Genomic DNA, 140,948 nt, shown 5'->3' with positions numbered 1-140,948 from the left:
GAGACATAAGGAATGTTTAGTCTTGTTCGTGGATGTCATAGATAGAAAAATGTGGCCTGTCCTTTCTGTCTGAGCCTGGCTGGGTCTGGATCTCATGAAGCACAGATCTGTCAGTGAAACACTGTAGGCAAAGAGCTGGGAAAGTCTGAAGTTACTAGAATCTGTCAAGTCAGAAAGACCTACATGAGCATCTCCCTGAGCAGTACCAAGGATTGTTCTGTACCCCATTTTGGAAATGGGTACTTGTGTGGTTGGGATAACGTCTATGAACGTGAGTGAATAAAGTATTAGACTTTAGGTGTTTATAGTCAAAAGCCAAAATGAATCTAGCTTTAAAAAGTCTTACAGTAAATATATTGTAATAATATTAATGTTATTCTGAATATAACACATAAATACAAGATGAACACACTAGAATGATACATATAGGTACATATAAGCAAACAATATCAACAATAGGTGTAGTATAAAAATGATCTAGATAAATATGAGAGATAATAAGATGTTGTAAAGACATAAATGACATATAGATTATTCAGATACATGATAGCAGACTGGAGAGTGGGTCAAGTGCTCATATAGTGCACACAACTGGGTTCAATTCCCAGCACCACATGAACTCACATTGTGGCACACACCTGTAATCTCAGCATTTGGAAAATGGAGACAAGAGGACCAGGACAGGAGTTCAAGGTCATCCTTGGGGTGGGGGACACACACGCGCACATGCATGTATTCGTGCGCAATGCAGGCATGTGATATGGATATGAGATTGTTGTAAGAAGGAGCTGCTTGTTCTTCCCAACCACCCAGAACCAAAATAATCCACACAGAAACTGTATTAATTAAATCACTGCTTGGCCCATTAGCTCTAACTTCTTATTGGCTAACTCTTACATCTTAATTTAATCCATCTCCATTAATCTGTGCATCACCACTAGGTCATGGCCTCCCAGCAAAGTTTCAACACGTCTACCTCTGGCCACAGGTCCATGGCGTCTCCCCGACTCCGCCCTTCCTTCTGCCAGCATTCAGACCAGTCCTCCTGCCTACCTAAGTTCTGCCCTATCAACAGGCCAAAGCACTTTCTTTATTCATTAATGGTAACCACAGCACAGAGGAGACTCCCACACCACGAGATAGATATGATTGGCATAGTGAGGCATGCATATAATTCAAACATTGTGATTTTTGTAGCTTCAAGAGGAGCTACAAGCAAGATTTCCTCTCAAGAAAAAGAAAATTTAGGCCAAGCATGTTGCCATGGCTTTTAATCTCAGCACTCAATAAGCAGAGACAGGGAGTTGCCACAAGTTGGAGGCCAGTTTGATTCACAAAGTAAGTGAAAAACCAGCCGGGATACACAAGTAAACCAAGTGGGCAGGGAGGGACAGAGGGACCGATGGAGGAAAGATACAGGTCACACAGAGAAGGCAAATGTCACTAAATACTAAGCTAATACCTTTGAGAACCAAAATCTTCCTGAGTGTGGTGGTTCTGTTACACCAGCACTTGAGAACCTAAAACAGGAGGATGATGAGTTCCTGGGCTACTTAAAGCAAGAACAGCAAAGGGGGGGGGGGGCTTAACCTTCAGATTAGGAGAAAGGGAATCCTGCTGTACAGCTTATGTAGAAAAGACTAAAGAGGACTGGCTGGCAGAGATGGCTTGGAGGGTAAAGTCACTTAACACCAATGATGACAACCGAAGTTCAGTTGCTGGGATGCACATGGTAGAAGAGAAACCATTTCTGTAAGTTGTCCTCTGACTTTCGTGTGTGTGTGTGTGTGTGTGTGTGTGTGTGTGTATGTGTGTGTGTCTGTGTGTGTCTGTGTCTGTGTGTGTGTGCGTGCACGTGCACATGCATATATGTGGTACACACATGCACACACATAAATGTATGCATACGTAGGTAAATGTAATTTAACTTGTGTTTGTTTTGATAGTAATGAACACAAGACCTTGAGCTTGCTAGACACAAGCTCTAAGTGAGTGCTAGTCCCAGCATTTTACTTTTATTTTGAAACAAAATCTCTTAGAATAGCCCAGGTTAGCCTTGAACCTGAGATCCTCCTGCCTCAGCCTCCCAACTGGCTAGGATTACAGGCCTCTGCCATCAGCCTTGGCTGTAGGCAGTTTTTCTGTCCCACCACTCAGCTTTGTCCCACCAGCTGGCTCCCAAATAACCACAAGAGACTTACTATTCATTAATAATTGAATTATATTATAAATGCTCAGCCAATAGCTTAGGCTTGTTATTAACTAGTTCTTACATCTTAAATTAACCCATATGTCTTATCTACGCTCTGCCACATGGTGGTACCTTTTTTCAGCACCGCATATTCATCTCCTGCTTCTGCATCTGGCTGATGATCTCACATGACTTCTTCCCAGTGTTCTCTCAGTTTGGCTCTCCTGCCTAACCTCTTCCTGCCTAGCTATTGGCCACTTAGCCCTTTATTAAACAAATCTGAGTGACAAATTTTTACTGTGTACAAAAGGGTTCTTCCACAGTCCTTGACTTCTTTTCTTTTATGAATCTTCAAAATAATATTTTATGCCCTGCCCTAGCTAGGTTTCTGTTACTGTGTTAAACATCTGTTGGGGTTCAATGCTAGCCCAGACCATAAATTATTTCCCTAGACCAGACCCCAACATAAACTATCTCTCTCTTGACTGGCGTGGCAGCAAGGGAATAAAAACACAACTCACATGGCTTCATTGGGAGGGAGATTCTTTCTCAGAGATCCCTCATGATATCCTGAGTTCACATCCTGAAGAATTTCCCTTGCTTTATTCTCCAAACAGCCTTATATATCCAAACATAAACTGAGGGGTAAATACATTAGCAGTCTGTCTCCTAGGTAACCAGGTGAATGGCTTTTAGTCACATCCACATCTACCTATCTGCTCTGTATGCTAGATGGCACATAGGCTTGAATCAGCATCTCTCTCAGGCATCCTCCAAATTACAAAGAAAGGAGCAAAACAACATTCTGACCTTTTGTTAGGTTAGAGACAGCCTGTCTGAAAGGTTACATGACTGCTCTGGATACTAGCCATGGCCCGAGAACTTGGCTGTCACACCATGTAGAAATATGGGCCTTACAAACATCATAACTCAAAACAACTTGGGGGAAAGGGTTTATTTCAGCTTATACTTTACAGGCCATCAATGAGGGAAGCCAGAGCAGGAAGTCAAGGCAGGAACCTGGAGACAGGTACTGAAGCAGAACCATGGAACACTGCTTACTGGCCTACTTTCCAAGGCTTCTCACCTTGATTTTTATACAACCCAGACCACTTGTCCAGGAGTGGTCACATCCACAGTGGGCTGATCCCTTCCAGTTCAACATTAATCAAGAAAATGACCCCACAGACTTGCCCACAGGCCAATCAAGGTTCCCTCTTCCCAAATAACTCTAGTTGTGTCACTCCAACAAAAGCTAACCAGCACGGGTCTCTCCTGCTGGTACAGGCCTATAATGCCAGCTCATGGGAGGTGGAGGCTAGAGGGTCAGCAGTTCAAGGTCACCTCCAGCTCTACTGCAAACTGGAAGCTGGCTTGCTACATAAGATGGTGACATATGCCTTTAATCCCTGCACTCAGGAGGCAGAGACAGGTGGGTCTCTGTGAGTTAGAAGCCATCATGGATCATTTCTAGTTCCAGGACAGTCAGGACAACATAGTAAGACTTCCATCTCAAAAAGAAAAAAAAGAAATAAAAGGTTGGGCTCCTTTAACATCTAATAAAAGAGTCTCGTGGAGTTCTTTGAAGTGTCATTGACAGCGCTGGCCACAGAGTTTTACAGCTGTCAGAATCTAGGAATGAAATATTAACAAGTGCTTCAAAAGCTCAACAAATAAAAAAAACATGGCAGTTATTAATTTAAAGAAAAATATGCTTTGGGAGAAATGTAAGCACAGGTCACTTCATGGCCCAGGCGAGGACTCACTTAAATAAACATAATAATGTAAACATTCAATATTGATTTAGTTAGAAACAGATAACCCCAACTGAGACGCTGTAGGGAGGGATAGAGAAGGTGTGCTGAAGGCGTCTCCCCCAGGCCTGCCAGCATTTGGTTTCTGGAGGAATTCTATAGAGACTGAGACACTCAACCTCCTCCATCCTGCTACGTCAGACTGTAAATGTGGCCCCTGGATCTGTTACCTTTCTCATCGCTGAGACAACAGCAAAAGCAATTGAAGGAAGTAAGGGTTTCTGGCTTGCGAGAAAGCAAGTTTTGGGATGCAGTCTGTTGTGATGGAGAAATCATGGTGACAGATGTGTAAGGTGGCTGGCCATATCATGTCCCTAGTCAGGAAGCACAGAGGGGATGCTACTGTTCAGTTAATGTCCTTGTTTTTGTTAAGTCCAGGACCTCTTAGGTTCTGGTGTGTCTTCCCACCTCAGGTGAGCCTCTCTGGAAACACCTTCACACACACTCAGGGCTTTGTCTCCTGGGTGATTAGAAGTTCAGTGAAGTTGATTAACTGTCTTAGCACTAAAGAATCGCCTGTAGTCTGGAATCTGTGACTGGACTCCAGGGTGTGGCAAAGGAGACTTTGCCGAGGTGATTGTGTCTTGAGATGGGGAGGTTCATCTAGAGCAGTTCTTCTCAACCTTCCTAACGCTGCAACCCTTTAATACAGTTCCTTGTGTTGTGCTGACTCCCAACCATAAAATTATTTTCATTACTACCTCATAATTGTAGTTTTGCTACTGTTATAAATCACAATATAAATATCTGTGTTTCCCAATGATCTTAGCCAACCCCTGTAAAAGGGTCATTCAACCCCACAACCCACAGGTTGAGAACCAGTCTTAGACCTTTTTTCCAATGGCCAAATATGATCACTAGGAAACCAGAAATTGATGTGATTGTATCCAGGAACCAACAGCAGGAAATGAACCAGCATCCCCCAGATGTCTGCAGAGGGAGAAAAGGAGAAGAGCCAGCCTACAGGTTTTTGTGATTCAGATCACGTGCACCTCCTCAGAGCCGTAAGAAAACAAACTTGTGCCGGCATATGTCTCCGAGCTCAGAGCAGTCTGTTCCAGTGGCCACAGAAAACAAATACTGGCATACTGAGTCCTTGGAATATTTTCCTAACCAAGCCTCTCCACTGACGCAAAATAATCCCAATCAAGCCAAATCAGACCAGATTAAAAGATACCCAGGTTTAATTAGACACCAGTACTCCCAGGGAAAATGGGAAGTCACCAACATGACCACCAAGAGGAAGAGGGAAAACCATGTGTTTATTTTCTGGGGAGCAATTTAAATAGCCTATGGGAGTGGTCTTGACCTTTCCTGGTGAGGGATCAAGGTTTGGCAGGCTACCTTGACCCTTCTTGGGGAGGGGTCAAGGATCAATGGGCACAGGGAAGGAGCCTCCAAAGATAGAGGCCAAGGCTAGGATTACATTCCAGACTGTATGTATAAGGGGTGACAGAAAGCTGGGGTGATACTTATGACCAACATTTTAGGCTCTCTTTGGGAAAGGGGGCATCCACTCAAGTCTGGCTACTTCCTGCAGATATGGGGTGGCATGGGGGAGGGGAGAGCTGGATGTTGGTGGGTTCATGCTCAGCGAGAGGTGTGGCTAGAGAGACATCCTGTTTACTGTCATTCTGGAGGCATCAGGCATCTGTTTCTTGGGGGAGGTAAGAAGAAAAATGTCTAGGAGAAAAATATATTGTTATTACCCATCTTGTTTGTATCACCAGAGTTGAGTGTGCCAGGCTGAGGAGCAGGTAGGCCCTTCATTGTGGCATCTTGGAACACCGGACTAAGTGTCCTGAGTAGGTGCCTGCTTGAGCCTGGAGAGATGGTACCAGCATGGATGTCCCAGGAGCTTGGCAGCCAAGGGGGTAGTGAGGGTTACCATGTCTATCAAGGTTCAAGAGACCTAGGAGTTAGCTGTTTGAGGAGTACCCTGTCCCTTGGGGAGAGTGGGGCAGGTTTAGGGGCATTAGGGTCCACTGGTGTGGTGGCAGGGAGACAACTGTCAGCATGTGAATGAAGAAGGGACCTCAGAAGGGAGAGGTAGGGTAGGTACCCCACCAGTGGAGGAGTTTGGACTGGGAGGTGATGGCTAAACAGAAAGGGCCTGCCATAAAGCAGCTCAAAAGGGCTCAGACCCTGAGGCGAGTAAGGGCAATGGGGAGAAGGGAGGGCCTGAGTTCAATGGAGAGCTTGATTAGCTGTTGTTTAATGAGTTCATTGGCCCTTTCCACCTTTCCTGAGGATTGTGGATGGTAGGGGATGTGAAATTTCCAGATGTTGAGAACTTCTGACATAAGATCCATGATTCTGGAAGTGAAGGCTGGTCCACTGTCCACATCAAGCCAAGGAATGATGTGGTCCAGGAGTACCTGGGCCACGACATCTGCCATTTCCCTGGAGGCCAGAAACACTTCTATCCATTCTGTAAAAGTGTCCACAAGTGTTGAGAGATAACAAAGTTTTCTATGAGTAGGCATATGGAAGAAATCAACCTGCCGACTTTGCCTGGTTGGTGTCCTCAAAGCTGGTGTAGAGACTGACGTATATGGAGAGCCCCCTATGGATTGGCCTGAGCACACTTCTGGCAGGAGGAGTGAACCTGAAAATACAATCTTGGAGATGGGTGGGGTCAAAGACAATCCCCAAGAAGCAGACAAAGCTTTGGGGCCTATGTGTAAGGTCTGGTGGATGTCTGAAATGATTAACAATGTGGTCCCCCTTTTTATAAGCTCGTCCCTCTCTTTTGATTGGTAACAGAGCTGATAGGAGGGAGTTAAGAACAACATATGTTCTGTGGAATCAGAGGAGCTGGAGGCCAGCACCAGAGCCACTGAGTCAGCCTTGGCATTGCCTAACGCCACTGGGTCCTTGGAGGATTGGTGTCCCCAATAGCGAATAATGGCTACTTCTGCAGGGAGCTGGAGGATCTCCAAAAGGTTGGCTATAAGGGGTCCGTTAACTATGGGAGTGCCCTTGAGAGTAAGGAAGCTCCTTTTCTTCCAGAGTGCAGAATAAGTATGGGCTATTAAGAAGGCATATTTAGAGACAGTGTAGATATTAGCCCATTGTCCCTTGGCTATTTGGAGTGCCCTAGTCAAGGCAATTAATTCGGCCTTTTGTGAGGAGGTTCCCATTGGCAGGTGGCAGGCTTCTACTGTGTTAGTGGAAGTAACCACTGCATACACTGGCAGTTTCCTGATTTATCTATAAGGGAACTTCCGTCAACAATAGGGGGAGTTGGGAATCTATAAGTGGCTGGTCTAGAAGACCTGGCCAGGGTGAGCTTCTACAGAGGAGGTACCAGAGGAGGAGGGAACAGGAAAGAGAGTTTAGGGGTTTAGGGCAGGACTGGAAGTCAAAGTAATCTGGGGATTTTCTAGAAACAGTAAGTGAAAAACCTGGACTTGTGAAGGCCCAAGGAGAGAGAGAAAGGAGTGTCTCAGAAGGTCTGGGAGGCAGTAGGTGGAATATACCATGATTGGCCTGGACAAGGTGATCTTGAGAGCTTCCTGAGTGAGTTCAGCTGCTGCTGCCAGGGCTCTCAGGCATGGCTGCCATCCACAGGCGGTGAGGTCCAGCTATTTGAATAAAAAGGCAACAGCCCAATTTGAAGGCACAGTCTGCTGGGTTAGAACTCCGGTGGCCTCTCATCTGTATAGAGATGGTAAGGCTTCGTGGGGTCTGAGAGAACAAGAGCAGAAGCTGTTAGAAGGGCATCTCGCAGTAGAGAGAAGTGGTGGCAGATGATGGCCAGGTGGATGAGAGGCCCTGTGGGTCTCTCTGGCTGCCTGGTACAGAGGCTTGGCTGTAATGGCAAAGTTAGGGATCCAATGGCAAAAACCCTAGCAGACACAAAAGTGAGAGGATTTGAGCCCTTGTGGTTGGAGGTTGTAAATCCCGCAGGGCCTGGACCCTGTCAGAGGAGAGTCTAAAACCCCGGGCTAAGGTGAACACCCAGATATACCATTACAGGAGAGCACAGCTGAACCTTATTTGGTGAAACTCGACATCCCAGGGATCCAAGGAAGTTCAGGAGCACAGAGGTGGCCTGTTGGGACAAAGACAATGTAGGACATTAGAGAAGGAGATCATTCACATTCTGAAGAAGTGTGCTAGAACTTGAGTCAAAATTTGAGAGATCTCAAGCCAGAGCTTGGCCAAAGAAAGGGAGCTGTGCCAAAAACCCTGAGGGAGAACAGTCCATGCGAGCTGTCTGGAGGACCGAGAGTCAGGGTCCTCCCAGGTGAAGGCAAAGAGGAAGTATGAGTCGGGGTGTAAAGGGACAGTAAAGAAGGCATTTTAGGTCCAGAACAGTAAAGTAGAAGGTGGTAGGAGGGACGTTAGACAGGAGATTATATGGGTTGTTAACCAGTGGGTGAACTGGAATAACTGCATCGTTTGTGAGGCTGACGTCTTGAACCAAGTGGTAAGTGTAGGAATCAGAAGTCCTTGAGGTAGGAGACTGTGATAGTAGGCTTAAGGCCTCAGTGGTGGGTTTCAGAAATAGAAACTGAGGTCTGGAAGGGAAGGACAAAGGGTTTTTAGGGAGAACTAGGACTGGCTGGTGGTGAGCAGCAATCACAGGAATAGAAATGTCCCATACTTGGGATCTACCGGATCAGGGAGGGTAGGGACAGAACAGTCTGGGGTAGGAACCTGTGAAACCATTAAAGTGAGAAGAAACTGTGACTCAGGAGAGTGTGGGGGGGCCAAAGTGAGCATAGCCCTGAAGTGGCTGAGAATATCTCAACCCAGTAAAAGGTGCCGGGCAAGCTGCCCTGCAAGAATGCAGGGCAGTGGCAAAATTTTAAGTGGGGAGGAACAGGACCCGTCTACCCCCATAATTGAAATTGGTGAGGGGAACGTAAGGCCCAAGAGAAATGTTAAAACAGAGTAGGTAGCTCCTGTGTCCAAAAGAAGGCAATGGACTTTCCCTCTCCTGTAGTGTTACCCTGGGCCCTGATTGGGTTATGGGACTCACCAAGTCTGGACTGCATCAATCCTCTGCAAGGCTGAGAAGTTCAAAAGCTGGCACAGTCTCACTTGCTGATGTCGGTGAGGCTGGACCTCTGTGGCATGGCATAAAGAACGAGCCCGCATGGGGGCATTGTGATTTCCAGTGTCCAGGTTGCTGGTAGAGAGGGCATGGCCTCATAGGAGGCCCAGGGCAATATTGTGCCAAATGGCCATTTAGACCACATTTGAAGCAGCCTGCTGGAGAGGTTTACTGAGGCTGAGGTTCATCGTGGTTGACTTCCCTTGTCCCCCTTCTGGGGGTCCTGGTGGCCTTAGGGCAGCTGCTAGGGCTTGGGCCTAGATCATTGCTGCCTGTTGCAGCCTCGTCTGTCAGGAGGACTCAGCTATTTCTTATCAGGCTTTAAAAACTTTAAAGGCCATTTTCACCAATCCCTGTATGGGGGTTTGAGGACCTTTCTCAGCCTTTTTTAACTTTTTTCTAATATCTGGTGCTGACTGAGAAATAAAATGGGCAGCGAGGACTATGGCTCCAGCTCGGGAGGCTGGATCCAGCCAGGTATATTGGACCATGGTCTCTTGTAACTGATTTTAAAAAATAGCTGGGTTTTCATCAGCTAGCTGTGTGATCTCTTGAAGTTTGTCAAAATTAACTGCTTTTTTGAGACCATCTCCATACCCTGAAGGAGGCAACGAACCATGATGTCTCACTTCTGTTGGCTGCTTTGGCCAGGTTGGTAGTCCCAGTGTGGTTCTGTGGCTGGCACAGCCACTTCCTCCACAGGGACCGTACTGTCTACCAGATGAGTCTGGTCTGCATACTGTCTAGCTGCTGCCTGGATTCTAATTCACTCTTCAGGAGTGAGAGTAGAAGCCTGGATGACATAGTAGTCATGCCAGGTTAGATCGTAGGCCTGGGACAGATAGTGAAACTCCTTAATATTAACAGAAGGATTAGCAGAGAAGGAACCCAGCTGCTTTTCTATCTGAGAGAGATCTGGAAGAGAAAAAGGAACATAAACTTTAATAATGCCATCGGCTCCCACCACCTCCCAGAGAGGACAGAGAAGGGCCAGGTTATGGTGGGATCTGGTATGAGAGGAGATAGGGGAGGATTGGGAGGGGTTAACCGACTGTGCAGAGGGGGTCCAAGGGTAGGAAGGTGCTGTGGTGGGGGAGGAAGGTGGGTAAGGGGAAAATTGACCTTGAACTTCCGATTTGGCTAGGGAGGAGTAGGTGAGAGGGGGTGAGGAGAGGGTTGTGGAGAATGCTGCTCCACAGGAGGGGGTTGGGCAGTGAGGGTCCCAGGGAGTTGGGGAGGGGCCAGTGCCTCGTTGCCTGATCAAGGCTGAACTATCTGGATCCCAATTCCCAGATGGCCAGGAATCTGGAGGCTCCATGATCCTAGTGACCAAAACCAGTGCTGCAAGACACTGGCTACTGAGGGAGGGGTGAGAGCACATTGTCCAAAAAACATGGACATAGGAGAGCTCTGTCCATTTGTCCCCATGGCAACAAAAATTTTCTAGGTCTCGGAGGACAGTAAACTCAAGGCTTCCCTCTGTCCCATTGTCAAGATCATAATTTCTCTATGCACTAAGATTGAGACCAAATCTTAGTGCATAGAGAAATTAGCCATTTGGGACAGACTGCATTGAACAGTCCCAATTTATAAAGATTTTCTAAGAGGCATCCCAGGGGCAACAGTGGATCTGGCTCCGAATTGCAAGCACCCATTTTAAAAGTCTATGCCCAATCATGTGACTCAAGTCTATTACAGTGTGTCAGCTGAAATAACTCTTGGGCCAAAACGGGGCTGTGAAAATTGAATGTCAGGCGTCCCTGTACAAACATAGTTCACCTCAGCGAAAGTCTCAGCTACAGAGAAGGTTCAAGGCCTGCTGGACCACATGCAATCCTATCCCTGCAAAGCAGAAATCCCCCTGCCTCTGCCACTCGAGTGCTAGGACCTGGCTCTGACTTCCTATGTAAGTGCAGTGAACAAGGGAGAGTTGGTGAGAAACCAGAAAGGAATGGTGATCCACAAATTCTCCTGTCTGGGGAAGGACAGTGTACAGTTAACCATGCCTCTGCTCCAGGAGGAAATGTTAGCCACTTCAGGACTCATTATCTCCTGCTGTAGTTGTTATCCCAACAGTGTGGTATTGTCCCCTTTATGTTCTTGCCTGGGCTATGGACATGAGGTCTCCATCAGTCTGCCCTAAAATTGTGATGGTCGTGTCACACCCAAAGGACCAATTTCCCCATGAGGCCCAAGCCTGAATGCCCCCCTCCTCCCATCTCTCTGCCCTTTGATGCTTTATTTTCCTGCTGACAAAGATTTGGGGAATCCCTTCAGCTGAAACTCTCAGCCCTCTCGTCCTAACACATATCATCTTCCCCTTGGTCTCTGCATGAACTTGCCCCGCCCCTCTTCTGTGGCTGAATTTGGGCTTTGGTAAGGTCAAGCATTAGGGTGAGGCTATCAAGCCGAATTAACAGATAAGGGTGCCTGTTACCAAGCGTGACAAGTTAAGTTTTGTAACATGAGGGCCTGCTTGTTGGGGTTTCTGTCCTGCCCAGTTCCCACAGCTGGTAAGCCCCAAAGAAAATCACACAGAGGTCTATATAAGTTATAAACTGACTGGCTCAGGCTTCCTATTAACTCTTATAACTTATATTAACTCATTATTCTTATCTATGTTAGCCACATGGCTCAGTACCTTTTTCAGCGGGGTAGGTCACATCCTGCTTCTTTGGTGTCTGGACAAGGACTGCAGAGGAATGGGCTTCCTCCTTCCCAGAATATTCCTGTTCTCATTGACCTGCCTCTACTTCCTGTCTGGTTGTCCCACCTATACTTCCTGCCTGACTACCGACCAATCAGTGTTTATTTAAAACATAATTGACAGAATACAGAATTGTCCCACACCAAAGTTCGATCCCCAGGACTCCTGTGGTTGGAAAGAACTGACTGACAAGTTGTCCTCTGACCTCCACACTTGCCTGCCATCACAGCTGAGTGCACACACGCATTCACACACACATACACAGAGAGAGAGAGAGAGAGAGAGAGAGAGAGAGAGAGAGAGAGAGAGAGGCACATGCATACATGTACACACAAAATACCACAATTTTTTTAAAAGTTAAGATGGATTCCAAGGCCTGGGTGAGCAGACAGTCTGTACCTCTGTACCCAGGGGCAGAACTGTGTTTGTTTTTCCCCCACCTCCACCCTTGTTTGTTCTGAGACAGAATCTGGCTTTCTAGCCCAGGTTTGCCTCCCATTAATTATGTCTAACTTCATGTGCCCAGTTTCTAGGGTTACAAACAGGAGCCACCACACTTGGCCAGAATGCTAATGTTTTATTTTCTTGGATTATCTGCATGTAATGAGATTGCCCAGCCTGGCTCAATAAAGCCATAGCAGAGAATCCAGGTTTAAAAGGGCATCTAGTTTGGGTTACCCCAAGGAAGTAATCAGCTCAGCTGATTATCTGTGTCTCTGTTGTCTAAAAAAATCTTCAGGGGAAGGGGGAGGTGTTGGTGGAAAGTGACTGTCATACTGGCCACTTGGGAGGCTGAGGACAGGAAGAGATAAAGTTCAGGGCCAGCCTAGCTACGGAGTTCAAGGTCACCCTGGGCAATTTAGCAAGGTACCATCTCAAGATGAGAACAGTACCCACAAGATGACTCGAGTTTGATCTCCAGAACCCACTTGTGGTGTAGGGAGAGGGCTGACCCCCCCAACCTCCAGGTAGCCTCCTGACTCACACACATGCAATATCATATGTGGTCACCCACCCATCCACACACATACAACGGAGGCTAGAACTGGAGCTCAATAGTAGAGTCCGTTGCCAAGCACCTGTGAAGCCAAAGAAAGGGTGCAGTGGAGGAGCTCAGAAACTTTCGACTTGTTACCCTGGGTATTTATTAACTTCAAACAAACTTGTGCCCAACTCCCAAGTATCAGAGTTCTCACCCACAATTCCAACTTCTCCTGTACACCTTACACCTTCTACAACTGAAATAGATAGATCTTGCACAAGCCACTTCCTGACTCTGGCCAAGAATGAGTCTTTGCAAAAACTGAGCACTGGATGGGAAGGGTCTCTGGATTAAGATTCTGCCATTTTGCTGGGTGGTGGTGGCACATGCCTTTAATCCCAGCACCTAGGAGGCAGAGGCAGGCAGATCTCTGAGTTTGAGGCCAGCCTGGTCTACAGAGCAAGCTCCAGGACAGCCTGGGCTACACAGAGAAACCCTGTCTCAAAACAAACAAACGAACACTAACCGATTCTGCAGTTCTGAGTTCCAGGCAGTGTGACACGTGTTTGTATTCAAATGGGCCTGGATTCAAGCCCCAGTTTGAGAGTTATTCATTGAAAAGCCTTAAGGAGAGGTTTCCAAGCCTCCATTTCCTTGCCTGTAAAATGGGAATTAAATAAGGCAATGCTTCTTGTGTGCTCAGCACGGTTCCTGGTGACACCAGCCGTCACTGTTGTATTGCAATGGTTATGAACCCTTAAGCAGGTCCATGCTGACAATGTGCATCAGAATTAAGATTCTGCCCGTATACAAACCTCCACACACACAAGGATGTGCAATCATTACTATGAAGATGTAAATGAATTATAGGCCATAACAGCCCAGACAGTGGAAAAACAGAAACAATGACCCTTCAAGGTCATGACTAGACATTAGACTGGCATACGATTACCAGAGATCTGTGAAGATTTCCCTGGGACAGACAGATGCAGGAACAAACTAAAGGAATGAACACCCAGATCCTCATTTCTAAGTAGATTATCCCAAGTGAGGTGTTCTGGTTCACACTTATACTATTCAGGAGGCTGAGGGAGGGGACCACATGTTCAGAGCTGGGATACATAGCTAGATCTCCCTCTCAATAATTATAATGATAACGATAACAATAATAATATACAGCACCATGAACTGAGAATTCTCTAAGAAGAACTAATTGAGAATGGCTTGCTCATTTACTCTGTGTGTGTGTGTGTGTGTGTGTGTGTGTGTGTTGCTGATTAAACCCAGGGCTTTGAACGTGCTAAAAATGTATCATTCTACCATTGAGCTATACCCCATCTTTTCATGATTTACTTTTTAAAAAAAAATAGCTGGGAATATATCACAGTGATAGAATCCAACGCTAACAAGTATGAGACTTTGGTTCAACCCCTAGTACCACAAAAAGAAAAGAAAATCAACATTACCTCTCTGCTCGCTTCAATTCATGCTGTCATTGCAGAAAAATGAGAAACAGATAAAGAGATGGTTAACATTAATAGCACACAGAGCTGGGCTGGAAAGATGGCTCAAGGGGGTGCGATGTTTGCTGCCAAACCTGACACCCTGAATTTGATCCCCGAAACCCACATGGTAGAAACAGAGACTAGATTCCCAAAAGTTGTCCTGCAGCCTTCATGCACACCCACACATGGGTATACAAAGTAAATATTGGAATTTCTGAAGTGGCAAGTATCTTTGGTGTGCTAAATTGATGGCTTGTGGCTGATGCCCAGAGGTAGCTTTGAGATAAGGGTTGGCCACTGCAAAGACCAAGGGATGGATTAGAAGGCTGAGACTTAAAGACAATTGCCTGGCCTATAGTGCACACAGAGGCTGAACGTTAAGCTCTTCATCGTGATCCATGCTGTATTCAAGCACGTCTCCATCAAAATGAAAAAAGAGGGGGCTGCAGAGATGGCTCAGAGGTTAAGAGCATTGCCTGCTCTTCCAAAGGTCCTGAGTTCAATTCCCGGCAACTGCATCTGTAATGGGGTCTGGTGCCCTCTTCTGCCCTGCAGGCATACAGACAGAATATCGTATACATAATAAATAAATATTTTAATAAAAAAAAACAAAATGAAAAAAGACAAGGGCTGAGGGTACAGTTGTGTTGGTAGAAGGCTTGCCTAGCAGCCGCCACATAAACTGAGCATAGTGGCACTCGACCATGATCCAGGAAGATCAGATTATGTTTGGCTGTGTAGCAGTTTCCAGGCCAGCCTGGGCTACTTTACTTCCAAAGACAAAGGAAAAAGAAAATAAAAGAACGGGATTGAAGCACTTTCAGATAGTTGAATATGTGCTACCACACCTGCTAAGACATGATGGACTGTGCCTGTGTGTTCCCAGCACGTGGGACACCAAAGCTGGGAACAGAATCCCTCCTCCCACACTTGACCTCATCTCTTCCATCTGGCCTTTATAATAAACCAGGAAACATAAATTCTGCTCCCCTGAGTTCCCCTCAGGCAAATTAATTGAGCCCTGGGGGCAGGGGTGGGGGGTCATGAGAACCAGACTTATAGTCATAGATCAGAAGCATAGAGCAGACAATCAGACAGACACTTTGCAGCGCTCTTCTGTATGGGTGGAGGCAGGGGGATGCCTTGCCAGAGAAAGTCTCAACTTGGAAAATTTGGTACTGTCTCCAAGTAGATGTCAGGAACTTCATAGAATTGGAGGATACCAAGCTGCTGCCTGATACAGAATTGCTCATTGTGTGGGGAAAAAAAATCCTCAGAGACCTGTATTGGGAGAACACAAAATAGAGGGGCCACAAGATGGCTCAGCTAGTAAAGGACTTGCTGCCCAGCACAACAACCTGAGTTCAATGCTCAGGACCCGCATGGTGGCATGAGAGAGCTGGGTCCTGAAAGTTGCCCTCTGACCAGCACACACTCCCACTCCCACAGTACATAAAAAGAAGACTTTTTAAGAAAGAATACAAGATATGCAGCTGGATGAGTCCTTATCTCAAAAATAGTTAATTAGTTAATTTTTTAATAGGAAAAACGTATTTTGGGCTTTCCTGTGTCTCACATGATTTTCTTTTTTTCTTTTTTTTTTTTTTTTTTTTTTTGGTTTTTCGAGACAGGGTTTCTCTGGGGTTTTGGAACCTGTCCTGGAACTAGCTCTTGTAGACCAGGCTGGTCTCGAACTCACAGAGATCTGCCTGCCTCTGCCTCCCAAGTGCTGCGATTAAAGGCGTGCGCCACCACCGCCCGGCTCACATGATTTTCTCAAAAGTCTTTGTTTTTTAGTTTTAAAAGAAATAAAAATGTTTTTTAATTGCAAGCCTTTAACAAGAAGAGAAAGGCAGAAGCAAGCAGATCTCTGTGAGTTTAAGGCCAGCCTGGCTTAACATAGCAAGTTCCAGGCTAGCCAGGGCTATGTAGTATAAGACCTTGTCTAGAAATAAATAGATAAAACAATTTTTGGAGGGGGTAGTAGTTATAGAAAATAGTTGGTTTAAGGCAAGCCTGAGCTATATAGAGAAACCTTCCTTATCTCAAAAACAACTCCAGCCCCCCCCCCCCAAAAAAGGATGAAAAAGGTGCTATTATATTAATAGGCTTTGGATTCTTGGTAAGTTATGTGAATGCTATTTGTCCATGCTTGCAGCAGTAAGATTAAAAGGAGGGAATTTTTTGAGGTTTTTGGCTTGGTTTTGTATTTTGTTTATATGTATGTATGTGTGCCTACATGAATTTATGTGCAACGTGTGTGCAGGTGTCCTCGAAGACCAGAAGAGGGTATCGGATTCCCTGAAACTGGAGTTCCAGACAGTTGTGAGCTACCCAACATGGATGCTGAGACCTGAACCTGGGCCCCTTAAAAGAATACTTGCTCTTAACCAACAAGCCATCTCTTCAGCCCCAGGGATGAAAATTCTTAAGATGGGGTTAGAGAGACAGCTCTGTGGTTACGAGAACATACTGCTCTTTCACAGGACCCAAGTTCAGTTTCCAGCACCAAGTCCGGTGGCCCACAGCTGCTGGAACTTCATCACCAGGGGATCCAATGCTGTTGTCCTCCCTCGGCATCTGCAGTTATGTGTGCATACCCACATGCAGATACACACAAACATATAATTAAAAATAATAAAAATAGGGCCGGGTGGTGATTGTGCATGCCTTTAATCCCAGCACTTGGGAGACAGAGGCAGGCAGACCTTTGTGAGTTCGAGACCAGCCTGGTCTACAAGAGGTAGTTCCAGAACAGGCTCCAAAAGCTACAGAGAAACCCTGTCTCTAAAAACTAAATAAATAAATAAATTATTCTTTTAAAAAAATTTAGGGGCTAGAGAGATGGCTCGGTGGTTAAGGGCACTTGTTCTTGCAAAGTAGCTAGGTTTGATTCCTAGCACCTACAAGGTGACTCACATCCATCCACAACTCCAGTTCCAGATCTAAGGACCTCTTCTGACCTTGGAGGGTACCAATCACACACGTGGTCCACAGACATACATGTAAATAAAACACTCATACTCATAAAATAAGTAAAATCTTAGGCTGGAAAGACGCTCAGTCGTTAAGAGCACTGACTGCTCTGGGTTCAGTCTCCATCACCCACACAGCAGCTCACAACTGTCTGTACCTCCAAAACCTGACAGCCTCACACAGACACGCATGCAGGCAAAACACCAGTGCACATGGAATAAAAATAAAATAAGAAGTATACCTTTTTTAAAAATGTAACTGAAGAGGTGATGATGTAGCTCAGTCGGGAGAGTGCTTGCCTAGCAGGCATGAAGCTCTAGGTTTAACCCACAGCACTAAACAATGAATGCAGCTCAGGTTGGGGCCAGAGATTCAGAAGTTCAAGGTCCTCCTCAGTTACTGTGTGAGTTTGAAACCAATCTGGGCTACATGAGACCCTGTCAGAACAAGAGAAACAGAAAAACATGAAGACAAGAGAGCTGAGAAGAGAGAGCCAGGGCTCTCTGGGCCTTCCTGGCCAGATACCCTAGTATAATTGATGAGCCCTGGGCCAATGAAAGGCTGTATCTAAAAGTAGACAGACAGACAGACAGACAGACAGACAGACAGACAGACAGACAGATATAGATAGACATGTGTGTATGTATGTATGTGTCATGATCTGTCCTGTCCCTTTAAGAGGCAAACCATGCCCACTCCCCTCCTTCTGCTGAAGCAGGCAGATCTTCCTTCCTGCTTGCAGCCTGAGTCTCTTCCTTTTCCAGCTCCCTCTCAAAAAGGCAGCTTCTGCCTCTCCCCACTTCTCCTACCCTTCCCCCCCCTCTGCCTCTCTGCTCTTCTCCCCTTCTCCCTTTCCCCTCTATAACCCACTAAATAAATATCCAACCTCACTCTGCATGGCATGCCTATCCATGTCTCTGTCTCTCGCCCATCATGTGGCTCCCTGCCTGGGATCAGCCACGTTCGGAGACCTGTGGCATGGCCACACGAACACATGCTACCACTCCAGGACATGCAGCATTTCTGCCACTGCAGCTGCCGAGGATCCTGCAGTATTTTTATTAATTCATTTCAGTATGTATATATGTATATATATTAAAGCGGAACAACACCTAAAATTTGTCCTTTAACCTCTACCTGCTCTCTCTCTCTCTCTCTCTCTCACACACACACACACACACACACACACACACACCCCACACTCACACAACTGAAGTCTGTAATTACTAAATGCCTTCTCTAATGTTTCTGATGACTCTTTAAGGGAGAAATATACAGCAGCCATTACACATACTCCCATGGGATGTGGAGGTTGAACACTCCGAGTTTATTTCTTTTATACATGTCAAGTTGGGAACCTAATTAGACTGTAGGTTGATCTGTCTCCCTGGCCTCTGCTGGTCTGTGAGAGTCACGAGTCACGACTGTCCATTTCCAAGTCCTCAGAGTGTGACCTGGGCATGAAGCTGATTCCTGAAACAGGTGGGGTTCTTTAGACCTTTGATACCAGGAATGGCTGGAGGCATCTTCTGCACCACCTTCTCCAGCCCCTCCTTATTCTAGAAGCTGAGGTATGGTGACATTTTTTTAAAAAGAGATGGGATTTATGTTCTTTTCAGAGGTGTGGGTGTGTCAGAAGGATCATGAGTCCCAGCAAGGAAAGTTCAGGAGCCTATAACCTTCTCCCTACTCTGTGAGGGTGAGGTTTTTCCTCCTGGAAGGGCAGAACAGGCGAGCCCAGGCCGGTTCAGACAAAGAAAGTTAAACATTAGTAACAGGCAAGAGGTGCCTGGATTGGAAATGGGGTGTGGCTGAGATAGCCAGTAGCCTGGGAGAGAGTACACAGAGAAAAAAAAATTCTTTTCCCAGGCTTTTGAAATTTGTAACAAACCTGTTATCACAAGTTACTACAGTTGGAGGAACGGAATTTCTGTGAGAGGCTATCCTGGAAAAAATAATGATATCCACTCTTGGGTGGCTGTTAGACCTGGGGTCCACCCCAGGACCCCAAGGAACTTGGGCAGAGGGCAGTAGGTTTTTTTCCCAGTGTCTGGGTTTCTAGATCACCCCTCCCCCATCTCCCTGCTTTTGTTCTGCTTCCCCTGGGCAGTGATGAATAAATGCGTGAGTGGGTTTCTTTCTGACATTCCATTTTTTATATCCTCTGGGACCCTCTGCCCGTCTTGTGAGCTGACTGGCTCCTTGCTGGCTCACTCCAAAGCAAACGCCTAGAACTTTAGTTGCCATGCACTGGCTGACTGCACCCGGATTTGCTAGAAATGTGACGCAAGTATTAATCCTAGGATTCCCCAAATCCTCTGGAAGATGGATAGATGCGGTGCCTGGACTTGCTGGGTGAGATCACTGGGGAAGGACTCCTGCCCAGGACCACACACAAGGCCAGCACAGGGTCTGATTGCAGCAGGGAAACATGAAGGGAAGAAGGGAAAGGATTATGGGTCTCTCTCTCTGATTCCAGAGTGTTTTGGTCCCTCTAGGGACCACCTTCCTCCTGGTCTGATCTAGCCCTCCAACCCCAGGGGCTTCTTAAAGTAGTGACTCTAGGCCTGGAACATGCCCTGGTGGACACTATGTGCGTGCAATGGCGTGAGCCAGCCAGGAACTAGTCCGCTCACGAGAGAGGTACAGTACATCTGGGCAGATGGTCCCAGAGGATACAAAAAGGTGGGAAGTCAGAATGGAACCCACTCATCCATGTCTTCACCACCGCCCAGGGGCCGTTCTGTACTAGACCAGGGGAAGCAGAGCAAAAGAAGGGAGGTACGGGGTGGAGTATCCTAGAAAACCAGACACTGAGAAAACAACCTTCAGCCCCAAGGTCCTCAATAAAAGATGGAAAGGAGAGAATGGTACCTAAGTAAAAGAATGAATGGGGATGGCCTGGAGAGATGACACAGCGATAAGAGCACTGACTGCTCTTCCAGAGGACCTGGGTTCAAGTCCCAGCACCCACATGGCCACTCACAACCATCTGTAACTCCAGTTCTAGGAGATCCAACACCCTCTTCTGTCCTCTGTAGGACACTATGTAACACTTCACATGTGGTACATAGACACACATGCAGGCAAAACACTCATACATATAAAATAAAAATACATCTCTAAAAAAGTAACGGGGAATAGATACAGATCTGAATTGCATGTACAGAGAAGAAAACCTAGCAGTTGGACACCTTTGCAAAAGCCACACAAAAGGCAGTGGCTGTAGCAGGGTTAATTCAGACAGTTCCCCTCGCCTAGAATGTCCAAAAAATCTAAGTGTTCCCCCTTCCCCCCATCTCCCAAACATTGTCTGATCTCTTTCCAAGAAAACTTTTTCCTTCTGGTTTCTCCCACTACCCAATTGGCTCACACCAGACCCCTGATCACGTGGTTTTATCTCTGCAACAGTTGTTTTGTTTATGTTTTCGTGGTTTAGTGTTTGCTGTTGCTGTTGTTGTTATTTCGAGGCTTTGAGACAGGATCTGGAACTTGCAATCCTCCTTTGCCAGCCTCCCAAGGACAGGGATTACAGATGCAAGTCACTAAGCCTGGGTTGGAATCCAGTTGTTGAGATTTGTAGGATACCCAGGGGTGAGACAGATGGGACCTGTCTCTTCTCTGGTCTAGGCAGAGAAAACAGAGCTGAACCCAGCACAGCCTCCTGGGGGTAGAGGAGCTGCAGGAGTGGTCTGGAAGGAAGTCAAGAGGGAACTGGACCCATGGAGAAGGGCATAGAGGGCAGATCAAAGAGAGGGAATGCAGAAGGAAACAGGCTTCCTTTGACTCTGGCTTCTGAAATTCAATTCTCAACCCAGAAAAAGATGCAGAACTGATTTCAAAGGAAAGGCCTGGGAACAATCAGCAATCAGCAATGTCTCTAGGGGGAGCGGATGGAGACATATGTCAAAGTCATTTTGTGAAATACCTCCCAGGAGTTAAAAACAAATGAACCAGAGCCACACGCACATAAAGAGAGCTGCGAAAGACAGTGAGCCTCCAGTTGCAAAAGAACTAGGCGTGGGTGATGGGGAGATGCCACACCGGGTAAAGCCCTTGTCTTGCAAGTGTAAGGTCAGCATTCAAATCCATGGAACCCACACAAAGCTCTGTAAGTGTATCTGTAATCCCCATGCTATGACAAGACAGGAGGAGGAGACAGGAGCATATCTGGAAGGGTAGAAGGCAAGAACAACAGAGAAAGACCCAGTCTCAATTACTATGGAAGTCAAGGATCAGTAACTAAGGCTGTCCTTAGACCTCCACATATCCACACATTCGCCATGGCAGGCATTAAACACACACACACAGAATCAGTGCCAATTGTGTGCCAAGCTGTTACTCCTGCAAACAAAGAGTTGTGTGGCCCAGGCTGTTCCAGAACTCAAGTCCTCCCTTGCCAGCTTCCCAAGTGCCTGTACCATCCCCCTGGCTTCTTTTCGTTTCTTTTCTTTTCTTTTTAACAATTTATTGTTTTTAGATATGTGTGTGTTTTACCTTCATGAGTTTGTGTGCACCACATACATGTGGAGGTTAGAAAAAGATGTTGATTCTCCTGGAGCTGGAATTGAAGGCCATTGTGAGCAGTCGTGTAGGGTCTGGAAATGGAACGTGGGTCCTCTGCAAGAGCAGCCAGTGTGCTTAACCTCTCAGCCAGGTCTCCAGCCTCCCTGGCTTCCTTCTTTTCTTCCCCTTTCCCTGGCAGTATGTATAAGGAATCTAACCCAGGGATTTTGTCTGCTAGGCAAGCGCTCTATCCCTGAGCTACACTCCCAACCTCGCATATAAAGATCTTAATTAAAAGCAGACATAGTGGCGCACACCTTTAATCTTAGCACTTGTGAGACAGAGGCAGGCTGATCTCTGTGAGTTTAAGGTCAGCCTGGTCTACATGTGAATTTGAGACCAGCCAGGGCTCTTCAGTGAGACTCTGTCAAAAGAAAAAAAAAAAAGGATTAATTACCTTTATAGGTAATTCTAAAACCATGCAGCGTTTCATTCAACCAAACGGTTTACGTCGTGTGCCAGTGAGCCGGTTGTGAGTTTCTGCTATGCGGGGATTGAGCCCAGGCTCTGCACACACTAAGCAAGCTCTCTATTGCAGAGCTATACCCCCAGCCTTCCTTTTACCTTTTACCCAGAGACAGGTCCTCATAATTTACACGGCCTGACCTTGAACTCACTGTGTAACTCAGGCAGGTCTTAACAGGAGATCTTCCCACCAGACTCACCCCAAAGAACACTGCAGCATCAAGTTCAAACCTTTCTCTGAGAGACAGAAACAGGGAGGTAGAGTAGGAGAGTGACTGGTTAACATCAGAATACCATATCTGTGTGAGAATTAAGGGCTAGAGACACAGCTCAGCGGTTAGGAGCCTTGACTGCTCTTCCAGAGGCCCTGGCCTTCAATTCCCAGCATGGAGGCCCACAACCCTTTGTTAATACAGTCCCAGAGGATCCAACATCCTCTGCTGAGCTCCTTGGGCACCAGACATGCACATGATACACAACCAAACACGCAAACAAAACACCCTGACACGGAAAATCAACGAAAATTTAAAACATTCAGCCGGGCGGTGGTGGCGCACACCGTTAATCCCAGCACTTGGGAGGCAGAGGCAGGCGGATCTCTGTGAGTTCGAGGCCAGCCTGGTGTACAAGAGCTAGTTCCAGGACAGGAACCAAAACAGCTATGGAGAAACCCTTTCTTGAATAATCCAAAAAAAAAATTAAAACATTCTAAACAAATACTCCATTATCTATCTACCTGTGTCTCTGATGAGCATGTTGGGCAGAAAGAAAAGCAGGAAGACCGCTACTGCAGCACCCTACACTAGTTAGCTAGAAGGTTGGCTCCTATCTCCCTGCTTCCTGGAAGGTCACATGATACCTTAAGATTCAGTCTAGCAACATGGAACTTAGCACGAGTGATTCTGTTTTGATTTTGAGTCTGGTTTCTGAGTACAGGAAGCTAATTCAAAGTAATGGTATGGGGGGAGCTCTGAGCACCATGCCCTTCAGCCTTATGTTCTGGCAGACTGGCTGGGCACTATCAGGCACTATCAGAGGCAAAGAGAGGTTTCCCCTAAGGCCCACTCATCTTCTAGAGACGGCTCTATGTTAACATAGCTTGGCTGCCTGCACCTGTAATCTGAGCATTCCAGAGGCTGAAGCAGGAGGAGTTCGTGGTCAGCTCTTGTCACACAGCAAGTTCCAAGATAGCCTGGGTTACATGCAGAGACCTTTTCTCAAGAAGCAAGGAAAGAAGGCAGAAAAGGAAGGAAGAAGGGAGGGAGGGAGGGAGGGAGGGAGGGAGGGAGGGAGGGAGGGAGGGAGGGAGGGAGGGAGGGAGGACTTGTCAGATAGGCTGGAACAGGTCCAGAATTCAAGCTCCTCTGGAGGCTGAGGCCGGAGGATCCTAGCCTGGGCTACAGAGTTCAAGGCTAGTCTGGCCAATTTTAGTGAATGTCTGTCTTAAAGTAAAAAGAGGGCTATGATGCTGGGCAGTGATGGCACACGCCTTTAAACCCAGCACTCGGAAGGCAGAGGCAAGCAGATCTCTGTGAGTTCAAGGCCAGCCTGGTCTACAGAGTGAGTTCCAGAGCAGCCAGAACTGCTTCACAGAAAAACCCTGTCTTGAAAAACAAAACAAAAATAAAATAAAATAAAAAGCAAGAGGACTATGGATACAATCCGTGGAGGTAAACTTGCCTAGCATGTGCAAAGGCTTAGGTTTGATCCCCATTATACAGAGAGACAAAAAACACTAACAGGAGAAAATCCATTTTTACTATATGCATGTGCGTGGAAGACATGCAAAATAAGAGACCCTGAGAAAGGGTGAATGAAGTTTATTTGACTATCCAGGAGTTACAAAAGAACAGAAGTTTTGGAAAGGAAGAGAGGAAGACAGGGGAGGAGGGACAGAGGGAATGAAAGGGGGGTAGGGTCTAGAGAGACAGCTCAGAAGTTAAGAGCACTGACTACTCTTCCAGAGGTCCTGAGTTCAATTCCCAGCACACACATGGTGACTCACGACCGTCTGGAATACATTCCCGTGCTCTCTTCTGGTCTACATTGTAGGCATACCGGGCAGAACACTGTATACATAGAAGAAGAAAAGAGTGATGGAGGGGAGAAAAAGAGGGAGGGAGGGGGAAAGACAGTGGCTGTAGATTAGAATTGACTCATCGAGAAACTTGTACTTTGCCTCCCCATTCTTACCTTGCAACCTTTGTCCCCATTCATTTCCTCCCCTCACTCACTCATAACGTGTGTTCCCTGTGCCATCCCACCCTCAAAAAGAGCTGACACCTGCTTCTGTCGTTGCTCCACAGCAATACAAAGCTCACCCCGCCCTTCTATACTTTCTGCATAAGCGTGTTTCCATCTGCCTCTGTGCACACCAGAAGAGGGCATAGAACTATGATTACAGACAGCTGGGAGCCTCCCTGTAGGTGCTAGGAATTGAACTTAGGACCTCTGGAAGAGCAGCCAGTGTTCTTAAACACTGGGCCATCTCTCCAGCCCCATCTGGCCCTTCTTGGGGCCTTTTATTTTGTGTGACTCAAATGTATGTGTATATCATAAGAATAGATTTCTCTTGCTTTTGATTCCTTCCTTCCTTCTTTCTTTTTTTAAACACCACATAGCCCAACCTGGTTTGAACAATCCGTGTAACTCAGATGGGTCTTGAACCCACAGTCTTCTGTGTCGTTCCCCCACACATAACTCTGCTTCATTTTAAATTCCATTTTTATGAATGGGAGTGGAGGGCACAGGCCGTGGCATCCACGTGGAGGTCCAAGGACAACTTGTAGGAGTCAGTTCTCTCCTTCCACCACGTGGGTCTTGGGGTTCAACCTCGGGTCCTCAGGCTCGGCAGCGAGTGGTTTGAATGAGCTGCCCCCCATCCCACCCCCATAAGTCTCCGGTATTCCAAGTCTTGGTCCTCAGTGGGTAGTAGTGTTTGGACAGGCTTAGGGAGTGTGGCCTTGCTGGAGAAAGTGTGTCGCTGGTGTGGTCTTCACGGTCTCAGAAGCAATGCACATCAGATGTGGGCTCTCAGCTGTTGCTTCAGCCTCTGTGGCTGCTGCACCCACCACGATGGTGAGGGACTCTCACGCCCCTGGAGCCTAAGCCCAAAACAGACCTTCCCTTCTTTATGTTACCTTGGGCATGGTGTTTTATCATAGCAATAGAGAAGGAAGACTGCATCCACTGAGCCATCTCACTGACCCCTCTTTGGTTCTTTGAGCAGGTCTCATGTGGTTGTCTTGGAACACAGCAGTAGCTGACTGTGACTCAGAGCTCCTCATGCTCCTGCCTCCAGTTCCCAGGCACTGGGATTACAGATGTGTATATCAGGGCCAGCACACAGTGCTTTTCCTATCTAGCAAACAAAACCATCCCCTGCTTCACTTCCTGAAGCCAATAATTAAATTAATTTGATAGGTCAGAAAACGGTTCAGTAATGTGACCTGAAATGCTTTCGCAATTCCCAAAGGGTCCTTGCATGGGTCAGGAAAGCCCACAACCAAAATTTCTGTGGGGCCCAGGGCAGCCTGGTCACATAGGGGCCCAGGCAACACAGCTGCCATAGCAGGCAGCACTGAGCTCCAGAAAAAGCCATAAACTGACACCACCCAGGAACGGCCAGCACCTAAGGGGAAGTACCTGACATTCCAGCTAAAAGCCATAAGCTAACACCACCCACGGACAGCCAGCAGCCTAAGGTTTGCCTGACATTCCAATCATTGGATAAGATTAAGATCACCAGATATCTCTGAGCCCAGGACTCACTTATTCTCCTTTTGCCAACCCAGAGACAAATGTCAGCCAATCAGGGCCGGCCCTGAACCCTAAATATTCCCTTACCTCAACCTCTACTATGATATGTGTGTATATATATATATATATATATATATATATATATATATATATCCCTGTTCCCAATTGGGCTTGGGACTCTCTGCTCTCAACTGCTGCATCGGACAGATAAAGAGTCCAAGCCTAAACTTGAATAAAGGTTCTTTACTTTTCCATACAGAACTCGGTCTCCTAGTTGGTTTTTGGGGGACTTCATGATTTGGGCATAACATTTCTATCTCAATTTTTAAAAGATATTTTGTTTTGTTTGTGTGTGTGTGTGTGTGTTGTAGGAGGCCACTTGTTCGTTCCTGGCTGCCTGTCCTGGAACTAGCTCTTGTAGACCAGGCTGACCTCAAACTCACAGAGATCTGCCCACCTCTGCTTCCCCAATGCTGGGATTAAAGGCATGCATCACCACTGCTCAGCTCTGGCTAACTCTTATATCCTAAACTAACCCATCTCCATTAATCTGTGCATCACCATGAGGTCATGGACTACCGGCAAAGTTTCCACTGGCAGCTTGCATCTTTCTCCTCTGACATCATGGCTTTTCACTGACTCTGCCTTCTTTTTCCCAGCATTCAGTTTAGTTTTCCAGCCTAGCTCTGTTCTGCTAAGCTACTGGCCAAAACAGCTTTATTTATTAACCAATAAAAGCAGCATATATACAGAAGGATTTCCCACACCGTGTGTGTGTGTGTGTGTGTGTGTGTGTGTACGCACGCTAGCGTGCTTGAGCACAAGAGAGGAAGGGGTGCTTTTGGGATCAGGTTCTCTACATTCACCCAGAATTGCAGGCATCAAACCTAAGTGCCCAGGCTCGTGTGGTAAGGGTTTTCCCTGCTGAGTCATCCTGCCAGTCACCAGCTCAATCTTTGGCCCAGGGGATATAGATAGAAGCTACAACAAGGCCTTCTTTTGATACAGAATATTGTTCCCATGTGGTGGTGGCACACAACTTTAATCCCAGTGCTTGGGAGACAGAGGCAGGTGGATCTCTGTGAGTTTGAAGCCAGCCTGGTCTACAGAGTGAGCACCAGGACAACCAGGGCTACATACAGAAATCCTGTCTCAAACAAGCAAAACAAAAACAAGAAAAACAAAGATGAGGATGGAGGAAGAAAAAGGAGGAGGAGGAGGAGGAGGAGGAGGAGGAGGAGGAGGAGGAAGAGCACAATACGGAGAAGCAGCCTGACAGAGAAAGGTGAATGGCAGTAGGGGTTAACTTCCTCAGAGTTCATCTTTAGTTCTGATGAAAAGTTCATTGTGTGTAGGTGTGTGTGCAAGTGGCTATGTGTCTGTGAGAGCAGCTGCCCTGGACGGCCAGAGGTGTTGAATCCCTGGGGGCTGTGGTTACAGATGGTGTGAGTCACCTGGTGTGGGTGCTGGGAATTGAACCTGGGTCCTCTGGCAGAGCCACAGTGCTCAAAACCACTGAGTCAATCTCTCCAGGCACTGACATTTTCTCAGCAATTTCCTGTCCTCCAACGTCTTTCAAGTCTCATGATATTGGAGTATTGAGGTGTCGAGAATGATGGGGCTTTTCTCTTCTTGGGAAGCTAGGAACCCCGGGAAACTCAACAGCCACTAAGGCTGCCCTGAGCCAATGGCTTTGGGGTTCTCATCTCTTAAATTCAGAGAGTGAAAATCATGGACCAAAGAGATTAAATTTTAGAGAGAAGTAGAAGGGAGGAAGGAAAGGAGAGAGGGAGGGAGGGAGGGAGGGAGGGAGGGAGGGAGGGAGGGAGGGAGGGAGGGAGGGAGGGAGGGAGGGAGGGAGGAGGAAATGCAGGAGCTAAAACAGGGCTCCTGTAGAGCAGAAGGGGTCCCAGGAAATAAGTACCATCTAGTTGCTTCTCTGGGGCCATTTGAAAGGACACATGCAGGTTAGTCATGGTGGTGTATACCTTTCTTTAAGCCTAGTGTTAGTGAGGCAGAGGCAAGAGGATCTCCGGGTTTGAGGCAGCATGGTCTATCTAGTGAGTTCTAGGACAGCCAGGGCAACATAGAGAGACTGTCTCAATAAATAAATTACAATAAATAAATACAATAAAGTACTTATGCCAGAAACTGGGGTGTAGTATGGGGAGGGGATGAGTTGGCATTCCTGGCCTTCAACAAAGACAGTGAGGAATGGCTGCCCTGGGGTCCCAGCCCTATCTGGCACATTTCTGCCGCCTGGTCCTACCATTTCCCATTTCTGAAGAAGTAACCCTAAAATCTTTAGGAACCAGACCAGGGAGCACAGCACCAGACACTACCAGCCTCTAGCCAGGACAGAACCAAAGACACTGACTGAGCACGTGATTGGAGGGCACCCCTGCCCTGAGTAACCATCTTCTATATTCTGAACTCCATCAGATTCTTGTACAATTTTATCATTTTGTTTTTTAGTTGCTTCTAAATTCCAGCTAAAGCAGGCTGCAACTCACCATCTACTACCTACGACTCTGACTTGGCCACAGGGAAAGCAAGCACTCCCTCATCGAGGAAAGCATAAAGTCCAGTGACCTTTAGTTCAGTCTCCACATTTTCCCAGATGAGTGCAAGTTACCCTAATTATCAAACAAAACCGTCTAGTATACCAGAGGGTGGTCATCTTGAATGCTTTCTCCTTCCTTAGATTTCTTTATTCTGTTCCATTTTGGTTTTTGAGACAGGGTCTCAAGCAGCCCCCAGATTGGCCTTGCACACTCTGTTCAAGAGTTTCCTTGAGGGCTGGAGAGATGGCTCAGCAGTTAGGAGCATTGCCTGCTCTTCCAAAGGTCCTGAGTTCAATTCCTGGCAACCACATGGTGGCTCACAACCATCTGTAATGAGGTCTGGTGCTCTCTTCTGGCCTGCAGGCACACACACTGACAGAATATTGTATACATAATAAATAAATAAATATTTAAAAAAAAAAAAAGAGTTTCCTTGAACTTTGGTCTTCTCGCCTCCCAAGTGCTGTGTGGTTGGTGGGCATCTTGTCCTTGTCCAATTTTGGTGACCTTTTCTCCTGAAAAGGCCAACCTCCCGTGTCAGCTAGAGAGTTATGCTTTGGACTTATTTGTCGCTCACAGGAGTAGTTCATTCAGGTTCCACCCCAGGGTCAGTTCCACCCACAGGGTCTCATGTTTACACTGTGCATTTATGACAATGTGAAGGGACCCCAGGCACTGGGTGTCACCTCTTATGTGTGCCTTTCTAGGTGAGCCAAAAGAGGAACTTCTGGCCCAGGAACAAGGTATTTTGTTTAGTTTCTTATTTTTATATTTTTACAATTTTTTATATTGGGGACAGAGCACACATGCCAGGCCATTGTGTGGAGGTCAAAGAATAAATTGCAGGAGTCAGGTCTCTCTTACACCTTGGCATCCCCAGGACCAAACTCAGGACATCAGGCTTGGCAGCAAGCACCTTTACCTGCTGAGCCATTTTGACAAAGGTATGGGATTTGGGGGTGGGGGTGGGGCTCAGAAAGAGGCTACCACATGTCCCAGGGAGTTTCTTCTGACATCTCTACCTGCTGGGTTAGAAGGAACTCAGGGCCTCTTATCGTCAGCATCTTCGCAACGAGCCCTCAGAATTTCCAAACTAAACGGGGTGAGGCTGCAATGAAGATGAGGGAGAGACAGGAAAACAAAGCTAATGTTGGAGGAATGGCAGGAGAAGAAAGGCCCAATGCTAGCAACAAATGTCTAAAAGAATGTTTGGGAGCCAGGTGGTGGTGGCACACTCCTAGCACTCGGGAGGCAGAGGCAAGTGGATCTCTGTAAGTTCAAAGCCAGCCTAGTCTACAAGAGCTACTTCCAGGACAGCTAGGGCTGTGACACAGAGAAACCCTGTCTCAAGAAACCAAAAAACAAAAGAAAAAAGAAAAGAAAAGAAAGAAAAAATAATGTTTTGAAACAATAACAGAATGTCCAACATAACAGCCGGCTTAGAATAAACCAACAGACCATCAACCAAAAGAAAAGGAGGGGTGGGAGAGGGTGCAGGTTCCTGGAACGAATCACCATTATCCACTCAGGTAGCATGGTTGGTAACAGCTCTTCCTGGTACCTGATGCCAATCCAGATGACCATTTGAGTGAAAATGGATTGTCTCTGAGGTCCTGCATCACAGTTCTTGGTCCAAAGGGAATAAGAGATATTTCTTCTAAGCCAACTGTTGTTGGGCCTCATGAGGCCTGGGCATGAGGCCCAGTGTAACTTCCTAAGCCTAACTTGAGTTTGGTGAGACCTAGTGTAACTTCTTGAGCCTAGCTCAATTTTGGAGACCCGCCTCTGGCTACCTGACCTAGGCCAGCCTCTGCCCAGCCACCACAGAATATTATTGGCCCTTGTTCCTTACTCTGCCTCGACCCATCCCAGGCTTCTCACCTCCTGTCTCAGCCTATATAAGTTCCTGCCTGATGCAATTAAACGAGATCCCCGTCAACAGACTCCTGACTCAGTGGCTGAGTTTCTCTCCGGTGGTGGTGGTGGGGGCTGGGTTGTTTGACACTCAACATCCTGCTCAGCCCCAGGGAGAGGCTGGTGGGTCCGGTTCTGCCCCCGCTCTTTCTGCCAGAGAACCCGGGTGCCCCGTGTGAGGAGCAGAACGAAAGACTCGCTGATGGGCCAGTCTGCGGGTGACTGTACCCCCGTTAAAGATGGGGCAGTCCTCTTTTAAACAAAATCCTGCCCTCAGCCAATGCTGTGAGAAGGCCAACATGCTCCCACCTGAATCTTGGCCTGCTGGCCTTTAGGAGGCAGGACCTAAGGGACCAGGTGGAACACAAGCTCAGGTGACATAGCCTTGTACAGGGTGGCCGCATTTGGCCTGGTAGCGGGCATCATCCCATACTTTTGTTGCGCTGTCTCTACTGAGTGCTCTGCCGGCAGAACTCCAGGCAGCCCGGGGCTGGGCCGCACAGGCGGTGGACCCTGGGAAGAAAAGAACATGGCTCCTGTGGCCGAGGGCACAGAACTCCAACCGCGTGCAGCCCAGGGATGCGAAGCATTTACCCGCCCCAGGGAGGCTGGCTGTGGGAGGCGCAGGGGTGGGCGGTGGCCTGGCAGACAGCTGCCTGGCCGCTTTGACTTCCCCATCCCCTTCATTCTCATCTTGCTCCGGGCAGGCCCCGAGCCACGATAACCTGGGCTTCAAGGCCGAGGAGGATGATGACTATGACAGTGAGGTGGAGGGGAAGGAAGGAGGAATTCGACTGTCCCTCTGGACCCCCGCTCTCTAGGGGATTGAGTCCAGACTCCAAACCGGGGTGGGGGGTGCCTCCTCTCCCTTCCAATGTCCTCTACTCAGCAGCCCGAACTGGGGGGGGGGCAGTCCCCAAACCTGAGGACCAGAAGGGAGGCAGAGTCTCAGGCTCATCCTCCCCGCATTCTGGCACCTGCACCAGAAGACTCAAGGTGGCCCCTCCTCCACTGGCTCCCAAGCCTTTCAAGACCCTGAAACGTGAGGCTAGCTTGGAACAGTTGCTGGAGAAGTGAGCAGTACAAGATGACGATGCTGGTGGACGGGTAAACTCACCTGGTGCTGATCAGACAGGAAGCGAGAGCGTGTGATGCCAAGCTCTCAGGCTGGGCGGATGCTGTGATCTTCATCTTCAGCCTGGAGGAGGGGAGCAGCTCTCCATGGGCATCTGAGCTCCCTTGGTGGGGAAGAATGAGGAGGTTTGGTCCTGGCTCTGGTTGGGACCCAAGACAGGATCAGTGCTCCCTCTCCTCGAATGGAGGTGGTCCAGGAAGTGGTAACTTTGCACAAACAGCAACAACTCCTGGCTGCTTGCAAGTCCCTGCACAGCTCACCAAGCCATTCAGCCCCTTCAACTCCTGTAGCCAGCCAAGCAGGCTAGTAACCGGGGCCACACTAGCGACCACTCCTCTTCACTTCCGTCCTCACCCAGTGTTGGACACCAGGAGCTCCGAGCTGAGGCGGCCACTGTGGCCGGGTTAAACACAGCAGGATCCCTACACCGAGCAGTCAAGTGAAGGATCAGCCTTTTGCAAACCATTGTGACAGAGACTCTGAAAAGCGGAGCTTAGACAATCGGGGAGAGACAACAGGAGTGGACGAGCCATCCCCATTACTCTTTCTACTCTACCCTCCTGATTTTGCATTAGGAAGAGCATCTGGCCCAGTGATCATCCTGATAACTTTGTTTCCTCCTGTGCCCTTTGGCTGTACTTAAGTGTAGACACTGGGGGATAAGTATGAATCCTGGAGTTGACTGGGGACCAGGTGCTAACCATCACCTTTTGCTTAGAAAGCTCCAGGTGCTGCTGCTGGTCCATGTCAGATGCTCACAGATGAGGCCATGTCAGCCTCTCCTATCTTGCCCTAGTCTTCTATGCCCTGTTCTTTGGCTGCTCCCATAAGACAAATGTCCTAGAGTTGGGTATCTTTAGTTCAGTGTCAAGAACTTCTCTTCCATGGCTGGAAACAAGGATTCAGGCTGTTCCTAAGGGCCTCTTCCACTGTGGAGGAGGAGACCGTGAACTTTTTATAGTCACAAAACAAAAGAAAGCCATAAACCACCGCATTTACCAAATATAAGGCAGAGCTTTATAGGCTTCAGATGCCATCTACTAACACTCTAAGCTCTGGGTAGTGGGAGCCTGTGTCTGCTGCGTTTAACACATTCCAAGAGTTATACCTAATAGGCACAAAGATGTGAACTCCGATGTGGAGCTAGTAAGCGGCTGTTAAGTGGAACTAAAGATAGCCCGGAGTCATTCTGACTCACACTGCACAACATTCTGACTCTTCACAATCTGAAATTGTAGTTCAGCCATCCGCCTGCAGGATCTTCACCCAGATACGGCTTCTTCGGAGGAGCATCAGTTCATAGTGCTTTCCTAGCACAGAAATAAAACACAGTATTTTTTCTAAAACAAAGTCTTGCCCTACGAGAGGCACCCCACACCCCTAGAGTCAATGTCCTATCTCCTACTCAGTCTTTGGTGCAACAGGTGTGTGTGTGTGTGTGTGTGTGTGTGTGCGCGCGCATGCGCGCACCAGGTGGGGATAGGGATCCTGCAGCAAACTAACCCAGCAGCTGTCTAATATCTGATACTGCCTTAACCCTCTCAAGCCTTTGTACTTCCAGATTCTCTGACCTCATCCTCATTTGCACATGGAAATGAAGAACCCAGCCCTCCCCTAGGTTGCTTACAGTACATCCTCAAATGGAGAACAAAACTTGTTTCATAAGAGCTTTGTTGTAGGAAGCTGCGTGTTCATTTCCCGGCCATCCAGACTCCAGAAACCATATTATTTGCAATACTGTTTGGCCTATTAGCTCTAGCTTCGTATTGGCTAGCTCTTACATATTAATTTAACCCATTTCTATTAATCTGTGTATCGCCACATGGCTGTGGATTACCAGGTAAAGTTCTGTTGTCTCTCTGGTGGGGCTTTGTGGCTTCTCTCTGACTCTGCCTCCTTTCTCCCACCATTCAGCTTAGTTTTCCCCCACCTACCTAAGTTCTGCCTTGCTATAGGCCAAAGCAGTTTATTTATCAACCAGTGGCATTCACAGCACACAGAGGGCAATCCCACATCAGAGCTTTCTCACAGAGAGGGGCTGGGTTTGTGGCTCAGTGGTAGAGCACTTGCCTAGTTCACACAAGACCCTGGATTCTATTCCCAGCACTGAAAAAATAAAAATGATACCTATTAAATGCCCTGTTTCAGATTGTATGCAAATATATAGTAGCTGTTAAATCCGGGCAAGCAGCTCTACTACGGGGCACAGCACAGCAAGAGCTGTGGATTCAAGATGTCTGTTGGACACCGACAGGTACGCAAGCGATGCTAAGTCGGTGGGTCTCGACCCGTGGGCCGCCACCATCAGATATTAACATTATGATTCACAGTAGCAAGGAAAATAATCTTAAAGTTGGGGGAGTCACCACAACATGAGGAATTGAACTAAAGGGTTGCAGCATTAAGAAGGTTGTGAACCATTGCTCTAAGTGAATGCAAGAATGGAGTTAGGAGAGAAGGACTCCCGGAGCCCTAAGATGGTCCCTGGAAGAGGGAGAGAGTCTCTTCAATGGTGTGGCCTCAGAATCAGGAGTCTGTGCTCTCGTAAACAACCTCTCAGCTAACACCCTGTAAGCAACCCTGATGAAGCTCATCAGGTCATCCAAATCCACTAGCCAAAAGCAGAAAAGGGGACTAGGTAGAAAGGAAGGGGACGCCGAGGGAGTGGAGCAAGAGAGGGTAACAGGTTGAATAGGATAAAAATACATGTGTGTGTAGAAAAATGCCAGAACGAAACTCATTATAGGTATCATTAGCATATGCCAATAAGAAGGAAATTAGGGCCCGGACGTGGCAGAGTGAATAAGCACTTCCATACGAGGACTGGAGTTTATAGGCTCAGAACTTTTGAAACGAAGTCAGGAGACCCCTGGAGCAAGTTGGCCAGCGAGAGGAGGGATTTCAGAGAACCTGCCTAAATAAATACAGGCGATAGGAATTGTGGGATGTCAATGCCTGTGAATACCCACGTAGGAATAAGCACTAGCATACACATGAACACACACAGAGAGAGACACAAATACAAAGATACACATTCAAAAACTAATTTTTAAAAAAAGTCAACAAACCAGGCTTGATGGAGCAAGCCTTTAATCCCACCAGTGTGCAGTGGGCGGCGGGAGGATTAAGAAATTCAAGGTCATCCTTAGATTCTCACTGAGTTCTAGGGCAGCCTGGGCAACCTATGGCCGGGTTTCAAAACAAAATAAAAGAATGGTTCAACAAATCTAGACTGACCTAGGTCGAATAACTATGTCATGGAACCTTGTAATCTAGGGACAACAGAATGTCAAATCCCTCCTAGTTAGTGAAGGTAGGATGCGGGAGGAAACTGCCTCCAAGACACCACACTTGCACGCAAGCACGCACACCAAGATAAGCCGGAGGAGGCAGGAGCCAGGAAGAACCAAGCTGGGTCACCGCCCCACGAGGTGTGGCCCCTGCAGGCAGCCAAAGTCTCCTGCTCCCAGGTTCCTCTTGTTTGCTTACTACGCCCTACCTGGAGCTCAAGTCATTGTCTCCGCCCTCTGAACCCCAGGAAAATCTAGATGACCTGGGAGATCCGTTTGTGCGTTGGTGTGGGACTTCTAGGGTCTGCGGGCCTGAGAAATTCGGGTGCGGGAGTGACGCTTTGCAGGAGGCTGCCCCGCCCCCCTCCCCCCTCCGCCTGATTTCGTTGAGGAGGGAGCCGCCCCGTTCCCGCCCCTAACTGGCCCGGCGGATCTAGGAGGTGGAGACCGAATCGACCTGCAGAGATGGAGGCAACCAGCACCTGGGCACTACTGCTGGTGTTGCTGCTGCTGTTGCTGCTGGCGCTGGCACTGCCCAGGACACCATCCCGAGGCTATCTACCTCCGGGGCCCACCCCGCTGCCGTTGCTGGGGAACCTCCTGCAGCTGCGTCCCGGGGCGCTGTACTCCGGGCTCTTGCGGGTGAGGGGACGTGGGAACATCCTAACCGGAGAGGGGGAGCGCGCGGGGGGTGGGGGGGTGGAGATCTCCTGAGTGCCTGGGCTCTGCAAGAGTCTTGGGCTTTCTTAGGAAAAAGGTAGAGGCAGAGGTCTTCGGGGCAAAGGGACTATGAATGAGCGAACTGGAGGGTGAGCCAGGGAGGGTGCCCAGGTTGAGAAGGGCAGAGCTCACGCCGTCCTGGAGGCAGGACCAAGGGGGAAAGTGATCCCTGAAGGGGCAGGGGCAGGTAGTTCTGTGCTAAGAAAGGGACGGAATGCCCTAGGAAGAGGTGGGAGGAACACCGCTCATAGAGATCTAGAAAGAAATGGGACCGGGACCCAGAGGGACAGGGGTCCCAGGTCTAAAGAACCCACAGAATGCGGGGAAGGTAGTGAGCTGGAACCAAAACTGTAAAGCAGGCACTCTCTAAGGCAAGGATGGTAGTGGACGAGTTTGTCCCCAGTACCCCTGTTGGGAGGGAAACATCTGGAAGCCTGTGGAGGCTGGAGGGGGCTGAGCAGAGAGCATCCTGGGCTAAAGGAATCTGCCTCAGAGACTCCCGGAGTGGGAGGATGGGTGTAGCTCAGCTAGGAGGGAGCTGGGAGTTCCTGCCACCGGGTGGGAGGATGGGGAGGCAGTCCCAACCTGCCTGGGGTAGTGGGGGATGAAGCATTCCATTCAAAAATATTCTGAGGGACATTTAAGGACAGAAAAAGGGGGTGGGCGTCTAAGGGAGAGATGGGACGCATGTTCCACTGAAACTGCTGTGGAATTTAGGGTTTAGCAGAGGTTGAACTGGGTAGCTGGGTACTGGGGAAAGGGGTGGGAACGAAAGCTGATTGTGAATGACCCCAAGATCAGAGGTTAGAGCCTGGAAGTGAGAGGGAAGGCATGGGATGTGTTTAAGAAGAGCCTACTCTACACTCCCATGCAAGAAAAAGAACAACTTTCCAAACAGGTATTTTTGTGCTTGGGGTGATGAGGGAACCAGTTCCTGGTATAGGGGGCAAAAGCCAGACCACATGACTTACCCGAAGACAGGGCTTGGAACTAATGCAGCCTGCCTGGCAGAGGCAGCTCCCTGGGGCCAGTCACCACCCTCTTCTCCCTTTCTGCCCCCAGCTAAGTAAGAAGTATGGGCCTGTGTTCACTGTACACCTGGGACCCTGGCGCCGCGTGGTGGTCCTGGTTGGCCATGATGCTGTAAGAGAGGCCCTGGGAGGTCAGGCTGAGGAATTCAGCGGGCGAGGAACGTTGGCAACGCTGGACAAGACTTTTGATGGTCATGGTGAGTCATGAGAGCAAATGGGGGCTGCTGGGTCCTGCCCCGCTGACAGGTGTGGAGGTTAGTTTTGCAGGTGACCGGTGCCTTGCTTTCTTTCTCTATGAAAGGGGATGATAATGGTGACTGTCATTTAGGGTTGCACTAAGGATCCAGTGGAAACTGGGCTTGTAGCCTATAGTGATGATAATTACTAATTGCCAGTCTACAGTGATAGTAATTACTACTCCGTGGTTTGTGTAGTAATTGATAGGCAGGCCAACCTGGAATACATAGTGAGTTCAAGGCCCGCTTGGGCTACATAAGACAGTGTGACCCCTGTCCTCTAAAAACCAGGACTAAGGATATATAGTTCGGTGGCAGGACATGCACAGAACCCACCAGTGATGGTCACAGGTCATGTTCTGTAGAGACTACTTGTCTAGAATCCCTCATTAAGGGGCTGGGGTGAGGCTCAGTGGTAGAGCCCCTGCCAAGAATCCCCCAGTGAGGGGCTGGCGAGGGGCTCAGCAGTGTTTGCCTAGACTTCACCAATGAAGGCCTGGGTGGCGGGGGAGGCATGTCCTCCACCTGGCTTGTGTAAGGCCACAACTTCCATGCCCAAGCCAAAAGAGAAAGAAGAGGGTAGGGGGCCCTAAACGTAGAAATAATCCTTCATGTTCAGACAGAATATGTAGCATGTGCTCAGCCCTGAGTACAGAAAAGCCTGGCAGCACGGTAGTGACTAAGATAGCGCTGCTGACTTCCCCTAGAGCATCCAGACAGACCTGTCATCAATCAGACAGTAACCACACGGAGAGGAACTGGCCCGTATGGGAGGGGCAAGCTAGCATGGGGGGATAGCTAGGATTCTAGGAATCCACAGACAGGCTCTGACCCAGCCTGTTCGCTGTGGGATGCCCACGCTGAGGAAGGGAAGTTGTGTCCCATGCAGGACATGCCTATGCTCACGCACAGAGGAGGACACAGTCCTTCAGCCCACAGACTCCTGGTGCGTGTCCCTGTCCTAGGTACTGAGAAAACAGCTGACCAAGGCGGATGCAGTGTCTTCTCACTGTGAGGGCTTTGAGAGCAGGATGGAGGGGGCGGGGGCTGAACTGGAGTGGGGCAGGGCTGGAGGCAGGCCTCTCAGAGAGGCGCCCCGCTGGGTTGAAACACAAAGGATGGAGTTCACCAAGCACAGTGAAGCAGCTGAGAGCCGTTACTCTTTCATTCAAGTACTCGACAGGCTGAGTCAGGAGAGTTGCTAGGAATTCAGGCCAGCCTGGGCTACATAGAAAGACCCTCTCAAAAAAATCATAGACAATTAAAAATGAAAGAATGAGATCTGGAGAGATGGCTCAGCAGTTAAGAACACTTGCTGCTCTTAGAGAGTTTTGTTCCCAGCACCCATATTAGGCAGCTCGCAACAGCCTGTATTCCAACTTCAGAGGCTCTGACAGCCTCTTCTCCAGCCTCTCCAGGCACTTGAACACACATGAACATACAAATAAAGAATAAAGTTAAGTAATTTTTTTTTTGAGACCGGATTTTACTTGACTGTCCAGGAACTAGCTCTGTAGACCAGGCTAAACTTGAACTACAGAGATCCACCTACCTCTGCTTGAGTGCTGGGATTAAAGGTGTTCACCACCACCACCACCACCACCACCTGACAAAGTAAATCTTTTAAAATAAATAAAAGGATAAGATGCACTAGAGATGTATTTAAGTGGTAGGGTCCTCTCAGAGTCCCCCAGTGAGGGGATCGGGGTGTGGCTCAGTGGTAGAGCCCCTGCCTAGAATCCCCCAGTGAGGGAGTAACTGGTGTGTGGCTCAGTGGTAGAGCCCCTGCCTAGAATCCCTCAGTGAGGGGCTGGGGTGTGGCTCAGTGGTAGAGGCCCTGCCTAGAATCCCCCAGTGAGGGGCTGGGTGGGGCATGACTCACTGGTAGAGAGATTATCATGTGCAATGCCCTAGGTTCATGGTCAAGAGCCCCTAAAATGTTGGAGGGCCATGAGCATGATACAGACTGAGAAAACAGCAAGGGCCCAGGTCGAGGTGAGCGATCATGATGCTTTGAGGAAATGAGAGATGTTGTAGTAGATGATTAATAAAGCTAAAAGTCAGCGTGACTCTGGCCACCTTGCAAGCTTGTGAGTCACACCAGAGCAGCTGGGCTTCTGGTTTTCTGAGGGCTGTGCCTTTCCAACGGGGAAAGACTGCAAAGTGAGTAGAACTGAAGGCTGGAAGCCCAGGGAGGAGCCGAGCTGGACCAGGGCAAAGGCTAAGCATAGCGAGAGATGCTATTTGGAAGAAACAAGAGCTGGTGAGGCCTAAGGCTCTGTTCGGCGGGTGGATGGTGGGGCTGAGGTGGGGAGGGAAATGGTTTGCAAGCTAGTTTCAGACATGAGGGGGCCAAGGACAGCTTCCAACTGCCCCTACAAGCCAGCCTTCAACAAGAGTCATAGCACTGAGCTCAGAAGGGGAGGTCTGTGCCGAATGGGTGTCATGGGTAAAGGAAAAGACAGCTTCTTTTCTCACCATGGCCTCATCTGCCCCATGTGCTGGGATGGGACAAGGAGAGATGAAAAGGTGATGGGGGAGGGGTAGCCACCCATTCAAGAGACTGTCTCATCTGGTTTAAGCTCAAAGGATAAAAGTCTAATTCAGTTAGGTATGCACCTATGGAGCACCTATTGAGTTCTCGGCACACACATACATGCATACACACACAGAACACACAGACACACACACACACCTGCCAGGCTGGTACAGATTCAGGGCAGAGCCCTGGGAGCATCTCACTGGGAGAAAGGAGCCAGTTCCTTCTTGAATCCAGCCTTCTGTGCAGGGGTTTTCTTTGCCAATGGGGAGCGGTGGAAACACCTGAGGAAGTTCACCCTACTCGCGCTACGGGACCTGGGCATGGGCAAGAGAGAAGGCGAGGAGCTGATCCAAGCAGAGGTGCAGAACCTGGTGGAGGCCTTCCAGAAGACAGAAGGTCAGCTGGGAGGGGCCAGCAATGCTTCCAGCCAAGAGGAAGAGGAACCATCTCCATTGTTCCCGGGGAGGGGGGGAGAGGGGGTGAATCTGCTGGGGGGGCAGGCGGGGGGGGGTGCTCACCTCCACATTGACTGAATCCTTCTGGGGGTGCCACAACAGATCTCTCTGTCCTTGGGACATTGGCAGCCTTCCGCAGCCTGCCTCTCTCTCCCTCCCCCTTGCTCCCTTCTTCCATCTTTACTTCCTACCTGCTTTGTCTTGTTTAAGATGGAGGAATTTCACCAGTTGGACCATGCTGGCCTGGAGCTGGTGACTAATCCTTCTACCTCAACCCCCAAGTGCTGGGATTATAGGTGCCAACACCTGGCTCCTTTTGTTCTTTGTCTTGTTTTGGGGTCTTGGGTGTGTGTGTGTTAAATACTCTTTATTTGTCAATATACATAAGCCACAGTAAGTGCCTCTCAGCAAGAAAAGGCAGCACCCAGAGCTGGAGAGATGGCTCAGTAGTTAAGAGCACTGGTTGTTTTTCCAGAGGCCCCGATTCAATTCCCAGACACACATGGCAGCTCACAACTGTCTGTAACTTCAGTTTCAGGGGATCCGACACCCTCACACAGACATGCATACATACAAAACACCAGTGCGCATAAAATAAGAAAGGACAGCACCTTCGACATAGAGATTCTAATTAAATCGGTGTTGTCAAGTTGCTTCTGGACGGTTAGCCATTGCCTGTCACGGCCAGTGAACACGAACTGAAACTTCTTTCTGAGACAGTGACAGAATTTTCACCGTGTTTAAACACATTCATATGCCCAGTTACATAAATCAAAATACAAAACCCGTCAGTAGGTCTGCGGTGACAGCCCCATCCTTGTGGAGAATGGAAGATTACTAATTTAGTCCAATCTCATCTCGAGAAAGGGAGAGCATGATGGTATTGATGCAGAAAGATCACATCTACCTTTCCACGTACAAGCCAGCTTTACTTGGATCAGAACCACCCAACGAAAAGCACTGTTGCCATTCATGATCTGAATGTTGGTGTCTGAGTTAACTCACAGTACATATTGAAAGCCATGAGGCATTTGTTACGTAATAAACAAGGCAATGGAGTTACTCATTAGTGGCCTTTTTAAGATGATAAGCTATTAGGTCTGCCCTTCCTCCTTCTCCATTCCATCGCTTTGTTCCTGGGATGTACTTTTTTGGCATTCCCCACATGTTCTCTCAGGTACCCTCCCCAGGTGGTACCTCTGCTCATGTTGGCTTCTGTGTAAGAGAATCCAGCGGCCTGACCATCTCCGTTCACACAGACCGTGGAGATTTGGTCCAGTTTACGTTAGCCGACCTTTTCCACACTGTGGCACCAGGCACACTTCTGAACAAAACTCTTGCCTTTCTCAACATCACCCATTCTTAATTTGCTCCTGGCTGGTCAAGACCACAAATGTATGACCCGGAGACGGGCATCAACTTTTTTTTTTTTTTTTTCTGTTTTTTGAAGCACAACTCACCCTGTAGCCCTGGCTGTCTTTGAACTCCCAGCAATTCTTGTACCTCAATGTTTCAAAGGCCAGGATTACAGGTGTGAGTCACCACACCTAGCCCTAACTCTCTTTCTGCCCCAGTCTTCATCTAATCCAGTCTTCTCTCTCCCTCTTCCCTCACCCCCCACATCCATGACTCCCAGGACGACCATTCAACCCTTCCGTGCTGCTGGCCCAGGCCACCTCTAATGTCATCTGTTCCCTCATCTTTGGCATCCGTTTGCCCTATGAAGATAAAGGGTTCCAGGCCGTGATCGAGGCAGCAAGTGGTACCTTGTTGGCGATCAGCTCCCCGTGGGGCCAGGTAAATGGTCTAAGCCTTCTCCAGCCTCAGTGATTCCTACCGAGCACACTGAGAGCAAGCTGCCTTCTGCACCCACAGGCTTACGAGATGTTCTCCTGGCTACTGCAGCCCTTGCCGGGCCCACACACGCAGCTGCAGCGCCACCTGGGCACCCTGGCTTCCTTCGCTGTCCAGCAGGTACAGCAACACCAGGGAAGCACCCACACTTCAGGTCCTGCCCGTGATGTCGTTGATGCCTTCCTGCTGAAGATGGCACAGGTGTGGAAACTTGACTATGGCCTGGCTGATCGTGTGTTTACTTAGCATCTGCTGAGTCCTCATCCCTGGGCTGAACTCAGGGTGGGACCAGGAATGGCTAACTTTGCTGGGGGAAGAGACTGTCCCTTCTTTGGTCTAACCTGCTTTACAGCGCTTTCTTCGGGAAATCCTGAGGATTTCCATCAATCTCTTTCCTTTTTAGTTTTGGTGAGATGTCTTACTCTATAGCCCAGGCTGGCCCAGAACTCACTCTTTAGCCCAGACTGGCCTGAAACTTGCAGATCCCTCTGCTTCTGCCTCCCAAGGGCTAAACCTTCAGGTCTCTTTCTCCACCCTTATGTCTCTGCCTAGCGTGCAGGAAGCCCTGGGTTCTACTCCCAGTGTCACGTGACCTGGGAATGGTAATTCACACCTGTCATACCAGCACCTGGGAAGTAGAGGCAGAAAGTCATCTTCAGCTACTTAGCAAGCTTAAGGTCAGCTTATGACCCTGTTTCAAAGCAGGGGGAACGGACAGTGGCATGTCTCAGTGGGTGAAGGTGTTTGACACCAAGCCTGACTACCTTGGAGCCACACAGTGGAAGGACAGAACCGACCCCTGCAAGTTGTCCTCTGACCTCCACGTACATGCCATGGCACACACAAACCCACACACACACAAAAAAAAAAGATTGTCAGGCGGTGGTGGCACACGCCTTTAATCCCAGCACATGGGAGGCAGAAGCAGGTGGATCTCTGAGTTTGAGGCCAACCTGGTCTACAAAAGATAGTTCCAGGACAGGCTCCAAAGCTACACAGAGAAACCCTGTCTCAAAAAAAAAAAAATTAAATCCTGAATCTCTATCTGACTCAAATAACAGTATCTCATTTCTCAACTAGTCCCCAAACATTTCTTTTACTGCTCAGGAGAAACAGGAGCCGGGCACAGAATTCACTGAGAAGAACTTGCTGATGACAGTCACCTACCTGCTGTTTGCTGGGACAATGACCGTCGGTGCCACCATCCGCTATGCCCTCCTGCTCCTGATGAAATACCCTCAGGTGCAACGTAAGAAATCGTTCCTGCCGGGCAGTGGTGGCACATGCTTTTAATCCTAGCACTCAGGAGGCAGAGGCAGGCAGATATCTGAGTTTGTGGCCAGCCTGTTCTTACAGAGAGAGTTCCAGGACAGGCTCCAAAGCTACAGACAAACCCTGTCTTGAAAAACCAAAAGAGAAGCTGTTCCCACCAGCCAGGTTTCAGACACCCAAGTGATGGACAGATTGTGCAGGGAAATGAAAATGAGCCCAGAGTTTAGGGTTCCCCAAGTGGGGATGGAGCTTCTGAGCACGGTCTGAGCGAGCGACAGCGGGAGGTGGAACACGACAGGCCTGTGACACCTTGTCAGCTTTATCATGTGCCTTGTCCCCAGTTGTGGGGAGCTGTGCACAGAAGGACCTTGAGCAGGGAAAACGTAATTACATTTGCATTTATTCATTGATTGATTTTTATTTGAGATAAGGTCTTACTCCGTAGCCCAAGCTGGCCTGCTACTCACTGTTATAGCCCCAGGATGGTCTCTAACTCAGCGTCCTGGCTCAACTGAGTTTTATAGATGAGAAAGACCACACTCAGCTTAAAGCTGCGTTTTAGAAAATCATCCAGCTTCCACGATGGGATGAACTGTAGGTGATGTAGCTCAGTGGCAGAGCTCTTGCCTAGAATCTCGGGGGAAGGTTACAGGGGCTCAAGAGCCCTTTCTTCAAATCCACTGGTGAGGTGGGGGCATGGCTCAAGGGTAGAGTGATTGCCTAGTATCCACGAGGCTCTAGGTATCATTCCAAGCTACCCCCTCCAACACACACACACACAGAGAGAGAGAGAGAGAGAGAGAGAGAGAGAGAGAGAGAGAGAGAGAGAGAGAGAGTGGATTGTGTAGACAGAAACCTGGGGCTAGACCAGGCTATGGAGACATAGGCGCGAGGGCAGAAGAAGGAAGGACAGACTTGTCCAGGGGCAGACTTGAGTTTCTAGCTGGGAAACTGAGCTAGGCACAGGAAGAATGGAGACAGAGTTGATTTCAAAGGGGATGTTGAGCAGGGACAGTGCCTCATGCCTGTAATCCCAGCACATAGAAAGCCTGAAGCAGGATGATTGCCACAAGTTCACGGCTAGCCTTCTCTACATAGTGAATGCCAGCCTTGGCTACATAGAGAAAGGGGGGGATATTAAAGTCACCATGGAAGGGCCGAAGATCACAAAAACAGATGGATCCAAGTTCTACAAGACACTGGATCAGAACTGGAGATTAAATAATTAACTGTAATCAGGGCTGAGGAGATGGCTCAGTGGGTAAGAACGCTTGCTACACAAGTGTGAGGACCTGAGTTCAAATCCCCACCACCGGTAAAAAGCATGGCATGTCTGTACTTAACTATAACTCCATCACTAAGGGATGAGGACCTGACAGGAGAATCTCTGGGACTTGCTGGCCCCCCGCCGAGCTCCAGGTTCAGTGAGAGACTCTGTCTCAATGGAATAGGTAGAGAGTGCTACAGCAGGAACCTGACACCCTCCTCGGGTCTCCACCCAAGCACACCCCTCCCCCACCCCCACCACACACAGTTGGAGTCACCATCCAGGTGTGGCAGTGCACAGCAGTAACTCCAGCATTTAATAAGGACGAACAAGACCCCAGGCCTAGCTCTGCTCCGCGCGTGCTGCCAGCATCACCCCCAAACCACCGCTGCACAAGATGAGGCTTCCACCCTTGACCCGCAACCCTCCTCTTGCATGCAGAGCGAGTTCGGGAAGAGTTGATCCAGGAGCTGGGACCCGGCAGGGCTCCGAGTCTGAGCGATCGCGCTCGCCTCCCTTACACCGATGCAGTTTTACACGAGGCGCAGCGGCTCCTGGCACTGGTGCCCATGGGAATGCCCCATACCCTCACGAGGACCACTTGCTTCCGCGGATACACTCTGCCGCAGGTGGGTGGATGGCACAGCCAGAGCAGTTATCTCTGCCCTGGGGACAGACCGGGGTGGGGGGGAGGCCGCGCTGCAGCTGGAAGTCTGGGGCGATGTCGAAAAGTCCCCTGATGCTGGTTTCTCTGTCTGTCTGGATCCTCCCCACCACCACCCCTTTCTCTCTGGCCCCAACTGAAAAGCACTTCAGATATACAGCCACCAGAGGGCGACATATCCTCAGTCCTGAGATAACAGTGGCAGCGGCTCCTTCTAGAACCAAATCTGTTTTCAGCCCTGCTGTTTTCTTAGCTGGAACTTGAACAAATTACTTTATCCACTGAGCCTCAAGTTACCCCTCTTATAAATTTGGGATAATAATAATATCCATTTGGACTTGAAAGATAATGCTTGTGGAACACCTACCCAGCTGTTGGTGGGTGGATGCCCTGTGGACTTAGAAAGGGCAGCCACAATGTCATAATAACATGAATCAAACATACCCTTTATGGTGTGCCAGCTGCTGCTTTGGATGCTTTCTTTTAGTTATTTTGTTTCCAAAACAATCCTGTGTAATTATCACACCCATTTTACACATCGAAAAAACAGATCTGTATGAACGCACCAAGTCCTCAAGTAGGAAGACAGGATTTGAACCCAGGACCTAAACTTTAACCACTTCTACCTGCCTGTCTGTTATTTAACAACAGTCCAATGACACTTTTCGCTTCAGCTTCCCAGCTCACAACCCGTGGGCCAGACTGCTTAGCCAAGAACTCCTCCGGCCTGCCTTCACCCTCTACGGCAGCGGTTCTCAACCTGGGAGTCGAACGACCCTTTCACAGGGCCACATATCAGAAATCTTGCGTATCAGATACTAATATTATGTACGATTCATAACAGCAGCAACATTACAGTTATGAAGTAGCAACGAAATAGTTTTACGGTTGTGTAAGTTCCACAGCATAAGGAACTGCATTAGAGGGTCGCGGGGTTAGGGAGGTTGAGAGCCGTAGCTCCGAGGACACACAAGCTCTAGTCTGGCCCGAGAGGCTGCAGCCCTGCCTGGCTGTGGCCTTCATGGACAGCCCTCCCACACACGCCCTTGCCTTTGCCTCTCGGAGACATTCCCCAGAGAGGTGACTTCGGATAGCACAGCTTAATCTCAGAATCACAACATACTCCCAAGTTTTCAAAACAGTGTAAAAATAACACGCTCTGCAGGGCTGAGCTTTCCTTCGGCTACTGTTTGAGCTCCAGGCCTTAGCTTCCTCATCTTTTACCATTCATGCCGTGGGGTAGTAGGGGTTGAACCCAGCGGCTCTCACATGTTCGGCAAGTGTTCCACCGCTAGAACACGTGCCCTTTTTTTCTTTCTTTTTCTTTTGAAATAAGATCTTATGAAGTAGGCCAGGCTGGCCTTGAACTTGCAGACTTGCCATCTTCCTGTCTCAGCCTCCCGAGTGTTGAGATTACAGACATGTGCTGCCACATCCAGATTCCCTGTCTTTAAATTGGGGTATTATTATCTCCTTCCTGGGCTTATTCCAGAGATTCAAGGGAAGTGGACAGGAGGGAGGGCATCGGGTGCGACTGTCACACACATGGCAGTGTGGATGAGTGTCCAAAGAAAGATTTGACTCTCCCAATGTGGTGGCAGATGCCTGTTATACCAGCACTCTGAAACTAAGGCAGGAGAATTGCTAAAAGTTGAAGGCTAGCCTGGGTTACATAGTGAGCCCCTGTCTTTAGAGAAAGTAAGAGTAAATGGGAGGAAAGAGAGAATGAGAGACACAGAGGCATTTACTTAAATGCTGACAGCATGTTTGGGTTTGGTTGTTTGTTTTTTTGTTTGAGACAGGGTCTCACTAAGTAGACCAGGCTGACCTCGAACTCACAGAGATGGGCCTGCCTCTGCCTCCCGAGTGCCGGGATTAAAGGTGTGTGTCATTCATATATATATGAATGACCTGGCAGTGGTGGCACACACCTTTAATCCCGGCACTCGGGAGGCAGAGGCAGGTGGATCTCTGTGAGTTCGAGGCCAGCCTGGTTTATAAGAGCTAGTTCCAGGACAGCTAGGGCTCTTAGAGAAATCCTGTCTCAAACAAAATAAACAAAACAAAACAAATAAACAAATAAATCTTGTTTTAAATTTTTTATTTTTTAAAGTAAGTTATATTAAAAGTATCAATCTAGGAAACCAAGTGTGTGAACTTTCATCTTGTCCCCCAGGGCACTGAGGTCTTCCCCCTGATTGGCTCTGTACTGCATGACCCCAAGGTTTTCCAGAACCCAGAAGAATTCCATCCAGACCGCTTCCTGGACACCAATGGCCATTTGAGGAAACACGAAGCCTTCCTGCCCTTCTCCTTAGGTATCTACAGGGCCTTACGGGCAACCAAAGGTGCTGATTGCTTATAACCAGTGGGTGTCAGTGCCAGTAGGGGCAGCGCTTTCTTGCATCCCAGGGTCCCTGTTGACTCCCTCCCCCCTCCGTGGGCCCAGATGTGACCACAGCTGACTCAGGTCCCCCTCCACCACCAGGTAAACGAGTCTGCCTGGGAGAAGGACTAGCTCGGGCGGAGCTCTGGCTTTTCTTCACCGCTATCCTCCAAGCCTTCTCCCTGGAGACACCGTGCCCACTAGGTGACTTGAGCCTGCAGCCAGCCGTCAGTGGACTTTTCAACATCCCCCCAGACTTCCAACTGCAGCTCTGGCCCACGGGTGACCAGTCCAGATGAAGAAAGGTGGGAGCCACCTGGGATGGCTGCCTCAAGGGGGTGTGTGAACCAGGTGTCTCAGGAGCTACACCACACCGCACACCATGTGACCAGGCACCACACTCCCCTACACAACAAGGCAGCTGATGTCTATGCTTTTTTTTTTTTTGGAGAAGGTTATCTGAACCAGGGTCTCGCTATGTAGCACAGGCAGGTCTCAAACTTGTGATCCTCCTGCCTCAGATTCCTGAGCTTTGGAATTACAGGGATACACCACTAAGGGGCTGCATAGGCTTTCAGACTACACAAATGTCACACACGCCTTCTGGACTCACACGCGTCCTATTAGATTCCCCAGCAAGCCCATCCACGACACGCTCCCTGTGCTCCAATCCCAACCCAGCTACCACCCACACAGCCACACAGACAGCCCAACCAAGTTCAGGATTCATACGTCCTCCCCGTCTGTCACCACTGTCACTGGGTCCCTGCCATAGAAAACAGCATGCCCCAGCTGGGGTCACGTCCCAGCCAGAGCGATGTCCCTGTCTACTCCCATGATGACCTCACCGCCATCCAGGCACATGAGTACCTCCACCTATGGCCACCAGACAGCTATCCACACAGCCGAACCATATGTGACAATGTCTTGGCTCTTCCGAGTTTCTTCCTACTGAGATACACCATGATGGCAAAACTGTTCCCGGCTACCTCCACGCCCTTGTTCATTGAACACACTCCCTCCAACAAGTTTTCCCAAATATAAATGTTTCCTGGCCTGTAATTGTGCACACAGATCTTGTACAAATGAGGACCAGCTACCCCAAGGAGAAGCTTGCCCAGCCATGTTTATGTACTCAAGTTTAATCAGGGCTCTGCTCTCAAACACATCCTGACTTTATTTGGCATCGAAGTCCCCATCGGGGGCTGGAGATGTAGCTCCGGAGCAGGACACTTGCCTAGCATTCGTGACGCCTACGATTCAATCCCCAGTACTGCTCAAAAAACAAAAATTTTTAAATCTCCATCCAACCATTTCCTAGCCGGTCCCCTGGAAGGGGGGATGGGTTCTGCCCCTCCATAACAAGACAGAGGCCATACCTGACCTCTTTGTGGCTTTGAAGTCTCCGTTTTGCAATAAAAGTTTGTTTCTGGCCCAGGACTGGACCCCCTCTGCTTGTGTCCTGAGTAAGGGGTGGGGATGGGGGAGTCGCCCCTCCCCTGAGGCTGGGAGGGAGCTGAAAAACACGGTCACCGCCCACCTCACTGTTGACATCAGCACCAGATGTGAAGCTGAGGGGGAGGGGAAGGGAAGGACAGGGCTAAGGCTGTCTGCTTGTCCTGCTTCGGGATTGCTGGAAAGTCTTCAGCCTATGACAGATCTAGCCTCTGGAAGCAGATGTGGACACACAGGCACTAAGGACATGACTGTCGCCCTGCTCTTGGCTCTTTTACCCTCCTTTCCCTCCTGTTTTCCCCATTACTTCATTTAAAAAAAAATAATTATCAACTCTGCCTGGAGGTGTAGCCTAATGGAGGACACCCACCTAACATATAAAGGGCCATGAGTTCTTTATCACCGACAGAATTAAAAATAAAATAATCACTAACTTCCTGCTTAGCCGGGCTGTGGTGGCACACACCTTTAATCCCAGCACTCAGGAGGCAGAGGCAGGCGGATCTCTGTGAGTTCGAGGCCAGCCTGGTCTACAAGAGCTAGTTCCAGGACAGGCTCCAAAGCTACAGAGAAACCCTGTCTCGAAAAACCAAAAAAAACTAACTTCCTGCTGTGTCTATTCTACTTATTGTTCTTGTTCAGGGTTATTTTAAGGCAAATATTAGAAAATAATTGACCATGTCTTTTATTTATTTTTTGACTTTTATTTTTTGTTTTTCAAGACAGAATTTCTCTGTGTAACAACCCTGGCTGTCCTGGAACTCTCTTTGTAGACCAGGCTGGCCTCAAATAAGCCTGGTTTAATTTCTTTCTTTTTAAGAATGAGTATACTCGGGCAGTAATGGTTCACATCTTTAATCCCAGCACTCAGGGGGCAAAGGCAGGTGGATCTCTATAAGTTCGAAGCCAGCCTGATCTATAGAGTGAGTTCCAGGACAACCAGGGCTACACAGAGAAGCCCTGTCTCAAAAAACAAAACAAACAAGACAGTATCAAATGTGTCCCAAACTGACCTTGAATTCTCTGTAAAGCCAAGGCTGCCCTGACCTTCTGATCCCCCTTCTTCTACCTCCAAGTGCTAGAAACACGGGTATACTCCACCACGCCCAGTTTTTTGTTTGTTCTGTGTTTTGAGACAGGTCTCTGTGTAGCCCTGGCTGTACTGGAACTCACTCTGTAGACCAGGCTGGGTTCAAACTCAGAGATCCACCTGCCTCTGTCTCCTGAGTGACGGGATTAAAGGAGTGTGCCACCGTGCCCAGCCTGGGTTTCATATTGTTATTACACTCCAAGTGATTTGAAAAGGAATAATATCTAAGGCTTTTCCTTTATTACATTTGTTTGTTTGTTTGTTTGTTTATATTCTGGATGCATGTCAGTGGACACAAGCACACCACAGCTCCCCCATGGAGGGTAGAGAAAAACTCACAGGAACCAATGTGAGATGGAATCAGAGGGCCATGCTGGGCCAATCCCACCCTCCGCTGGCCCTGCCCTTCAGTGAATGCTGCAGCAGGAGAGCTTCCCCTACCCACACTCGGGAGAGATGATCCCACCTCTCACCACCGGGAGAGGTGACCCTGGTAGCATGGGCATAGAGAAACTGACTCTGCCCCCTCCTCATGGGATAGGCATGGTGGTCTGGTCTGACCAACTCAACTGCCTCCCAGGCCCACCCGAACATCTACCCCATCCAGGAGCTGTTGGAGCTAGTGAAGGGTCTGGTCCTGTGGAAAGACACCTGAAGGATCTCCGTGACTCGGGGACACCCCAGAAGAGTTCCAGTGAGGATCCAGTGAGGATGTATGGACCAGAAACCAGACTCACTGCCACAAACACTGGCAGGTAGAGCTGACTGAACAAAAGGGTTCACCGTGTGACTCACTGTGGATCCCAAAGCCACAGGATGAATGAAGAGCTGTCGGAGAGGCAGGAAAGACAGAGGAACGAAGATGTTTCCTTTCTTTCTTTTTGTTTGTTTTGTTTATTTTATTGGTTTAGTTTGGTTTTTTTAGATTTTCATTTGGGGGGGCTGGTGCAGGGGGGAGGCATGGAGAGACTGGAAGGTGAGCAGAATTGGGGTGCATGATGTGAAATTCTCTGTGAGTTTGAGGCCAGCCTGGTCTATAGAGCAGGGTCCAGGACAGCTGAGGCTACACAGAGAAACCCTGTCTCAAAAGAAAAAGAAAAAAAGAAAAAGAAAAGAAAAAAAGCAATGACTTGCCTTAGCTTTGTATTCAAATTCACATTCAAGGAAATCTGGAATCCTCAAAGTAATGCATTTAAAGAGTTGTGGAGCTAAATATGATAGTGTGTGCCTCTAATCCCCACACCCAAGAGGCTCAGGCAGGGGAATTACCAAGAGTTTGAGGCCAGCATGGAGTACACCACGAGTTTCAGGTAGCCTAACCTAAATCTCAAGGTTGTCTCAAGGATAAGCAGGTAAATAACCATGGGCCTTGCGCTATGTCATTGTAACAGTTGACATTATGACAATTCCAGTAGAAAAAAGAAAAAGAAGAAAAGACAAATTCATTCATGGCTTCATTCACAGAGAAGAATCGCTGGGCACCGAGGTAAAACCTCCTAGATTAGTGAATGTGGTCACTGAGCACTGAGTTGGAGATAGAGTTCATTGGTGCAGTCTTTGCTTAGTAAGCACCACAGAAACACTGACGCAGCTCAACTGGTAAGTGCTTGCCTTGCAAAAATGAGGTCCTAAGGTCAAAGCCTAGACGCATACATGTGTGCAAGCATGCGTGTGCAAGCGCACGCACACGTGCGCACGAGCACACATACACACACACACACACACTACACATTCTCTCCTTTCACCATGTGTGGGCTCCAGGGCTCAAAACTCATCAGCTCTTTTAGTCAAAAGTATGTAATTTAATGATATTAAATAGAATCATCTTTATTATTACTACCATCATTGTATTGTGTGTCTGTATGTTCATGTGTGTGCAGTACCTGCAGAGGCCAGCAGAGGGCGTCAGATCCCTTGAAGCTGAAGTTACTGGAGGTTTGTGAGCTGCCCAGCTTGGATGCTTGGTGTTGAACTCCATCCCTCTGCAACAGAAGCAAGTGCTCAAACATCGTGCCATCTTTCCAGCCCCTAATTTTGTTTGTTCTGAGACAGGGTCTCACTCTACAACCCAGGCTAACCCGAAACTCACAATGTAGTCCAGGCTGCCTTTGACTACAGTGAGTGTCCTACCTCAGCCTCCTGAATGTTGGAATTACAAGCATGAGCCGCCACACCCGGCTAAAGTTTATTTCTGAAAAGTAGAACCTTGTGACTCACTCTGACCCTCATCATGACAGACAGGTCAGGGTGGCCTCACAAAGGGATTCTGCGTTCACTCTTTTACATTTATTTATTTTGTGCTGGAAGGGGGTGTGGGTATTCGCATGCCATGGTGCTAATGTGCAGGTCAGGTGACACCTTGCAGAAGTCGGTTCTCTGCTTTCACTGTGTGGGTTCCAAGTATCAAACTCAGTCTGCCAGCCTTAGAGGCAAGCATCTTTACCCAGTGAGCCATGTCACTGGCCTTATATTAAACAGGCTGGGAATATATTGATTTTTGAGTTTGTCTATTTGGTGTCCCTGGATGTGGGTACAGATCTGAAATTTTGGGGAGCATGAGTTTACCTGTACGTATATATGTGTGCCATACGTGTGCCTGGTGCTTGTGGGGTCCAAAAGAGGGCACTGGATCCCATGACACTGGAGATAAAGGTGGTGAGTGCTGGGCACTCAACCCCAGTCCTCTGTAAGAGCAGCAAGTGATTGCTCTAGTCCAGTGGTCCTCAACCTGCGGGTCACATAGCAGGCGTTTACATCACCATTCACAGCGGTAGCAAAACTGCAGCTACGATGCAGCACCTCTGCATTAAAGGGCTGCAGTGTTAGAAAGGTTGAGAGGCGTTGCTCTGGCCCCACTCTGTTTTGAGACAAAGCCTCATGTAGCTCAGGCTGGCCTCAAACTTACTGTGTCACTGGGGCTGGCCTTGAACTCTTGATCTTTCTGCTTCCATATTCCAAGTGCTGAGATTGTGTCACCGCGCCTCTCTTAGACTTTTGAAATTAAAACTCAAGGACTGGAGAAACAGCTAAGCAGTTAAGTGCACTAAGCTGCTCTTCTAGAGGACCCAGGTTTAATTCCCAGAACCCAGCTCACAACTATCTATAATTCTAGACACCCTCTCTGGTGTCTGTGGGCACTGCACACACATGGTGCAGGCAAAACACCCACACACAGAAAAATAGAAGCAAATTTTTTGTTTGGTTTGGTTCTTCACACAGGGTTTTTCTGTAGCTGTGGCTGTCCTGGAACTTGCTCTGTAGACCAGGCTGGTCTCAAATTTACAGAGATCCACCTGCTTCTGCCTCCTGAGTTCTGGGGTTAAAGGTTAAACCACACCAGGCAATAGAAGGAAACTGTTTAAAAAAATAGAATCCCAGTCTCATTTGATATGTGTCTCAGGTTTTTAAAATCTGCAGCCATTCTCCATCATTTTGCTTATAAAATTCCGCTTCATTTAATTTAGTCTTTACTTTTTATTACGTGTGTGTGTGTGTGTGTGTGTGTGTTGCTTCTCTCCTTCTGTCATGTGAGTCCCAGGGATTGAACTCAGGCTGGGAGTAGTTGCCTATACATGCTGAAACATCTCACTGATCCTATTTTACTTCATTTTACATTTAACAGTCTTGCTATGAAGCCCAAGCTGGCCTCAAACGCAATATCCTCCTACCTCCATCTTCTGAGTGCTGGGATGACCCTCCACTTATTTATATTTTAAACAAACTGGGTCACTTGCCCTGTGTAATTGTTTATATTCTGGTTTGACTGAGGGCATCTTTGTGCTGTCAATCAATGTCCTTTCCTTCCATGAATCCCCCTTAGCCACAGCTCTAGACATAATACTCCCATGCCTGCTCTTCCCTCCCCTAAGCTCTTCCTCACGGTCCAAGCTACTTCCTCAGAAATACTTGTATAATTGCTTTTCTGTCTCTTAAGAATGGGAACTCCCCTAAGCTCTTCCTCACGGTCCAAGCTACTTCCTCAGAAATACTTGTATAATTGCTTTTCTGTCTCTTAAGAATGGGAAATCCAGCCGGGCGGTGGTGGCGCACGCCTTTAATCCCAGCACTTGGGAGGCAGAGGCAGGCGGATCTCTGTGAGTTCGAGACCAGCCTGGTCTACAAGAGCTAGTTCAGGGACAGGCTCCAAAACCACAGAGAAACCCTGTCTCGAAAAACCAAAAAAAAAAAAAAAAAGAATGGGAAATCCTGGGCTGAAGAGGTAGCTTAACAGCTAAGGGCACATGAATTCTCAGCATCCACAAGGGGGCTCACAACCATCTGGAACTCCAGTTCCAGGGGCTCCCATGCCCTCTTGCGACCTCTGCGGCTTCTGCACCCTCATGGTACACAGAGATACTGAAGTCTTTTACTTATTTATGGTGTTTCTGAGACAGAGTCACACACACACACACACACACACACACAAGGATACACATGAAAATACATGAATATTTTTAATAAAAGCAAGAATAGGCACTCTGCCGGGCGGTGGTGGTGCACGCCTTTAATCCCAGCACTCGGGAGGCAGAGGCAGGCGGATCTCTGTGAGTTCGAGGCCAGCCTGGTCTGCAAGAGCTAGTTCCAGGACAGGAACCAAAAGCTACGGAGAAACCCTGTCTCGAAAAAAATAAATAAATAAATAAATAAAGAATAGGCACTCTGCAAAGACTGACTTGCCATGATCTCAACTCCTAGTGCCAAAGGCATTTCTGTCCATCTGTCTCTAACTTTTAAAGTTTTACTATTAAATTAATTTTATTTCATGTATGTGAGTGTTTTGCTCGCACGTTTGTCAGCACATGACTGTTGGAGTTCAGAAGAAAAGATCAGATCCCTGGGATTGGGGTCACAGACAGTTGTCGGCCGCCATGTGGGTGCTGAACCTGGGTCTTCTGCAAGAGCAACAAGTGATCCTAACTGCTTGGCCAACTCTCTGGCACCCATCTTCATTTTCTAAAACTCAGTTGAAGGCAAATTAAAGCCACATCCAAGGCACAAATACTTTGTTGTCGTTTGTTGTTGAAACAGGGTTCGTATAGCCAAGGCAAGCCCCAAACTTTCAGTGTAGCTGAGGATGACCTTGAACTCCTGACCCTTCTGCCTCTGCTTCCCAGGTGCTGTAGATTGTGGGTGGACACCACAATAGTACACCACACCTGGCTGATAGTTTTGATCCTGTGAGCTGGTCTCCCTATATAGCAAAGGCTAGCCTTGAATTTGCCAGCTTCTTTTCCTGCCACAGCCTCTCAGGCCCTTCAGCGACTGGCTTCACAGGCTTAAATTAGACATGAATTCCTACTGACATTAATGAATCTATACAAGGATGTGAAAAAAAAATTGTGTGGAGTGTGTGTGTGTGATGTGTACACATATATGTGTATGTGTGCCTGCCTCCATATACACAGGATACACGTGCCCCCTGCATGTGTGTGAGGTCAGAGGTAGAGATCAAACATCTTCCTCTTTATCCACTCTATTTTATTTATTTAACTTTTGCTAAGGGTTGTTGTGTTTTAAATGTGGGTATGTGTTTTGTTTGCTTGTAGGGCTGCACTCCACGTGCGTGCCTGGTACCTGCAGAGGCCAGCAGAGGGCGCCAGATCCCTCTGGACCAGATGGTAGTGTGTGCTGGGAACTGAACCCACATGCCCTCCAGAATGTGAACAGTGCTCTCAACTGCTGAGTCACCTTCCTCAGCCCCTCCACCTTATTCTTTGAAGTAGGGTCTCTCATGAAACCTGAGGCTCACAGTTTCAGCTAGAATGGCTCACCAGTGAGCCCCAGGGATGCACCCGTATGCATCCCCGCTAGGGATACAGGCTATCACAGCCATACCAGGCTTGTGCATAGTGCTTGCTGTGCAAGGAGTCAGCTCCCTAGCGCAGCAAGTACTTCCCCATTGAGCCATATCCCCAGCCCTGGGATGGACTTCTGTACCCTAGAGATGCCATCTTTATTAGCAATGCTGTGTGGCATGCCTTTTCCGTGGGTTACAGTGACATCTGAGCTATCCCCAACCTGTCCTCCCAGAGCCCACAAGTCAGAGAGAAGAGACAAAACAGAGGATCATCCAAGGAACCCATAGTGACAATCCACGGGAAATGCTGCCAAAGAAAACAAAGAAGGGTGAACTGGGTGTGGCGGCGCACGCCTATCAACCCAGTACGCTGGAGGCTGAAGTGAGGGGACTGGGCGTTTGAGACCAGCCTTGTCAACATAGGGAGACCAACTCAAAAGAGGAAAAAGAAAGGCGCTGAGCGTGAACAGCATATTGTGAGAGTGGAGCTAGAGTGGAGGGGTTGGAACAGTAGGGAGGGGGGAAGACAGATGGGGTTGTAGAGACTCAGGACAACGTGCTACAGAAGGATGCTCCAAGGCCTGTGAAGTGAAGGTCTGGGGTGGGAAGAGGAAAGCTGGCCAGGGAGCAGAGGACAGGGTCCGGTGGGTAGGAGAGGTCTTTGTAAAGCAGCAAGTGGGAATGTGACTGGGGGGGGGGGGGCGGGGAGAGAAGAGGGGATGGGAGAGGTAAAAGGTCAGATGTGGGATTGGGAAACACCTTGTGACTGCTAAGTGGGAAACATGGTGGAAGGACTCATAGACTTAGGCCACCCAAAACCACAGCTGGGATCCAGGTGGCAGAGGACGAGACGAGGGTGATGTTGTGGAAAGGGAGTCAAGTAGGAGAGAGGCTGTAAACTGAGTTCTTCATGGAACCTTATAATGCCAGCTCCATATAACCCGCATCCAGTGCTCCTAGGACCCCAAGTCCAGACAGGTGGGTGGGTCCGAGGCTGGGCCAGTCACTAAAATGAGACACAAATAGAATGATGGTTAGGGTTAGGGCCCTGAGTGGGCAGTCGGGGAGCTTGGAGTTAATCCTCAGGGCACTGGGGAATCATGGCTAGATGTCAGACAGGGCTAGCCATGGTTAAGGGGTGGGGTCTGTCTCCGAAACATCCTTCCAGATCCTAAGCAAGAGATGGATTGCAGGGAGGGAGAACAGAATGAGGAGAAAGTAGCGGATGTGGAGAAAGGTCAAGGAGGAGAGATACCAGGAGGTAACACAGCATTCTGAGGTCATCAAAAACAGTTCCTGAACTGGAGAGATGGCTCAGTGGTTAAGAACACTGACTGCTCTTCCAGAGGAGTTGAGTTCAATTCCCAGCACCCACATGGTGGCTAAGGACTGTCTGTAACTCCAAGATCTGACACCCTCACACAAACATACATGCAGGCAAAACACCAATATATATAAAATAAGAATAAATAAATCATGTCTGTCTGTATGTATGTACATAAATAGGTCCAATCAAGCAGCCACCTGGTTAACGGAGAAGAGCGTTACATGTTAGAGGCTTTCTGAACACACCCTCTATGGCAAACACCTAGAGACACAGTAGACATTGCATGGGAGTCAGAGAACTGGCCCCAGATCTGCAAGGGCTGGATGCAAGGTTCCCCCCAGGAGGAAGGAGCAAACAGCGCAAGTGCAAAGAGAGACAATGGGATGCCAAAAATCCTGGGCACCTTGTCAGCTGGGCTACCCACGTGCAAGGAACTGCACTGCACTTTGACCTAGATCATTCTCGCACTGGCCTGCTACGTTAGCAGGGGTTGTCCTCATTCCCATCTTACAGCTAGACACACTGAGACTCGGGAAGATGGGCATTTGCCCACTACCCATAGTCACATGGCTGGAACAGAGGTGGAATTCCCACTCCAGTCTGCAGCCACCTTTGGATTCCTGTTTCTGTGTTCAAGTGGGCTTCCGTGGCTGAGAGCGTTGATGGCTCCTTAGATGCGTGCCCCCACCCAGGGTCCGCCCATCCCGCAGTGACCCTTCCATTTGTCGGACTTCTCCAGCACGCAAACGCCTGACCCAGCTCATGTGAGGGCGTATGTGGGCAGGCAGCATGCCACTGCGTGTCTCTACCTGTCCCAGCTTCTGTGTCAATGCCGAGAGAGAGAGAGAGAGAGAGAGAGAGAGAGAGAGAGAGAGAGAGAGAGAGAGAGAGAGAGAGAGAGAGAGAGAGAATGTGTATGTCCTTGTTTAAGCTGCTGTGTGAGGGGAGTGAAGGGAGGCCTGGGAGGCTGGGCTGAGGGTGGAGGCCCGAAAGGGGGGGGCGTCTTGGACTGAGAGGAGTGGAAATTCTGCAGGAATGTTTACCAGACCCTGTGAGAGTCCAGGGGGACAGCGCCCATTCTCCTAACTCACTAGCCCAGGATCGGCCCTCAGCCACCATCAACCACAAAGGTCTTTCACCTCCCCAGCCCCTCTCCAAGGCGCCAAGGCCCCTTTAAGATGAGGCCGACCCAGTACTCTTCTCTTTTAGTTAACCCCTCCGAGTCCCAATGGCCCCTGGGCTGAGGCCCTAGTGGGCGGAGGCGGAGGGGGAGCCAGGGGCGGGGAAAGAAGTCTGAGAGGGAGAGAATGAGGCAGGGTAGCCGGGAAGGCAGCTAGCTGCGGAGGAGTTGGGCCAGCCGAGGGGCTCCCGCTGTGCCAGGCGGGCAGTGCCAAATCCCTGGAGCCCAGAGCTGGGGGGAGGGCCGGGGACAACCCGGCCCTGCCCCCTTCCCGAGAGAGGTGCCCATCAACTTCGGAAGAAAGTTTGGCATCGATTGCAGTAGTAGTGTCCTGAGGATGGGCAGGGTCCCGCTGGCCTGGTGCTTGGCGCTGTGGTGCTGGGGGTACGCGGCTCCTAAGGGTGAGTGATGGGGACTCACTGAGGCAGTGACACCCGCTGATGGGACACAGGGCAGGGGGAGTGAGGGGGTGGGGGCTGGCTGGCAGGTGTTTGGGGTGCTGGGCTGGTTTAGGGAGTTTCCTTGGGACGACAGAGAGCCGACTTGCGGGAGATGGGCGCGCGGGGAGGGGGGGGGACGGGGACAGAAAGAAACAGACTCGGAGCAGGGTGGAGGGGTAAGGAAAGCAACTGAGAGAGGAACAGAAGGATAAGAAACAGAAACTGGGAGGGTCAGGACCAGAAGATGGACGGGGCAGAAGGACAGATGGAAGAAGCTAAGGGAGGGCTGGGGACTGATGAATCTGGGTCCTGAGGAGAGAGACAGAACTGGGGTGGTGGAGGACAGATGGTAGGAAAGTGTCTTTCCCTAACAAACATAGAGACAGGCTGGAGAAGGGGGGCTTGGGAGTCCTGGGGCCCCCTTGTCACTGCCGTCCCCCTCCACCACTTGTTCTTACCCTACTGGAGTTCTCTCTCTCTCTCTCTCTCTCTCTCTCTCTCTCTCTCTCTCTCTCTCTCTCTCTCTCTCTTCCTCTCTTCCTCTCTCCCTCCCCCCTTCCCTCCCTTCCCTTTGCTTTTCTGCTCCGTTTTCTTTCCCTCTATCTCCCAGTTCAGACTGTGAAGTCCCTGGAGACCGGAATGGCAGGGACTGGCCTTGCCAGGCAGTCCAGGGCGTGGGAGGCTGCCAGATCCCAGGCCTTCCTCCCAGCAGACTGGACATGGGATGGAAGCCGGACCTCAGTCCCCTGGGAAGACTCCCATCCTCCCCCAATGCCTCTACTCCCACCCCTCCCCTGAGATCATTCTACAACTATGTAGGGTCCTGGCAGTGGTGGGCAGACAGAAGGAGTAGAAGAGAGGAGCAATGGACCGTGGGGTTCCTAAACACACTCCTTACCATCTCCCCAACAGACACACAGACCGAGGCTGACAGCCCATTTGTGGGGAACCCGGGGAATATCACCGGTGCCAGAGGACTCACAGGAACCCTTCGATGTGAGCTCCAGGTTCAGGGGGAGCCCCCCGAGGTCATGTGGCTTCGAGACGAACAGATCTTAGAGCTGGCTGATAACACCCAGACCCAGGTGCCCCTGGGGGAAGACTGGCAAGATGAATGGAAAGTCGTCAGTCAGCTCAGGTGTGGCACCTGTCCCTGACCAGCGGTCTCCATGCACACTCTACCTGGACCGGGAACCTCTGCTTGACAGCTTACTAGCCATGTGGCCCTGAGCTTGTGATATAATCTCCGGGTTTCGTTTTCCTCTTCTGTAAAAATGAGTTAAAAATAGTGCCTATTTCAGTCCTCTATGGGTTTCCTGTCCAGACCCTCTCTTTCAGTTCTGCTGACCCTCCCGGTATTAAGTCCTGACCCCGAACCTCTCTGTCCCTTCTCTTCCTTTCCAGAATCTCATCCCTGCAGCTTGAAGATGCAGGAAAGTACCAATGTATGGTGCACCTGGGAGGACGGACCTTCGTGTCTCAGCCGGGCTATGTAGGATTGGAAGGTGAGTTCTCGGGTCAGAGCTTCTGACGGCATGGTGGGTAATAGAGAACTCAGAGTTTTTCCATCAGGACATAAAGCCTAGAGATGTAGGGAATCATGGGGGTTGAGGAGGCTTGGGGGGGCATAAATTATGTTGGGAACAGGTCTAAGGGAAATCCTATGTCCCAGAGGGAAAGGCATTTGGGGAGATATTGGATGTCCTGGGAGAGCAGATATACTTGAAGCAGGATATGCTAGGGGTCAGAGACATGTGACTTAATGCTCCCATCATGCCAAGGACATAATTTCTTCATTAGAAAAATGATAGAAGGAAACCCAGGCATGGTGATACACACATAAAGCACCACCTTAAGGAGGCCGAGGCAGGAGGATCTGCAGTTTGAGACCAATCTGTGGTATATAGCAAGACCCTGTCTCAAAAAAGAGAAGAGACAGGCATGGTGGTGTACACCTTTAATTCCAGCACTGAGAAGACAGAGGGAGGAGGATCTCTGTGAGTTCAAGGCCAGCCTGGTCTACAGAGTGAATTACAAGACAGCAAGGGCTGTGTAGAGAAACCCTGTCTCAAAAAAAAAAAAAAAAAACAAATAACAACAACAAAAAAAACAGAGAGAGAGAGAGAGAGAGAGAGAGAGAGAGAGAGAGAGAGAGAGAGAAAAGAAGGAAGGGGAGGAGGAGGAAGAGAAAAAAAAACAGGAGAAGAGGTGAGACTCTCACATGCCCTGCCCTGGATATTGCCCAAGGTGGTCAGGCAGACATTGGAAGCATGGTCCTAGGCATAGAATCATAAAGGAATCAGAATAAGGGAAAAGTCAAAGACCCTGCAGGGTAGGTCTAGTGTTCAGCACTTCCAATATCCTAATGGCAATCTGGTCCCTGAGAAGTTCAGGGGAACTCAGTTTCTACCACCAACTGCCCAGGTCTCCCATACTTTCTGGAGGAGCCTGAGGATAAAGCTGTGCCGGCCAACACCCCCTTCAACCTAAGCTGCCAAGCCCAGGGACCGCCTGAACCCGTGAACCTATTCTGGCTTCAAGATGCTGTTCCCCTGGCCCCTGTCATAGGCCACAGCTCTCAGCACAGGCTGCAAGCTCCAGGTGAGTCCAAGAGTAGAACAGGGGCCCATCAATCACTGTGGCTGTCCACTTGTCCCTGTTTCTGACTCTCTGTCTTATTTTCCTCTCTGTGACTTTTTCATCTGTCTGCTCTCCATCCCTCTGTTTCTCAAACATTTTCTCACTGTTTTTCTGTGTATGTTTCTGTTCACCCCAGCTTCTCTCTGTTCACCCTAGCCTCTCTCTCTGAATAGCATTCTTTGTCCCAAATTTCCTCTAAGCTGTTCAGTGGCCTAAGTGTGTAGGCCTACTGCTCCTTTGTTAGCCCTTAACCGAAGCAGAGCATCAGAACTAACCAACAACCACCTCCTTCCACTTCCTCCTTTGACCTGCTCACCTCCTGCCCTGAAGTGTCCCCTGGACCTCAACCAATGGGAGGAGGTCTCTGCTCAGCTGGGGTTTCCTGGGAACACAGAGCCCAAAGTAGAACGAGGGAGAGAAAGTGAGCCACAGAGAAGGAAAATTAGAGAAGACAAGATGAAGGCTCATATCTATAATCCCAGAACTTGGGAAACTGAGGCAGAAGGATTTTCAGCAGTCTGAGGTCTGTCTAGATGACATAGTGCATTCTAGGCAGCCTGGGTTACAGTGTGAGACCCTGTCGATAAGGAAAAGCAAAGGGCAGAGGTGCTGATCAGTCGGCAGGATGCTTGCCTAGCATGCACGAAGCCCTTGCCTAAGTCCATTCAAAGCACTCCATACTTGGTGGTGTATGCCTGTAACATTAGCACTTGGGTGGCAGAGGCAGCAGTACCTGAAGGTCCAGACCACCTTCAACTATATATCAAGTTCAAAGATAACTCTGGCTACATTCTGAGTTTGAAGCTAGCCTGGGCTATAGAAGACCTTGTCTCAAAGAGAAGAGGCCACCAAAGTGACCCAGCATGGAGAGACACTGATAGACACTGAAGAGACCTTGCGCATAGAATGTCCCCTTATAGAGGAAGATGAACTACACATGGGGGTAGCTCATCGGGGAGGCAGCCAAACCCTAAGAGTAACAGCTTCCTAAAAACCTCACCTGCTGCCCCTCGGGAGGTGAGAAGGGGTCCTTCGGTGTGGAGGGAAGGACTCACATTCTTAGCATTCTGGGAGTCCTGAGTGTGCAAGGAAGTGTGATGAGTGTGCTGGCCCCCAGAGGGGTGACTCAGGCCTGTGGCTTGAGTGGTCTGGTAGGAATAGGAATGGAGCCTGAGTCAGCCTGGCTGGACAAGAAGAGGGGAAGGGAGTAATGGGGCACACAAGTGTGAGAGGGTCTCGTGTGAATAACAGCACATTATGAGCAGATCAGAAGCACCTGCAGAGAGGTGAAGAACTCAGAACATGTCTGCTGGGGAAGGGGGACATCTACACATGTAGCCTTGCCCGCCTGAATCAGCGTATTCATCAGCACCGACTGCTTTGTAGGAGAGTATGTCTTACTGGGGACCAGCTTCTGTGGCTGAGTGTTCCTGTGGGTGTCACTAAATATTAGTACCGGCTACTGGTTTTCCCTCTGTGTTCTGTGTCCACGACTGTTGACACTGTGGAGGCCAGAGCTGTTGACACCATATGGCTAGCTTGAGCACTTTTGTGTATTAAGGCAACACATCGGCTCACGGGAGTGCACCTGTGGGTCACTGTCCTGGTGTGAGGTCACATGGGGCATGGCAGCGTGTGCCTGTAATCCCTGAACTACAGGAGGATAACAAGTTTGAGGCCAGCCTGGAGTACACAAGACCCTGTCTCCAAAGGGAGAGGGAAGATAAGATGGCCTGTGTGACTAAATTGATGTGTTTCTTATTGACTGCCAAAGGGAAAGTATGACTGTCAGCATGAATTCTGTGTCTTAGTATGTACAAAAGAGAGAGCAACAAAGAGGCTGAGATTCGCAGCAGAATATTATAGCAGGCTTCTGCTCTCTCTGGGGTCTCCCTGTACTAACTCCCCCTGATTCTTGGTGACTGAACCCCAGGCACTCACCTGTCACCCATACATCTGCGCCAACCCATACGTATGTGGCAACATCCCCGTCTTGCGGTCTCCACGGAGGGCCGGCGTGGCTACGCAATACTTGTGTTTTCCCATCTGTCTGCGTCTGTGTTTTGGCAGGGATAAAGGCTTGGTATTCTCCACCCTGTCTCTCGGGGGTATGATGTGGTGGTGGTGGGGTTAATATTAACTTTTATTACTTCCTAGTTTGTAGTATTTGTTTGTCCTTGTCAATGTTGACATGTGTTTGGTGCTCAGTGCGCAGTCTGCTGAGATTTGTTTGTCAACGTGAACGTCTATGTATATTATTTGGCCAGGTGTTTACAGTGGATGTGTGCAGGTTGGATTGTGTATTTATGTGTTCCTCCCCACATTGATTGGCTTATGTGGGGGGGGGGAGCTAGCCTCATCATCAGCCCACATGTGTTTACAAGTAAGTCCCAGGGCATTTATGTCACTGTGTTTGGGACAGCATCCGCCCTGTGGATGGTGTATAGCTTAGCCAGAGCTGCATTCCTGTGTTTATATTCGCGCTAATAACGGCCCCTGTGTATTTAAGAGTGATTCACTGTGGGGGGAGGGGAGGGTGCTTTGTGAAGGAATTTTGTCAGTTTGTGCGTGTGTGTATGCCTCTGTCCCTCTCTATCTGAGTCAGGGCGTGTCCTCTTCTCTCTCCATCTCTCATTCCCCTGGAATAGCCAAGGGTGGGGGTGAGCGGATGGGGTGGGGGCGGGGCAGTACATCTGGAAAACACATCTGGAGTCCACAGGCTCTTGTGGAGCAATGGAGTGCAGGAGGAGAGAGGGGTCCCAGACCGCTTGGTTCATCCTAGAGTCCTTATTTGAGCTGCAGCCTCTGGGACATGAGAATGGGGAATCCCAGGCTATGCCCCCAGGACAGGCCGGAAGTGGAGGGTGGGGGGCGCCCCGTGACTCAGGCGGGGGCAGGAATGCTGCGGTTGGAACAAAACCGAGCTCCAGAACACCCCCCCCCCCGCTTTGCCCCGGGGCTGCTCCGGCTGGCCTGTGGCGCCAGCTCCCGCGTAGTGGTCCCCACGTGCCAGGTGGCTGGATACGATCCAGCACTGGCAACCACCAGCCGCCCTTACTGGGGCACGCATCCCTTCTCAGGCCGCGGGGGCTGCGGCGCGGGCACCTGACCTTGGCGGGAACGCACTCCTCCCGGGTAGCCGCGGCTAGGGCGCTTCCTTGCCCACCCCCTTCCGGCCTTCGAGACAGATTTTCCCCAGTTCCACTCCCTCTGCTGACCGAGAAAAGGAAACTTTGTGTCTGACTAGCGAGGCCACTCTCCAAAATACCAGGTGGAGGGAACGCCGCGCTCGCACAAATGCAGATGCCAGAATCACACAAGTACACGATGTCCCCAGACTTACACGAGCCATGAAACACAGATGGGCAAACGCACGCACATCCGCATCCACCACGCTCAGAATTGCAGGCCCAATACTAGGGCCTTCGCTCACCTTTTACACTCACATGCGTGTATCAGGGACCTTGCACAAATGGGCAATGCAAATCTGTGTGTTTGCATGCTTGTGTCTGGGGTGTTTGTATTTGTACTTTTGTGTGTGTGTGCATGGTGGTGACACAGGTGTACACACAGAAGGGGTGGGTACACAAACAGACAAAAATGAGGGAGGGACTCAGACAAGCTCCTTGGCCCACAAGTCTCTCCCAGAGAAACAAAGACATTTATTCAAAACATATTAACTGGCTTACAGGCCTGTTACATTATACAATCTCCTCTTTCTTCCTTGCACACCCAAACACAGATGCACACACATGAGTTCATTTGCTTCTCAGGCTTAGTTTTGCCTGCCTATAATCCTAGCTACTCCAAGTGCTGAGACAAGAGAATTACATGTTCAAAACCCTTCTGAGCTATAGGGTCTGCTCAAGCCAGTCTGGGAAATTCAAAGAAAAAGCAAAAGGAAGCCTAGGGTTGTAGTTTAGCAGTGGGCATCTATCTAAATTCATCAGAGAGGACCTGGGGGTGTGGCTCCCGAGTAGAGGATTGAATTACCATGCACAAAGCCCCTGGACTTAATCAGAAAGATGCAGTCGAACTGGAGAGATGGCTAAGCCAATAAGAGTATCTGCTGTTCTTGTAGAAAACCCGAGTTCAGTTCCCAGCACCTACAAGGGCCAACTCACCACCTTCTGTACTTCTAGCTCCTAGGAATCCCATGCCCTCTTCTGGCCTTTGAGGTCACCTGAACACGTGTGGTAGACACACACACACACACACTACTAAATCTTTTAAAAAATTCATTCACTCATTCAACAGACATTTGTGAAGCATCCACTGTGTGCCAGGCCAGGCTGCCACCATAGGGTTCCTTAAACAGATGATCCCTGCTCTCCTAGAATGGACAGTCTGTTGAGGGAGGGTCCTTAGCAATATGGTTCTTGGGCATCCTATGAAGGATGCTGGCAATGGGGAGGTGGGAACAGCAAAGCAGGGGAGAGGGCGGATATGGAGGCAGGTTTCAATTCTACACGGACTAGTCAGGGACAGGGTAACTAGCTTAGGTGTGTCATCCAAGAAGAAAGCCTAAAGGAAGGAGGGAGAAGTCAGATAGGTACCCATGGGAAGACTGTGTGTGCGTACATGTGTTTGTGTGTGTGTTTGCATGTGTGTGTAAGAGAGAGACAGACACAGAGAGAGAAAGAGAGAGAGAGACAGAGAGAGAAACCGAGAAACACCAGAAGGCCAGCGTGTCAGTAGCAGACTGAAGAGAAAGCAAGTGTCGGAGACAAATTCACCAATGAGCAAACACTTGTACACACCACACACGTCCGTCCTTAAGTGTGTGTTCATTGTTTGTGTCTCTCTGGAAATCTGTGTAGGCCTGTGTGAGTATGAGTTGATATGTTGGTACATGTGTGCAAGGGTCCGGCTCCCTTTCTCTGCAGTGATAGTGACTGAACCCAGGGCCTTCCACACCGTGGGAAAGTACTCCACCACTGAGTCACATCCAGAATCTTGCTTTCGTTACGCTATTTATTTCTCTTATATGTATGTGTATGTGCCTGAGTGTAGGTGTGTGGACCACATGCAAGCTGTGATAATGGAGGTCAGAGAGGGCATTGGATCCCCTGGTACTGGCATTATAGCCAGTCATGAGCTGCCATGTGGGTGCTGGGAACTGAACCCAGGTCCTCTGCAAGAGCAGTCAGTGCACTTAACCACTGAGCCACCTCTCCAGCCCCTTTCAGTCTGTTTTTACTCTCTAATTTTGAGACTGAGTCCTGTACTCACACTGCCAGGCAGGCTTGAATTTGAGATCCCCCCGCCTCAGCTTGCTAATTATCTGAAATGACAGGTGTGTACCGTCTGGCTCTGCAGATGTGAGCGCTTCGTGTGTCTTAATGAGTCTGTGTGAGTTGAGTGTGTGTGTGTCTGCGTATATGTATGTAAGCATGTGTGTTTCTGTGTGTACCTGTATATGTGTGTATGTGGCTGTGCGGACCACTGTCTGGGTATGACGGTGTAATTATGTGAGCCTGCATAGGCCATGTCTGTTCATGCATTCAGGTAGTGAGGCATAAGACTGGTGTCTGGGAAATGAATCCGTGTTCCTAACATGTTGTTCTCTTTCCCCTGCACTTCCACTCCATGCGGAGTAGATGGGCTGGACTGACCTGACCAGGTCAAGCAAGGTGTGGGGGCTCAGCATAGCCTGGGGTCTCTCCTTCCCCCACGTGACACTAGATTACTTTCTCATATTCTTCCCCAGGCCTGAACAAGACGTCTTCTTTCTCCTGTGAAGCCCACAATGCCAAGGGTGTCACCACCTCCCGCACAGCCACTATCACAGGTGACAGCAAGAGGCTTTGGGGAGGCTGGATGAGAGGTCAGAGAAGATGGAGGGAATGTGGCCAGCTTTGGGGGACGGTTCCCCAGAGTCAGCCTTTCCCTCATCTGTCCACAGTGCTCCCCCAGAGGCCTTGCCATCTCCACGTGGTTTCAAGACATCCCACGGAGCTAGAGGTAGCTTGGACCCCTGGCCTGAGTGGCATCTACCCTCTTACCCACTGCAACCTGCAGGTGAGACCCTCTGACACTGATCACTTCCATCCATGCCCACGGAAAACCAGCCCTTCCACGCCAGTGTTGGGAGAGAACAAGGACACCAGTTAATCCCCACCTTACCTGTGGGCTGTGTGGACTTGAGAAAATCCCATAACCATTGTGGACCTCAGTTCTCCCATCTCTAAGATAGGCATGAGGGTAATAGTTATGGGATAGCAATGAGAATTCAGTAAATGAAGACAAGTAGCCAACTTAAAGCAGTGTCTGGAGATGTGTTATGGACCATTAACTGGTGATACTGACCTTGGCCAGATGGGGAGCGCGGAGCCAGCAGGACTTGTGGCTGTTCCAGCCACAGCACTATACACTTGCTGTCTTTGCCCTGACCACTCTAGGTTGTCACTGTCTGCAGTAGGTCTGTCCCCCTCTGGAATTTGGGCTCTCTGAGGACAATACTGTTAGTCACATGGTCACCCCACTGTTGCCTAGAACATAAGTCAGACTGATGAGGCTGTTTGATGGAATATATAACAGCCCAGTTATAATGATACAGGCCTCTTATGCCAGCATTTGAGAGCAACAGATGAAGAGTTTAGAGCTATCCTGGGCAACATAACAAGACTATCTCAAAATAAAAGATGTTAAAAGCTGAAAGTATGGCTCAGTGGTAGAGCCCCTGCCTAGAATCCCCCAGTGAGGGGCTGGGACTGAGCCTCTGCCTAGAAACCCCCAGTGAGGGGCTTGGGGGTGTGGTTCAGTGGTAGAGCCCCTGCCTAGAATTTACCACAGAGAGGCGTTCTCTTTCAAGGTATAGAACTGAGAGATCCAGGAAGGAAAATGGCCTGCCCCCCTAGCTAGAAGACCAAAACTGAAATTCAATCCTGAAGTTTCTCCAACTTGAAAGACCTCCAGTGTCGGTCAGGCCACAGCTGCACTCCTACCCACATCCATGCAGTGCCCAAGAAAAGCAGAAGTGTGTGTTCCTCCCTCTCCAGGTCTCACTTCCTGCTGCCACAGGCTCAGGCTGGACAGTTCCTGAGGGAGGGTCATGGCTGTCCCAGGGAAAAGAGAAGTAGGAGTGGGTTTGAGCCCACTGTCTGCACCCATCTCCCCTTTGTCCTGGCAGAGGTTCCTCTTCCTGTCTGTCACTGTAGGTCAGAGAGCAGGCCTGTCTCCCCTGCTTCCCACCATTGGCCTGCCTCCTACTCAGATCTTGTAATACCAGTGTCACCCTCTCTCTGGGGACTGTGTCACTTTGGGAAAGCTACTGAAATTCTGGGCCTCAACCTCACCATCTATAAAATTGGAAGGTGAAAAAGAATTGAACCTATAAGTGGAGAAGATGAATTGGGTGTCCTTACTCATGAACAGGAGGCTTAACAAGGTCTTAGCACATAGTAGGCACTTGAAAAATATTTTGGGGGACTGAGGTATAGTTTAGTGGTTAAATATTTGCGTGACATGTATGAGACCTTTGGGTTTGTCTCTAGTCACGCCAAGAAAGGGGGGTTGGGGGTATGTCTCAGTCAGCACAGTGCTTAGCATGCAACCTTGAGGACATGAGTTTGATCCCTCAAACAAACACCAAAGAGAAGAGCGTAGTGGAACACACTTGTAATACCAGTACTGGGCAGATGGAGATGGCAGATCCCCAGAACTCACTGGCTGGCCATCTTAGCCAGATCAGTGAGTTCCATGTCCTATTGAGAGACCCTGTCTCAAAAAACAATGTGGGGGTCAGCAAGATGGCTCAACAGGTAAAAGAAATCAATTCCCAGGACCCAAGTGTAGTAGGAAAGAACTGACTCACAGAAGTTGTCCTGCAATGCACATACTCACACTCACAAATAAATAACCGTAACAGCAACACCAGGCATAGCGGAATATGCCCTTTGTCTCTGTCTCTGAAGAGTAAGAGGCAGGTGGATTGCTTGAGTTTGAAGCCACATTGGTCCATGTAGCTAGTTCCACACCAGGCAGGGATACATAGTGACACTCTATTTCAGAAAAAAAATAAGTCAGGGAGAGAGCAAATTGAGATTATTCTGTATAGACAAACTAATCTACATCATTTGACATATGACAAGTCCCCTTGTCACTCAATAAGGAGCAAGACTTTTTCTTTTTCTTTTTGTTTTTCAAGACAAGATTTTTCTGTATAGTCCTAGCTGTCCTGGAACTCGTTCTATAGACCAGGCTGGCCCCAAACTCCCAAGATCTCCCTACCTCTGCTTCCCTGGTGCTAGGATTAAAGACACACGCTACCACTGCCTGGCCCTGATTCATTTTTTTCATGATAAGATTTTTTTTTTCTGAGACAAGGCTGAGAGCTGGGATTCTGGGGGTGTGTCACCACACCACCTGCACAACTACAGTTAATCTTTTTGTTTATGTGTTTGTTTGTTCTGGTCTTGTTGTTGTTTTGGGGCTTTGTTTATGGGTGTTTGTCTGTGTGACACTGGGGACCCAGTGTGTGCACTGGGCAAGTGCTCTACCACTGAACCACTCCTTCAGCTTGTACCTTTCTTTCAAGGTATCTCTGGTCCTCTAAATGAGGAAGTTGAGGCTCAGAAAGGGCAAAGGGAGTCTTGCCAGAGGTGGCTTTTGCAAATGGCAAGACATGGATGGTGAGACCATATGGCTTCTTTGCAAATCTGAATGTCTGTCCATGTTGTCCCGTTGTGAAGTTACAATACACATGCATGCGAATGCAAAGAGATGTGTACACACTCGGAGACAAATGCATACTCAGACACACACATAGAGAAAGACACACACACACACATATCTACTATATAGATACTATAACAAAGTTATATAGTCTCACTGGGACCACAATCAAGAGTGGTGAGACTGTTCTCTGGTCCTCATGTCTTCCCCGATCCTCAGGCTGTACTGTCAGACGATGGGGTGGGCATCTGGCTGGGAGAGCCAGATCCTCCAGAAGAACCTCTCACGTTGCAAGTATCTGTGCCCCCTCACCAGCTTCGGCTGGAAAAGCTCCTTCCTCATACCCCGTATCACATCCGGGTATCCTGCACCAGCAGCCAGGGCCCCTCGCCCTGGACCCATTGGCTTCCTGTGGAGACCACGGAAGGAGGTAAGAAGGTCTTGGGAGGAAGATGCCATTGTGCTTTGCTTTGTGCAAGCTTCTCCTCTCACCCCGTTACCCCACATGGCGTTAGTCTCCTTGTCCAGCCCCTGACCCCTGCCTGCTGGCTTCTCCCCAGATCTCTCCCTGAACTTCCGCTCATGGAAGGCTTGCAAGAATTGCCCACGCGTGTGCTCTTTGCAACCTGCCCCACTTCGTGGGAATAGGGGAGGGGGTCAGGAAGAGGTGGGGGTACCAGCTTCCCTCTTCCCTGTCCTCCAGTGCCCTTGGGCCCCCCTGAGAACGTTAGCGCCATGCGGAATGGGAGCCAGGCCCTCGTGCGTTGGCAGGAGCCAAGGGTGCCCCTGCAGGGAACCCTGTTAGGGTACCGGTTGGCATATCGAGGCCAGGACACCCCCGAGGTGGGTGCTGCTGGCTGGGTTAGGGTGGAATGGTTGTGGGAAGAGGGAACTGGGGAAGAGGTGACAAAGTAGACACAGGCAGCTGTGCAAGTCGGGTACTATACATTGCACCATGCCTACTAAGGCAATGCTGAGGATCCTAAATGGGTCCACAAGGCAGAGGCTAAGGAGTGTCTTTTTGTGAGCACTGTAAAAACACCTTCTTGGGCTTGGTATTGTAAGCTTTACAGCATCTTATGGAAGGGGTGCTTCTTTAATTTATACAAATGTTTTATCTGGGCTAGCTGTACCCCAAGGTGGAGAGAGGGAGTGGAAAGTTAGAAGAGGTTAGATGAAAATGAGAAGATGAGATTTTGTTTCTTCAACAAAATCTGAGCTGTGCCGGGTGCCAAATACTGTTTGGAGCTAAAGATGTGGCTAGGAATGAGGTGGAGTCCCTGCTCTATGCAGTTGGCCTTCCAGAGTGCATGGGGCTAGAGATATAGAGAGGGGTGGAGATGAGGGGCTAAGGATGAGGAAGAGTTGAGGCTGTAGTCTTAGGAGTTCTGGACCTAAACATCTGTCCTGATGTCACCTCTGGACTTCCTAGGTACTTATGGACATAGGACTAAAGCAAGAGGTGACCCTGAAACTTCGGGGGGACAGGCCTGTGGCTAACCTGACTGTGTCTGTGGCAGCCTATACCTCTGCTGGGGATGGGCCCTGGAGCCTTCCTGTGCCCCTGGAGCCCTGGCGCCCAGGTAACTTCAAAGCCATGCCCAGGCCCCTTCCAGTTGCCCTTGGGATTGCCTCTTCCTGGCACCCTTGATTTGCTCCCCACGCCTCTGGATGCTCCCCCCAACTTAGACTCTGTTTCCACCCTGAGCCCAACACAGAGCCTCTCTCAAACCGTTCACTGTGTCACGCCAGTTTTGCCTTCTCTGAGCACATCTCCCCTCTGTCCTTTCTCCTCACAGGGCAAGGACAGCCACTCCACCATCTGGGTAAGGGCTTTTGTATCCCCTCTCTTTCCCTCCCTTCAACATGCAGTGAGGGTCACACGTACTTTCCACATGCCCTTCATGCCTCCCAAGCATGTTGCTCTAATTCCACTTCTTTGATATCTGTGGTCCTGGATGGAGGTGTCTAGAATGGCCCAGTGAATGGTTGAGTGGATAGATTCAGCGACACATGGGTATGTGAGGGTGAATTAATATACACTGAATGGTTTGATGCATGCATGAATGGATGGGTATGCGGAGACGGGGTTGATAGACACAAAGATGGACAGATGTATGTGTGGGGGGAAAAAGACTGAAGGATAGTGGAGCACAGATCCCAGCACTTAGGACGCAGAGGCAGATCTCTGTGAGTTCCAGGCCAGCCTGCTCTATGTAGTGAGTTCCAGGCCAGCAACATAGTGAGACCCTGTCTCAAATAAAAATAGATTGACGGACAGGATAAACGGATGCATGTTGGATGGGCATATGGAGTGTGAATTGGTATACATATAGATGAATGCATATATAGACAGGCCAATGGATAAATGGGTGGGTGGAAGGTATGAGGGATGAATAGACAGAGCAATGGAAGGAAGGGAGGGAGGGAAGGAGGAGGGAAGAATGGAAGAAAAGAGGAAAAGGAGGGAGGAGAAAGGAGAGAGGTTCTCTCTTTCAAATATTTCTTCAGCAATTCTCAAACATTCTACCTACTTCCATTGGACCCTTCTGGCACTGTTGTGCCTCCACTCAGAATGCAATTCACTAAATGCCCTTCGCAGACCTGCTCATACTTCTCCTCACCCGCCCTCCTCTCGAGCCTGTTACAACCCTTCCTTCCTCACACATGTCCAACACGCTCTCAACTTCCGTTTTGAGACAGGGTCTCACTATGTAGACCCTGGCTAGTCTGGAACTCTCTATGTACACCAGACTGGCCTGAAACTCTTAAAACTGGGCCTAAAGGCAGGCACCACTATGCCCAGTTATGTTTAGTGTCTATGCGAATACTCTGTGTGTGCCTTACATCCACAACTGCACACGACACAATTGCAGCCACTGAAAAATGGACAGTCCACAGCTGTCCCATACACTATAGCTGCTTTTCCAGGAATTTTACCCACCTTAGCCCAAATGCCCTCACCCTTAGCAGTCCTGTTACCTTTCTCTCTGTCTCCTCCCTCTGCCCTCCTCCTACACACACACACACACACACACACACACTACCACACTCAAGTCCTCCCATGCTCTGTTGTACGCCCATCCTTTCCCCGTGCTCTTCCTATCCTCCTCATTTGCCAGTTCACACACTTTGCATGTTCACCACACGCTCTTCTCATGCTGAATCACATTCCTAGAGATCATGGCTGATAGCCTGTCATGATGGTGCACGCTTGTAATCCCAGCACTTGGAAGGCTATGGAAGGAGAAGGATTAGGAGTTCAAGCCATCCTGAACTACAACAAACCTGAAAGGAAAAAGAAAATAGGCGGGGCTGTAGCTCAGTTGGTTAAGTACTTGCCTAGCATGCACAAGGCCCTGGGACCCATACTCAGCACTGCATAAACCAGGCATGGTGATATATGCCTGTAATCCCAGTGCTCAGGAAATGGAAGCAGGTGAATCAGAGCTTAACGGTTGTCCTTGGCTACCTACTAAATTTGTGGCTAGCCTGTACCAAAACTCATACCCTTTATATACACATCTGCACACTCATACCCACTGTATGCACATCTGCACACTCATACCCCCTGTATGCACATCTGCACACTCATACCCACTGTGTATATACACATCTGCACACTCATACCCACGGTGTGCACGTTTGATCTTTCCTTTCCACTGATTTCACACTTCAGCCTCCCTTCCATGTCACTCCCTCTCGGGCCCCAGGGAACTGGATCCAGGAACCTTAGCCATGATCTGTCCCCCCATACCCCCTGACAGTGAGTGAACCCCCACCTCCCGCCTTCTCGTGGCCCTGGTGGTATGTGTTGCTGGGAGCAGTTGTGGCCGCTGCCTGTGTCCTCATCTTGGCCCTGTTCCTTGTCCATCGGAGGAAGAAGGAGACCCGCTATGGGTGAGTTAGAACTCCATGGGAGAGGCTCTGTGGATGGGGATAGAGAGGCTGGAGTCATGGAAGAACAAGGAGGAGTGTGTGTGTGTGTGTATGTGTGTGTGTGTGCGGTGTGTGTGTGTGTGTGTGAAGGATCTGAATGAGAATGAGGAGACCTTAGGAAAAGATGGATGGTGCTGGTCCAAGATGTATTCAGTAAGCACTAGAGGAGAGAAGCTCAGCTTGGGAGTGCACTGGTGCTTGCTTTTGTCCCACTGGAAAGCTTTCACATCGTCATTCTGTTCATCTCTCCCCTTCTCCCTCTAGGGAGGTGTTCGAGCCAACAATGGAAAGAGGTGAACTGGTAGTCAGGTATCGTGTCCGAAAGTCCTACAGTCGCCGGACCACTGAAGCCACCTGTAAGTGAACTCCATGTCTCCTTCCATGCACGGGTCAGTCAGTCACTTAAACACGAGAGAGAGAGAGAGAGAGAGAGAGAGAGAGAGAGAGAGAGAGAGAGAGAGAGAGAGAGTTGGGTCTCTGTTGGTGGAGGCTGCTTGTTCATTCCGGCCATCCAGACCCAAAATAATTACACAGAAAACGGCATTAATTAAATCACTGCATGTCCAATAGCTTAAGAGTCTTTCTAGCTAGCTCTTACATCTTTTTTTAAAAAATATTTATTTATTTATTTACTTATTATGTACACAATATTCTTCTGTCTTCATGTATGCCTGCACGTCAAAAGAGGGCACCAAGTTGTGAGCCACCATGTGGTTGCCGGGAATTGAACTCAAGACCTTTGGAAAAGCAGGCAATGCTTTTAACCACTGAGCCATCTCTCTAGCCCTAGCTCTTACATCTTAAATTAGCCCATTTCTATTAATGTCTGTATTACCACAAGGTTTGTGGTTTACCAGTAAAGTTCCCGGGCATCTGTCTCCTTTGGCGGTGGCTACTTGGCATCCCCTTGACTCTACCTACTTTTTCTCTATATGTCTTCCAGCCTGGCTATATTCTGTTAAGTCATTGGCCAAAAGCAGCTTCTTTATTAACCAACGGCAACAAAACATATTCACAACATACAGAGGGGAATCCCACATCGGGTCTCTGTAGGTGGTCTGAGATTCTGTAGATGCAAGAGACAGACGTTTCTGAAGGTCTTTAGAACACAAGGATATTAGAACCTCAGGGATAGTGAAGCCTGAACCACACACAACTTTAGAACAGTAGACGGCAGGGTGTTGTGTGTTCTCACCCCTGCGACAAAAACAGCTTATAGAAGAAAGGGTTAATTTTGGCTCAGAGTTTGAGGGTTTGACTCTGGCAGCTGAAGCATTAGGAAGCTGGTCAATTTCTGTCTGTAGTCAGGAAACACAGACAGATGAAGCCTTCATGCTCAGTTTGATTTCTCCCTGTTATTCAGTCCACCCAGCCCAGAGAATGGTGCAACCCACGTTTAAGGTGGGTCCTTCCTACCTCAACTCCTAATTCAGAAACTCCCTCCAACGCATGCCCAGAGGCTTGTGGCCTAGGTAATTCATGATTCTGCCAGGGTGACATTTATATATTTTTGGTTTTGCTTGTTTTGAGAAGAATCCCAGGCTAGACTTCAACTGTTTTTGCCTCCATCTTCCAAGTGCTGGGATTGTAGACATGAGCTGAGACACCTGACTCTTTTCCTTCATTCTCTCTCCCTTTCTTCCTCTTCCTTTTCCCCTCTTCTTCCTCCTCCTCCTCCCCCTCCTCCTCTTCTTCCAAATCAGTCTCACTCTGTAACTAAAGCTAGCTACAAACTTGCAACCTTCCTGTCCCCACCTCCTGAGCACTGGGACATGGGTCACTATGCTAGGATCAGTGGATCTCAGACACAGTAAATATTTTTTTTTTGCTGGTTTTTCAAGACAGGGTTTCTCTGTGTAACTTTGGAGCCTGTCCTGGAGCTCATTCCTATAGACCAGGCTGGCCTCAAACTCAAGATCCGCCTGCCTCTCCCTTCCAAGTGCGTGCACCACCAATGCCTGGTCAACACAGTAAATCTTAGGAACACCAAACTCTAAGAGCCACAAGTTCTTGGGGAAGTGTCTCATGGTGATGGTGATAATGAAGGTGGTGATGATAGATGATCTTGACATGGGATGATGAAGACAATGACAGTGGCACAGTATCCCACCACCCCCACCCCCACACTTCTATACGCTTCACCTCATTTGATCCTCGAAACCCAAAGGCATGGGTGCTTGTTCTCACCCTCACCTCAAAAATGAGGGAGTGGTAGCATAGAGTAGCTAAGCAATTTGCTCAATGTCGCACAATTTGTTTAAATGTGTTCAAGTGAGATTTAAACCCAGCCAGTTTCCCTCTGATGTCATTTCTGTTTGGTTTTGTTTATTTTTGATAGGATTTCAGGCTGCCCTTAAACTTTCTACGTAGCCAAGATCCTTATAAAGTTCTGATCCTACTGCCCCCAACTTGTTCCGATGCTTTCTCTCTCTCTCCTCCTCCTCCTTTCTTCCTCCCTTCTTTCTTCCCTCCCTCCATCTTTTACTCCTTCCCCCTCTCTATCCCTCTTTCCTGGGATCTTTCCTCCTCCTCCTCCTCCTCCTCCTCCTCCTCCTCCTCCCTCTCTCCTTTCTTCCCTCCCTCCCTCTTTTAATCCTTCTCCCCTCCCTATCCCTCTTTCCTGGAGCTGTAACTCAGGGCCTTGCATCTCCTCGGCAAGCAGGGTAGCACAGTGATGTATACTATTGAATTTTTTAGGCAGTGTCTCACCATGTAGCTCAGGCTAGCCTTGAACTTGCCATCCTCCTGCCTCAGCTTCCCATATTCTGGGATTACATGCATGTGCCACCATATATGACTTGAAGTCAGTACTCCTAACCACCACACCCTGAAATGGCGTCTTGGAACTATAGAATGTTAGAAAAAAATCCATAGAATTGATAGACTCAATCTTGGTCTGAAAAAACAATATGCTTAGCACTGACCCTCTTACAGTTTTGAAAATCACAGGGTCTGAGAACCAAAGTCCCTGTAAATCCTGGAGTCACAGAAGGTCCCAGCTAAGGAGGACCTTCAGAGGCACCACTCATGAAAGCGCCTCAGCTTTCCAACTGGGGAAACTGAACCCCAGAGCACAAAGAGACAGAACTAAGTCTAGATCTAGCACACAGACTGCCAGGGTCCCGGGGGATGCTGGGAAGGTCTGGGAAAGACATTTATTTACGAAGAGAGGCGACAGCAGTAGGAAGGCCGCAGGGATTCGATGGGGTGATACACAGCCTCAGTTCTCGCAGCATGAGCCTGGTCCCGAGAGGTTCCTGAGACCTGGGCTGGACATCCATGAGGTCAAAGTGATTTTCACAGTAACATCGTCACCAAGATCCTGCTTGTTCTTTTGCACCCTCATTCTTCAGAAACTTTCAAGGCAGTTTCCCTTAGGCTCCCTGATCTGTAATAATATCATCAACAACCTGTAGACAAAGAAACATATGCTTGTGTGTTATTGTGTTTTTAAAAAGCTATTGTCAGGGGCTGGAGAGATGGCTCAGTAGTTAAGAGCATTGGCTGTCCTTCCAGAGATCCTGGATTCGATTCCTAGCCACCACATGGTTGCTCACAAACAGCAAGAACTCCTCTGCCAGGGTATCTAATGCCCTCTTCTGGCCTCCATGGGTACTGTATACACATGGTGCACAGATACACTTACAGACAAAACACCCATACATACATATACATAAACAAAAATCAAAAATAAAATAAACTATTACCTTAAACAGGACATGGTTGCAGATAGTGGAAGGCTAAAGTTGGAACATTGAGAGCTTAAGGCTTGTCTGGGCTAGGTTAAGTTCAAGCCTAGCCCATGTAACTTAGTGAAGACTGTCTCAAAAGAACAAGTAAAAAGAGGTCTGGAGATGTAGCTCAATGCTCAGTGGTAGAGCCTTTGCCTAGAATTCCCAAGTGAGGGGCTGGGGGTGTGACTCAGTGGTAGAGCCCCTGCCTAGAATTCCTCAGTGAGGGGCTGGGGCATGGCTCAGTGGTAGAGCCTCTGCCCAGAATCCCCCAGTGAGGGTCTGGGGACGTGGTTCAGTAGTAGAGCCCCTGCCTAGAATCCCCCAGTGAGGGGTTGAGAGCATAACTAGGTAGGTTGAACTGCATATTAAGACCTTTTTAAAAATAAACTGAATGCATTGTCTTCTGCACTACCCAATAATATTTTGTTGTTGTTTGTTTGTTTGTTTGTTTTTCCTCGGTACAGGGTTTCTCTGGAGGCTGTCCTGGTACTAGCTCTGTATACCAGGCTGGCCTCAAACTCACTGAGATCCACCTGTCTCTGCCTTCCGAGCGCTGGGATTAAAGGCGTGCGCCACCACCACCCGGCACCCGGCCCTAATAATATTCTTATATGAAGATTATGGACACTGTTTTGTTTTGTTGTTAGTAGTGGTTTACTGTTTGAGACAGGATCTCAGTATATAACCCCTACTGGCCTCAAATTCATTATGTAGGTCACGCTGGCCTTAAACTCACAGAGATATGCCTGCCTCTGCTTTCTGAGTTTTAAAAATGTATGTTTTTGAGACTGGCCCCTTATGTAGCCCAGTCTAGCCTCAAGCTCGCAGCAATTTGTCTGTTTTTCCTCCCTGAGGAGGACTAGAAGAATATTATATCATACCTGATCTTACTTATTTTGTAATCACATAATTATAATATTTATGGGGTGCAGTTTCTGGAATACAGGGGAATAGTTAGCATGTGTAGCATGTGTAATTATCAAGTCTGGGCGATTAGCTTACTAAACTTTCCATCTTCTTCAAATGTTTGTTGTTTCTTTGTTCTGGTGACTGTGTTTAACAACTGGTGCAGAGGCTACTAACCAATTAGGGTACTCACTGGAGCAAGATTGTGGCCAGGTTTTCACCTTGTGGCTGCTGCTACAGGGCAGATTTAGAGGCCATGGAAGCTGGGATAGACTGACTGCTCGGGACAGGAGCTAATTTTGAAGCAATGCAGAAGTAGTTCAGTGACCCAACAATGGGTCCCTCTGGGCACATACTGCCTGGACATCAACCCTGCCATGCTGCTCTATCCACTCTTTTCAGTGAACAGCCTGGGCATCAGTGAAGAACTGAAGGAGAAACTACGAGATGTCATGGTAGATCGTCATAAGGTGGCCTTGGGGAAGACCCTGGGTGAAGGTGAGTCACACAGACACACACACACACACACACAACCCACCAGAACCCTGAGATTCCTCTCTCCCCAGTTCTCAGTCAACTGGAGGTAACACTGTCCCCATGGGTCCTGCTGAGGTCAGTGTCTTCCTCCTTCTGCCACAGGAGAGTTTGGTGCTGTAATGGAGGGCCAGCTCAACCAGGATGGCTCCATCCTCAAGGTTGCTGTGAAGACAATGAAAAGTGAGTATGTGAACATTGTGCACATGCGGGGCCCAGTCCCTAACCCGAGCCTTTTCCCTATACCCTGGGAAAGCGTCAGTTAGAAAATGGAGCCCATGCCAGGCCCTCGAATAGAAGGAACTGAATGCAGGGACACTGCTATCACGCTAAATGGAGGTCGGATTGACATACTAACCGAGGCATCAAAACAAACAGATTAGCAACAACAGGAAGTCTCTTCCACCTCTAGGCTGAAGGGCAGAGGGAGGATACTGCTCCAGAGCCATGGCCAGTAAGAAGTTGAGAATACACAGAATCAAGTGTTTCCATGAGGGAGTTAGAGACCTGATGGGCTTCCTTCCTTGTCTTTAAAATTGGCTAATAAGGTGGCCTAAACCCATATCCCCAACATTTGACACCTTGCTTGAAAATAAGAAAACCAGGTGACTCAGTGGTAGAGCCCCTGCCTAGAATCCCCCAGTGAGGGGCTGGGGTATGGCTCAGTGGTAGAATAATGTTTGGTTGGAATTTGCCATGGAAGGACTAAGACCATGGCTCACCAATAGAGTCCTTGCCTAGACTCTCCCTCTAGGGGGATTGCCTTGCCTTTGCAAGACCCTGGGCTCCTCCCTAGGCACTCCGTAAATAAGCAAATAAGCTCATACTATGAGGATAATAAGCTCATACCTATTGAAGACAAAATCATTTAACACAGGTAAAACAGTGAGCCTGGCGTCTTAAGATTCAGTAATAACATATGATGAAGATGAGGGTGATGATGCTGGAGCAGGAGGGAAGGAGACATCCTCTTTCTCCCTTGTCGCTCACCTCCCTTTCTCTCCTAAGTTGCCATCTGCACAAGATCAGAGCTGGAGGATTTTCTGAGTGAAGCTGTCTGCATGAAGGAATTCGACCATCCCAATGTCATGAGGCTCATTGGTGAGGGAGGGGCGTGTTCCCTTGGGGCCACCCAGAGCACAGACCACTCTATTATGTACTGGAAAGACCAAACTTCCAGGCCCCCCCACCCCCTCTCCTTCAGGATCAGCCAGCTCCCCTTCTTCTGCTCCCTCAACTTGGAATGTGACCTCTGACCTGTTCCCAGAAATAGCTGAGGTCCCCAGGAGGGCTCCGGAAACATCCTTGGGAAAGGGCTTCTCTGAAGCTGGAGTCCCTACTACCCACCTCCCAAACAATGTGGAGATTAGATTTGAGGGGGTGGGAAAGGGGAAGGCTGAGTTTGTCTGGGAGCGGTGTTGGGTCCTCCTTTTCTGGATTGCCAGAATGACGGATCTCGCTCTGGGGGGGCTCAGGTGTCTGTTTCCAGGGTTCTGACCGAGAAGGTTTCCCAGAACCTGTGGTCATCTTGCCTTTCATGAAACATGGAGACCTACACAGTTTCCTCCTGTATTCCCGGCTTGGGGACCAGCCAGTGGTGAGGGGCATTCCTTCTTCCAGTCCATGCATATTCCCTGACCGCCTACCAGCTACTGAGAAGGAAGGCCACAGTGGACTCACTCTCACAGATCCCGCACTGCGGGGCGTAGACAAAGCAATAAATAAGTTAACAGAAATAAGCGAGAGCATTAAGTGCTCGGAGGAAATGCAGAAGAATGATAAGGAGGCCTGGGAATTAGTTTGGGTGGAGGGAAGGCCTGACTGAAGGGTGACCCTGAAGGAATTGCTGGCTGAGGGATATTGGGAGATCCAGGAAGGAAGCAAACCCAACCTACCACTTAACAGGGCCCAGGGTCTGAAGACCAGGAAGCCCCACCCCCACCCTCATCCACCCAGCCCCTGCCCTCGCTGGCGTGTGTGTCAAAGGTTAGAGCAATAACCCACCAAGTCAGAGAGAGGTAGATTTGCTAGTATCCTATATCTATGGAAAAGCCACAGGAAAAGCTGATGTTCTCAAAGCCATGGAGAACCACAGCAGATGCAGCTAGGCTCACACAAGGAGGGAAGGAAGGCTAAGGAGTGAGACGGCTTCTTCTCTCGGCCTTACCACCCCCTCCCCACCCCTCAGTTTCTGCCCACTCAGATGCTGGTGAAGTTCATGGCCGACATTGCCAGTGGAATGGAGTACCTGAGTACCAAGAGATTCATACACCGGGATCTGGCCGCCAGGAACTGCATGTGAGTGGCAAGTGTGCTGGAGGAGCTTCTTTCCCCTTCCCCAGGAAGAAAGAGGGACTGGAGCCAGGGAAGGTTGGAGTCCCAGACAGGTGTGGTAATCAACTTTTCGTGGCTGTGACAAAAACAAAACAGATAACCAAGTGAAAGAGGAAAGGTGGATTCCAGCTCAGGCTTTTCGAGATTCCAGGGCACAGTCACCTCGGATGACCCGTTGGGAGGTGTGGGATCGTTAACAGGCCGCGCGGTAAAGCGGAACTGCTAACCTTGAGGGAGCTGGAAACCAGAGAAACACAGAGCCCCATCAGAGGTACCTCCCTAGTGATCTACTGCCTCCAACTAGATACTGTCTCATGATAACCACTCAGCTGTGATGGATAGCAAGCATCCCACTGGGCAGCTCTCCGGAGCACCACCAGCTGGGGACCAAGCCCTCAGCACATCATCATCCCCCTTTGCATGGTGACATGTCACATCCAAATCGTAAAAGGCCAGCAAGGAGGTCCTAAACTGCGGTCTCTACTGTCGTTTATTTGTTTTGATGGAACCTTAGTTGTCTTGAACCCTGAAATGTAGACCAGGCTGGCCTTAAACTCATAGATATCCCCTCCCTATGCCTCCTGAATGCTGGAATTAAAAGCATGCACCACCACACCAGGCTAAACTGAGGTCTTGAAGGACGGTTTGAATGTGGAGCGTGAAGAGAAGGGAGGCAGGGGCAGCTCATTGCATAGCACAAGGTTTGAAAGGATCTCGAGACTGATTTAAAAAAACTAAAGCTGAAAAATCTTCTAGAAGCCCCTTTTGTCCAGACTCAGCCTGGCAGGAAGAAGTAAAGCAAGCACTTCACCTTGGGACTAGGGTGAGTGCTCAGGAGTCAGACTCCCAACCCCCATCAGGACAGTGGGGTCTGGTGAGAGGTGAAGGCCTATCTGAGACCCAGCAGGCTTCCTGGTAGTCATGACCCATGATGACCTTATTGCTTCCCCCAATCTGAACAGGCTGAATGAGAACATGTCCGTGTGTGTAGCAGACTTCGGGCTCTCCAAGAAGATATACAATGGGGACTACTACCGCCAAGGGCGCATCGCCAAGATGCCAGTCAAGTGGATTGCCATTGAGAGTCTGGCAGATCGAGTCTACACCAGCAAGAGTGATGTGGTAGGTGTGCCCCGGCCAGGAGTGGGTGATCATGCAGGGCATGGAATGGGTAACCAGACCTGAGAAACTCCAGGGCTCACAGGACCTGTCTGTGGGGCTTGACATGTTTGGGGAATGTAGGAAAAGTATGTGTGCATGGCTAGAATATATAGAGATGTGCAGGTTCATCTCTGCATAGTGGCAGGGTGGGCAGTTTAGGTTAGTGTTTGCAACGTGGACATGAAGGGTGACATGTGACATGTGAATGTGTGCATGGATGTGCATATCTCTACATCCTGCTAAGTCAGTCGTGTGTGTGTGTGTGTATATACCCGTGCCAAAATTTTTCGGTGCATATTTGTGATACATCCATAGATACTGTTGTCAACAAATGCCCATGTAAGTGTTGAGTGCATGCCTGAACTTATGTGTTGGAGATGTCTTTGTGTAGGAAAGACCCTCTCACTCCCTTCCCTACTCTGACAGTGGTCCTTTGGCGTGACAATGTGGGAAATCGCCACCCGAGGCCAAACCCCCTATCCAGGAGTGGAGAACAGTGAGATTTACGACTACCTACGCCAAGGAAATCGCCTGAAACAGCCAGTGGACTGCCTGGATGGCCTGTAAGGACCTTTGGGACTTCCCAACTCCACCTCAGAATTTACTCCAGCCCTTAGTTACCCACACAGAACACTCAACATCTCCAGGACTGGCGAAAGATCTCTGAGCTGCTGGCAGGATCCTTCGGGATAGCTTTTCAATCTTTGTGGAGTCTCAGAGTGCAGAGGAGGGTGTGACATTTAGCCAGTGCTTTGAGGTTAAAGAGAGTATGTAGCTTGGGTTAGGAGGAGGCAGCATGAAATTCAGACTCCCCAGGATTCCTTTGGGCACTCTTAGACCCAAAGAGGATGAGATTAATCACTAGTCTTTTACAGAATTTACTGGAAGGCAATGCTTTGCTTGTATTGACTCCTTGGATCCCTTCCACGGTCAAAAGAAGTAGATAGGCGTTGCTATCCGAGTTTTGCAGATGAGAAAATTCAAGTCTAAGGGGGGGGGGGGCGGGGCAGGACAGGGGTGGAGCATATCACTTGCTGCTGTATGAGGTACTACACTTCAAAATCCCATAGTTTAAAACCAGAAAATGTTTATTTCATAATATCTGAAGGTCAGAGTCTGAAAGCAGCTTAGAAGGGTGGTTCTGCAGATCTGTAACAAGGTTATCAAGGTGACTACATGTGAAACCCGGAAGCAAGAAAGCCATTTTCAAGACAGCACCTCACATGACTGGGGCAAGAAGCCTGTTCCTTACCATGGGGTCCTTCATAAGGTCACTTGCGCTTCCTCGCACAACAATCCAATGTACAAGAGAATGTACAAGGGGTAGTAGCCACAACGCCTTTTATGACTTACTGTTAGAAGTCAAACATGTACCATCTCTTCTGCTGAGCCAGTAGCAAATCCCTACACTCAAGGGGAGGGGCCTTAGTCTCAAGCTTTTGAATGGTGGGGTGTCAAAGAATGTGAGGACATAGGTAGATCAGTCTAAAAGACTTCTAATTCATCCCCGTCTCCCCTAGGTCTCCTCCACCCACGATGTGCTTGGTAAATGGCAGAGCCAGGCCTTATATGAGAGTCTGTTCTGGGCAGCCATTCTGGGACAGTTTGCTCTCAAATCCTCACTAAAAACACCTGAGATCCAGAGAGGTTTCCTAAGGTTTTTCCCAGTTTCAACATCTCCTGGCCCACTCCAGAAACTTGGAAATTTTCAACTCCTTGTAGATATGTCTAAGTTGCTGAGGTTGTCTGTAGTCCCCAGTCACCCGAGGGTCCTAAAGCCTCCTTTGAACTAGACTGCTCCCCTTCGGAGTCCCTGCTCAGTTGGCCATTTGCTTTACCATTGTAGGTATGTCCTGATGTCCAGGTGCTGGGAGCTGAACCCACGGGACCGGCCAAGTTTTACAGAGCTTCGGGAAGACCTGGAGAACACGTTGAAGGCTCTGCCCCCTGCTCAGGAGCCTGATGAAATCCTCTATGTCAACATGGATGAGGGCGGAAGCCACCTTGAACCCCGCGGTGCTGCTGGAGGAGCTGACCCCTCAACCCACCCTGACCCGAAGGATTCCTGTAGCTGTCTCACTGCAGCTGAAGTCCATGCTGCTGGGCGCTACGTTCTCTGTCCTTCTACCGCTCCAGGACCCACTGTGTCTACTGACAGAGGCTTCCCAGCACCCCCAGGGCAGGAGGATGGGGCCTGAGAATCTTCCACCTGGGACGCCCTCTCAAGAGCCAAGCTAGGCACTGCCACTGGGGGAACCTACCCCCACTTTGCCACTCCAGGCCTTCTCCCCAACTGCAGCATGAACTTCCATCCCTTCTCAAATTCTGCACAGAAAGCTGTGTCCTGCTTTCTGTGCCATAGACATCCCATCCATAGAAAGAAGGGTTGGGTTGCAGTCTTGGAAGATCTTAAGTCCCAGCATTCTAAAGTCTAAGGTTAGAGACTAGATTTCAAGGTTCTAGGTCCCAAAGATGATTTAAGTCCTTGGGTCTAAGGAACCAAGATGCTGGTTTCTAGGTCTCAAGTGCTATTTGTTGTAAACATGGCCCACTGTTCAAAGGTTCTGAGATTCTGTGACTCTAGATTTTTCTGGTTCTAAAACATCATGCCCCCATGGGTTTCAGTTGCCCAACTCTGAGAGTCCTGGATCTAAGACCTTGTGGTTCTAGACTTTATTTTTCTGGAGCCCGAGATCCTAGGAGTGGAAGCTTCTAGAATTTAAAATTCTAAAGGTTCTAGGCATGAAGGTTCTAAAGCATACTGTTCTCAAATTTAACAGCTCTTCATGTTGTAATACTCCAGATCATAATGTTTCAAACTTTTATTTTCTTAATTTCTAAGATTCCAGTGATGATCAATTACAGCTTCTGAGGCATTATGATTATAGGTTCTTTTATATAAGATCCCACATCTCAAGGGAATAAGACTCTAGAATCTGAAATCCAAAAGCTTTAAGAGTCCAGCTGAGTTTCTAAGGTATGTGATGATAATCTAGAATGTGGTCCAAGATTTCACATCATATGCTCCAAGATTACAGTCAGTAAACTCTAAAGCTCTAATGTTGGCCTGCTCTTGATCTCAGGCACTATAAGATGCTGTGGGTCCAAGACTCTGGGTTCCAAGAGGCTCACAGTTAATTGTGACTAACTAGACACCAAAGTCCTAACCATTTCTAATGCTGGGCACCTCTTGGTTCTGTGTTGCCTTCTGCCTTTCTAGCACTTAATTAAATGTTCAAGGATACATATTTCTAAAAATATTAAGGATCTAAGCACAGTAATTTAGGAATTCAATGTTCTGAGGGTTTAAGGTTCACAGGTCTAGAATATTAGGTACAATGCCAAGGTTGGAACCTAGCGGCATTCTTCTCTCTAAGCCCTTTCCCTCCTTAGCCGCCTATGCACCCTCCTCTCCTCGTGTGGGGTGTACCCACCTTAAGCCTGTGCAATGCATTGGAAATGTCTTTCCTCTAAGGAATGGACCATCCCTCTCCTTTTGGGCCATGTTGCCTCCTTGAGCCAGTCCTTCATCCCTGTCTAAAGTGTGGACTCTGGTGCTTCCAGAGAGGCTCAGATCACATAAAACTTTTGTCAATCACTGTTCTGTCTCCTGTCTCCATTCAGCTGTGCTATGGCCCCTTTCCCTGGAGATTCCATTTCCCCATTGTAGAAAGAAGGGCTGCGTGTGCAGTGGAAGTGCAGGCCTGAGGTTGGAGGACTGCTTGCAGGCTATCATGGCTTACATAGAGGAGCTCTACCACAAAAAGAAGAAAAGGGATAAGATCGTTTGATGGACCTGGGAATGTTTTCTTCATTTTGGATGGTAGACATGAACCATGCAGATAGACAAATATATACGACTGAAGAAAGGCAGGCTCTCAGAAAGCTGTGAGGAACGTGTGAGCACACGTGTGCACATGTGCACACACACTCAATATACATATATTAGAAATTGTATGTGTATACATATGTATGCACGCATATAGAAGTATATATGGAAACACAAAGAGATTGTGGGTCTTATACACACACACCAAAGTAACAGATGTGAATTACTAAACATGCACTGGTACACCTAGTCACGAATACAAACACACAGCTATTCAGCCACAGTAACAGAAACACACAAACCCACACTCGCAAATCGGCAAACATTAACAGGCTGGTACTCACCAGCAATAGGAAAAAAATCGTTAGTAACCAAGACACAGAATGGCATTACACACATTCGAGAATCAGATGTGTGCCTGTAATCCCAGCACAAGTGAGGTGTAAGCAGGAAGCTCAAGGGTTCAAACTCATTCCTGATTACACAGAGAGATCCAGGTCAGTCTGGGCTATGTGAGACCCTGTCTCAATAAAGAAGACCAGCATGCCCAGACCTGTGGAGTACTAGCACAACAGATTCTCGCACACCCAAGTATTCAGATTGACAAGGAAAAATGGATCAGAACACCTTAATCCATGGAGGCACAAAAGAACTCCCACCGAGGCCAGTCCACTTAGGTCTTCACTTGTTCCTGGGTGTGGTGGACTCGCCAATATAAAAATCCTAGGCGGCGCCCGGCCGCCCCCCGGTGGTGGCTCCTAAGAACTGGGTACAGTTCAATCCGGGCCACAAAGTTGCCCTTTTTTTTTTTTTTTTTTTTTTTTTTTTTTTTTTTTTTTGAACAAATTATTGTGGGAGCTGGGAGGAGAGAGGAAGTCGGACGTGGGCGAGGGGCGGGATGTCTGGACTGGAACCTCCGGGCCCACGTGAGTGTCTGTCCCGCTGCTGAGTGGGTGCTGTGTGTCTAGGTTGCTGTGGTGTAAGTTTGTAGCGTGAACTGTCCACGGAGCTTTGTCGTGCGATGCTGCATGCTTGTGCCACACCTAACACTGCCGTTCGACGTCTTATCCCGAATTGATGTTTTGACCTGTCACGCCTATTAGTTTATTGTGCGATGCTTGCCTTTATCTAAGTAGAGAGTGATTGTGGCTTTTGTTGAATGTAAGGCAGGGATTGGTTAATAGTGGACGTTTTGCATTGTGCGTCTTCTGAGCCAGGGCGACAGGTGTACGGATTAACACGAGGCATAATTACGGATCCTCGTGTTCGATGTGGTTAGTATGGACATCAAACAGCAAGACGGAGTGAGCAGTTAGAGAATTCGAGATAGAGAGCCGCTAACCGGCAGCCGTGTCCAGAGTGGGAAGGCTCTATGGTCGTAAGCAGAGCGGCCTGTCCATGCAACCCCAGAGAGATGTACTATCGAAGGGAGGGGTGCGATTTACTACGCAACTTTTCTCCCGCTGTTCGCCTAACCCCCGCTTTCTACCCTTCAGCGCTCTCCAGAACTCATTTGTTTCACATAAAAAGCAACTGGGTTTCTAGCAGACGATGAGTAACATATCCTCATCCTCTTAATCGCTGTTCCGTACTAAACATCCCTGTATTACGGAGAACTTTGCAAGCCAAGCCTCTCAAGAACGGCAATCTAGTTAGCTTTTCCTAAAGCGCTCAAGCTACGGCTGTGGGGAAATGTAACCGGAGCTGCGATTGGCGGAGAGGTTGTTTTGAAACCGCCCTAACGGCAAGGGGCGGGCCCTCCGCGACTGACTCTCCTTCCGGCTTCCGAATGGCGACAGGAAAGACGAGGGTTGGCCGGCCTCTTCTCACCGCATTTGATTGGTTGTAGTGATTTTGCCCGCTTGGACTCCGCGAGGGGCGGGAGATCTAGACCAGTCAGAATGTGTTTTACAGAGCGTGTGAGCGAAAGGCGGCTGCGGGAGACTGGGAGAGCATCCTGAGATCTCCTCGCTCATTGCTCCACAGCGTTACTCCCTTCCCTCCATTTGACCGTACCGGGGCCAGCGCGCGGACGTTACCCAATCAGTGCTTGCCCCGCCTCTTGCCTTTTCCCGCCCTCCGCTTTAGCCGCGACTTCGACGTAGGCTAACGCTTCCTCTTCGGCAGCCCCCGAACCCTCTTATTGCCGGTCTGTTGAAAGCCACACTGTGATTGGCCTAGTCTCCGGGCCCGCGCCCGTTGCCCGACGTGCTGACCAATTGACACCCGTGTTACATCGTACGGGTACGGGCCAGGGGGAGGAGGCGACGACGGCCATTTTGAGCCGCTGCCGCCATTGGAGTGGCCCCCCCCTTTCCCCCTTCGCCTCCTGACAGGCAAGGTTTAGGGGGAACAGAGCCCTGGGAGGCCGGGCCGGGCTCGGGGGCCGCCCCGGGGGCCCGGGCCATGGATGTGCGCCGTCTGAAGGTGAACGAACTTCGCGAGGAGCTGCAGCGCCGCGGTCTGGACACTCGAGGCCTCAAGGCCGAGCTTGCAGAGCGGCTGCTGGCGGCGTTGGAGGCCGAGGAGCCCGAAGAAGAGCGGGAGATCGAGGCTGACGACGAACCGGGCTTACCAGAGCACACCAACGAGGAGGTCGAGACCGAGGGGGGCTCCGAGCTGGAGGGGACAGCGCAGCCACCGCCGCCCGGGCTGCAGCCGCACCCGGAGCCCGGCGGCTACTCGGGGCCCGACGGACATTGTGAGAGTGCGCGGGGCGGGGGGTCGGGGAGCCTGGAGTCCGGGCCGAGGACGGGCTGTGGGGACGCGGGAACTCGGTTTCTCAGAGATCGGGGAGATGGTCTGGGGAGCCTGGGACCTCACCACCTGCCGCCGCTGCACGGGATCTGCGGCAGGGCCCCAGGGCAGCCTGAGGGCGGATCCTGGCCTTCGGTGCAGGGAAAACCCTGCGGGTAGGGGCGGTAGATTTTTTTTTCTCCCTTTTTTTCTAAGGCGACTAGGGTATGAACGAACGCGTGGGGAGGACTCCACATCCTGGGATTGGGAGACCGGAAACTGGTTTTCTTTTTTGGGGGGAGAGAGGGAATCGGAAGAACTAGAAGCTTTAGGGCAAGGGGTGTCTCGGGGAGGGTCTTGGAAAATGGTGATTTGAGCTGACAGTGGCCGTGCCAGACCTCACCGTTTGGGCAGGATCTCAAAAGGCGGATTTCCAGGTAGGGAGAAGAATTTAGGGTGCAGGGCTTGGAGAATTTTGAGGCCGGTTCTCCGATTTTGCGGTCGGATGGGATGCGGGAGATCTGCTTAGTGCTGGGGGTGGATTGGTGCTTTGGAGCTGCGGGTGTCCGAAGCTGGGGAGATGGGTCAGGCGCTTCTGTTTGGCAGGTGAGCTTTTAGGGGATAGTGAAAAACCAGCAGAAGATTGGTTCCGCCCCCACCTCTCCCCCCCCCACAACTCCTGCATTTCAGGCACAGCTTGGATATATGGTACTGGGAGATCCGGGCTATCTATTTGGCTTCTAGAGGAGGCTCAAGAACTTTGGTGGCAAGGAAAAGCCGTTTATTTTAATGGACAAAAGACCTAGGGGGTCTAGTATTGGGAAGGCTCTTAAGACAACACCCCGTGGCTCCTGCTGAGTTGCCTTGCATTGTTAGCTATGAATGGTTTTCCAAACACAGATAATGACTTGGAGAGAATAAGCTGGCAGCAAGTGGATGGACTGTGTGGTGGGCATAGGACCTTTGTGTCCAACAGGGAGTATGCAGCTAGCACATGTGGGGGAGGGAAGCATGGAGGAACTGAAGAAGAAAGGAAACCTGTTGATTAGGCTGGGGGCCTCGTATTGAAGCTGAGGGAATATTCCTTTCCAAGAGAGGACTCCCAAGTCCCCAGAAACAGTGACTTGTGTGCTCAGGGAGTCTGGGGGGAACTTGATCAGCCGGGAAGTGTAACTCTGAGAACTAGGATTAGAGCAGCAGAGGAGACCCCGGTGTGAGAGGGAACCTGGAACTGGACACTGTGGCATCCAAGGCTTAGAGTGTTTATCTGAGATGAAGGTACTGTAGAACTTGGGACTAAATATTGAGAGAAAAAAATGAGGCCTCAAAAGTAACTTGGGATTGGCATCCGGTACTCACTTGTTCATGAGACATGGGATCCTGTGGAGGGGGCACCCTGGGTGTAAAGTGGTCTAGGGATTACCCATGTGCTGGCAAACAGTCACTTCCCTGGGAAGGAGGGAGGCGTGGCCTGTGGATATGTCTGGAGCTGAGAAACCCTGGCAAGAATGGCTTATGAAGGAGCAGCAAGGGTACATACAGCCCTAACATTACTGCTGCCAGAAGGGTCTTGGGAAAGGGAGCTGATGCTTCGGAGCCCAGTCTGTGGACTCAGGCAGACTGAAGTTAAACAAATCATTTCCTCTCTGAACCTCTTTGTAAAACGGGAATAAGAGTCTCCGTCCAGAGTTGTCAGCCATGAGATCGCGTGTCTGAGGGACTTCACACCAGGGTTACCTGTTTTCAGGGGGATGCTGTAGAGAGTAGAGAAGGATTTCGCCATCATATCCTCCCTAGGCCAGCCTACCAGAGGAGATAACATGGGCTTTCTGGGGAAAACACTATCCTGATGCCCTGGAGGAAGCAGAATGGTTTGGAGGCCTTGTATTCCAGTTAAGGAGATACTCTGTCCCCTGTTGTGTTGTCCTCGAAGCCCTCTTCAGGTCCCTCTCCAGCACTCTTCATCCTTGGTAAATAGGCACTTGTGGCTTTCCTCCCTTTGGACTGCTCCTGGTTTGTGCCCAGATGTATTTATCTCTGAGGAAGAGTTCAGTCAGTTAACAAGTGGCAGCATAGTCTATCCTCCCTGTGGTTCTGCCTCGCTGCTCCTGGCACAGCTTCTAGCAGGGCTCTGGAGGCACCCATCAGCACACTTACCCCAGGGACAGAGAGCTGTATGTTGCCGTCCTAAGTCTATCAAGTTCTCTCTTCTTTGTTTCTGCTGTAGTCTTGCTTGTAAGAGTTTCTTTCACAGGAGATCCTATCCTTCCCCAGGAGTGCTCTCTGTTTTCATCACTGAGCCTTAGACTGGATTCCCTTCTCAGCTCTTGGTGCTTCGTATACTATCAATATGTAATTATGTAGTATAAGTGTCAATGTGTGTCTGTCTCCCTAAACTGGATGTTTCAGTGGGGCAAGTTCACCTGTATCGCAGGGTCCGGTGTACAGCTTGCATTCCTTAAGTAGCTACTATTGCTGTTCTTACCCCTCTTCCTCACCTGAATTCACAGAGCACTTTTCCTAAGCACTTTTAACTCCAGCTATTTGGGGACCTATTCCTAGTGAGCCTGGAGGCTATTGTGAGTTCAGAGGTTTGTACATCTTGTTGGCTGTGCTGGGGGTACATACATGTACAAGGCCCTCCATTTTATCATAAGTACAGCCAAAGGCAGAGGCAGGCAGGAGTGCTCAAGCCACGGATGGGATTGGTCAGAGGGCTGGTTTGTCCCCTAAGTTTTGAAGATTGGGCCCTGAAGTAAACCTGAGTGATCCACCTTAAAGTAGAGACCAACGTTAACTGCTCAGTGAGGTGCCTGGCATATCTTAGAATGGCTCCCATCTTGGGGGCTAAACTTAAAAATCCAGCTGTACTCTTACTCTACCATCTCATTTTAACCGAAGAACTTCTTCCTCAGCTGGCTTAATGTATTCGGTTTCTATAGAGCGGAGTTGCAGATCTGTATGTAGACTTTTGAGACAAAAAAGACATATACCATAGGCGTTTGGAGAACCTCTATCTATATAGGTTTTCCCCTGAAAATCTTATTCTTTGTCTTCTGGCAGTCTGACTCACCCAAGTAAGGGTGCTGTCTTAGTTACAAGAGTCTTTCCAAATGTATTCATCTAACTACTTTTTCTTTTTTAATTTTAAGATGTAATGGACAATATTACCAGGCAGAACCAATTCTACGAGACACCGATCATCAAGCAGGAAAACGAGTCAGGCTATGACAGGAGACCATTAGACATGGAGCCACAGCAGCAGGCCTATCGCCCAGGTAGGACGACCCCATACTTTCTTTCCTAGTGGAAACAGAGTCCAAGTAAGACCTTGCCATCTTTCTCTTGGGCAGTTCTTCTGGCCTTTGTCCCTCTGGCAAGGTTTTATTTGGATTGGGATTTTGGTTTTGTTCTGTTTGGGGTTGAAGGTTTTATTCTTGTTTTGGTTTATTTTTGAGATAATATCCTTACTAGGTGTTCAAGCTAGCCATAAACTGAAAAGGGAGCTGGGACTAACTTTGTACTCTGGGTCCTTCTGCCTCCATTTCTGTTTGGTTTTGAAAAACTCAAGTCTGGTTTCCTGGTGTCTTTTCCGGTGTTGTGCCGGCACCTTGGAAGGGTTAGACCTGGGGGCTGCTGCTTGAGCCCTAGAGCCTTGCAGTGTGGGAGGCAGAAACAGTGTTGTGAATTCAGTGTGGTGGTCCCTGTGTTCTGAAGAACACTGCTCCAGGAGACTACTCATTGGAAAGGGGTTCCTTAGCCAGACAGCATAGCTGTCCCACCTCGTGCAGATTTATTGTGTTCGTTAAAGGCTCTGAGAAGTCTTGGATTGAAATAAGCCTCATATTGTGTATTTAAACTCTGTACTTCTAAAACCTGTGTTATTGCAGAACAGTGTTTTCCAAAATCAGCAGGGAGACAGATAGGATCACCTAGCTTCTTCTCCCTTTATGCGAGGAGCTGACTGGTCTAATGGCAAAACTGATGCTAAAACTCCAGAAACTAGCTCAGACCAACGTTCTTGGTACATGAGGAATGTTTCTGTCGTGAAAGTCTTGACTGTTTAGAAAAAAAAAGTCCTGCTGTTGAAATGGCTGAATAAGAACTGTGGCCACTCCACTCCTGGTGTTGCAGTATTTTAAAAGAAAAGTTTGTTCTGAGGCAGGGTCTCACTGTAAAGCCCAGTTGGTCTGGACCTCAGGAATCTTCTTGCTTGAGTTTCCCAAATGCCGAGATTACTCATGTGAATCACCACAGCCAGCCCCAGCGTCTTTTCTAGTGAATCTAGTTGATCCTATCTAATTCCATTCTGTTTCATCTATCCACTAAGTAAAATCCCCTGGTGGGTACTTGTGGGTGGGGTGCTGCTAGGAACATTAAAGAATGTAGGTTAAACTATAGATTTGTGTCAGGCTCTGTCTTAGGTTTCTATTGCTGTGAAGAGACATGACAACTCTTATAAAGGAAAACGTTAATTGGGCTGGCTTATGGTTCAGAGGTCCATTATTGTCATGGTGGGACATGGTGATGTGCAGGTAGACATGGTGCTAGAGAAGGAGCTAAGAGTTCTGCATCCAGATAGACAGGCCTCAGGAAAAAAAAAACAACTGAGCCACTGAATCTGGGTTTGAGCATCTGAGACTTCAAAACCTGTCCCACAGTGACACACTCCAACAAGGCCATACCTACTCCCCATAATAGGGCCACTTCCTCTGGATCAAGCATTTAAACACACGACTGTGGGGGCCATTCCCATTCAAACCACCACAGGCTCTGTGAGACTTGTGGGTCATTTGGCCCAAGGAGATGGTTTTTCTGGGCTGTTAACAAACACCAGTGGTCTCTGAATCTTGTCTGTGCTTAAGCCATGGAAAAACTGAACCCAATCTCTGCCCTGGAGAACCAGGGACATTGACTCAGATATTGGATCCCTGTGCCAAAGCTAGGGAGTGACTTGACCAGTCACTGGATGAAAGGATGCGAGTGAATTGCATCAGCAGCAGGTGGAGATGGTGCCTTCTCAGGACCCTCTCAAAGAGTAAGGCCCCATGAATCCATAGCTTGCTCTTTGTTAGCCATCAATTCATGGGATCTGTCTGAGACTGGCGCTTACTTAGTTTCCAGATGTTATACTCCTTGACATCTTGTTTGGTGTGATTTAATGAGGCTTCAAGAAGAACTGAATGGCTGACCCTCCCACTCGTCTGATTGGGCTTTGTAAGAAGTGACTAAGGCAACAGAGTTTGCTATAGACCCATAGTACTCTGCTGAGTTCCTTCTCCCCTGCCTTTGTCAGAAAGAAGCTCTGTGAGAATGAGACGCACAAGCTCTCTAGGAGTTTACAGGATCTTCGCAGTCTCTCAGGGCTCATTCCCTCTTGACGTAGGCCAAGGTATTAACTTTAAGTCAGCATTCCTGAACCTTCAGAACATTAGCCAAAAGTTGTCATTCTACCTTTGGGTCATTTGAGGAGTCTTGTCCTTTTTAGTGTTGAAGGCCTGCCTGTCTTGAGGCCTGAGTGTTACCTGGCTAGCAGACTGTCACCCTTCCAAGTCATCCTGGCCTCCTTGGATCACTCAGGAGGCCTTTGGAGCTCAGCCCTTCATTGTAGTCACAAACCTGCCAGCATCATCTGGAGTAAAGGGGATTGGAGACATAGAATCCTAGGGTTTGCCAGGTGTCTTGACCATCCTGATTCATCCTGACAGTAGAACTGAAGACAGAAATGAAGCAGGAAGCACCACCTGGCTTCCTCCCTCCTGACACCTCACAGCTCAAACAAGACAGACAACAGTTCCAGAGTCGAAAGAGGCCTTTTGAAGAGAATCGGGGCCGTGGGTACTTCGAGCACCGGGAGGACCGAAGGTGGGTACATGAGACACAGTCACTCTTGTTGTCTGTCTCCACTCAGTGAGTGGGGCTGAGTAGAGTTCTCTCTTCCCTGGTATTCCTTCCCTCACTGGCTGCCAGATTGAATTTACCTAAGCTTTGATCCTTCCTTCCGCTCCTCCCTGCTTATTACCTGCAGAGCAAATTCCAGATACTTTAGATTTTTACCTTTAAGATGCCGTTCTGCCTCTTCAGCCCTTTCCCTTACTGCTTCTGTAGCTTTGCAGTGTCCTTTTGTTTTTTGCCTTTTTCCTTTCTTTTTAAGACAAGTTCTCATTATGACTGGCCTGAAACTTACTGTCTTCCAGGCTTGCCTCAAACTCACAAAGATGTTCTTGCCCCACAGCCTCCATTCATGACTAGTGTCTGACTCTGGATCCCTTAATTTGAAAGCTGTTTCCCCGACCTTACTTCCCAGCACAACCCCTCCTGCCCACCCCTCATCTAGTCCGCATTCATGAGATGCCTCTTGGAGACTAGACACTGAGGATATAGAAGCTCTTTGGACAGTGGGCTTGCCTTCTGCTCTCCCATATAGGGCTGGGGATGGACTGTTACAAGTAAAGTGCAAACTCAAGGTGAGCAGCCAGAGATGTGAGTTTTGGGAGCTCTTTTTCTCTGGCCATTTTCCTTTAGGACAAGCCCTCGCCTTCCTTTCCCTCCAGGTCCCTCCTTTTGACTCCTGTCAGAAGCCTTTTCCAATCATGGAATCTAGAATAACTACTTGTCTAGTCACATTTTATTTCCTATCTGGGGAAGTCCACTTCTAACTAGTTTATTACTCTATTTAAGAGAAGGGGTGGGGGTAGGTGTAGCTCAGTAGTTAGGCTCTGGGTTCCACCCCCATCATGGCAGAAGAGAAGAAATGGAATGGATCTCCTGGATGGTAACTGAAATTAGGACAAAGAGCCTATATCATGCGAATTTCTTCTTCCTTCCGCATAACCAGGGTCAGGAGCTACATACTGATGAAGAGCAGAGAACGGACATTAGCTCTAATTTGGAGTTGTTGAGGAAGGTATAGACTTAAGATGCCATGAGCCTGACATAGTGGTGCAATTAACTGTAATCCCAGCATTTGGAAGGCAGGTGGATTTCTGTGAGTTCCAGGGCTACGTGGAGAGACTCTGTACTTTTTGGTTTGTTTTTCAAAAAAAGGGTTTCTCTGGGTAACTTTGGATCCTGTCCTGGAACTTGCCCTATAGACCAGGCTGACCTCAAAGTCACAGAGATCTGCCTGCCTCTGCCTCATGAGTGCTGGGATTAAAGCCATGCACGACCACGGCCCAGCCAGAGAGCCTGTCTTTAATAAGTGAGTAAATAGAGTTCCTGACTTGGACCAGCAGGGCTGGGTGGCGCTTTCCTAGAAGAGCTTCTGCTGTGAAGAGTGTCCCAGTAGAGATCACCAAGGTGTTAACAAAACACCTTTTTGTTGTTATAGAAAGATGCCTTGTTCATAATTAAGGATACTTTAAATGAGTGAGAGGCAGGAAAAAGTGGAGCATATCATATCCTTTCAAATGCAGGATTTTAACAAGCCTGTTATATGGGTACATTGCAATTACTGCACTATGTCCAGGCCTTTCCCTTTCTTTGCCCTTATGGTCTCATCTTGAATACTGTGGCCTCCTCTCTGCAATATTCAGTGAGGGCAGCAGTTTGCAACAAACGTGCAGAGAGTATGGGTTAGAATCTTAGGGCATGAGAGAAAGATCTGAAAAGATTCAGTGAATGATTCTGATGACCTTTACAGAGCAGTCCATTTGTCTTTGTTTTGTTTTTGTTTTTTTAAGATAGGGTTTCTCTGTGTAACAGCTCTGGCTGCCCTGGAACTTTGTAGACTGGGCTGGCCTCAAACTTCCAGAATTCTACCTGCCTCTGCCCTCCTGAGTGCTAGAATTAAAGGCATGTGCCACCACTGCCCAGCTCATTTGTCTTTTTCTTAGGCTGGGAATTAATACTCACTACCCTCGGCAAGTATTTGGTACTCCCCTGGGAAGAAGTGGTAATCCAGAAAACAGTTGTGAGCTACTTGGAAATTCAGCAAAAATTTTATTCCTCTTCCTCCAACTATTGCATGACTTACCCTCTTTCCAACACAGGGGCCGTTCTCCTCAGCCCCCTGCTGAAGAGGATGAAGACGACTTTGATGACACCCTTGTTGCCATTGACACATGTGAGTCCTGAAAGTGCCCATCTGACTCTACCTTCTTCCAGTCTGTGTTGCAAGGCCATGCCCTGATCTCCATCATCCCTTTGTAGCACAGCTCCAGAGTCAGGCCTACTCCTAAGTGATTCTGTCAGGTCCTAGGCAAGCTCTTCTACTTCTCCCTACTGCTTTACAAAGAGGAGTGATGCTCCCTTCCTACCTCAGGATGTCCAGTGAGACTTTTGAGATAAGGTCTAAAAAGGAATATGAAAACCCTGTACCACCCTGTATGCAGAAGGGGGTTGTCTCTAATCAGGGAAACCGGAGTGCTACTAGGGAAACATAACTCTTTGACAACTGGCTTGCCAGTTTCCATCAGCTGCTCACGTTCCTAATGAAACCAATGCCACTTAGACTTTTGAGATACTGGCCTTGTTCTTTGTCCTCCAGTGTATAAGTGGCTTTCACCTTGACTGCACATCTGGCCACTCTGAGAAAAGATTATGGAGGGCCTGGGCCACCGAAGTCAGTCTAAGTGGTAGAGCCAGTGAATGTTTTTACATACACCCAGAAGTCTACTCATCTTAAGAACAGTGTACCTTATCAGGACCGCCGGTGTTTATGTATTGACAATAGTGTTTCAGCCTGCCAAGAAATGAGAGCACCTTGTGGGCAAGGTGGTAAGGAAAGGCTTCCCTGAAGTTGTGACGGGTTCTTACAGAGTCAGCAGTATGCATGAGACTGTAGGTGTCTGCCTGCTATATTCCTGGATGGCAGATGTGGTTCAGGTCAGAAACTCACACCACAGCTGGCAAGAGAAATCTGCTCTTAAACAGTCGGCACTGGGAGGTGGTTCAGGTATATGATGCTGGGGGTAACCCTCAATATCCTGAAATCTCAGTTTGAATCTGTAAAGTTGTTTACCCTCTCCCAGGGTCATGACACATTCCCTTCAAAAGCATTTACTACTGTTTCTGAGAGACTTCCTGAAGCCTATTCAGAACCCCAAACATCAGCCAATTTCCTGGGGTTTTCCTCCACAGATAACTGCGACCTGCACTTCAAAGTAGCCCGAGACCGGAGTAGTGGCTATCCGCTGACGATTGAGGGCTTTGCATACCTGTGGTCAGGAGCCCGTGCCAGCTATGGGGTCAGAAGGGGGCGTGTGTGTTTTGAAATGAAGGTGAGTGGGAAAGATAGACAAGACAGAAAGCAGGTCTATCCTTTGGAATAGCCTATCACCAGCTACCTTGATAAAACTTGTGACTGTAAGATAGTGTGTCTTTTCTGTGTGCTTCCCCTGAGGTTACGTAGATGTTAACAGTCTAGGGCAGGTGGTGTAATGCTCAGGAAGTGCACGCGCAAGGGAGTGACTTCCACCCTCAGCATTGGGAAAGAATTCTTGTGTATTCTTTGTATGTCCAAACTTTTTATGATAGTATCTGTAGAGCCCTTCACACATAGATAGTATCAGTGCTGAGCTCTTCGTGTGAAGTATTCCATTAATCTCACAGTATTACTATGAATAAGTACTCTCACACCCCAGTCTAGAGTGCAGCTGAGACGGCTATTCTACTGACTGACACACCATCGATTGAAGACACAATATTTAATGGGCCACTTAAATACTGTCAAGCTACATGGCTTTCTTCTGTGGTTGAAAGATGAACTGTTCCTTCACAGGTAGATAGGGAAAATGTCTGAAAGTCAGTGAAATGTAGTATCTTTCTAAGGCTACAGACCAGTTGTGGTAGATAGGAGACCAGGGAGCCATCATGATGTAATTGGGTAGCACGGAGTATGGAATTAAGAAGCAGATATTCTCCTGTGCTCCATTCTGTCCTTTCCTTTTAAAGGGAGTTTAGAGGGAGAGCAGGGCAACATGGATGTTAAGTGTGCTTTTCTTTCCCTGCTTCTGTTTTGCTAGTGTGTCTTGGATTTTTTCATACTCTTACCTTAGCTCTGCCTCATCTTTTTAATTGGTTTTGTGACTTTGCTGTACCATAATGTACCTGGTTCCTTATTGATGTTTTTCTTCCTGGCTTTTATAAAACAGTGTTACCCTTGGTATCCTTGCACACCCACACTACAGTCCTTGGCACCTAGTACCTAGGGATGATCTAGAGTGCATGGTTACAAAGTGTGTGCACTTACTGTCTTGTTTTTATGATGCTGGGGATCCAGCCTCATACATGCTGGGCAAGCACCTTTTCCAGTGAAAGTTTATTTCCTCTGCAGCAAGTATTAAGACTGAAGAGGAGGGGTGGGGTGTTTGGAAACACTCTCCATGGTACCTTAGAGTCCCTGCCATCATAATAGGCTATTGGGGGCTGCTTGATTTCCTCTTCCGATAACCAAGTCTTTTCAATTTTTTTTTTTTAACTTCTCTATCTTTTTGTCTGTCTGTCTGTTTATCTACTTATCTACCTGTAACTATCTAGGCAGGATCTCACTGGCCCATGCTGGCCTCACCCTCACTCTGTAACTCAAGCTGGCCTTGAATTTGTGGCTGTTCTCCTGCCTCTGCCTCCTGAGTGCTGAGATACTGGCATGAACCACCATGAAGCACTGTCACTGTTTTATTGCCTGATACACTTACCACCTACATTGCCTCATAATCCAGCAGCTTTGAGAGAATCAATCCTGAGCCTTGTTGTGTTCTGTCTTCAGATCAATGAGGAGATCTCCGTGAAGCACCTTCCATCTACAGAGCCCGACCCCCACGTTGTCCGTATTGGCTGGTCCTTGGACTCTTGCAGCACTCAGCTAGGTAAGAAGTCAGCCAGGCAGTGCTCAGTATAAAGTGATCACCCTTCCTCTGGATTCTCGGGGCTCCTAAGCTGCTCTTCCCATTAGCGGACTCAGAACACCTGGAGACAGGTGCAACTGATGCTACTGTGTCACTCACTGCCTGACTTGAGGACCTGCCACAGAACAATTCTTTCAGAGTTAATTCTTTCACTTCTTTTAGGAGAGGGTCCAAAGTTCTCTGCAGAGAACTGTTCCCCTTTATTTTAAACCATTTCTGCCCTCGCACCATACTGAAATAAACTCTTAAACCCTGTTCTTTATGGATTTTCTGTTCAGAGTAGGACATTCCTTTTGGTCTGCCTTTCTTTTTTTCTTTCTTTCTTTCTTTCTTTCTTTCTTTCTTTCTTTCTTTCTTTCTTTCTTTCTTTCTTTTCTTTTCTGTAATGGGTGCTGGGAGTCAAGCCCAAGACCTCACAAAAAACCTACCACTGAGCTACATCCCGGCCCTATTGTATTTATTTAACAAGTTTCCTTTTGTTGCTCATTTAAATTAATTACATCTTTTTGCTTGGATTCCTATTCTTGTAATTACTTGACAAGTTAAGACAAATCCTTAAAAGTAGATATGTTAGGTTAATCCTCAGCACCACACATACAGAAAGATACATCAGGTTAAAAGGCCTGTAAGGACTGGAGAGATGGCTCGGCCAGTAAAGAGCACTTGGTATGTAGAACCCTTGTAAAAATGGAAGAAGAGAACTGACTCTGCGAGGTCACTTGACCTCTCTACATGCCCATTCACACACAATAATAATAGCTACTCTTTTTGCTTTTATATGTGACAGCATTCTTTAATTTAAGACTCTTAGGTTGAGGAACTGGAGAGGTAAGCCGCTTAGCAGTTAAGATCACCGATTGCTCTTTCAGAGGACCAAGATTCAATTCCCAGCATCCATGTGGCAGCTCACATTGTCTGTAGCTCTCATTCAGGGGACCTGACACCCTCACATAGACATACATGCAGGGGAAACACCAGTCCACATTCAAATGAGTAAATCTGAGCCAGGCAGCGGCACATGCCTTCAGTCCCAGTACCTGGGAGGCAGAGGCGAATGAATCTCTGAGTTCGAGGCCAGCCCGGTCTACAGAGCAAGTTCCAGGATGGCCGGGCCTACACAGAGAAACCCTGTCTTGAACTCCCACTCCCACCTCCAAAAAAACTTTTTTTTTTTTTTTTTTTTTTAAGAATTATTTCATCTTTTAAAAGAAAAATGTGCAAACTGGGTAGTAGTGGAGTATGCCTTTAATTCCAGCACTCGGGAGACAGAAGCAGACAGATCTCTGAGTTTGAGGTCAGCCTGGTCTACAGAGCAAGTTCCAGGACAGCCAGGGCTACAGAGAGAAGCCCTGGGGGGGAAGGGGGGTGTTACTTGTTGCTCTTACAGAGTAGCTAAGTTTGGTTCCCAGCACCCTGTATCAGGCAGCTCACAACCACCTGTAACAGCACCTCGAGGCACCTGGACCTGCATGGTCACATAAATTCAAACAGGTTGACGCGCACACACACACATAAAAATAATGTTTAAAAGTCTGTAAAAGAGGGGCTGGAGGGATGGCTCAGTGGTTAAGAAGCTCTTAACCCAGATTAAATTCCCAGCACCCACATGGCAGCTCACAACTTTCTGTAACTCTTAAGATCCGACACCCTCACACAGATATACATGCAGACAAAACACCAATGTACTTAAAGATAAATTATTTTTTAAATGAAGGAGTGGTGGCACACACTTGGGATCCTAGCTTTTGGTGTCGAGGCAAAAGGATCAGAGTTTGAGGATAGACCTGGCTCCATAATGAATTTGAGGCAAGCTGGAGCTACTTGTTATCCGGTCTCAACAAAACATACAAAATCCTAGGTGCAGTCGTAAACTAAGTACCAGCTAGCCAGGAGGAAACGGTCATCTTAGTTTATCTTTGTCTTCATTTTGAAGAGGTGGCAGTGACATGGTGTCATACACCCTTGATCCCAGTACTTGGGAGGCAGAGGCAGGTGGACTTTTGTGAGTTTGAGGCCAACCTTGTCTACAGCATGAGTTCCAGGACAGCCAGGGCTACACTGTGAGACTGTATCAAAATAGTAAAGACAATGACTGTGGCAGCTGTAAAGGTGTTGTGTCCATCAGAGATTTAACCTGCCTGTGCCTTCCTTCAGGTGAAGAGCCTTTTTCCTATGGTTATGGAGGCACAGGGAAGAAGTCTACCAATAGCCGCTTTGAAAACTACGGAGACAAATTTGCAGAGAACGATGTGATTGGCTGCTTTGCGGTGAGTGCTGGCAGCCTGTGGGAATTGGCAAGGCCAGGTGCCTGATGTAGACTTTCTCAGGGTACCTGTATCATTGTCTATGCTTATCCAGCCACTCTCTCCATATGTTATTTATTGTCTCTGGTGGTTTGATATTGTCTCCTCCAGAGTAGGGATTGCTGACTTGTGTGAGATTCTGCCATCTTTTCCCTTCTCGTCTTTATGCAGAGCTGATTATGGTACCACGAAGATTTGAGGACTTCCAAGTGTACACAACTCCCTCTGTCTATGGTTACCAGAGTAACATTTTCTAATCAAACTTGAGAATTTTTTCCTTCTGTTGGAAAATAGCCAGTCTGCTTTCAAAGGCATTGTATTAGCGTTGGGCCCCCATTGGCATCACTTTATCTTCCAAATTGTTTTTTGAACTAATCTTAGTTGAGCTGACTTCCAATTGTGCCCTGTCCTCTGGCAGAGCAGAAGCGAAAGATGGAGGGTGTGTGTGCTGCTGCATTAGTTCTGGAGAGTGGTGACCAGCAGTCAGTGATTGGGTGATAGCTTCTGGCTCTGCACCCAGACTTACTGGGTTCAACTGTTGCTCTAAGGCTCACAGCGCTGGACAACTTCCCTTTGAGTCTCCTCCAAATAAGAATCTTTGTACTTACCTCTTTTGTGTTGAGTTTTAACCCATTACAACCACTTAGAATAATAGGAGGCACATAGTAAATGCTCAGTAGCACCCTTCCATATAGTCAGCATTGGTAATCACAAGCAGTCTTATGAACTGTGTTGTGAGGTCCCAGAGGAAGGGACTGCCCAGAGAATATGTCCCTGGGATCTTATCTTTTGCCCTTATTTGTTCACATAACTCCTTTTAAAAGAAAGTTCCTCTCCTACCCTCCCTCTCTCCCTCTCTCCCTCTCTCCCTCTCTCCCTCTCTCTCTCTCTCTCTCTCTCTCTCTCTTTCTCTTTCTCTCTGTTAGCTTGGAAAATTATTTCAAACTTAGAGGCGCTGGGGAAGCTGCTCAGTTGATAGAGTGCTTGTTGGGTATGTAGAGCCCTGGGTTCAGTCTTTATTGCATGAAACTGGGTGCAGTGATGTCTATTATCCTAGCTCTCAGAAGAGATAGGAGGACCCTAAGTTCAAGGTCATACTCAGCTCTATAGTAAGTTTAAGACTAGCCTGGACTACGAGACTCAAAATAAAAAATCAATAAAATTTTTGATTTTGTTTTTTTTCAAGATGGGGTTTCTCTTTATAGCTCTGTCTGTCCTGAAAGTCATACTATAGATCAGACTGGCCTTGAACTCAAAGATCTTCCTGTCTCTGCCTCCTAAGTGTTGGAATTAAAGGCATGTACCACCATCAGAATAAAAATAAGTAGAAACACAAAAGGACGCCATCAGCAAAAATTTTAGAAAAATAAGAATAAAGGATTTTCAGGGCTTTTTACCACTTTCACTGTGTGTGTGTTTTTGCTTTTATATTTGACCCATTTGAGAATAGACTATATATTTCCTATCCTAAATATTTCATATATATTTAAGTCTACCATCTTAACAGTGTTTCCCAGATATGAGATTGTTATACTACTGTATATCAGTGATGGCAGGTATAGCTGCCATCAGCCCACATTTAAATTATGTAAGTTGTCCCATTGGCTTGGTTTAGTACAATTGAGTATTTTTGATTTGGGAGCTGACCAGAATGTGTTGCTTTCTGTTGCCCTGTCTTGATTCCTTGAGTTTGAAACAGATTCCCAGTCTTCCTATGTATTGTGTGATCTTTGTGTGTGTGAGAAAGAGAGACGGGCTTTCCTGGAACTCATTTATGACCTTTGTTTTATTTTTTTAAGGTAGGATCTAACTCTCTGGCCTGGAACTTGCTATATGGCCTAGGGTGGCCTTGAATTTTTAGATTCACCTGCCTCTCCATCCCAGTGCTGGGATTAAAAGCATCCAACCACCATACCATGCTTTTCTAATAAAATACCTTTTTTAGATGAAAATTAATGATGGTTATAATCTATAGTCTTGAATAAAGTTTTTCCAATTAATAGTATGTCTGTCCCTATAATTTTCCAGTGGCCACACAAGTGATACAGAGCTAACTAAGAAGCATTTTTAAAGTTAATTTGTGTGATTTAAAGAGAGAAACAAGGACTTGTTTAAGAGTATATAGCTCTTGTTTTTGTTTTTCGAGACAGGGTTTCTCTGTGGCTTTGGAGCCTGTCCTGGAACTAGCTCTTGTAGACCAGGCTGGTCTCGAACTCACAGAGATCCGCCTGCCTCTGCCTCCCCAGTGCTGGGATTAAAGGTATGCGCCACCACCGCCCGGCGAGTATATAGGTGTTGTCCCCGCCCATTGTTGCCACCTGTTCTAGGATGAATCTGAATACAAGAAAAAGGACACTTGTTTATCTTCTTTAACATAAAGGGTAGCGTGTTTATTCTATCCTTTGCTTAACTATATTCCTTAAGATCTTTTTTTAGGACTGTGGGAACCAGAAGGCCCTCTTTGGGTTTTGATTGGGTTCTTTTTTGTCATGTCTGTAGTCTCACCATCATACTTGATGTAGCCTTTCTCCTTCCAGTATATCAGCTATGGTAGGTGCCACTTTTGTAGGTACCTTTTTGCCACTTGCCAGGGTCCCTATACAATTCACTCTTCCCACATGGAGCAGCTTTTACATATATCTGTGCATTCTTCTTTTAAGATTTATGTATGCAGTGTTCTGGCTACATATATTTCTGCACACCAGAAGAGGACACCTGATCTCATTGTAGATGATTGTGAGCCACCATGTGGTTTCTGGGAATTGAACTCATGACCTCTGGAAGAGCAGTGAGTGTTCTTAACCTCTGAGCCATCTCTCCAGTCCACATCTGTGCGTTATTATGGACTATATATGTAGTGTTTCTTCCTAAGTTAACTTCTGGTTATAAGTTGTGTGTAGTGGAGGGTAGGAATATGCATATATACATTTTAAAACAGGATTTCACTGTATAGTCCAGGTTGGCCTCAAACTAAGAGATTCCCCTGCCTTTGACTCTCTGGTCCTGGAATTAAAAGCACATGACACCAAACCTGGCACTTTTCTTTACTTTTTTGAGACAAGGTCAGTTTTATTGTACCTGAAGCTCATCATTTTGGCCAGGCTAGCTGGCTGGCAAACTGTAGGCCAGCCTCCTGTTTCCTTCCCACTCTTAGAGATTACAGGTGCATGCCACCACACTTGCTTTCCACCTGGGGCCTGGGTATCCAAACTTGGTCTTCATGCTTGGTAAGCACTTTACTTACCAACTGATTAGTTCCGTAATTTCAAATATTGACGGCCAGCTACCAGTAGGACTGCACTTTGAAGAAGTTGAAGGCGTTAATATCTGTTTGTGACCATGTTTTTCAGACCCTTGTATCAGTATTATGTTCTGCGGGAAGTGACAGTACAGAACTTCAGGCTTTTGTCCTGTGTTGGCCAGACCATCTCTCTACCTTAAAATTTTCAGGAGAGTTTTGTTTTGTTTTTAATTTTGTGTATATGAGTGTTTTACATACTGTGTATGTGCCTAGTATCCCTGGAGGCTGGAAGAGGGTAACCTGGAACTAGAGTCACAGGTGTTTGTAAGCTGCTGCCTGGGTGCTGGGAGTTGAACCTGTTCTTTGAAAGAATAGCAAGTGCTCTTAACCACTGAGCCATCTTTCTGGGCCCAGATTTATTTTATTTTGTATATATGGATGTTTTGCTTGTATGTATTAAGTGTGCACCATTTACATGCGGTGCCTATGGAGGCCAGAAGAGGGCATCGGATCCTCTTGAACTGGAGCTACAGTCAGTTTGTAGCTGTCATGTAAGTACAGGGAACTAAACCCAAGTTGCCCATGTCGTCTTCTGCAAGAGCAGCGTGGATATTTTTTCGGGACAGGGTCACACTTTGTATGTAGCCCTGGCTAGTCTGGAACTCACTGAAGAGCAGGTTGGCCTCAAACTCACAGAGATCCACTACCCTCTGACTTCTAAGAGCTGAGATTAAAGGCTTGCACCACCAAATCTAGTCTGGTTTTTGAGACATGATCTCAAGCTCACTTGAATTCCTGTTCCTCCCTCTATTTCCCAATTACAGGGATTGCAGATATGAGCCACTGTACCAGCAAGGAGCCATCTCTTAAAAAGTTCACACCCATTCTTTCCTTGAGCATCTTTCTCTCCCTTAACATTCATACTTAACCCCGAATTTAAACTTTTTTTGTAAGATCCAATTCTGTTTAAGGAAAGGTTCCACATACAATTCCCTTTTATTAGAAGATGTCATAACTTTAATGAGGGTTCATAACAGGGTGTTGAAAGGGAGTATAAAAATCAGGATCTGGGAAACAGAGGGAACATGTTTGTATCAGATCTCTTGACAGAGAGAAAGAACAAAGCAGTGAATTTCCAAGTGAAGAATGAGCAGATGGTGTATTTCAAGAGTAGAGTGCAGTACAGAGGTATGTCAGCAGGTCCTATTCACAACCCTGCCTTGGACAGGTGGCTATGTGGGTAGACCTGTTAGCTGTGGGTACTGGTTTCTTTGCACTGTGGTAGTTCTTCTCATCTAGGGTGATGCCCTAGGTAGGTGACACTCAGATTATTCATTTGCATGCTAGAGCAAAGGTGACTGGGACCATCTGTCTCTGTGTAGAAGATACAGCAGAGATTACTGCAGTCAAGATTCCCTTAGGCTTGTGTTGGCCTGTCTGCCGGTCATGGTCATTAACCTGTGGTGTGTAAGGAATTAGCAGGCTTGGGGGATGCTGATAGAAAACTGGGAAACTCCTCAGAAAAGGATACTTCACTGGTCCTTGAAGGGGAACTTAAGGTGGTCTCCTAATCAGAAAGAATACTACATCTTGTATCATTTTGTCAGAAACTAGAACTTATACTTGGCTTCAGTCTGCTGTCTCATCCTGAGTTTTTTTTTGTTTGTTTGTTTGTTTTTAATTTTTTTTTTTTTAGGTTTTATTTATTTATTATGTGTACAGCATTCCTTCCATGTGTGCCCGCATGCCAGAAGGGGGCGCCAGGTCTCATTAGAGATGGTTGTGAGCCACCATGTGGTTGCTGGGAATTGAACTCAGGACCTCTGGAAGAGCAGTCAGTGCTCTTAACCACTGAGCCATCTCTCCAGCCCCTCATCCTGAGTTTTGAAGCTTAACTGTAACCTCCTCTCGTAGCTTCAGTGACCTTTCTGGAACAGCTTTGGCTAGGCCGCTATACTTAAAGCAAGTCAGTGCTCTGCTCCACCATCAGCAGTGGTTCTAACCTCTAGAGGTAACTTGGAAGGCCTTTCACATCCTAAGGACGACTCCTCCCCCACAATTCCATTCCCAGCCCCTAACACCCACAATGCCCTTGTGCTTTAAATGCACTAGCTTACCATATTCTTAGGATGACTCTGTATATTAAATACCACAGATATCCCTTTCCCCCATAGAGAAACAAGATAAAGTAATTAGCTTAAGGCCACAAAACAGGATCCACTGAGCTTCAGCAACTCAATAGACAGTTGAATGAATCAGTCCTTCCCTGCATGTCTGAGATTATTTTTCTCTTGCCTTTTATGTATCCCAGCACCAGGTCTGTATTCTTTTACCATGAGGTTTGTACTCATAGCTCGTTTCTGTCTATTGATCAAGACTTAACATAAGTTCCCTCCAAGAAACCCATGAGTGGTTTTCTTGAATTACAATACTGAGTTTTTTTTTCTTTGATTCTCCATTGTCCCCTGAATTCCATGGGATCTGGATCAGCACAGTCATGTACCAGGAAGAGTGTGAACTCTAGGAATGTGTATTAAATGAAGGAGAGGATTCATCTTTAGAGCTGGACTGAGCTGTTAAAATGCCTGCTCTGGCTTCTCTTATCTCTATCTGTATAGACTGTCCTGTCAGTTTGGGGGACAAGGCAAGATAACCTTTGTCTTCATCTTTATCTTAGCCTAAGCATAAGACTCAGATATGTTACCAGCTTCAAGATCTTTGGTTAGGAGACAGTAAAGTGTCTCTGAACTTTGCCTGATACTGCCTAATGTGTGTATATACCAAAGAAGAATGTACTGGGGTCCAGAAAAATGGTTATTCTACTCCCTGCGTCGACTCTCCCACTTGTGAGCCCCAGTATCTTCAACTAAGAGTTTACAGTTAATATCCTAGCATTTGTTTGTGGTTTTGTTCTTAAGACAAGACCTCATGTAGCCTAGACTGGTCTAATATTCATGCTCCTCCTGCCTCAGCCTACTATCATCACACTGGTTTACCCTTGGCTTTCTCTCCTAGGACTTTGAATGTGGAAATGACGTGGAGCTTTCTTTTACTAAGAATGGCAAGTGGATGGGCATTGCCTTCCGAATCCAGAAAGAAGCCTTAGGGGGTCAGGCCCTCTACCCTCATGTCCTGGTGAAGAACTGTGCTGTGGAGTTTAACTTTGGGCAGAGGGCAGAGCCCTACTGCTCCATTCTCCCGGGGTTCACTTTCATCCAGCATCTACCCCTCAGTGAGCGGATCCGGGGCACCATTGGACCAAAGAGCAAAGCAGAGTGTGAGGTAAGTAGGGCCAGAAGAGCTGCCCAGGGCAGAGGAGAGACACTGAGTAGCTTATATGTGCTGAAAGGGACAGATATTTGAATAAACTTGGTCCTGTGGCTTCTTTGTCCTCGCTCCTTGGGGTTGAGATTGGAATTGCAAAGCAGTTTCAAGAGTGAGGTCCAAAGGGAAGTGACTTCACTACTCTTCAGCGAGACTTGAATCTGGGAAAAGAGGCGTCCTCATAGCAGAATGGTGTAGGAGCATACTCTGTTACTAGTGTTCTCAGAGAGGGCTGAGCAATTGCACCTGCCCTTTCTGGGTGACAAACACCACAAGTGGCTCAAGTAGCTGGACCAATGACCTTTGTTCCTTTTTGTTCATTTTTTATGAGCTAGGGTCTTTGTAGCCATCTTCCTCCAGCCTCCCAGATGATGTAGTTGTGATTTTTTTTTTTTAAGAGATATATATGTTGGGACTGGAGAGATGGCTCAGCAGTTATGAGCAATGACTGTATTTTTCTAGAGGACCCGAGTTCAGTTCCCACCACCCACATGGCAGCTCACAGCTGCCTGCAACTCCAGTTCCAGGGTACCTGACACCTACATGCAGGCAAAACACCAATGCACATTAAGAAAAAAAAGATACATATTTCCCATAAACAATTTTTATTTGTTTTAGAATATTAAGAAATGTATAGAAATCTTAAAATTTCCCGTAATTGTACCACTTACAAATAAATTTATCTGAAGATTTTGGTGTTTATCCTGTTTTTGATAATTCTTAATTTATAACAGATCTTGTGACAGGCAATTTTCTGTCCTGTCCTTTTACATACTTTATGTTCTATGTCCCCATTGCATGAAAATCTCCCTTTATACATTTTTTTTCTGACAGTCTTGCTGTGTTGCCCAGGTTGATCTCAAACTCCTGGACTCTGTCATCTTCCTTCTTCGGCCTCCCCGGTAGCTGGGACTATAGGTGTGCACCACCACACACACCTGACTATAAACATTTTAGTTGTCCCAGAGAAGACTCATTACCCTTATCCTGCATTTAGGTTACATGTAGTGTTTGTTGAATTCAAAATATGATGATTAAATGGAATCCATGACCTATGGGCACAACTCAGTTCCCATTTTCAAACTCTTGAGATTGTACAATTTTCTCATACCTATTCATAGTTCAAGGCCACGGTTTTCTCCTGCCAGAGCCTGGGAAAAGTCATCATTCTATAACCTCTGTTGGTGGGATATGACATAGTTCTTACCTATCCCAGACCATAGACTCAGAAGCTAACAAGCCTTGTCTTTGACTCCCAACAGCAGCACTGAGATAGATGCTATTGCTTCCATTTTCCAGAGGCTACCAGGAGGTCAGAATCATCATCATGGGCACCATCAAGCCAGGGTGGCACTATGTCACCATGCTACATGCTGCTGCTGTTTCACAGCACCCCTTCCCTGTCCTATTCTTGTAGATTCTGATGATGGTGGGCCTGCCTGCTGCCGGTAAGACCACATGGGCCATCAAACATGCAGCCTCCAACCCTTCTAAGAAGTACAACATTCTGGGTACCAATGCCATCATGGATAAGATGCGGGTAAGGATGACCTGTGGATCACTTTGCTCACCTCCCAGCTTTTGGGAGCTGTCCAGTGCCTCGGCTCACTTGCCTTTCATTACCTCTTACCCATAGGTGATGGGTCTACGTCGGCAGCGAAACTATGCTGGCCGCTGGGATGTCCTGATCCAGCAGGCCACTCAGTGCCTCAACCGTCTCATTCAGATTGCTGCTCGAAAGAAACGCAACTACATCCTAGATCAGGTACTTGTGACCAGCAGTGCTTGGGAGGGAAGGAGCCTACTCACACTGCATGGGAATTCCCCTCCAGCCCTTTTTTCCTTTCTTCACAATGTTCTCTAGCATCTGTGCTGACCAGGGGTACACCGTACGTGAGAATAGCTATAGACCCTTCACATTGCTTTCTAAGCTCTGTCTGGTGGGGTTTGGTACCACAACCCAGACCTACTGGCTAACTGATTCGTTCTTAGACAAGAGTCACATAGCCAAATGAAAGTGGCATAGACCTTTTTGTTGTTGTTGTTAATGTATGTAGGTGTTTTGTCTGCATGTGTTTTAATATGCTACATGCATGCCTGGTTCCACACAGGCCAGAAGAGGCATCAGACCCCTGGAACTGGAATTACAGACAATTGTGAGCTGTCATGTGGGTGCTGGGAGTCAACCCAGGTCTTCTGGAAAAGCAGACAGTGATCTTAACCACTGAGCCATTTCTCCAGCCATTTCCCCAAGAGGCAAAGATTCCTAAGCCTCACAGGCTGGACTTGAACTCCAACTCTGTTATTTGTTAGCTCTGCATTTGTGAATCTTGGCGTTGTAGTTTGTAAAATGGAGAGCCTAATGGTTCCACACCTCCACAGCACCTAGCTCAGCAACTACGTGCTCTGCAGAGTAGGGGTGGTCTAGCTTTTGGGCATGTTTTTGTGAGTGGGGAGCACATATTTAAACTCATTGTATTCTATCTACATTTCAGTTAAGGGTGGGGTTTGGTCACTTTTGACTTGGATTAAAAACATGCATGGTTTTAGCATTGTCAAAAGAACAAGTAGCCTAAAATAGCTTCAAATCCCTATCTAATGAGTTTCATATGTTTGTTGCCTACGCAACATTGTGCTTGACATTTGTCATGTAGGCTTCATGGAGTAGCAGCAGAGGTGTTTATTTGCTTTTCTCTGGATCTATAATTAAACCTTACATTCATGCTTTCTTAACCTTTAAATGTACACTTTTAATCTCAACACTTGGGAAGCAGGCAGATCTCTGTGAGTTCAAGGACAGCCAGGGCTGCACAGAGAAAAAGGAACCTAAAAATAAGCAAGGAGGTCACCCTGTAAGGCCCACTGTGTACTCTAGCTAAAGTGCCTCTTCTTTGCACTGGGAATTGAATCTAGGACCTTACAAATGCTGGGCAAGTGTTCTCCAATCAAACTGTATCTTCATCCCTCCCCAGCTCACTTTGCCCTATTCTCCTTGTTAAAGTATTTTGGGATTTTAATCTGTCTGTACCCAATTGGACTTATTGTTCTGAGAGGCCACACAGTGGTGTTAATACCCTAAGGGTCCTCTTTTAGGGTCCCCAGAAAGAATTCCTTGTCTGTCTGTCTATTTCTCATTTCGCTGGTCAGATTTGCACACTCACCACACTGTATGCCATTTCTGTCCTGTAGTTCAGCCAGGTACCCAGTAGAGCTGAGTATTCAGCCTTCCTACCTGGTGCTGGCTTGTTTGGAGCTGGAGTCAGACCTAGGGCTGCGCCAGGTTGCCTATGGTTTTCAGCCTGCTGACCTCGCAGAAGGAATGCATATCAGGCCATATGATCCAGGCCGACCATAAAGCAAAGCTCCTACCCTCCAAAGTAAAGAACACAGTTCTCTAGTTAACCTAAGGCTGGATCCAGGGGCTGAAGCTCTAGGTCACTGAGGCCAAGAAAGGGATTTAAAGCCAGTGGGTTTTTTCCTGTTTTAGCCTAAACTCTAAAAGTGTGTTCTAGAAAATTGAGATTATGTAAAAGGGAATGTTGTATGAATGTACACTAAGGTTAGAACAGATGCCAGCTTTGCCCACATCATTAGCTGTGGCTGTGAGGATTACGTTGATAATGCATAGCTGTCTTAAAGAAACTAGCACTGCATGCTGAGTCCCTGTATTCCCAAATTCTCGGCCTAAGTCATACTCCTGCATTTAACTCTTCAGTACCTATTATATGTGCCAGCTTCAGACATGCTCATTCTTGGAAGAGAACTCAAACCTGTACAAGCCTGGTGAGACTGAGTGGCCAAGATTCTACCTTTGCCAGGCCCCAACCTCTGCACTAGAAATGTATTTGATAGGCACAGCTCTCATCCCATAATGATCTCAGCAGCTTCTTCAAATTGTGTAGGTATCAGAGAGAAACATCTAGAACTTCAAAAATAGAGGTATTAATCCTAGCACCTAGGAGACTGGCATGCAGATCTCTGTAAGTTTGAGACCATCTTGGTCTACAGAGCAAATTCAGGCCAAGTCTGCCCAAAGAAACCGTGTCTCGGGGGCAAAAAAAAAATAGAGGTAAACTAGAGGAGAAACAAAGTCTCATAAAGGGAAGGAGCCTGCCCTAAACTTGGGCAAGATTTTGTACTGGTAACTTAACTTCCCAAGTAGCAGGGTGCTGGGTAGTTGGGTCTGTAGTGGACCTAGGAAAAACCTGCAAGAAGGTCGGCCTGTGTAAAGAGAATGAAAGAGCGGAGCCTTGTCCTCAGTTCAGTGTGGTCATATGTGCGGGGGTGTGGGGGTAAGGAATATGACTAAAAATGCCTGGCTACTGAAAGCCCCGGGAGGAGCAGGGAAGTCTTGTGGCTTCAGGTGGCCCTGTTATAGATGGAAATCCACTAGAATGAGGTTTCTAACCTGTCCTTGGCAATCAGAGGATAGCAGGAACTGTGTGTTCTAAGTGATAACGAAGTTGTTTTACCCATTTGGACTTGGGGGCTACAGTCTATGGGATCCTCCCAGGAGTATGTCAGGGCCTAGGCCAGGATGGGCAGTGGCCAGTCAAGACTGGATACAACCACGTTTCTGTCTTAGTCTCTCACTGACAGCTGTGGTTCTAGCTGAGCATGATGATACATACTATAGTCCCAACCCTCAGGAGACAGAGGCAGACAGCCAAGACCACATTGTGAGACCCTGATCCAAAATACAACAAAGAACTTGTGGTTCTAGGCCTGCTCTTGTCCCTGTTGGCAGGTACATTTTTTCTTGACACAAACCTAGGGCTAGAGTGGAGCCCCAAAGTAAACTGTGGCTTGTTAGCAGGCACTGAAGGGAAGTTTCTTTCCTCCACCCCCACTGTCCCTAGAGCCTCAAGCCTGCTCCATTTCTGGCACTTACATCAATCCTCTTCCTATGTGTGTACACTTCCGTCCACTGGGATTCACCTCACTCAACCCAAAACAAGCTTTCTTTGCCAAATGTGATCCTCTGGAACCCAGCCATGCTTCTGCTGCTGCCAGACTGGCCCTGTTGGCTATGACAAAGAGCAGACAGATCAGACAGTGGGCCTTTTGAAAGAACTAAGAATATCAGTAGAAGTCACCAGCTATATCTGCTGTGTTCTCAGGCCCTCAGTCTGTCCCACATCAGAACTAACCAAGCACCCTGTCTCAGAACCCCATCTCCCTTCTGCCCATTTGCCGAGGTTAGTTAGTCTGCTCTGGCTGCTCTTTTGGAGCTAGCTGACATCCTCCAGCATTGTGGAACTGGAGGAGCAGGAGCTGGGTAGTGAATCTCGGTCTGGAAAAGCTGACTTTGCTGTTATTCTTGTCTCCTAGCAACACCACAGAGCCCCCCAGAGACCAGAGAGTGCAGGGCTCTGACCTCATTGTTTGCTTTGGTAACAGCCACCAGAACTTCATCCCTTTCCTCCAGGAAAACTGAGCTTTGCGTGGCTCCTTTTCCCTTCCCAAAGCCCAGGAAGCAGCAGGAGAGATAGGCTCTTAGACCTAGTCCAGAACAGGATCCTCAGTACTTGAGTGCCCAAGGAGATGCCTTAGAGTCACACCTCATCCCAGACAAAGGTCAGCCACTTGTGGGTCCAGTCTACTCTGCCCTTATCTCCTATATTGTAAGCTACAGAGATTGGCTCTTTCGTCAGGATTACTTCTTTTGTCCCTTTGGCAAGTGTGCCATCACGGACCTCCAGAATATGTTTTTCTTTGCCTTCCCAGGTCATAGGAATAAGAGCAGGATCACTTGTGGACACCAGCAAATATTCTGGGCCACATTTGCCCTGATGCCCACCACCCATTTTGGCTTTTGAGTCAGGAGGAAACTTAATAGTTTTGCTGAAAGAAGCCAAATGTTTCACTTTTAGCGTAGGTACTGAGAAGGAGTACAATAGCAAGGACCTACCTTTACCCCTGTAACTATAACCTGTGTCTTGAAATCATTTCTGACTCAAGGTTACAGTATGTAGGTGTCTGCCTTCCATCCATCACTGTGCTTTCAGGAAGTTCTGGGAGTAGGGAAGAATGAATGTTCAGCCTGGCATGTAGGTTGGTCCAGGGAGCTCATTGGTTTAGGACTGGAGCAGCTGCACCCACAGCTTGGATCTGCCACTACTCTGTCATGGCACTCCAACCTCTGCCATCCTGAAAAAAGATCCCGTGTACCATCTCGTCCTCAGGTTGAGTTTATCCAGGTGTTTGCATTGGGAAGCCTCTTCGATCACTGTTGTGCCCATTGGCATTGAGTTGAGATCCATCCTGTGCGCTGACTTCCTTCCCTGCCACATGCCACAGAATTTCACATCTGTAAATCCTTTCCAGAGCCAGCAGGAGGGCCATGTGATCCTCATCTCTCAGATGCAGTTTGAAGCTCAGGCTAATTAAGGGACTTGTCTACAGACTCAAATTCTAAATGACACAGCTAAGATTTTGTCATGCAGCTTCTCCAAAGCCTGTGCTCTTTCTGTCTGCTTCACTGTTTTTTACTTGGGAGACCACTACAGCTTACCCTTGCCCTTTGGTCTGGGTTGTTTCAAGTCAGCATCATGGTATAGATAACCACAGCACCCCACCCAGTGATGACTATTATCAGTGGTGGCGCATATCTGTTGAGTGCTGGAAGTGACCAGGACCCAGAACTTTAGTTGACATAAACTTGCTCTATCTTCACAATAGTGAGCGGGAGGCTTTCATACTGTTTGCCCTTACAGAGCCAGAAATGGAGTAAATCCACAGCCAATGATTTTACGGAGTAGCAGACTGAAGGTCTGACAAAGGGCCAGGCTCTGCCAAGTCATACCTCTCTTTGAGGCTTTTCCTGCCTGATAGCTACCACTCAGACTTTGTCATGCTCTCTGTTCATCTTTCCCAGCCTGGTAGAGGGATTGACTGGCACATGGCAGGTGTTGGTCACTGGATGTTGTTATTGCTGCTCTCAGTCACTGCATGTATTCTCCCAATGTCTGCCCAGGAGCCAGCTGCACCTTGGAAAAGCACAGCCTGTCACTCTGTTGGTCTTCTTGGGTAGACTTGTGGGTAAAACCAATGGTTGAGAGGACCAGAGGAGAAGATTTAAGGTGTTGAAAGTAACAGTTTACACAGTGTCAGAAAGACTGGTGGGTTATGTTCTTTCCATTGATGAACTGTTTAAAGGAAACAAAACTGGACGGCATGGTGATGCACACCTTTAATCCTAGCATGTGGGAGGCAAAGACAGGTGGATCGCTTGTGAGTTCAAGGCTGGCCTGGTCTACATAACGAGTTCCAGGACAACCAGGGCTACATGCTAGACTTTGTCTCACAAAACCAAAAAACACAACAAAAAAAAGTTCAAACTTTAATGTAATCTTGGCACGCAGGCTGAAGCAGGAGAATTATGAGTTCAGAAGAATGCGCGCAGTGGAATGCCTGTTCATAAGCAAATAAAAGTAGTTCTACAAGTGTATATTCGAAATCCAGTGTTATCTCTGGGAAGCATGACCGATGTTGAGTGGTTGGAGAGGTTTTTCCCTTAAGCTTTGTACTTTGTATGGTGAATATTTTACCGCAAGCACGTAATCCTTTGAGAACAGGGGAAGAATTTGTGACCTGCAGTGCTGGTAACAAGTAGTATCAACAAGGAAAGCCCCGCTATTAGGAGTCAACCTCTTTGTGTTTTCTAAGTCAGTTCATTTGGGACATGGGTCTGTTTTCTGAGTCTCAGCTGGGAAGGTCCCTAGCACACCTTTCTCGGCACTGCCCTACAGCAGAGATGGCTCTGAAGATCCCATTTGTCACCTCTTACCTACCCTTAGACAAACGTTTATGGGTCAGCCCAGAGACGGAAAATGAGACCATTTGAAGGCTTCCAGCGGAAAGCTATTGTAATCTGTCCAACTGATGAGGACCTAAAAGACCGCACAATAAAGAGAACTGACGAAGAAGGGAAAGATGTCCCAGATCATGCGGTCTTAGAAATGAAAGGTAGGAAACAAGTGGCTCCTGACATCTCAAGAGAAGGGCCTCTTTATGGGCACCACCACAGCTACCCCCAGCTCCTGACAATTCCCTCTGTGGTCTCCTCTTTGTTTCTGTTTTGTCTCTCCCACCACCCACATATGAGGGAACAGGCTCCTGGTCTCAGTCTGGGGAAGAACTTTCCGGATAGATGGGGATGGCTGTCATGAGGGAAAGTATATGTAGAGCCTAAGCCAAAAGGCCTGCACCATCTCCCGCCTCTGGCAACCACCAATTGGGAGAAAGGGATGTGGCTGCACTTGCCACCTCAGCTCCCTTAGGTGAGACTGGAGAAACCCAAAGTCCTCTCTGGTAAAGGGAGAGAGAAAGAGTCTAGGTTATCCCCTGCCAGTGTTCACACCAAACAATTGGGGGGTCTCATCATAACCCATCTGTTGACTACTGCATTCTTTCAGCCTTCCTGCTCTAGCAAAGGGTGAGGAGGGCCAGGTGTCAGAAGGTGCTGACCTGCTCCCCGTTTACTTCTTCCTAGCCAACTTCACTTTGCCCGATGTTGGGGACTTTCTGGATGAGGTTCTATTTATCGAGCTCCAGCGAGAGGAAGCAGACAAGCTGGTGAGGCAGTACAATGAGGAAGGGCGCAAGGCCGGCCCACCCCCAGAAAAGCGCTTTGACAACAGAGGTGGTGGCTTCCGAGGCCGTGGGGGTGGCGGAGGCTTCCAGCGTTACGACAACCGAGGTCCCCCTGGAGGCAACCGAGGAGGCTTTCAGAACCGGGGAGGAGGTGGCGGTGGAGGTGGTGGTGGAGCAGGCAACTACCGAGGAGGTGAGCCATTTACTTCCGTCAGCCTTTTATCCCAAGGCCAGGCTGTGGGGGAGGGCTGTCAGGGGTCAGTATTCTATAACCTCAGGAACCTTTCCACTGCCCAGCCTCCCAACCACAATGCTTCTGAAGCCCTTGGCCCATTTGCACACAACAGTGCTATCTGTTTGTTGGTCTTCCCTGTGTGACGATATGCTCCTCTGAAGGATCTTGGGTTCCATCTCTAGATCTGACAAAGGACAAATATTAGGACTGATTTTTGGTATAAAAACATAAATAATTAGTGTGGTGCCTGATATAAAGTGTGATCCTAAGTTAACAAACATGGGACTGCAGAGATGGCCCAGCAGTTTCCAGAGGGCTCAAGTGTGCTTCTCAGCAACCACATTGAGCTGCTCACAACTCCAGCTCCAGATACCCATTCCCCTCTTCTGACCTCTGTGTGTACCAGCCACATATGGCACATACACATAAGATAAAATGTGTCTTTGAAACAAACACACAAAAAAAGCAAGCATGTCCTAGACCCTACTTCAGGCCCCAAATTAACCTTCATGTATACAAGGGAGTACCTCAGGAAGGCCCTGCCAAGCCTGGTTTTTTGTGTGTTTGGGGGTTCAGGTCCAAAAAAAAACAGTTGTACAAAGGTTCAGGAGAGGCCACTTGGCCCAACCTGTTGAGGACTTCTATTATTAGGACTACATCTGGCTTGTGTAGCATCCTTCCTAAACATCCTTTCCAGTTTGCTGAACAGCTGTGTTAGAGTTGGACACACCCAAAATAATCTGCCTTGTCAGCTACAGTCCAGTGCAAGATAGAGACCTGTCTGCAAATGACTCTAGGTGTTGTGTCAGGGCAAGGACAAGAAGTGTGCCGAGGCCTGGCGCAAGCTCAAATGGGTCGCCTATATTTGCTTGCTTTATTGAGCTCAACCTTGGGCGTAGCCATGCTGAGGCCTCTTATTACATGTGATTTTTTTCTTTCTTTTTTAAAAAATTTATTTATATTTTATGTACATTAGCGTTTTGCCCACATGTATGTCTGTGTGAGGATATCAGATTTTGGAGTTAAAGACAGCTGTGAGCTGACGTATGGGTGCTGGGAATTGGGTCCTCTCGAAGAAGTCAATGCTCTTATCCACTCAGCCACCTCTCCAGCCCTTACATGTGATTTTTCAATGCAGGTTTCAACCGCAGCGGAGGCGGTGGCTACAACCAAAACCGCTGGGGTAATAACAACCGGGATAACAACAACTCCAACAACCGAGGCAGCTATAACCGGGCTCCCCAGCAACAGCCACCACCACAGCAGCCGCCACCACCACAACCACCACCACAGCAGCCGCCACCACCACCCAGCTACAGCCCTGCTCGGAACCCCCCAGGGGCCAGCAGCTACAACAAAAACAGCAACATCCCTGGCTCTAGTGCCAATACCAGCACCCCCACAGTGAGCAGCTACAGCCCTCCACAGGTGAGGTTATGTGTGTGTATTCGTACACATCACTTGTGTAGATATGGGGCAGGCCTGCCACAGGTCTACACTCTTCCCTGCAGCCTGCCCCTCCCCCCCTTTTTTTGCAGCTACTCACTAGACATGGCACATGCACACATACACACACACACACACACACCGGCACAGGAGGTAACTGCAAACATTGGCTCCCATGAGCAAGGTCATGTCACAGGCCTCATTGGGTCTGTAAGAAAACACTCAGTGAAGTCACCTCTTGTCCATCATGGGAGGCCAGGGGCCCAAGATGGTTGAGAACCTTGTCCCTGAGCAGTTCCAGGTCCTGTTCCAGTTCTTAGAAAGCCAGTGTTTGGGCTCTTTTGTGAACCAGAGCAGTGTCTTTTATTTCACAGCCGTTTCATGAAGACATTTTACATGCCAGGGAGTAGCTGGTAGCAGCTGCCAGGAGACAGATGATTGCTTCTTAGATGCCATCTAGCCATTCCTAAGAGTTTGGCAAGACTAAATTCAAAGCCTAGCCTCCCATGAGCCTGGCTTTGTGCTCTTGGACAGATACTTGACCCCTCTGGTCTTTGTGTTCCCCATAAAGGATCAGAAACATGACTAGAACTCACTTAAGAAGGTCCTGTGATGCGATCACTCCTACAGCTTAATTAAAGCTCTAGGATTGGGCATACCTGGGCTAGTCATTTTAAATTAACCTTGGCCCAACAACCTCACTGAGATTTACTTTTTAAGATTTATTATGCCAGGCAGTGGTGGCACATGCCTTTAATCCCAACACTCGGGAAGCAGAGCCAGACAGATAATCTGTGTGTTTGAGGCTTACCTGGTCTACAGAGTAAGTTCTAGGACAGCCAGAACTGTTATATAGAGAAACCTTGTCTCAGAAAACAAAAACAAATTAACTATTATTTAAGTTAGTTGTATATACCTGAGTGTTTGCTGTGTGTGTGTGTGTGTGTGTGTGTGTACATGCATGTATGTACACCGCAAGTGTGCTGTGTATACGGAGGATAGAAAAGAATGTTTGTTTCCTTGAAACCTGAGTTACAGGTAGTTATGAGTCACTGTGTGGGTGCTGGAAACCAAACCTGGGTCATCGACAAGAACACCCGCTGTTCTTAACCACTGAGCCATCTCTCCAGTCCCAACTCTGTATGATAGAGCTAATGGAAAGGATGCCAGAATTGCTAAGGAGACTGAATGAGTTAATGATCCATCCATCCTGTACATGAGAGGGATTCTGTTGCTGTGAAAAGACACCATGACCGCAGCAACTCTTATAAGGAAACATTTAATTGAAGTGGCAGCTTACTGTTTAAAAGATTCAGTCCATTATCATCTTGGTGGGGAACATGGCAGTGTGCAGGCAGACGTGGTGCTGGAGAAGATGAGGGTGCTATATCTTGCAGGCAACAGGAAGTAGACTGTCACACTGGGCTGGTATCCTGAGCATAGGAAACCTTAAAGCCCTCCTCCACAGTGACACACTTCCACCAACAAGACCACACCTACTGCTAGCAAGTCACACCTCTCAATGGTGCCACTTCCTGTGAGATTATTGGGTAGAATTACATTCAAACTGCCCCACTCTTGATAACTTGTCACTACTGCTCTTCTCAGCAAACCTCATGGAGTCCACTGCCACCATTCAGCACTGAGTGCTTAGCGCTTTGTGCACACAAGCTTGTTGAAGGTCTCTGACAGGCCAGCGCACAGTGGCTGTGCTGAGATGGCTTTGTAGACTGAAGCAGGTTTAGAGTCCCACATGTCTTGCTGCCCTTGGGTCTCAGAGCTCAGGTCTAGGATCTGCTGCTTCCCAGACCATCCTGGCACATTAGCACAGTTGCCTCTGTTGGGGAAGCTGCCTCGGTACCTGTGTGTGCTGTCTCTCATGGAACTTTTGTCTCTTTCTCTACTCAGCCTAGTTACAGCCAGCCACCCTACAACCAAGGAGGCTACACCCAGGGCTACACAGCCCCACCGCCTCCGCCTCCGCCACCACCTGCCTACAACTATGGGAGCTATGGCCCCTACAATCCTGCCCCCTACACCCCCCCACCACCCCCCACTGCCCAGACCTACCCTCAGCCCAGCTATAACCAGTATCAGCAGGTAAGTACAAGATGGGCCTCCCAGTGAGGCTTCTGGGAGCACTTTTGGATATGTATTCAGACATGATTTTCTGCCTATTCCTGAAATATGGGTAGCTGCTTTGCCTCAAACTAGTGTTCAAAGGCCTTTGGTAAACTGGTCTTTGCTGGCTAGTAACTGGTGTTCCTCCACTGGACCCTAGTGCAGGAAGCTGACCTGACTCAGCTGAGTCTGGCTTTGGCACCATGGCCAGGGGTAACAAATGCTAATCCAAGTTGGTGCTGGGGCCACCACATCTGCAAAGGACAGCCAATAAGCCAGGAGACCACGCCTGCATTCCCTGATTGTTTATGTGACATCAACTCAACACCAAAGCACTTTGCTTTCTGTCAAAGGGCTCATGTGTGGAGGGTGGGCCATGAGAGAAGCGAAGGGACAGTCTGGAGTGGTGGGGCGATAACCTGGTATTCTTGCTCTCTCCCCAGTATGCCCAGCAGTGGAGCCAGTACTATCAGAACCAGAGCCAGTGGCCGCCGTACTACGGGAACTATGACTATGGAGGATACTCGGGCAGCACACAGGGGGGCACAAGCACACAGTAGCAGGTGCTGAAGCCGCCAGAGGCCCATGCCAGCTGCTTCTACTAGCGCCTGCCTTGGCCCCTCCACCCCTCTGAGTCCTGTGGTGCTGGAGACAGAGTTATCCCAGGGCTTGCCTCCCTCTAGCCCACATCTTCCAAAGGGCCTCTCCCTTCAAACAGGAACAGTGATTTTTTTCTTTTATCTTTGTCCCCTCTACCTTCTCCCCTCCCTGCCTTTTTGACTACAGAAGCCTCCTCTCCTTTGATTACCCAGCGAGGCCGCAGTGACTTGGGGAGACCCTGCCCATCTGCCCCTCCCCACCCTGCTTTAGCCCCTTGGCTTCCCAGACTCATGCAGTTGGTTGTAAATTCTTCCAGGAGCTGTTTTACTGTCTACTTTTCAGGATTTAAAAAAAAAAATTCAAAAACTTTAATAAAAAAAAAAGTTTAAGAAGCAAAATGTAGAGGAAGGAAGCAGTGACATATTTTTTGGTAATTATGCTTTTTTTTTAATTTTTAGAATTTGTCTGTTTTTACTGTGGGTCAGCCATTAATACTTCATCAAATAACTATTCTTTGCTGAGTTCAGGTAACCGAGGAAGAGCCACGCCCTCGAAACAAACAACAAAATCACCTTTACCTAACTTTTTGTATGATGTCTCAGTTCCCCATAACTTTGCACACAAGTGTCTGTGTTCTGTTGGATTGTAACTGCTTTTTGTATTTGGAGAGAGTGTGACTATTGAACTTGAAACCTTTTACTCCAGGAGTCTTGGTAGTTTCTGGTGGGCTTAAGTGGGTGAGAGGGTGAAGGGAAGGTGGGGGTGGGGCCGGCTTCCCTTTAACCCTAAAGTTCCTCCACCACCTCCTCCATTGCTCTTCCAGGTGCCAGACCTCCAAAGTTTTACAGTGGTCCCTTTGATTATTCTCACCTTCTTTACCCATATGTTTTAATTGGATTTTAACAAACTGCACTTATTAAGAAATGTTTTACCCTGTTTTGTTTTACCTTCTTTCAATAAATGACATGGCACCTCCTATCAGGAAGGAAGCAGGGTTGACACCCTGACGTGTTGGCTGCAGTTGGCCTTTAATTGGGATGGGAGGTTTTCAAAGGGGAGCGCTTCACTCATTCATTTAAACAAAATGGTTCTCTACCTCGCCATCCACATGTTCTTTGGACAGGGGACAGACAGGTGGGACCTGTAGGGAAGAGACCAGTCTGGTTTGGAGCAATCCCTAGGTTTGTTGCCCACCCACATTCCTTGAGCCTGGCCAGGGTGCAGCTCTTGGGGCGTGTACTGCCTCCCATATAAGCATTGACTGGACAGCGCTAGGGACCTTGAGCAACTGCAGAGATGGTTCTAGTCCCTGTTCTTGAGGTTCCCCCTCTAGGGGATACATATTTGTAACTAGTGACAGCCCCAAGGGTTTAGAGAGAGAGAGAGAGACCCTGGAGTAATGGGAAGAGGGCTCTCTGGAGAAGAAAATGCAACATGACTCTAGCCCACCTGCTTCATTGTGCAGCTTCCTAGCTTCCCGTACAGGCTGTGTGATTCACATCGACATGGTGTACACAACTCAGCCCTGCTCCCTTGGAGGAACTGGGGAACCTTGACCAGAAGAGCTAGGGACATGCATCCCAGTTCCCTTGAGGTTTGCAGTTATCTAAGTTAATTCCCTGGACAGCTTAGACCCTGTCTCCAAAAGTGAGGGAGGGCTAATGCATATTGTTCACAGTGCACCAACAGGACCAAACATCAGGAGGGAGGCTGAGAAGTTGGAGGACCTGAGGAGGGACCATGTCTGTACTTAAAAGGCACTTGTCAGCTTGGTCTAGGAGAAGGCAAGGAGGGGTGGGTCCTCACTGTCTAGTCTGACAAGTCCTGCTCTTGGCAGTTGAGTGCTGAGCAGCGGTGCCCTCTGCTGACCTCTACTCATAATGCAGCTGAGTAGTCACCACGCTGGGGGATGCAATCTTGTTCTCCTCTTCCACTGTTTCTGAATTAATCACCAGCTTCCTCACAGTGCTCACCAGTTCCTTTCCTTGGTTCCCTTCCTCAAACCCTATAGGCTCCAACCGCTTGTTAGGGCTAGGAAGCCCTGCCTGACCTGGCACTGATGACCATGGCCTCACTCACCCTCTTATTATTTTCTTGAGACAAGGTCTTGCTGTGTAGCCCTGGGAGGCCTGGAACTCACTGATGATCAGGCTGGCTCAAACCTTAAGTGATTTCCTGGCCTCTGCCTCCTGAGTACTGTATGCCCTGACCATAGTAAGCCATTCCAACATCTAGTACTACCCATGCCAGCCAAACTGCCCCAAATACTTCTTAACTTTTTTATCCCTTCAACTCTCATCTGGGGTCTGTATCTCTACCTACAAGCCTCCCACCTACCCTGTGGTAGGCAGGTCCCTCCCCTTCCCACAGCCCTCACACCTGCAGGTTTCCTCCTTGTTTAGAAACACAAAGGTCCTTTCCCTGACTTCATCACATGCCAGGCTGAATGTGATGACCGAAGGGAGTCAAACCACGGAAGTGGGTGAGATGGGTCAGCGGTCAAAGATGCTTGCTGGGTAGCCGGGTGGTGCTGTACGCCTTTAATTCCAGCACTCAGGAGGCAGACTGGGTCTACATAGAGAAACCCTGTCTCGAAAAATAAAAAGCTTGCTGGCAATCTTGACTGAGTTCTGTCCCCTGAACCCACTCCCATAAATTGTCCTCTGATCACATATGCATGCATTTTTATTTATTTTTTTGGTTTTTCGAGACAGGGTTTCTCTGTGGTTTTAAATTAAAAAGCATAGTCGAGTCTCCAGGTCCTGGAGGGTGCTCACGCAACAACCATTGTAAACATTAACTACGTGAGGGCCTGGAGTTACGGCAGCGATCAAATGACATACAGTACCCGATGGTTTTCAAATTTGCGAACGCTGAAGATTCACTCGGCCTAGTGCCCTTTTCATACCTGGTTGCTGGGGGACGGGGCCACGCATGCGCAGAGAGGCGGGCCACCTTTGACCCGGAACTTTAGTGCCTGGGTACTTTTTAAGCAGTCGGTCAGTGACGCTTCCATAGCCGGAAATGGCTACGACTGCTTAAGGTCCGTTCTGGCTTCCGGACCCCGCTGCGGCGGTTAATGAGTCGGAGACTTGGGATGGAGGCCGTGGCAGCCGGGGCGGTGACGGAGAAGTCCGATGTTGGTGAGGCACTGACGAGGCGCAGGCGTCGGGAGGGAGCTCTTGCGGTGTGACCTGGAAACGGTTCCGGTAGACTGTCTAGGAAGTGTAACCTCAGCCTCCCGGCATTTTCAGCACTTGGTCAGATTATTGCCTTGTGGCAGGTGGACAGTTCCCTCCATTTTCTTAGAATCCCTTTCAGTGTCCCAAGCTAACCCGTTTCTTCCCATGCCAAAGCCTCAAGCAAATATAAACTTCTTCACTGCAAATTCTTCTAGTCTCAGGCCAACCTTTCTCAAGATACCTCTTTCCTGTGCCAACCTGAGCTTTTCTGTGCCCCAAGCTAGCTCTTCTTTTGTCCCATGCAAACTGACTTATGTAAGACCCACAGCGCCCATTGCATTCTAACTCCCCTGTCCCCAAAGTCTGCAGTCCGTTCTGCCTCCTCAAGTCTTTTCTCCCTCGCGCCTGCAATGCCTTTTACTGCTCTGCTGAATTCCCACAAGTACTGCCTGTGTGTGCGTGCCAGTCTTTTTCTATAGCAACTTGCCTTCCTCCTGTCTCAGCCTCCAAAGTGCTAGGGTTACAGCCCGGCGCTACCACACCTGTCTTTAAAATGCTTTCTTCTTTTTTTTTTCTTTTCTGGATTTTCGAGACAGGGTTTCTCCGCAGCTTTTTTTGGTTCCTGTCCTGGAACTAGCTCTTGTAGACCAGGCTGGCCTTGAACTCACAGAGATCCGCCTGCCTCTGCCTCCCCAGTGCTGGGATTAAAGGCGTGTGCCACCACCGCCCAGCTTTAAAATGCTTTTTTGTCTTGCTCACTTTAAAAACTCATTGTTTCAAAGTAATCTTACATGGTGGTGTCAGGGGTATAATCAAAGCCATTTGGCAAGAACTGGGAGTTACTTAAACTGAACAGCAGGATTATGAATGTAGAGCAGGTGTCCTTGTATTCTTTATCTAGGTTTCAATCTTTGATTATCTCCAGGTATGATGGCACAAACCTATAATCCCAGCACTTGTGAGACTGAAGCAGGTTTGCCTTGAGTTTACAGCCAGTATGAACTACATACTTCCAGACCACAAAGTGAGACCCTGTACAGTGAGGCCCTGCCTCAGAAATATGTATATTAATATGTTCTATAGCTCTTAAACTTATTGCTGGGGCCTAAGCCCTGGGCCTTATGAATACTAATTATACATGCTACCACTAAGCCATACCTTCAAACCTAAAAGAGGATCTGGGCCAAGATATGGTGAGACAGGCTTATAATCAGGAGCCTGAGGCAGGAGGATGGAAAGTTCAAAGCCAGGGACTGAGAATGTAGCTTGCCTAGCATGCCTGAAGCCCTGGGCTCAGTCCCCAGTACCACATAAACTGTGGTAGAGCAGGCCTGAAGTCCTCCAAACATTTATTAAAAAAAAAGAAAAAGTGCCTTTGGCCCTTATGATGCCTTCTGCAGTTGGTTGTTTGGGTTTTTGTTTGTTGCTTGCTTGTTTTTGTTTTTACTCTTTGTACTTTGGAGGCTCACCACCCAGCCCCGAAATAAATACATGGAGACTCATTCTTACTTATGAATGCCTAGCCTTAGCTTGGCTTGTTTCTAGCCAGCTTTTCTTAACTTAATTATCCCAGTTACCTTCTCCCTCTGGGCTTTTCCCTCTCTCTATTCATTATGTCTTCCTTTACATCTTCTCCATTGCTGTGTGTGTAGCTGGGTGACTGGCCCCAGCATTCTCCTCCTCTCCTCCTTTTCTCACCCTTCCCGCTTCACTTATTTATTCTCTCTGCAGGCAAGCCCTGCCCATCCTTTCTCCTGCCTTGCTATTGACCACCCAGCTCTTTATTAGACAGACCATTGGGTGTTTTAGTCAGGCAAAGTAACACAGCTTCACAGAGTTAAATAAATGCAATATAAAAGAATGCAACAAGGGGCTGGAGAGATGGCTTAGGTTAAGAGCACTGGCTGCTCTTCTAGAGGTCCTGAGTTCAATTCCCAGCAACCACATGGTGGCTCACAATGTAATGAGATCTGGTGCCCTCTTCTGGCATACAGGCATACATGCAGGCAGAACACTGTATACATAATAAATACATAATTCTTTTTTCTCTCTCTTTTTGATTTTTCAAGACAGGGTTTCTCCATAGCTTTTGGAGCCTGTCCTGGAACTAGCTCTTGTAGACCAGGCTGGCCTCGAACTCACAGAGATCCACCTGCCTCTGCCTCCCAAGTGCTGGGATTAAAGGTGGGGAGCCACCACCCCCCAGCATAAATAAGTAAATCTTTTTTTTTTTTAAAAAAAAGAATGCAACACATCTTTGCATCATTAAACAAATATTCCATAGCATGAATGAATGTAGCACATCTTCAAATAATGTTCTACAACAGCCTCCCAAATACCTGACTTCTCCAGAGTCACGCACACTGCTCATCATTTCCTTTACCCATCACCCACTATGCCTATCCTTTACTCTCTACCTGTTCAGTTAGGATCCCCAATGGCGTCCTCGCATGTGCAGTTAAACATGGCTACTCCATCTAGTTGTTTGGGTTTTGTTGTTTTGTTACATTTTCATTGCTATTCCTTTTTCTATAGCAACTTGCCTTTAGTTTATTTGAGATGGGGTTTTGCTTTGTAACCCAGGCTTACCTAGAACCCACCATGTAGTCCAGCCTGGTCTCAAACTCATGAATTGTTCTCTCTCAGCCTCCCTAGTGGGCTACAGGTGAGTGCCACCCAGTCCGGCTTCTGGACTGTTTACAGGAGTCAGTACCCCTCCATCCTGGCAAGTTTGCTTTATGAGATAGCATGCTCTGGATCCTCCCTGCTTCTCAGGCTGCTCCTTCTTAACCCTTTGTGTTATTTCTCACAACTGCCGTACTGAATGACCCAAAAATGGGTGTTTAAAGTGAGCAGAAATGAAATCTAGACTTAGTATTACCAGACAGAAATAATCAGGCCACAAGGCCTGGCTCCCTCACAGGCTCTAGGCTGTTCCTCGTCTCTTCCAGTTAGAGATGGCACCGGCACTTGCTGGCTTGTGCCCATAGCACTCTGATCTCTGCCTCCACCATCATAGCACCTGTGTGTGTCTGATCTTCCTCTGTCTTTCTTGTTTTTATTATTTTATGTGTATGGGGTTTGACCTATATGCATGTCTGTGCATAATACCCACAGAGGCCAAGAGGGTGTCAGATCCCCTGGAACTGGAGTTATACATGATTGTGAGCTGCTTTGTGGATGCTGGGAATCAAACCTGGGTCCCCTGGAAGAGCAGCCGGTGCCCTTAACCACTGAGCCATCATCTTTCCACACCTCCCTCAGTCTCTTATTGCATTTAGGACATTTAACTCAGAATAATCTCTCAGGTTTTCTGTTTGTTTGTTTTTGCTTTCTGTGGGTTTTATTGTTTTCTGAAACAGGGTTTCTCATTGTAGCTTTGGAGGCTGTCCTGAAACTAGCTCTTGTAGATCAGGCTGGCCTCGAACTCACAGAGATCCACCTGCCTCTGCCTCCCGAGTGCTGGGATTAAAGGCATGCGCCACCACCGCCCAGCTAATGTCTAGTTTCAGTGGTTAAGATGTGTCTGTCTTTGGAAGACCTAGTTTTTAGCTTTTACAGGCATGCCCTCTGCCCATATGTCCAGTGTCATCTGCTTTGTGGTTTGTCTGCACACATTCCCCTCACCCCATGTGTCGCTTCCCTCTGCCTGGCTCTGTATATGTGTACAGCCGAGTCTCCAGCACTGTACCTCTCTGGGGGATCCGGGAGGCCTATGTCCCAGCATTCTCTTAGATACAGCCTCTCAAATGTCTCCCATACCCATGGCTGCTTCCTTAGCCCAATCTGCTTCCTGCTTCCTGCCTCTGTCCCTGGGGGTAGTTTGTCTGTCCCCTAGGCTAGAGCCTTGGACCTCCCCCTACCCCTCCCGGCCCTGCAGCATGGCTTGTCCATTTAAGCATCTGACCCTCCTTGAACTGCACGGTCCCAGCCTCTCTTGCTTCAGTGGCTGAAACCCACAGTACTTTACAGTCTGAATCCGCCCCCCCCCCATCCCAGTCAGTTATCTAAAAACGGCATGTAATTCTCCCATCTTTGCTTTTCTAGTACTTGCTGAAGTTCTTCCTGCTTCCACTGGCTTTGCCCGGCACCTGTCTTTCCTGTTCTTTGCCTATATCATCTTTGATTAGGACCTCCCATATCAGACTGGCTGCCCCGCCTCCTGCAAGGTGGGGGGGGTGCTATAGGGGTCCTCCCTAGGATACGCCATACTGGGCTTTACTTGGGAACGAAGGGTTAGGGGATGTGGGAATACCTAAAGGGAAGTGAATAAGGGTGTAGGTCACTGTCCTCATCACTATTCTGTTGCTGTAGAGACAACTGGTGGTTTGAAAGAAAATGGCCCCAAAGGAAGTGGCACTATTAGGAGTGTGGCCTTGCTGGAGGAAGTGTGTCACTGTGGGAGTGGGCTGTGAGGTCTTTTTCTCAAGCTTCGCTCAGTGTGACAATCAGTCGACTTCCTGTTGCCTGTAAGATGCAGCACTCTTGGCTCCAGCATCACGTCTGCCTGCACGCTGCCCTGCTCCCCCCCATGATGACAGTGGACTGTAAGTGAGCCACCTCAATTAAATGTTTTCTTTATAGGAGTTGCTGTGGTCATGGTGTCTGTTCACAGCAATAAAAAAACAAAATGGACACCATGACTACAGCAACTCTTATATAGGAAAGCATTTAATTGGGCCTCACAGTTTCAGAGATTTGGTCCATTGTCATCATGGCGGGAAGCATGGTGGGATGCCGGCAGGTGCTGTCACAGAAGCTCAGGGTCACGTCTTCTTTTATTGACTGAGAAACTCAGGGCTTGGCACTGGCTTTTGGAACCTCAAAGCCTACCCCAGTAACACACTTCCTCCAACGAGACCACACCTCCTGATCCTTCAAGTCCTTACAATCGTGCCCCTTGCTAATGACCCAGCATTCAAATGTAGGTGCTATGGGGGCTGTTCTTACTCAAACCACCAGTCATTGACCACGTCAGTGACTGTAACCTAATGTGATGGCCCAGGCAACCAGTAGCTCGGTAGGTCAGGCCTCAGGGCCTGTGCTGCTGCTCCCTACTCAAAAGTTTTTATCCCAAAAAGTACAGAGGTCAGTCTCTCAGCACTTCAGGGTTTTACTCAGATAAAAGAGACTTACTTATTTTTATCTCGTATGTGTTGGTTGTTTTGTCCACATTCATGTCTGCGCACCACAAGCATATATTGCCGAGGAGGCCAGGAGAAGATGCTGCATCCTCTAGCACTGGAGTTACAGTTGTGAGCCACCATGTGGGTGGTGGGAACTGAGCCTGGTTGTCTGGAAGAGCAGCCAGTGCTCCTCTTTAACAGCTGAGCCGTCTCTCCAGATGTCACTTCCTGGCAAGCTTTGTTACCCTCCATTTAATGCTGAGCCGCCCCCACATTCCTCCTGTCTTCTTGGGGTTCTCTCTTGCATGCTCTCTCGTCACCATCAATGATGTTTTGGATTTTTATTGTTGGTTTGTTTTCATTTTTGAGATGTAGTCTCGCTGTATAGTCCTAGCTGGCCTTGAACTCACAGAGCTCCACTTCCCTCTGAGATTAAAGGTGCTGGGACTGAAGGCGTGTGCTACTGTGCCAGGCTTGTATGTTTTGGCTTTTCTACATACTCCATGTTTTTGTTAACTAATTAGGGTATTGACTGTGCCACATCACGATGGGACCTCTTACCATGCTCTCTCCAGGGCCAAACACATTCCCCAGGATGCCAGGGGCGCTCAATGAGTGCGAACTGTGTGTGCCAACACCCAACCACTTCCTACCTAATTCCTTCCCGATGCCCTCTTAGCCTTTAACTAAAGACGCCCCTTGACTTGCAGACTGTGTGGAGCCCAGATGTGTGCACTGGGGGGAGCTGAGCCAGGCTCCTGTTCCATCTGTACCCCAGAACAAGGAGGCAAAAGAGAGTATACCAGGAGTCCCCGATGGTGACATCTCCCAGGCTGAGAGTCCGGCCGTGAGTGCCATGCTGCATGCCATCGCCGCCAGCCACCTGCCTGTGTGCAGCCAACAGCAGGGTGAGCCTGACCTGACAGAGCATGAGAAGGTGGCCATCCTGGGCCAGCTCTATCACGAGAAGCCACTGGTGTTCCTGGAGCGCTTCCGCACCGGGCTCCGGGAAGAGCACCTGGTCTGCTTTGGCCACCTGCGTGGGGACCACCGTGCTGACTTCTACTGTGCCGAAGTGGCCCGGCAAGGCACTGCCCGACCCCGAACCCTGCGCACCCGCCTGCGTAACCGACGTTATGCTGCCCTGCGAAAGCTCATCCAAGGTGTTGGGGGATGGTGTATGGGGGGGACAGAGGTGGGGAGGAAAGGGAGACTGAGGCTGAGTGAGCGAGACAAGGCCCAAGTGTAGGAACCCCAAGAAATCCATGGAGTTAAGTTCTGAGACAAAGAGAACAGAGACACAGACCCACAATGAAGTAAGGGAAAGATGAGCAGATAGGGCTAGAATTCAGTAGATGACAGCGTTACATTTGTTTGACAGAAGTCTCACTCACCCAGGCTGTCTTTGAACCCAAATTCCTCCTGCCTCAGCCTTTCGAGTGTTGGCAGAAGTGGCATCTTAGATGGCTGTGACTGAGGACACCATACAGAGCACTGTGGTAATCAGGTGTCCAAGGACTGGGAGTTCCCATTGTCACACTGTGCACAGAAAGCACTGTTAGAAACCAAGGAGGGATATCCGTATGGCCTTGGGTATACAAGGCCACCCTGAACAAAACACAGGTGAAAAGCATGAAGGGAGAAGAACCTGGTGTAGCGGTTCATGCCCCAACACTCAGGAGGCAGAGGCAGGAGGATCTCTGAGTTTGGTGCCAGCCTGGTCTAGAGTGGCTCAGGCCACATGCTCAGCTAGGCTGTATATTCAGTGCCCCTCTGGACCTCAGGCACCTGTGGGTGACTTTATCGTGTACCTCAATCACCGAGTGACTTTATCATGTACCTCGATTGCGTACAAATGTAAACATCTCCTAAGCAGTTCACACACATACATGCCTGGACATGTGTGCTCACCCCTAACCCCGCCTCTTGTGCACAGGAGGCGAGTACTTCAGCGATGAGCAGATGCGGTTCCGGGCCCCGCTGCTGTATGAGCAGTACATAGGACAATACCTCACACAAGAAGAGCTCAGTGCCCGCACACCGGCCCCCCAGGTCCCCAGGCCTGGCTCCCCCAGCATGCCTGCCTACCCACTCTCTGACCTGCTCTTCCAGTCCTACCAGGAACGAGAGCTTCAGCAGAAGCTGCTCCGGCAGCAAGAAGAGGAGGATGCCTGCTTTGAGGAGGAAGAGGACAGTGATGAGGAAGGTGAGGGCCGACAGCAGGGCACCCTGCCCCAGGCCTGCTCATCATGTTGTGGTACCTGGCTGGGCCGTAATCTGTGAGAATAGACACGATGTCTGGCCTCACCCTCTGCCCTGCCATCTCCTCCTGGCCACTGCACCCCCATTTTATCCGCTGTACACCCCAGGAGGGCAGGCATGGGGCTGGACATAGGATGGTAGCTTGTCAGACGCCTTCAGGTCACTGTCTTGGGTGTTTCTACAGACCAGAGATCAGACAAGGACTCGGAGTCCTGGGTGCCCGACTCAGAGGAGAGGCTGATCCTGAGGGAGGAGTTCACCAGCCGCATGCACCAGCGATTCCTGGACGGCAAAGATGGGGGCTTTGACTACAGGTGCCTCCCATTCCCAGCCCAGCACCCATGGCCCTGGGCTACAAGCAGGTCCCTGTCTATCCTCACAGGCCCTCCCTTAGTGGGACTAGAGGGCTCTGGAGTAGCTCCCCACCATGAGTCCTAGTGATGCCAGTCACTCAGAGGTGTCAGATAAACAAGAGTTGATGGCTAGGGTCTTGGGCTAGCCTTGTCTCTCTCTCTCTCTCTCTCTCTCTCTCTCTCTCTCTCTCTCTCTCTCTCTCTCTCTCAGAGCCCTAGTCCCTTCATCCATAGGTAGAGAGGTACACAGACATTTACAGACAAAGCACTGAGATGAGGCCAGTAGTGCACACCCATCCCATCCCAACAGGTGGGAGGCAGAGGAGTTGGGTCTCTGAGCTCCAGCCAGGGCGTTGTGATAAGACTTTGTCTCAAGAAGAAAGAAAAGAAAGATAACTGATAAATGGCTGTCATCTGAGCCAGTCTCTCCCTTATGATCCCATCCATGGGCCTGGCAGCTCAGGATCCTGCCTATTTACATCCAGCCCAAGTGACATGTGACCTGTGTCCATGAACAGCATCAGTGGAACAGGGAGCCTGATTACCACTGCTCTAGAGGCTATGCTGGGATCCCACAGATCTGGAACCAGTGGATTCATCCATTGCTAAGCAGGGAACCTGTGAGCCAGCCCTGGTAACACTAGGTAACCCCAAGGATGTCAGGAGTGGGGACCTAACCCTGTGCTTTCAGGAGGGCTGCGGTAGGGCAGCAGAGACCCAGATGTGTCCCACAATCAATTTATGCCTCTGTGTGCCTTCTGTGTCCAGAATCCAGAGTTAAAGCAAGGGGTAAGTGCAGCCAAGGATTCCCGGCCTGAAAGAGGCCCTCTTCTATTGATGGGAGACTGCCCAACTTCATTAGTGGTGGAGCTCGGAAGGGGAGGGGCAGTGTGTTGTCAGAGCCTTAGTGAGTGGCATCTGGGCACATCTGCCAAGAATGAAGGCGAGGGACAAAGGGACACCGGTGCCAGGGTAGACCTGAGATTGCTGAGGGTACATCTTGGATGAGTGACACCTCGGTGACTCAGATCCACATAGGGACAGTCAGAGTGCCACACTGCCCCCCCTGCAGGCCCTGGTGTTATCACATCTTGCAGTCTGCAGAGTAGCCAGAGTTTTGGGTTTTGGTTATATACAGTATTCTGCCTGCATGTATGCCTGCATGCCAGATCTTATTACAGATGGTTGTGAGCCACCACGTGGTTGCTGGGAATTGAACTCAGGACCTCTGGAAGAGCAGGCAGGGCTCTTAACCCCTGAGTAATCTTTCCAACCCTCAAAGCCAGTGTTTTTATGTAGACTGATTGGGAAACATCTCTTTTGGATTCCAAAAGGCCCAGCATCCCCAAGGGGTCAGCTCCCCAGACCTGGGCCCCATGACCACTGACAGCTTCCTTTTCTGCAGCACGGTGGATGACAACCCTGACTTTGACAACCTGGACATCGTGGCACGCGACGAGGAGGAGCGATACTTTGATGAAGAGGAGCCCGAGGATGTGCCCGGCGCAGAGCTAGATGGGGACTGATGGCTCCCACCCTTCCAGCCAGTGACACACCTCGCCCATCCCCCTACAGGCAGCTGATTACAGGCTGGCTTAGTGACTCAGGGGCCATCAGGGCAGGCTCCCAGGCCTGGCACACCTCAGACAATGCCTCCACTTCTGTTTATGGGGTTCCCATTTTTCTCCTGGGAAGTCATTGCCCCTCTCTCCTTGGCCCTACCTCTCTGTCCTTTCTCTTTGAGATGGGGTCTCACTGTGTAGCTAGCTAGCCTGTTAATTGCTTTGTAGCCCCGGCTGGCCTGAAACTCCATCCTCCTGCCTCCGCCTCCCACACGCTGTGCATGCACTGGCCTACCAGTCTTGTTCTTATCCCCTCTCCCCTCCTTTAGCTTCTTAGGTCTCCAACATCTGTGCATCCACCCTTTTGCCTTTCTCTGTGTTCTGGGTGCTGTGCCCACACAGAGCCCTGAACGGTTGTGGCAGCTGTCCCATGGATTCTAGTGTTTAGATCAGGCAGCGCCCATATCTGGGCTTTTCCATTTCTCTGTGCCCGTGTTCTACACTGGTCCCCTCTCTGCTGAACCTCAGTCTTTAGGCCTTCTCGTCCCTTCTGTGCCTCCAGGCCTCTCCTTGCTGTCTGTCCCTGTCTCAGCCTTTATGGCTCTGCTCCTCTGTGTCCCCACCCCCAGGCCTGACAGCTATGGGCAGCAGATCCTGTGTACCCAGTGAGCCTTCCCTCTGGGTGGGAGTGGGGGGAACCCAGAGGGCACCAGGCTCTGCTGCTCCCTTTGGACCTTGGCTGGGAACCACAGGGCCAGCTTGAGTGTAGGAGGCACTTGAAGAAGGGGGCCGTCCCCTACCAGCCCCTCTTCCCAGCCACAATTTTCCTTTTCTTCACTTCTTCCACCTCCCTCCCCGTCTCCTGTTTACACTCTCCAAGTACGCATAGGCTGTTATCATGTGTCCTGAGTCATCTCTCTCTCTCTCTCTCTCTCTCTCTCTCTCTCTCTCTCTCTCTCTCTCTCTCTCACACACACACACGCGCACACACACACACAGCCTGCCCTAGTGTCCCTGCCCCCAGCAGGCCACAGGGCCCGCCCCACAGAGCCCCCTGCTGCTTCCTACTAATGAGAGCCAGATGGCTGCCTGTGACTCAGCCATGGCCTGTGGGAACCCAGACGTCCTACCTTCCCATGCCCCATACCCGCTCCTGCTGCCCAAGCAGATAGAAGGGACCTGCTACTGTCCCTTCTGAGGATGGGGACTAGCATGTCTTGAGCCTGAAGAGGCAAGCTACTCTGAGACAGTTGTGGCGTTCTGTTTGGCTGTACCTGCAGGACCCTCAAAACTGCTTTGTCGAGCTAAAGTCCTGACCCCTGGGTCAACTAAACTCACCCAGAGAGCTACTGAGGACAGACGGTGTTGGCATGAAAGCTTGAAATATAGAAAAGACCTCAGCAGTTCCACCTGGGCCGGCAGTGGTGACACCTTGACAACCTGAACCAGACTGTCAACTGCCACTTGTCACAAACGACAAAACAGCCCAGAAAAGCTGTTGAGATCACCTGGCCTCCCAGGCAGAACCAAGACTAGAACACACTCCTACGGCCAGGCCACTCCTGCCAGCGTGTGTGGGAGCCGGACAACAGAGGGGACAGAAGACAATCTGGGAGAGCCCATGGAAGATGGAAGTGCCGTGGCATGTGTACGATGTGCTGTTACAACCCCTGCCCTTGTCCCCCCAGCAGGAGCAAAGAGTGCTCTCTGGGGAGCTGGGTTAGCTTAAGTCTTTTCCCAGTTGATCAGTGTTCTGTCTGATTATTAAATTGATTGAAGACAGAAAGGCCGCCATCCATCAGTTCGTTATGTAACTTTAAAGAGAGCTGAGCCACACAGCCATTGAGTCAGGATCTCGGCTTAGTCAGATGGTTGAGTCTGCAAATGAGAGAGGTGGAGCTGGCCACAAGGACAGGGATTAGATGAGGAGACAGGAAGGTGGAGACAGAGGAGGGGGCAGACAGCAAAGGCACACCCTGTTTGAGCAGCCCCCCCACCCCCCACCCCTGCGGTGGCTGGCGCCTCAGCCTCTGATCTGGTTCCTGGGGATGGGGTGGGCGGAGAGGCTGAGTCAGGGAGGGGAGAGCCCCTCTGTGGGTATCCGGCCCCCACCTCCATGTCTCCTGTCTGTCCTGCCCTGGCCTGGGCTCAGATGGCCATTGCCCTGTACCCTTGTCTACCGACACCTCTCTGCCTCCTGCTCCCCAATCTTAGCTCTTTTCTGGAAAGGTCCCCGTCTGACCCACACTGTCCCCATTTCCTTCCTCTCCCATCTGTGCCCCCATGTCTCCCAGCCTCTCCTGCTTCTCCTGGGCTTCTGCCCTTGGTCCCTCAAACACACTTTGCTATCCCTTGTTGTTCACAGGCTCTTAGCTCTTTTACTGCTCCTTCTCCCCCGCCGGCCTTCACCCTCACTTTTTCCTGTTCCTCTCCCTGCTGTCTCCTGGTCCATACCCTTACCCCATCTGTCTCCCAGACCCTGGGAAATCCAGGTCAGAGCTCCACTGGTGGCCCCTAGGAACCTAAAACAAGGGGTCACCACCTTGCCCCCACCCATGAGAGGCCAGCAAGGTTGCCTGCCTGTCTGAGCAGAAGGAAATGTCTGTGCTGTAGCCGGGTCACCCCGCCCCCCCCCCCCAGGACCTGTTGGGGCCGCCCCCAGGGCTCGGGCCGGCCGAGTAAACAGCAGCGGGCAGCCTGGGGATATTTATATCGAGGCTGGGCGTAAGGCCAGTGCCCACCACAGCCCCTGCCCTGCCCTGCCCGCTGCCACAGCCAGCCCCGAGCCAGCGTGGCACCCGCCCGCAAGGGGACACCGCAGACAGGCTCCACTCAGCACAAAGACCAACCAGCACTGGTGACACAACAGCCAATGGCCTCACAAGATAGGAAGTTCCCTCCTTTGAAAACACCAGCACACAGTTTAGCCCACACACACCCGCCAATCCTAGTGTTGACACCTCCAAACACTCTCAAAAGTGACCCATACAGCTCACATATTGAAGTCACCAGTCTGATGCTGACCCCGCCTGCACGCTGACACCCACCCTCGCTGATGCCAGTCTAAAACGGACATGCAGGCCTCAGAGCCCACTATGACCGCTCACACAGACACCAAGGGCCACAGTGTGTCTGAGACGCACCGCGAGTACAAACTGAAATATGTGTTGGACTATGAACAAAACACTAATCACAAAATGCTGCCCTCTGGGCTGGGGGTGTGACTTGGTACAGTGCTTGCCTGGGGCTTCATCCTCAAATCTATATGAAACCCGCACTGCCAGCCTTCTACAGAGAGAAGTGGGACAACTAGGAGTTCAAGTTCAAAGCCAGCCCAGGCTACACGTGACCCCGAGGCTGCAGAGATTTCCCAGCACACCTCAAGCCTGAACTTCTGCACTGTGTGGGCCAGAGAGATGGCTCACAGTCCTTCCAGAGGACCTGGGTTCTGTTGTCAGCCATGGGCCGGACAGACGGCTCAGCAGTTAGGAGCGCTTACAGTTCTTCCAAGAGGACCTGGGTTCTGTCCTCAGCACCCATGTCGGGGAAAGCTCACTATTAACCTGTCAGGGGTCTCTGACGCCTCGGACCGCCACCAGAAGCAGCACTCACATATACTTATGCCCCCCCCCATAAATATAACTTACACACACAGTTGTAACCCACAAATCACCCTCCCACAAGGCACACACACTGGTGACTAGCATACATGTACATCATCAGAAACAGCGCATGTAACAAAACACACAGCACCTTTCCAAAAAATCCTCACAGACCCACAAACATGCAAAAACACCCCGATTCCAAGTAGAACTGACACTAACTACAAAAATTTACACCCAGAGAACTGCAAAGCTGCTTGGAGCCAGGGGATCAAACTCGAAACTCGTTCCAGATAGGCAACCCACTGGTATGCCCTCTCACCCGCAAACAGTACTAACAGAGAACCCACAGAAAGTACCCCAGCTTATCCAGCAGCAGACAGCAGAAATGTGGCCCTAGCCACAAACGCTGAGCAGAACGCATGCTGGGAATACACACCCCAAATTGACAATGCCATGTTGTCCAAAAGTCCTCAGGAGAAAGAGAGAGACAGACAGACAAAGGGGGGAGGGAAGGGGGCACGTGTGTTCACACTCAGAAGACTTATAAGGACACACCAGAAACAAACACATTGGTACAGCTTATGCCTGGGGACTAGGCTTCAAGGGGAATCTGTTCCTGTCTCCCTTCCCCTCCCCCGTTCATCCAGACCCAGTAGGTCTAGGAGGGAGCAGGAAGGGCTGTGCAGGCCTCCTTGGCTGCTTCCTGCTCTAGAAGCTGGACAGGAAACTGGGGATCCAGTCGGAACCCGGGCTCCCTCCACAGCTTCCCCCATGCCCCAGCTGCCTAAGGGGCGGGACTACCCGGCAACCCTGTGCCCTATCCTGCTTGAGGTAGATGTTCTGGGTAGTCCCAGCTGTGCTGGGTCAGGCAACCCGTTGAGCCCAAGTGCCAGGGCATCAGGGCAGTGCAAGGGCCAGCAAAGGTGCTGAGTCTGCAAATTACCCTCCCCCATGACTGCCAGCAGCCAGGCCTGCCTAGGAGCAACAGGCAGTTGGGCAGGGCATGGGGCACAGCCAGCAGGCAGGCTCCAGGGTGAAGGGCTGGTGTAATGGCTTGGGAAGCTTGGGGGTGTGTCTGGGTGCGTGGGAGCTGCTACGTCTGGGATCCTGGGTGTGACTGTGTCTGAGTCTGTGAGGCCACTTGGGACTCCCCAGGCAAGTGGGTGTGTGTGAAGGGTGCCAGACGGTAGCTGTGACCTGTGGTAGTCTGGTCGGAGTGTGACGTGTATAAAAACCTCAGTGTGTGTGGTATGCGTGGGTTTGTGATGGGTCACGCAATGACCATGACCCCGTGGAGGATGTTTGTGTAACTGCTGGGGGGGTGGTTGTTTCCCAAAAGGGCTCTGACGCTGTGGTGTGTGTCTGGTGCATGTGACTCTGTGAATCTGTCTGGCATGTGGTGGAACCATGGCCCTGTGATGGCCTTTTCTATCAAACTCTCGTTAGGCCATGTCTCTGTGAGGCTCCGGGGCTGGGCTGTTTATAGTCTGTGCATGTGTGGTCTATGACTACGGTCAGGTGTCAGAATCCGTGTGTGACCAGTCCTGAGAGGTGAATGTTTGGTGTGGTTGTGGGACACCGTTCCTATTTTGGCTTCTGCTGGAGGTGGTGGAAGTGTTTAGTGGTTGGGGGGCTCCAGTGGCAACAATGTGTGTCCTTGTTTATGTCTCCCCTCCTGGGGCCAGGCCTCAGTGGTGTGACCTAGTGGCGATGATAAATGTCCTTGCAGAGTGAGCACGTCCTGCTGTCCTGCCACCAAACCAAGTCCAACCTGGTCCTTGAGGCTCTCATACCCGGAATAGGCAGAGGCCAGGAGGCCTAGGGCCGACTTACCCAGTCTCAGGGCTGTCAGCTTCCGAGCAAAGACTCCGCCCTCCATCCATTCCCGGAGTGAAAAGCAAGCCCAGGAGTCCTGGGGCCTGAGAAAGGCAGAGGGTAGGGGCAGTGGAAAGAGGAGAGTAGACGGGAAAGAGGAAGCAGGAAGAGCTCACAAGCTCACCACAGCAGACAGGAAGGGACGAGACGGCACAGGGCACAGGCCACGGCTATTTCTTGCCTAGATAATTTCCCCAAGGTTATGCTGACACCACATGCCTCCCCCCTCAAGTTTACTCTCAATGACTTACCAGAAACTGAGCCCCGGAATTCAGTATCTTAGATCATCTGGTAATGCTCACGCTTCCATGTCCCCCAAGTTCTTTTGGGGTCCTTTATTCTTGGTATGATCACGAAAGCAGTCTCAGGGCTGGAGAGATGGCTCAGAGGTTAAGAGCATTGCCTGCTCTTCCAGAGGTCCTGAGTTCAATTCCCAGCAACCACATGGTGGCTCACAACCATCTGTAATGAGGTCTGGTGCCCTCTCCTGGCCTTCAGGCATACACACAGACAGAATATTGTATACATAATAAATAAATAAATATAAAAAAAAATTTTAAAAATTAGAAAAAAAAAAAAGAAAGCAGTCTCAGGTACATGTGTAGACCATGGGTTCAAATCCCAGCTCTGCCACTCACTAGCTCTATGGCTTTAAAAAAATAAGGGCTCCTACAGGTTGGGACTTCGATCTCTAAAAACCAAACAGTCCCCACCAAAAAAGACAAGCTTTTGGAGAGAATGGGAAATATTGAGTCAAGACTCTCCGTATGATCTCATTCTGGTTGGCTTTGAACTTGCAGTGATCCTCCTGCCTCTGCCTCCTGCCAAATCTACAGGCATGTATCACCACACCCATCCCAGAAAACTTTTTCTGAGGAACCAGGTGGTATTTTTGGCCCTGTGTACACTGGGCTATGCTACAGAGGCGGCTACATGGCTGCAGACAGTTTGTGGAGCAAGGAGCGAGTGTGGCTGTGGGCCAGCAGAACTTATTTACAGAAACAGGCTGTAGGCTGAGGTGGGCTTTGGGCCAAAGTCTGCCAACCCCTGCTCCCTTAGGCCATGGGAAGCCTGCTGTGAACCAGGGAGGACAGCCACACACCTGAGGTGTAGGAGAACTGTCACCCGCTGGC

The 140,948-nt window shown here is 48.8% G+C and overlaps 4 protein-coding genes and 1 pseudogene across 9 annotated transcripts; 4 read left to right on the top strand and 1 right to left on the bottom strand.

Annotated features, from left to right (window-relative positions):
• The first annotated feature begins 35,335 nt into the window (after positions 1–35,335).
• LOC130870066 (cytochrome P450 2S1) lies at positions 35,336–48,793 on the top strand. Its single transcript, XM_057762637.1, has 9 exons — positions 35,336–35,575; positions 36,716–36,881; positions 39,709–39,858; positions 41,554–41,714; positions 41,793–41,972; positions 42,879–43,020; positions 44,752–44,939; positions 47,151–47,292; positions 47,463–48,793. Exons 1-9 carry the CDS (start codon positions 35,399–35,401, stop codon positions 47,657–47,659), a joined length of 1,503 nt encoding a protein of 500 aa, XP_057618620.1. The 5' UTR covers positions 35,336–35,398; the 3' UTR covers positions 47,660–48,793.
• Positions 40,897–41,277, bottom strand: LOC130870067 (cytochrome c, somatic-like; annotated as a pseudogene).
• Positions 48,794–58,090: 9,297 nt separating the features above from the next.
• On the top strand, positions 58,091–86,172 carry Axl (AXL receptor tyrosine kinase). 2 transcript variants are annotated; one of them, XM_057761747.1, is made up of 20 exons: positions 58,092–58,610; positions 59,562–59,787; positions 60,054–60,154; positions 61,074–61,250; positions 67,000–67,080; positions 67,195–67,310; positions 70,185–70,395; positions 70,669–70,808; positions 71,398–71,548; positions 71,765–71,791; positions 73,733–73,865; positions 74,169–74,260; positions 78,947–79,042; positions 79,184–79,261; positions 80,087–80,179; positions 80,554–80,675; positions 81,267–81,376; positions 82,375–82,534; positions 83,000–83,136; positions 84,420–86,172. In XM_057761747.1, the coding sequence occupies exons 1-20, from the start codon at positions 58,547–58,549 to the stop codon at positions 84,769–84,771; spliced, it is 2,667 nt and encodes an 888-aa protein (XP_057617730.1). In that variant the 5' UTR covers positions 58,092–58,546; the 3' UTR covers positions 84,772–86,172. The 2 variants fall into 2 exon arrangements, with proteins under 2 accessions (XP_057617731.1, XP_057617730.1); XM_057761748.1 differs by lacking the exon at positions 71,765–71,791 and having other exon boundaries at positions 58,091–58,610.
• A 1,112-nt stretch (positions 86,173–87,284) lies between these two features.
• On the top strand, positions 87,285–122,857 carry Hnrnpul1 (heterogeneous nuclear ribonucleoprotein U like 1). Of its 4 annotated transcripts, none has more exons than XM_057756308.1 (15): positions 87,285–87,328; positions 92,291–92,416; positions 94,847–95,003; positions 97,130–97,203; positions 98,220–98,359; positions 99,847–99,946; positions 102,140–102,252; positions 108,545–108,811; positions 110,271–110,393; positions 110,490–110,618; positions 116,653–116,821; positions 117,348–117,641; positions 118,822–119,111; positions 121,038–121,229; positions 121,694–122,857. In XM_057756308.1, exons 1-15 carry the CDS (start codon positions 87,301–87,303, stop codon positions 121,808–121,810), a joined length of 2,319 nt encoding a protein of 772 aa, XP_057612291.1. In that variant the 5' UTR covers positions 87,285–87,300; the 3' UTR covers positions 121,811–122,857. The 4 variants fall into 4 exon arrangements, with proteins under 4 accessions (XP_057612291.1, XP_057612273.1, XP_057612280.1 ...); XM_057756290.1 differs by lacking the exon at positions 87,285–87,328 and adding an exon at positions 88,585–89,103; XM_057756297.1 differs by lacking the exon at positions 87,285–87,328 and adding an exon at positions 88,587–89,103 and having other exon boundaries at positions 94,850–95,003.
• Positions 122,858–124,849: 1,992 nt separating this feature from the next.
• On the top strand, positions 124,850–136,112 carry Ccdc97 (coiled-coil domain containing 97). 2 transcript variants are annotated; one of them, XM_057763251.1, is made up of 5 exons: positions 124,850–124,993; positions 130,937–131,321; positions 132,095–132,364; positions 132,605–132,734; positions 134,179–136,112. In XM_057763251.1, the coding sequence occupies exons 1-5, from the start codon at positions 124,988–124,990 to the stop codon at positions 134,297–134,299; spliced, it is 912 nt and encodes a 303-aa protein (XP_057619234.1). In that variant the 5' UTR covers positions 124,850–124,987; the 3' UTR covers positions 134,300–136,112. The 2 variants fall into 2 exon arrangements, with proteins under 2 accessions (XP_057619234.1, XP_057619233.1); XM_057763250.1 differs by having other exon boundaries at positions 130,869–131,321.
• Positions 136,113–140,948: the final 4,836 nt, after the last annotated feature.

This window comes from Chionomys nivalis, chromosome 2, assembly GCF_950005125.1.
Source record: "Chionomys nivalis chromosome 2, mChiNiv1.1, whole genome shotgun sequence".
In the NCBI taxonomy this organism is placed as follows: Eukaryota; Metazoa; Chordata; class Mammalia; order Rodentia; family Cricetidae; genus Chionomys; species Chionomys nivalis.
This window is presented reverse-complemented; position numbering and strand designations above follow the sequence as displayed.

Excerpts from the sequence above, each read along its gene's own strand:
- LOC130870066 (XM_057762637.1), top strand. The coding sequence starts at position 35,399 with ATGGAGGCAACCAGCACCTGGGCACTACTGCTGGTGTTGCTGCTGCTG. Across the intron at positions 39,859-41,553 it reads GGCCTTCCAGAAGACAGAAG|GACGACCATTCAACCCTTCC; the intron begins GTCAGCTGGGAG and ends CATGACTCCCAG. Across the intron at positions 47,293-47,462 it reads CTTCCTGCCCTTCTCCTTAG|GTAAACGAGTCTGCCTGGGA; the intron begins GTATCTACAGGG and ends CTCCACCACCAG.
- Axl (XM_057761747.1), top strand. The coding sequence starts at position 58,547 with ATGGGCAGGGTCCCGCTGGCCTGGTGCTTGGCGCTGTGGTGCTGGGGG. Across the intron at positions 74,261-78,946 it reads CCGGACCACTGAAGCCACCT|TGAACAGCCTGGGCATCAGT; the intron begins GTAAGTGAACTC and ends CACTCTTTTCAG. Across the intron at positions 83,137-84,419 it reads GTGGACTGCCTGGATGGCCT|GTATGTCCTGATGTCCAGGT; the intron begins GTAAGGACCTTT and ends TTACCATTGTAG.
- Hnrnpul1 (XM_057756290.1), top strand. The coding sequence starts at position 88,809 with ATGGATGTGCGCCGTCTGAAGGTGAACGAACTTCGCGAGGAGCTGCAG. Across the intron at positions 102,253-108,544 it reads ATGTGATTGGCTGCTTTGCG|GACTTTGAATGTGGAAATGA; the intron begins GTGAGTGCTGGC and ends TTTCTCTCCTAG. Across the intron at positions 108,812-110,270 it reads AGAGCAAAGCAGAGTGTGAG|ATTCTGATGATGGTGGGCCT; the intron begins GTAAGTAGGGCC and ends CTATTCTTGTAG.
- Ccdc97 (XM_057763250.1), top strand. The coding sequence starts at position 124,930 with ATGAGTCGGAGACTTGGGATGGAGGCCGTGGCAGCCGGGGCGGTGACG. Across the intron at positions 132,365-132,604 it reads AGAGGACAGTGATGAGGAAG|ACCAGAGATCAGACAAGGAC; the intron begins GTGAGGGCCGAC and ends GTGTTTCTACAG. Across the intron at positions 132,735-134,178 it reads GATGGGGGCTTTGACTACAG|CACGGTGGATGACAACCCTG; the intron begins GTGCCTCCCATT and ends CCTTTTCTGCAG.